The following is a 144,179-nucleotide window of genomic DNA, read 5'->3' on the forward strand; positions in this document are numbered from 1 at the left end:
AACGTAAATGCTCGGCCGGGCTAGGGCTAATTTGATTTGTTCAATTAGTCAGTTGTCATAAATCGGAAGTCGAGAAATAGTACAAAGAGAATGATTAGATGTCATGTCTCATACGATATCTAGAATGGAGGAATATATGATCCTTTATCTAAAGGACACGTGTATCTGATAGGATCAGAGTTGACAGCGGCTTTGGAAAGCTACGATTACAGATCAGGATCTGAAGTCATACGCAGAATAGTTGTTAGACTTATCCAAGTGGGAGACTATTGGATTAGTGTTTAAGTCCATAACTATTTTGGTATGTACTTGACCCGATGGTGCATGGTCCTTTTGGGTTGCCTTCACCAAAGCAACTTGATAGGATGAATTATGGACAGAAAGGATTAAATATGATTTATTTATATATTATGGGAACAATATATTAAAGGAGAAATCATATTGTTTAATTAATATTAGTCAAGAATTAATTAGTAATTAGTTTTGTGACTAAAAGAGATTAATTAAACTTAAGGGGTTGGAATTGTAATTATAAGATAATTGCAATTTGGGCCATGGATTGCTTATATTAAGGAGTGGACAAATATTATGGGTAAGGCCATAAGGAAATCGTCCAAGGCCTTAATTAATGGACTCCATGGGTTGCTTAGGGCTTAATCATCCAATTTAGGGTTTCCTTGTTAGATAACCCTAATAGCCTCCTATATATATAGATCCCTTATGACCTAAAAACGTGGCTAAGACTTCTCTAGGGTTGGTGGACGTTTTTGGGCAGCCTCCATCCTCTCTCCTCTTCATCCTCTTGCTCTTGGTGTTTGTGAACCATTAGAGGAGTGACATTTGTGACTCTAAGATTTCTAAAGTCAATACAAGGAGATTTGGGATTGTTATTGCTACATAACAATCAAGGTAACATCTTAAACCTATTCTCATGTTAATATGATTAGTTGTATGCTAGAATTAGGGTTTATAGTCTTGGATAAATTGCATGTACAATAGAGAAACCTAGATCCAAGCATTAGGGTTTGTATGAGCACATAGGATGTTCTTATGACCAAAACCCATCAAGAATTAGTTGCAGGCATTTTGGATTTAGATTCTGGTGTTTGGACTTTAGTCTGCTTTCGATCTTCCTTAGCTGAGGAAATCTTCCTTTTTTCCTTTCAAATCCCTTGATGATCTTGAATTTTGTATAGGAACTGAATTGGGCTTAGAAGAAGATTGACAACGAGAAGAATTAGAGGAAAAGAAATTAGAATGAGAGTCTTTCCTGACTTGATCCTCTATAGAAATTTCAGTCATATCATCGTCCTCATAAAGTTCAGATGTGTTTTCAACATCAATTTTGTTTTCTGAACTCAAATTGGTACTCAATGACTCGAATATTTGTATGGTTTCCGTCCGAGTTTCAAACTTATCATTTTCATCCAAAAGATTTTTAAGCATGTCCTTATGGTCTTTGGACTTTATAAAAGATTCTATTTTGTCCAGACCATACATGTAAGTAGGATTAACATCATTGGAAGATACAACACTTTCACAGTTGTATGCTTCGGCATCGATTTCATCCTCCTTAAACTCAAGGAAGGGTAGAATCATGCGATGTATCTTCTGCCCTATTTCACAATTTAGATGTAGTTGAGTAATGTTAACATAAAGCCTTTTGGAGATCAAACAAAAAACATTCCTTTGTTTTAACAATTTAAGATTGTCTCTTTGCAAATAAATGTTTTCATCCTTAGACTTAATCAACTCCAACTCTTTCTGCTCTATCCACATCCTTCGCTCCTCACTCTTGGATGACACCCTGCTTATTTGGTCAGTCAGATTAGAATTCGTGACCCGTGTTTGAGTTAAACAACTATCTAGATTTGAAATTATTGAATTCAAGTTATTTAATTCCTTTTCATATGATTTTTGTGGAATTTTAAATGAAACACAAACAAATTGTACCTTCTTGATCAGTTCATCAAGTTCACTGATCTGCACGAGGTTTTGCTATAAAGCATAAGTCCTCTCGCTCCATGGCCTCTTCATTTCCAGTATCAGTGTTGTATCCCCTCATCTGAGATACATCGGTCACCATCAGACATCTTCCATCGGTTTCACCACTTTTTGCAACATAAGCCTTTCCATGAGAAGGCTTTCTCACTTCATCGTCTTCTGAGTCGGTCGACCACACCTGTACGCCACCGAACTCATTATCATCTGCTGAACCCTGCACAATAAGAGCATTCATAGAAGAATTAGTAGCAGCCTTCTTCCTTTTTATCTCTTCCAGTCTTTTCATAAGACTTGCTTCTTCATCTTTCTCTTCATCTTTCTCTGCCATCTTCTTCAGCACGCAATCTTTTGCGTAGTGATTCTTTCCCCCATAGTAGAAGCAACTGACACCAGAGTCAGCTTCACCCTTCGCTTCCTTTTTCGATTCCTCAACCTTCGGTTCATCTTTCACTCTTTCGGAACTATAGCTTCCCTGCCAATTATGATTTTTGTTGGAAGGAAACTTTTTCTTGATAAACCTTCTAGGATTTGACACCATCATAGCATAATCTTCGGCTTTCAGATCATGATCTCCCAGATTTAGATCCTCTTCGTCTTCTTCTACACTTTTACCCTTGGACAGAAGCGCCAGAGACCCCAGATTTGAAACCACGCTTTTCTCTTGTAGCACTATCTTTTCTTGGGATTTCAGAATCCCCACCAGTTTCGCCATCGAGTACGATTTGAACTGCTCGTGTGCTTTAACCGTTGACACAACAGCTCTCCATTCGGATCTTAGACCATTCAGAAAAGTGACCTTCTATTCGATGAGCTTCCTTTCAATATCATGTTTGATCATCTTGCTGAGTAGATGATTGAAGCGATCAAATGTCTGCGTAACAGACTCATCAGGATTTTGCTTGAACTCTCCAAATTCAGACAGAAGTAAGGTCTGAATTGAGTGCTCCAGATCTTCATCTGTGGAATATAGCTCTCGCAGCCGATCCGAGATTTCTTTAGCTGTACTGCAAGAACTCACCAATCTAAACGTGTTAGATTGAAGAGCGAATCGAATTAGTCTTAATGCCTTGAAGTTGCACTGAAACTTCTCTTTTTCGTCCTGAGCAACATCTTTCACATCTTTCAAAAAATCATTATACTCCTTTTAAGTTTTAATAATTCTAGATGTTCCTGAATAAGCAAATGGTCCAGACACAATAGCTTCCCATATCAGATACCCATTATCTTCAGATGCAATGACGTAGTCTTCAAAGTGATGCGCCGAAACCTTGTAATCTTGAGTGTAGAGAATTGGAATCTTGGTTGTAGATCCTATACTATTAGAGATGTTGATAGGATTGGATTGAGAATCGTCCATGCTTGATCGTTTAACCTGTTATAAGATCAGACTCGTAATACGTAATATTAGGGCAAGATGAATAAATAATGAGATACGTCAATTATTAAGTGACGGCTCAATAAATATCAATAAATGCGGAATAAACCCTAATCACTTCTTTCACAGAAGAGATGTGTATGAATTACACAGTCTCCTGCTCTGATACCAATTGAAGAGTTAAGAAACTCTTTGATCGTTTAGATCTTTTAACAGGTTAATCACAAAAACGAAAACAACAATATAAAGCACAAGAATGAATCAAAATATGTCGAATGATTCAATAGATTCAAGCCTCAGCAGAGCTCGATAAAGAACGTCGTTGTAGAGGCTATTAGGGTTACAAACGATAAAGATAATATCTTTGAAATGATTGACTTCCAAATCTTACGTACTAAGATGCATGCAAGCACCTATAAATACAAAACCCTAGAAATAACTCGCGGATGGACTGGCCCAATCCGGAGACAAAATGGACTAAAGAGCGAGCCTATGACGCAACACCTTTCAGACCCTACAATCACATAAAATCTCTATGGGCTACTTTATGGCAGGTACAACTCCAAGATCACCAATGAAGTTCTTTAACCATATTGCCTCCTTCGACGCTTCGCTCGCTGCAATGTACTCTGATTCGCACGTTGAATCAGCTACGGTTTCCTGCTTGGAACTTTCCAAGTTACTGCTCCTCCATTTAGGGTAAAGACCCAGCCCGACTGCGAACGGTAGTTGTCTCTGTCGGTTTGAAAACTGGCGTCACTATACCCTCGCACCTTCAAGTCATTACTCCCTCCGAGGACTAAGAACCATTCCTTCGTCCTCCGAAGTTACTTAAGGATATTCTTAACCGCAATCCAATGGGCTCTGGCAGGGTTCCCTTGATATCTACTGACCATGCTCAAGGCAAAGGCCATATCAGGGCGAGTACAAGTCATAGCATACATGATCGAGCCAACTGTGGAAGCGTAAGGTACTCAGCTCATCTCTGCTATCTCGGCTTCGGTACTCGGACTTTGAGTCTTACTAAACATGGCATTACTCTGTATCAGTAGTTCTCCCTTCTTCGAGTTTTCCATACTAAAACGTTTTAGTACCTTATCCAAGTAAGTATTCTGACTACGTCCTATTAGTCTCTTACTTCTTTCTCTCACTATCCTTATTCCCAAAATATATGAAGCCTCTCCGAGGTCCTTCATAGCGAAGCATTTCCCAAGCCAGGACTTAACTTCCCGCTGAGTCGGGACGTCGTTTCCTATGAGTAGTATGTCATCAACATATAGAACAAGGAAGCTTACTGTACTCCCACTGGCTTTGACATATACACACGATTCATCTTAGCTTCGTACAAATCCAAAATCTTTGACTTTCTCATCGAAGCAAAGATTCCATCTGCGAAACGCTTGCTTAAGTCCATAAATGGACTTCTCAAGCTTACACACTCTATTCGGATGCTTCGGATTGACAAAACCCTCTGGCTGAGCCATGTAAACATCTTCAGCCAACTTCCCATTAAGGAAAGCGGTTTTGACATCCATTATCCAAATCTCATAATCATGAAATGCGACAATAGCTATCATCACTCTAATAGACTTAATCTTCGCAATTGGTGAGAAGGTCTCATCATAGTCAACTCCGGGAGTTTGAGTAAAGCCCTTCGCAACCAATCGAGCCTTATATGTGTGTACGTTTCCGTCCACTTCGGTCTTCATCTTGAAGATCCATTTGCACCCGACAGTCTTACGTGCGGGCACATTATCAACCAAATTCCAAACTTGATTGTCATACATGGACTGGATTTCGTTGTCCATTGCCTCTTTCCATTTTGCAGACTCCGGGCTTGCCATGGCTTCCTTATAACTATTAGGCTCATCTAGATTTATTAGTGTACCATCACTAATATACGTGTCCCCTTCGGTAGTAATATGAAAACCATAAAACTGGGGTTGAACTCTAACTCTTTTGTAACGTCTAAGAGGTAAGGACTCATCAATCGGTTCAACTGGAGTTTCCTCCTCGGGTTCAGCGCCAGCGGTAGAGGTTCCTTCATCTATCGACTCTTGAATCTCTTCAAGCTCGATTTGCCTCCCACTGTCTCCTTGGCTTATGAGTTCTCTCTCTCAGAAAACTCCTCTCCTCACAACGAAGACAACATTGTCATTCGGTCTATAGAAGAGATATCCAAAGGATTTATGTGGGTAGCCGATGAAAATACATCGCTAACTACGAGGTTTGAGCTTGTCGTGAGTATCCCATCTTACGAAAGCCTCGCAAACCCAAACCTTGATATGTGCCAACGAGGGAGCTTTCCTTGTCCACATCTCGTGAGGTGTTTTGGCAACCTTCTTAGAAGGGACTCGGTTAAGGATATGGGCGGCAGTCTCTAAGGCATACCCCCAAAAAGAGACAGGTAGTGAAGCACGACTCATCATAGAGCGAACCATGTCCAACAAGGTTCGATTACGCCTTTCTGCCACACCATTCAACTATGGTGTCCTAGGCGGCGTCAATTGTGAAACTATTCCACACTCCTTGAGATAGTCGTGGAATTCAAGACTTAGGTACTTTCCTCCTCGATCGGATTGAAGCATCTTGATTTTCCTGCCCAATTGATTCTCCACTTCATTCTTGAACTCTTTGAACTTTTCAAAAGTTTCTGACTTTTGGTTGATTATGTAGATATACCCATATCTACTATAGTCATCGGTAAAAGTCACATAGAAGCGGTTCCCATCCTTCGTGGTTGATCTAAACGGTCCACATACATCGGTATGTATTGATGGGTTTTAGCCATAAGAACTTTCCTATGTGCGCATGCAAAACCCAAATGCTTGGATCTAGGCTTTCTAATTAAACATGCTTTGAATCCAAGACTTCTAATGACTATTTAGGAATAAGAACAATGTTAAAACAGATCTAGAATCATACCTTTGAATTCCTTGTTGATCTTGTTGTCTTGGAGATTCTAGAGTCACAATTGTCACTCCTCTAATGGCTTACAAACACCAAATAGCAAGGAGGATGATTTGGGAGAGAGGAGAGGGGAGGAATTCGGCCAGGGCTTCTCTACTTTAGGTGAAGTGCCGATTTCCTTATGCCATAGGGTCTATTTATACTTGTAGACTCCTTAAGGGTTACAACCTAAAACCTAATTGGATAATCTTCTCTTAAAGCTATCCAAATCCATTCCTTAGATAACCCCATGGACGATTTGAAGCTATCCCAATCTTCTAGAATCCGTCCACTACATATCTATATGGATTTAAAGTCTAAAGTTTAACTATCAAACAATTGACAGTTTATACCCTCTTATTTAATTAATCTCTTTAAGTCACCAAATTAATTCCAATTAATTCTATGACTTATATTAATTAAATAACAATATATTATTCTTTATATTATTCTCATAATATACTAATAATATTTACTGTCTCTTAATAAATCATCCTATCAAGTTGCTATGGTGAAGGCAACCCAAAAGGACCATGCACAACCGCATCAAATACTTGCCTAATATAGTTGTAGCCTTAGACACTATTCCAACAGTCTCCCAATTGGATAAGTCTAGTAACTATATGCACAAGTACAATTCGGTTTGCAATCGTAGCTCTCAAATACGCTGTCAAACTCTGATCTAATCAATCTTGTCCTTTAGATAAGGGATCGTATAGTCCTCTGTTAGATATCATGCTAACAATCCTATGGAATGGTTTGTCAAGCATTTAGGTTTCTCGATCTCTGATTTATTTGACATAGAACTTAATCGAACACATCAATTCAGTTCTGACCGGGCCCGGCACATAAGTCAAATCAAATCATCGAGCAGCCGAGATATCGCTTTTACCTTCTTAGATAAAAGTTACAGATAAACTTCGACTTATATGCATTTACTTATTCATTAACCAACTATATACAACAATGCGTTTTATAACACCGAGTTACTGATGCATTTTCGCATTATCAATGTACAATCAATTAACAAATAACAAACCATATATCTAGGTTTTAAGACTATATGATATTATCGTCTTGCGATCACCCTTTTATATCATATTCCATAAGGTGATTCCAGCAAGCGCGGGTTTGTTCCAATGCTCAAAACTAGTTCATAAGCACTCATGAACGTTGCAGCAACCCTTTGCTATGTCTAACACCATTTAGACAATCTACACACCAATTCATGACAATCTTCATTCATATCTACTTCCAACATATGAACGATTGTGGACAATTTGAACAATTCGATTATTCCTAATAAACTCAATTATTCTGTAAGTTAAAACATGCAAAATGAAACAATAGTTAAACAATTAACATAAGATAGTAACATTACATGTTTCTAATAATATCTAATCTATGCTAATATCATCCTTCAGCCCAATACTCCCAGCATGCTGCAAGTGCTTAACCCTACTTCGTCCCTTCGTAAGCGGATCTGCTGGGTTATCTTCTGACGATATCCTCGTCACTACGAGTTGTCCTTCTTCTACACGATGTCTAATGAAGTGATATTTTCTGTCGATATGTCGTGATCTACCATGATCCCTCGGTTCCTTGATCAAGGCAACCGCTCCTTCGTTATCATAGAAAAGCTCCATGGGCTCCTTTATGGCAGGTACAACTCCAAGATCACCGATGAAGTTCTTCAGCGATATTGCCTCATTCGACACTTCGCTCGCTGCAATGTACTCTAATTCGCACGTTTAATCAGCTACAGTTTCCTGCTTGGAACTCTTCTATGTCACTGCTCCTCCATTCAGGGTAAAGACCCAGCCCGAATGCGAACGGTAGTTGTCCCTGTCGGTCTGAAAACTGGCGTCACTATACCCTCGCACCTTCAAGTCATCACTCCCTCCGAGGACTAAGAACCATTCCTTCGTCCTCCGAAGGTACTTAAGGATATTCTTCACCGCAATCCAATGCGCTCTGCCAGGATTCCCTTGATATCTACTAACCATGCTCAAAGCGTAGGCTACATCAGGGCGAGTACAAGTCATAGCGTACATGATTGAGCCAACTGCGGAAGCGTATGGTACTCGGCTCATTTCTGCTATCTCAGCTTCGGTACTCGGACTTTGAGTCTTACTCAACTTGGCATTACTTTGTATCGGTAATTCTCCCTTTTTCGAGTTTTCCATACTAAAACGTTTTAGTACCTTCTCCAAGTAAGTGTTCTGACTAAGTCCAATTAGTCTCTTACTTCTTTCTCTTACTATCCTTATTCCCAAAATGTAAGAAGCCTCTCCGAGGTCCTTCATAGCGAAGCACTTCCCGAGCCAAGACTTAACCTCCTGCAGAGTCGGGATGTCGTTTCCTATGAGTAATATGCCATCGACATATAGAACGAGGAAGCTTACTATACTCCCACTGGCTTTGACATATACACATGATTCATCTTCGCTTTGTACAAATCCAAACTCTTTGACTTTCTCATCGAAGCAAAGATTCCATCTGCGAGACGCTTGCTTAAGTCCATAAATGGACTTCTCAAGCTTACACACTCTATTTGGATGCTTCGGATCCACAAACCCCTCTGGCTGAGCCATGTAAACATCCTCAGCCAACTTTCCGTTAACGAAAGCGGTCTTGACATCCATTTGCCAAATCTCATAATCATGAAATGCGGCAATAGCTATCATCACTCTAATAGATTTAATCTTCGCAACTGGTGAGAAGTTCTCATCATAGTCAACTCCGGGAGTTTGAGTAAAGCCCTTCGCAACCAATCGAGATTTATATGTGTGTACGTTTCCATCCACATCGGTCTTCTTCTTGAAGATCCATTTGCACCCAACGGTCTTACGTCCTGGCACATAATCAACCAAATTCCAAACTTGGTTATCATACATGGATTGGATCTCGCTATCCATTGCCTCTTTCCATTTTGCTGACTCCGGGCCTGCCATGGCTTCCTTATAGCTATTAGGTTCATCAAGATTTATTAGTGTACCATCACTAATATACGTGTCCCCTTCGGTAGTAATATGAAAACCATAAAACTGGGGTTGAACTCTAACTCTATCGGAACGTCTAAGAGGTAAGGACTCGTCAATCGGTTCAACCAGAGTTTCCTCCTAGGGTTGATTGCCAGCGGTAGAGGTTCCTTCATTTATCGACTCTTCAATCTCTTCAAGCTCGATTTGCCTCCCACTGTCTCCTTGTCCTATGAGTTCTCGCTCTCGGAAAACTCCTCTCCTCACAACGAAGACAACATTTGCCTTTGGTCTATAGAAGAGATATCCAAAGGATGTCTGCGGGTAGCCAATGAAAATACATTGCTCACTTCGAGGTTCGAGCTTGTTGTGAGTATCTCGTCTTACGAAAGCCTCGCAACCCCAAACCTTGATATGTGCCAATGAGGGAGCTTTCCTTGTCCACATCTCGTGAGGTGTTTTGGCAACCTTCTTAAGGGGGACTCGGTTAAGGATATGGGCAGCAGTCTCTAAGGCATACCCCCAAAAAGAGATAGGTAGTGAATCACGACTCATCATAGAGCAAACCATATCCAATAAGGTTCGATTACGCCTTTCTGCCACACCATTCAACTGTGGTGTCCTAGGAGGCGTCAATTGCGAAACTATTCCACACTCCTTGAGATAATTGTGGAATTCAAGACTTAGGTACTCTCCTTTTCGATCAGATCGAAGCATCTTGATTTTCCTGCCCAATTGATTCTCCACTTCATTCTTGAACTCTTTGAACTTTTCAAAGGTTTCTGACTTTTGCTTGATTAAATAGATATACCCATATCTACTATAATCATCAGTAAAAGTCACATAGAAGCGGTTCCCATCCTTCGTGGTTGATCTAAACGGTCCACATACATCGGTATGTATTAAGTCCAATAGACCCTCACCCCTTTCACACGTACTCGTGAAGGGTGACTTAGTCATCTTTCCAAGTAAACAAGACTCACATGTGTCATCTTCCCTAAGGTCGAATGACTCCAACACTCCATCCTTTTGGAGTTGGGCTATGCGTATCTTGTTGACATGTCCAAGACGACAATGCCACAAGGATGCTTTATCCATACTAGTGGAAGAATCTATATTCAAAACATCATTTCCTAAGTTATCAACAATCATAACAGTTTCATAAATTCCATTACATGGTATAGCTTCAAAGTAAAAGACACCATTTAGATAAGCCAAAATAGAACCATTCTCATTATTAAAAGAAAATCTAAAACCTTTTCTATATAAACCATGAAATGAAATGTTGTTTCTAGCCATTTCTAGCGAATAGCAACAATTTTTCAAATATAAACATAAACTATTCCTAAATACTAAAGAATACACTCCAATCTTGGTCACAGGTGACGATCTTCTGTTCCTCATGATTAGATTGATCCTTCCTTGCTCCACATCCCTACTTCTTCTTAGTCCCTGCACATTAGAACAAATGTGGTTACCACAACCGGTATGAAGAACCCAAGAAATAGCATGATAAGAATCGTTAGATTTAATTGTGTATATACCTGCGAAAGATGGCTTGATCTTTCCTTCCTTGATGGCTTGCAGGTACTCTGGGCAGCTTCTCTTCCAATGTCCTATCTTGTGGCAGTGGTGGCACTCTGCCTCCTTAGGGTTAGGGTAGGGCTTAGCGGGATCAACTTTGGTCCCACTAGAAGAGGCACCATCTCGGGCTTTAACCTTGTGATAGTTCTTAGACGAAGCCTTCCTTTTCTTTCCCTTTCCTTGACCAATAGCCAAGACAGGAGCAGCAAGTGGATTGGGAGTTAGTGCAACAGACTTGTCTTTGAAGTTGCTCTCAGCGACCCTCAAGAGACCTTGGAGTTTGCTTAAGGTGACCTCCTCTTTGTTCATGTGGTAGGTCATCCTAAATTGATTGTACATTAGAGGCAGAGAGTGAAGCACCATGTCGATCGCCAAGTCTTCCCTAAAGTCAACATTTAACTTGCGAAGGCGGTCGACATACCTTTTCATCTTTTGCAGGTGCACGGTAAGAGATTCTCCATGACCCATCTTAGCGGAAATCACGTTAGTGAAAATCTCATAACGCTCTTGTCTCGCGTTCTGTTGGTATCTCTCCAATAAGTCTTGATGCATCTCGTATGGGTACAGGTCCTCGTAGGACTTTTGGAATTCGGAGTTCATGGTGGCTACCATGATGCAATGTACCTTTGTTGCATCTCGCTCATGAGTTTCAAAAGCGGTCATTTCAGCCGGAGTAGCGATTTTTAGGTTGATTTTCTCGAGCTTCTCATCGAGTACATACTCCTTATCCTAATAGCGAGCAATGGTGCGAATGTATCTTATCCATTCGCTAAAGTTCGTTCCATCGAAGGTGACCTTTTGGCAAAGGCTCATCAACGTGAAAGAACTAGCAGCAGCGTTGTTTGCGTTCAACATCTACAAATAGAAAGGACAAAGATAGATTAGAATAAGAATCCTTAATTATCACCGAATAAGAAAAATTAGGCCTAGGATCCAACAACAATATTTACATATTGGAAAAGGGATGCCGTAATCTAACATGCAAACAATTAAGCAACAATTTAATGAAAACCAAGCTAGGCTCTGATACCACTGATGGGTTTTAGCCATAAGAACTTTCCTATGTGCACATGAAAAACCCTAATGCTTGGATCTAGGCTTTCTAATTAAACATGCTTTGAATCCAAGACTTCTAATGACTATTTAGGAATAAGAACAATGTTAAAATAGATCTAGAATCATACCTTTGAATTCCTTGTTGATCTTGTTGTCTTGGAGCTTCTAGAGTCACAATTGTCACTCCTCTAATGGCTTACAAACACCAAATAGCAAGGAGGATGATTTGGGAGAGAGGAGAGGGGAGGAATTCAGCCAGGGCTTCTCTACTTTAGGTGAAGTGCCGATTTCCTTATGCCATAGGGTCTATTTATAATTGTAGACTCCTTAAGGGTTACAACCTAAACCCTAATTGGATAATCTTCTCTTAAAGCTATCCAAATCCATTCCTTAGATAACCCCTTGGACGATTTGAAGCTATCCCAAGCTTCTAGAATCCGTCCAATACATATCTATATGGATTTACAGTCTAAAGTTTAACTATCAAACAATTGACAGTTTATACCCTCTTATTTAATTAATCTCTTTAAGTCACCAAATTAATTCCAATTAATTCTATGACTTATATTAATCAAATAACGATATATTATTCTTTATATTATTCTCATAATATACTAATAATATTTACTGCCTCTTAATAAATCATCCTATCAAGTTGCTATGGTGAAGGCAACCCAAAAGGACCATGCACAACCGCATCAAATACTTGCCTAATATAGTTGTAGCCTTAGACACTATTCCAACATGTATTAGGTCCAATAGACCCTCACCCCTTTCGCACGTACTTGTGAAGGGTGACTTAGTCATCTTTCCAAGCAAACAAGACTCGCATGTGTCATCTTCCCTAAGGTCGAATGACTCCAACACTCCATCCTTTTGGAGTTGGGCTATGCGCTTCTAGTTGACATGTCCAAGACGACAATGCCACAAGGATGCTCTATCCATACCATTGGAAGAATCCATGCATAAAACATCATTTCCTAAGTTATCTACAATCATAACAGTTTCATAAATTCCATGAAATGAAATGATGTTTCTAGCCATTTCTTGCCAATAGCAACAATTGTTCAAATCTAAAGATAAACCATTCCTAAGCACTAAAGAATACACTCCAATCTTGGTCACAGGCGACGATCTTCTATTCCCCATGATTAGATTTATTCTTCCGTGCTCCACATCCCTATTTCTTCTTAGTCCCTGCAATTCAGAACAAATATGGTAACCACAACCGGTATCAAGGACCCAAGAAATAGCATGAGATGAATTGTTAGATTTAATTGTATAAATACCTGCAAAAGATGGCTTGATCTTTCCCTCCCTTATGGCTTGCAGGTAGTCTGGGCAGCTTCTTTTCCACTGCCCTATTTTATGGCAATGATGGAACTCTGCCTCCTTAGGGTTAGGACAGGGTTTAGCAGGGTCAAGTTTGGTCCCACTAGAAGAGGAACCATCTCGGGACTTTCCCTTGCGGTGGCTCTTAGACGGAGCCTTCCTCTTCTTGCCTCTTCCTTGCCCAATGGCCAAAACAGGAGCAGCGGGTGGATTGGGAGTGGGTGTAACAGACTTGTCCTTTAGGTTGCTTTCAGCAACCCTAAGGAGACCTTGGAGCTTGCTTAGGGTGACCTCTTCCTTGTTCATGTGGTAGGTCATCCTAAATTGATTGTAACACGGAGGAAAAGAGTGAAGCACCATGTCAATCGCCAAGTCTTCCCCAAAGTCAACATTCAACTTGCGAAGACGATCGACATACCTTTGCATCTTTTGCAGGTGCACGGTAAGAGATTCTCCATGACCAATTTTAGCGAAAATCATGTTAGTGAAAATCTCGTAACGCTCTTGCCTCGCGTTCTGGTGGTATCTCTCCAACAAGTCTTGGTGCATTTCGTACGGATACATGTCCTCATAGGACTTTTGGAATTCGACATTCATGGTGGCTATCATGGTGCAATGTACCTTCGTTGCATCATGCTCGTGGGTTTCAAAAGCGGTCATTTCAGCCAGAGTAGCGATTTTTGGGTTGATTTTCTCGAGCTTCTCATCGAGGACATACTCCTTATCCTCATAGCGAGCAATGGTGCGAATGTATCATATCCATTCGCTAAAGTTCGTTCCATCGAAGGTGACCTTTTGGCAAAGGCTCATCAACGTGAAAGAACTAGCAGCAGTGTTGTTTGCGTTCGACATCTACAAATAGAAAGGACAAAGATTGATTAGAATAAGAATCCCTAATTATCACCGAATAAGAAAAATTAGGCCTAGGATCCAACAACAATATTTACATATTAGAAAAGGGATGCTGTAATCTAACATGCAAACAATTTGAAGGTAAGTGAATGACGATTCACTAATTCTCCACCACAAAACCATAACTTTAAGTTCTAAATGTATTGAGAATTCCTAGGTTTGGATGAGATTCATTGAAAATTTTCAATGGCATGTTTAAGTCTCGATATGCGCCTCTCGTTTGTGACTGGGATACCGAGGATCACAAAGTGGGTGTGAATTACCATGCAAATTCACATGGTGCCTTCATTGTAACGATCACCTCTTCGATGTGCCGGTAAACCACACACGCTCCATCGAACTATGATAAACAATGAATCACCCTTTGCCACCTTTGCTTAGAACCAATTAGTGTGCCGGTAAACCACACACGCTCCACTAACTTCATAGCAAGGGTGCAAAGTGTAATTTCATGGGATTGCATCAATTCACTTTTCCTAGAGTAACTAAGATTGGCAAATTTTTGAAAAACATGTAGTTACTTTGTATTTCATATTATACTTTTAATGAAGAGATGAGGTTGCCCTATCCTACCCGTTCGGCTAACGACCCTCCACCGATCAAGCAAGCGGTGGGTGTGAGTGTACACCCATTAAGCGCCATTTTATAGGCAACAACCTTATACCCACCTTATAGACCGGCTTCGTGAATGAGGCCTACTAACGGTAAGACTAGCATTTTAATTATACATATATATATATATATATATATATATATATATATATATATATATATATATATACATATTAATCTTGTAATATTATATTAGTATAGGGTTGGATTTTAAACTTGTAAAATTCTCGGGTTTGAAATTTAAATTGTCTAAATTAAACTTTTAATCACAGAACATAAAATTCAAAACTTGAGGGCAAGTTTTAAACTTTTAAAAACATAGAGGATCAAATAACAATTAATCTCAATTAACAATTAATTCCATAATTATCCATATTTGATTTATTTAATGATTTCTTGCAAAACAATTTACCAATTTAATAAAATAATTAATCAATTATCACATAAGGAAACAAATATTTTATTAATTGATAAATATCTTCAATTAGGTCAAGAATATACTCATATATATATATATATATATATATATATATATATATATATATATATATATATATCATAAAATCGGATTTATATTGATCTAATATGATTAAGGCAAGTATCTCAAAGATAAACAGCAAGAAATCCTGAATATTGCTCTTTCTGACGCTCGAACTCGCCGAGTAGCCAGATGGACTCGCCGAGTTGAGCCTACTCGCCGAGTACCACCATGGGACTCGCCGAGTTCATCAGGCAGAGGAAAAAAAATGATTTTTTCAGCAACAAACAAGCAATCAAAGTATTAATCCAATAGAAACCAATCTATTCTCTGATACCACTGATGGGTTTTAGCCATATGAACAATCCTATGTGCACATGCAACCCAAGACTTCTAATGGCTAATAAAGTATAATAACAATATAAAATCAAAGATTAGAAGTTTACCTTGAAACACTTGCTTGATCTTCTTGTCCTTGAGGCTTTAGATTCATAATTGTCACTCCTCTAATGGCTTACAAACAACATCTAGCAAGGAGGAGGATTTGAGAAAGAGAGGAGGGAAGAGAAATTCAGCCAGGGTTTCTTCTCTAAGCACAAGTGCCGATTTCTCTTGACCCTAAGGGTCTATTTATACTTGCACGGCTCCTAGGGTTTGACCCTTAAACGCTAATTGGATAACTTAGGCCCTAAGAAATCCAAATCCCTTTCATGATAAGCCTTGGACGATTTTAAGGCTATCCTTAGCCCTAGAAATCGTCCACCCCTTATCCATAAAGGATATATAGCCCAAAGTGCATCTATCAAACAATTGACAGTTTATACCCCTTTATTTAATTAATCTCTTTAGGTCACCAATTTAATTCCTAATTAATTTATGACTTAGATTAATCAAATAATAATATTATTATACCTTATATAATTCTCATAATATATTAATAATATTTATTCTCTCATAATAAATCATCCTGTCAAGTTGCTATGGTGAAGGCAACCCAAAAGGACCATGCACAATCGGGTCAAATACTTGCCTAATATAGTTGCAGCCTTAGACACTATTCCAACAGTACTGCCCGAGTAAAAGGCCCATTTTTCATCAATCTTCACTCATAACAAGTGAGTTCATACCCCCGTATTTTCATAGTTTTTACTATTTAAAGGGGAGGAAGACTAGTCTAACACAAAGGTTTAGTGTTATAAACTAATGGTTTCAAAGATTGTGTCAAAATGACATCAAGTCATCAACAATATTTCAAAATGTTAAACTTCTTTTAAATGGTTTTATAAACTTATATTTTTTCCCATAAATCATATTCATATATGTATATATTTATATATTTAAAATTTAAAAGGGTTAGGACCGATAGCCCACTTTGGTTCCTTTTCCTTTTTTAGATGTTGGATTATAAGTAACGGTTATTTTTCCAAATGTCATTTAAATTTTACTTATATATATATATATATATATATATATATATATATATATATATATATATATGTGTGTATATATATATATATATATATATATATGTATATAAATATACAAGTTAATTCATTTAGTTCAAATACCCTTTGTAACATGTTGAGCAAGGGGTTGCATTCATGAATAATTAATATCAATTTAGAAAATACATATAAATTATAATATGTATAATTTATGATTCATAGAACATTATATCACGATTCAAGTATACTAAAATACACTATTTTACAAGAAAAAAGGTTTGATTCAAAACTAATAAAGAGTATACATCTTTTAAATACTAATTCAAGGGCATACTATCAATTATTAATTTCAGAATGATTGGATTTTCATTATACACGTAATGTTTATATGCTTTTTGAGACAATATGTTCAGGTTGTTTTGTTCATTTAAACAACATAGTTAAAGTCCTGACATTATAACCATAATCTCTAGTCGGGGATCGAAACAATGTTTGTATAGATCTATCTTGGGATTGAAAATCCCATACTCTGACTACTAGCTACAGTAAAGCATACACGCCTACAAATGACAGTTGTTACCAACAGTTTTAACGCACTCATAGTGTTGAATCAGGGCATGTAGTCTCAGTATGGTTATAATAACTCATTTAAAAATATATTAACAAAATGGTTAGTGTATAATTATCTAAACATAAGTACTCTTTTTCAAAGTACTATTTTATCAAAGATACATTTTATAGTATTACATATCAATATTCAATAACAACTGGTGAAGCCAGGCACACTCTCTTTTACAGTTTATACAAAATGCATACAAAAGTAGAACATTGGTTTACAAATAGAACAATTTTATGGGATTAAAAGTACTTTTCATATACAATAGAAAATATAGGATTTTCTAGAACATTTCACATATTCAAGAAATAGAGAACAAACTTTCAAACATATACACTTATGCACTCACTCAACTTTATGTTGATACTCTCTTTTCAAATTACTTGTATTCTCAGGGGTTAGTAGACAGGTACTCCTCGAGCTTTTAAGAAGATGGAGCTAAATGAGTCATATTTTCTTATTTTGTATAACTATTTTAGTGTCAATATACATTGATTGAACACATGTAAATATTTATATTTCTTTTAAATATAATGGTTGTTTGTACTTTGATTACTATGATGCATGTTTTGTGATGCTACAAATGAAGTCCTCCACCCCCGGATGTTTTCGTCGTCTGGTTTGGGGTTGTGATAACATGGCAATAGAAGCATTCTGCCTCTTTAGGGTTAGCAAAAGGAGTGACGAAACCTTTCTTGGTTCCACTTGAAGAGGAGCCATCAAGCGTATTCCCCTTGTGCCCTTCGAAGGGATCTTCCTATTCTTTCCTTTGCCTTGCCCAATTGCCAAGACAGGGGCCGCGGTAGGAGTAGGAGTTATGATAACCCGAAATTTCTAGCTTGTATAAACATTCAAATCTATCAAATTTATACTCACAGTCATATCTTTTACCATTGTTTAGGGTCTATTCTGAGTATTCTAAGACAAGAGCATCAAAGGAATCAGTATTTGGAAGTGTCAGATTAAGTTCCAAACCATCTAGCAAACCGTAAACCTCCTCAAAAGGAGTTTACGGTCATGAAGCTTAGAGGTTACGGTCATGGTGACCATAAACTCCTCCCTATATATATATATATATATATATATATATATATATATATATATATATATATAATGGTTGATCATTTAAACCATTCTTTTCACTTTTCAAGCCAAAGAACTCATTCTGTCTCAAGTATCATCCGACTTTTCTCATAGATCTTCAAGATTGTAAGTATTTCTTCCCTTGATTGGTGGATATCCTTTTATATCTAGTGATTATACATGATTTCATCCATGAAATCCCTTCATTTTGATAGATCTTCAAGAGTTCTTCATTTCACCAAGAACACCAAGGACACACACTAGTGTTCTTGGATCCTAATCACCCTTACAAACTTCTAATAAGTAAGTACACTACCCGTAGCTTGGTATATACTGGAATCACTTGTTAAAAACCTAGAAAACATCAAGGAACTCAAGAACAAAAGGTGTTTACGGTCTAGTGCATCTTCATATACCGCAAACCCTTATAAGGGGTGTTCTTATAGCCTTTACCCTTCCTAAGGCTAAGCGTGGTCCCTAGAATCTGATGCCTATGAATGAAGCCCTTGAAAACCATCATTTGTGCAAGATTTGATGAGTTTACGGTTGAATATCCTTAGATCGTAAATTCCATGACCGTAAGGTCATTAGACCTTTAACCCAAGAACTGTAAACTCCTAAGACCGTGAACACTTGGACCGTGAACTCCAATGGTCATACCTCTTTGGGCCGTAAACTCAATAGGGTGGCCATACACCCTAGTTATGCAATCATATGTAATTGTATCCCATCAATCTAAGAGTTTCCTATTCTATTGGGGTCTTATCCCTTATAGTTAGTTATTTATACACTAATCAAATACACATACTGATGGGTTTTAGCCATGAGAACTTTCCTATGTGCGCATGCAAAACCCTAATGCTTGGATCTAGGCTTTCTAATTAAACATGATTTGAATCCAAGACTTCTAATGACTATTTAGGTGTAATAACAATATTGAAACAGATCTAGAATCATACCTTTTGAATTCCTTGTTGATCTTGTTGTCTTGGAGCTTCTAGAGTCACAATTGTTACTCCTCTAATCGCTTACAAACACCAAATAGCAAGGAGGATGATTTGGGAGAAAGGAGAGGGGAGGAAATCGGCCAGGGTTTCTATACTTTAGATGAAGTACCGATTTTCTTATGCCATAGGGTCTATTTATACTTGTAGACTCCTTAAGGGTTACAACCTAAACCCTAATTGGATAATCTTCTCTTAAGGCTATCCAAATCGATTCCTTAGATAAATCTTGGACGATTTGAGCTATCCATTAGCTTCTATAATCCATCCAATCCATATCTATATGGATTTACAGTCTAAAGTTTAACTATCAAACAATTGACAGTTTATACCCTCTTATTTAATTAATCTCTTTAAGTCACCAAATTAATTCCAATTAATTCTATGACTTATATTAATCAAATAACAATATATTATTCTTTATATTATTCTCATAATATACTAATAATATTTACTCTCTCTTAATAAATCATCCTATCATGTTGCTATGGTGAAGGCAACCCAAAAGGACCATGCACAACCGGGTCAAACACTTGCCTAATATAGTTGCAGTCTTAGACACTATTCCAATAGTCTCCCACTTGGATAAGTCTAGTAACTATATGCACAAGTACAATTCGGTTTGCAATCGTAGCTCTCAAAGACGCTGTGAAACTCTGATCTAATCAATCTTGTACTTTAGATAAGGGGTCGTACAGTCCTCTGTTAGATATCATGCTGACAATCCTATGGAATGGTTAGTTAATCATTTAGGTTTCTCGATCTCTGATTTATTCGACATAGAACTTAATCAAACACATCAATTCAGTTCTGACCGGGCCCGGCACATAAGTCAAATCAAATCATCGAGCGGCCGAGATATCGCTTTTACCTTCTTTGATAAAAGTTACAGATAAACTTCGACTTATATGCATTTACTTATTCAATAATCAACTATACACAACAATGTGTTTTATAACATTAAGTTACCAATGTGTTTTCGCATTATCAATGTACAATCAATTAGCAAATAACAAACCATATATCTAGGTTTTAAGACTATATGATATTATCGTCTCGCGATAACCCTTTTATATCATATTCCATAAGGTGATTCCAGCAAGTTCGGGTTTATTCCAATGCTCAAAACCAGTTCATAACCACTCATGAATGTCGCAGCAACCCTTTGCTATGTCTAATACCATTTAGACAATCTGCGTACCGATTCATGACAATCTTCATTCATATCTACTTCCAACAAATGAACGATTGTGGACAGTTTGAACAATTCGATTATTCCTAATAAACTCAATTATTATGGAAGTCAAAACATGCAAAGTGAAACAACAGCTAAACAATTAACATAAGATAGTAACATTACTCATAAACAAAACTCCTTCATTTAATCATCCAATGTTAATTACATTTATCTATTACACGTTTCTAATACTATCTAATCTATACTAATATCATCCTTCAGCCCAATACTCCTAGCATGCTGCAAGTGCTTAACCCTACTCAGTCCCTTCGTAAGCGGATCTGCTGGGTTATCTTCTGATGATATCGTCTTTACTACGAGTTGTCCTTCTTCTACATGATGTCTAATGAAGTGATATTTTCCGTCGATATGTCGTGATCTACCATGATCCCTCGGTTCCTTGGTCAAGGCAACCGCTCCTTCGTTATCACAGAAAATCTCCACGGGCTCCTTTATGGCAGGTACAACTCCAAGATCACCGATGAAGTTCTTCAGCCATATTGCCTCCTTCGACGCTTCGCTCGCTACAATGTACTCTGATTCGCACGTTGAATCAGCTACGGTTTCCTGCTTGGAACTCTTCCATGTCACTGCTCCTCCATTCAGGGTAAAGACCCAGCCCGACTGCGAACGGTAGTTGTCCCTGTCGGTTTGAAAGCTGGCGTCATTATACCCCGCACCTGTGCTCTGCCAGGATTCCCATGATATCTGCTAACCATGCTCAAAGCAAAGCCGACATCAGGGCGAGTACAAGTCATAGCGTACATGATTGAGCCAATTGCGGAAGCGTATGGAACTCGGCTCATTTCTGCTATCTCAGCTTCGGTACTCGGACTTTGAGTCTTACTCAACTTGGCATTACTTTGTATCGGTAATTCTCCCTTTTTGAGTTTTCCATATGAAAACGTTTTAGTACCTTCTTCAAGTAAGTGTTCTGACTAAGTCCAATTAGTCTCTTACTTCTTTCTCTTACTATCCTTATTCCCAAAATGTAAGAAGCCTCTCCGAGGTCCTTTATAGCGAAGCACTTCCCGAGCTAGGACTTAACTTCCTGTAGAGTCGGGATGTCGTATCCTATGAGTAATATGTCATTGACATATAGAATGAGGAAGCTTACTATACTCCCACTAGCTTTGACATATACACAAGACTCATCTTCTCTTCGTACAAATCCAAACTCTTTGACTTTCTCATCGAAGCAAAGATTCCATCTGCGAGACGCTTGCTTAAGTCCATAAATGGACTTCTCAAGTTTACACACTCTATTCGGATGCTTCGGATCCACAAACCCCTCTGGCTGTGCCATGTAAACATCCTCAGCCAACTTTCCGTTAAGGAAAGCGGTCTTGACATCCATTTGCCAAATCTCATAATCATGAAATGCGGCAATCGCTAGCATCACTCTAATAGATTTTATCTTCGCAACTGTTGAGAAGGTCTCATCATAGTCAACTCCGGGAGTTTGAGTAAAGCCCTTCGCAACCAATCGCGCTTTATATGTGTGTACGTTTCCATCCACGTCGGTCTTTTTCTTGAAGATCCATTTGCACCCAACGTTCTTACGTCCGGACACATAATCAACCAAATTCCGAACTTGGTTATCATACATGGATTGGATCTCGCTATCCATTGCCTCTTTCCATTTCACAGACTCCGGGCCTTCCATGGCTTCCTTATAGCTATTAGGTTCATCAAGATTTATTAGTGTACCATCACTAATATACGTGTCCGCTTCGGTAGTAATATGAAAGCCATAAAACTGGGGTAGAACTCTAACTCTATCGGAACGTCTAAGAGGTAAGGATTCGTCAATCGGTTCAACCAGAGTTTCCTCCTCGGGTTGAGTGCGAGCGATAGAGGTTCCTTCATCTATCGACTCTTGAATCTCTTCAAGCTAGATTTGCCTCCCACTGTCTCCTTGGCCTATGAGTTCTCGCTCTCGGAAAACTCCTCTCCTCGCAACGAAGACAACATTGTCCTTCGGTCTATAGAAAAGATATCCAAAGGATGTCTGCGGGTAGCCGATGAAAATACATCGCTCACTTCGAGGTTCGAGCTTGTCGTGAGTATCTCGTCTTACAAAAGCCTCGCAACCCCAAACCTTGATATGTGCCAACGAGGGAGCTTTCCCTGTCCACATCTCCTGAGGTGTTTTGGCAACCTTCTTAGTGGGGACTTGGTTAAGGATATGGGTGGCAGTCTCTAAGGCATACCCCCAAAAAGAGATAGGTAGTGAAGCACGATTCATCATAGAGCGAACCATATCCAATAAGGTTCGATTACGCCTTTCTGCCACACCATTCAACTGCGGTGTCCTAGGAGGCGTCAATTGTGAAACTATTCCACACTCCTAGAGATAATCGTGGAATTCAAGACATAGGTGCTCTCCTCCTCGATCGGATCAAAGCATCTTGATTTTCCTGCCCAATTGATTCTCCATTTCACTCTTCAACTCTTTGAACTTTTCAAAAGTTTCTGACTTTTGCTTGATTAAATAGATATACCCATATCTACTTTAATCATCGGTAAAAGTCACGTAGAAGCGGTTCCCATCCTTCGTCGTTGATCTAAACGGTCCACATACATCGGTATGTATTATGTCCAATAAACCTTCACCCCTTTCGCACGTACTGGCGAAGTGTGACTTAGTCATCTTTCCAAGTAAACAAGACTCGCACGTGTCATCATACCTAAGGTCGAATGACTCCAACACTCCATCCTTTTGGAGTTGGGCTATGCGTTTCTTGTTGACATGTCCAAGACGACTATGCCACAAGGATGCTTTATCCATACTAGTGGAAGAATCTATGTTCAAAACATCATTTCCTAAGTTATCAACAATCATAACAGTTTCATAAATTCCATTACATGGTATAGCTTCAAAGTAAAATACACCATTTAGATAAGCCAAAATATAACCATTCTCATTATTAAAAGAAAATCTAAAACCTTGTCTATATAAACCATGAAATGAAATGATGTTTCTAGCCATTTCTGGCGAATAGCAACAATTGTTCAAATCTAAACATAAATTATTCCTAAGCACTAAAGAATACACTCCAATCTTGGTCACAGGCAACGATCTTCTGTTCCCCATGATTAGATTGATTCTTCCTTGCTCCACATCCCTACTTCTTCTTAGTCCCTGCACATTAGAACAAATGTGATAACCACAACCGGTATCAAGAACCCAAGAAATAGCATGATTAGAATCGTTAGATTTGATTGTATATGTACCTGCGAAAGATGGCTTGATCTTTCCTTCCTTGATGGCTTGCAGGTATTCCGGGCAGCTTCTCTTCCAATGTCCTATCTTGTGGCAGTGGTGGCACTCTGCCTCCTTCGGGTTAGGGTAGGGCTTAGCGGGATCAACTTTGGTCCCACTAGAAGAGGCACCATCTCGGGCTTTAACCTTGCGATAGTTCTTAGACAAATCCTTCCTCTTCTTTCCCTTTCCTTGACCAATAGCCAAGACAGGAGCAGTGGGTGGATTGGGAGTTGGTGCAATAGACTTGTCTTTGAAGTTTCTCTCAGCGACCCTCAAGAGACCTTGGAGTTTGCTTAGGGTGACCTCCTCTTTGTTCATGTGGTAGGTCATCCTAAATTGATTGTACATCGGAGGCAAAGAGTGAAGCACCATTTCGATCGCCAACTCTTCCCCAAAGTCAACAACTAACTTGCGAAGGCGGTCGACATACCTTTGCATCTTTTGCAGGTGCACGGTAAGAGATTCTCCATGACCCATCTTAGCGGAAATCATGTTAGTGAAAATCTCATAACGCTCTTGTCTCGCGTTTTGGTGGTATCTCTCTAATAAGTCTTGATGCATCTCGTACAGGTACTTGTCCTCGTAGGACTTTTGGAATTCGGAGTTCATGGTGGCTATCATGATGCAATGTACCTTCGTTGCATCTCGCTCATGAGTTTAAAAAGCGGTAATTTCAGCCGTAGTAGCGATTTCAGGGTTGATCTTCTCGAGCTTCTCATCGAGGACATACTCCTTATCCTCATAGCGAGCAATGGTGCGAATGTATCTTATCCATTCGCTAAAGTTCGTTCCATCGAAGGTGACCTTTTGGCAAAGGCTCATTAACGTGAAAGAACTAGGAGCAACGTTGTTTGCGTTCGACATCTACAAATAGAAAGGACAAAGATAGATTAGAATATGAATCCCTAATTATCACCCAATAATAAAAATTAGGGCTAGGATCCAACAACAACATTTACATATTAGAAAAGGGATGCCGTAATCTAATATGTAAAAAAATTGAAGGTACGTGAATGACGATTCACTAATTCTCCACCATAAAACCTAACTATTAGTCCTAAATGTATTGAGAATTCCTAGGATCGGATGAGATTCATTGAAACTATTCAATGGCATGTTTAAATCTCGATATGCCCCTCTTGTTTGTGACTGGGATACCGAGGATCACAAAGCGGGTGTGAATTACCATGCAAATTCACATGGTGCCTTCATTGTAACGATCACCTATTCGATGTGTCGGTAAACCACACACGCTCCATCGAACTATGATAAACAATGAATAACCCTTTGCGACCTTTGCTTAGAACCAATTAGTGTGCCGGTAAACCACACACGCTCCATTAACTTCTTAGCAAGGGTGCAAAGTGTAATTTCATGGGATTGCATCAATTCACTTTTCCTAAAGTAACTAAGATTGGGAATTTTTAAAATATGTGTTGTTACTTTGTATTACTTATTATACTTTTAATGAGAGGATTAGGTTGCCCTGTCCTACCCGTTCGGCTAACGACCCTCCACCGATCAAGCAAGCGGTGGGTGTGAGTGTACACCCATTAAGCGTCATTTTATAACCCGCAACCTTATACCCACCTTATAGATCGGCTTCGTGAATGAGGCCTACTAACGGTAAGACTAGCATTTTAGTTATACATATATATATATATATATATATATATATATATATATATATATATATATATATATATATATTAATCTTGTAATATCATATTAGTATAGGGTTGTATTTTAAACATATTAAAATCTAGGGTTTGAAATTTAAATTGTCTAAATTAAAACTTTTAATTACAAAATATAAATTTCCAAACTTGAGGACAAGTTTTAAACATTTAAAACATGGAGGATCAAATAACAAATAATTTCAATTAACAATTAATTTCCTAATTATCTATATTTGATTTATTCAAGATTTTGTTGCAAGATAATTACCAAAATAATCAAAATAATTAATTAATTATCATATAAGGAAATTAAATATTTTATTAGTTGATAAATATCTTTAATTAGATCAAGATAATAGTCATATATATCAAAAAATCGGATTAGGGTTGATCTAATATGATAAACATAAGTTTCCATAAGATAATCATGAAGAAATCCCGAATCTGGTCATTCCTGACGCTTGGACTCGCCGAGTCCACTAAGGGACTCGCCGAGTCAGGCCAACTCGCCGAGTCCACTATGGAACTCGCCGAGTCCATGACTCAGAAACACAAAAATCGAATTTTGCAGTTTAGTTTCAGACAAATAAGCTTCAATTTAATGAAAACCAAGCTAGGCTCTGATACCACTGATGGGTTTTAGCCATGAGAACTTTCCTATGTGCGCATGCAAAACCCTAATGCTTGGATCTAGGCTTTCTAATTAAACATGATTTGAATCCAAGACTTCTAATGACTATTTAGGTGTAATAACAATATTGAAACAGATCTAGAATCATACCTTTTGAATTCCTTGTTGATCTTGTTGTCTTGGAGCTTCTAGAGTCACAATTGTTACTCCTCTAATCGCTTACAAACACCAAATAGCAAGGAGGATGATTTGGGAGAAAGGAGAGGGGAGGAAATCGGCCAGGGTTTCTATACTTTAGATGAAGTACCGATTTTCTTATGCCATAGGGTCTATTTATACTTGTAGACTCCTTAAGGGTTACAACCTAAACCCTAATTGGATAATCTTCTCTTAAGGCTATCCAAATCGATTCCTTAGATAAATCTTGGACGATTTGAGCTATCCATTAGCTTCTATAATCCGTCCAATCCATATCTATATGGATTTACAGTCTAAAGTTTAACTATCAAACAATTGACAGTTTATACCCTCTTATTTAATTAATCTCTTTAAGTCACCAAATTAATTCCAATTAATTCTATGACTTATATTAATCAAATAACAATATATTATTCTTTATATTATTCTCATAATATACTAATAATATTTACTCTCTCCTAATAAATCATCCTATCAAGTTGCTATGGTGAAGGCAACCTAAAAGGACCATGCACAACCGGGTCAAACACTTGCCTAATATAGTTGCAGCCTTAGACACTATTCCAACACATTCATGTCATTATATGTTTATTAGGTTCTTTGTGTGCTCAAGGTTTCACCTGACATTCTACATCCGATTTCCAAACATACTTCCGTATCACTCACTAGAGGTGAGTTCATACCCCTTAATCTACCTTTTAAATGATTTTATGGGAGGGGGGGAATACAAGTTGAAACATAATAGTTATTATATCAATCACATGTGATTAATAACTATCAAACAAATGGATTTTCTATACTTCTAACTGTTTTATCAAACGAACTACTTCAAACAGTTTATCAAACTCTTTTACATGTTAAACTCTTTATCAAACTCGTTCTTATATGCCAAACTGCTTTTAAATCTTTTGATAAAATGACATCAAGTCATCAATGTTCATTTTTAAACTCTTCAAAATCTTTTACAAAACTTCTTTTTAAACTTATATATTGTCAAAACCATGTCTAATGCATATATAGTTATATAAGTAAGTATTGAAGGACTTAGGACTGATAACTCACTTTATTTTATGTCCCTTGTTTAGTTGTCGCCGTAGAGTACTTTGTTGTTTGTCCTAGTATCATTTGATCCTTAGTTATATTATATTATATATATATATATATATATATATATATATATATATATATATAGAAGACATAAAAGCTTTTATCTCAGTTCAATACACTCAGTCATTCAAACAACTCTACTAGTAACTATAATAGGTATAGTTTAGGAAGACACTACTCATTACTTCTAGTACAATGAAACATACAAAGAGTTAGTTCATACATGAGTCAATACTTACTATATGAGTAACAGAACGAATATACTATATGAGAAACAGAACGAATATACTATATGAGAAACAGAATAAACTCACTATATGAGAAACAGAACAAACTTACTATATGAGAAACTAAGAGAACATACTATTATGAGAAAATAAGAGAACATACTATTATGTGAAATAATACATACCATACACTATATAAGAGAACATACTATGATTAGAAACAAAGAGAACATACTATTATGAGAAATTGAGAGAACATACTTTTATGAGAAACAATACATACCATACACTATACAAGAGAACATAGTATGATGAGAAACAAAGAGATCATACTACATACTAGGCAGTGTGAACATACATTACACTAGTACATAAAATACATATACAAGAATACTATAACATAAATGTGAGACACATTTTCGAGGCATGGCATCACCTGTCATGGCTCGTTTTTTATCCAGATTCTCCTAGAAGGAGAGCGTGAATTTGTGTATAGATCTATACTAGATTGACTATCCTACACCTTGTTGTTCGCTATAGTGGGACTTGCAAGTGTATGGGTGCAAAATGTTATTTTTTCCGACATCTTTCGTCGTCGTGTTATTAGTCAATAGTATGGTGCAATCATATCACATTATACCTTAAATAACAATTGCTTTAAGGTAGTTGGTGCAACAGTAGTTACTATAATACAACACTACAGTACTTTATTATTTCCCCATTACATTCACATTGTGATCTTCTAACAAAAAAGGAAATGTAAAAATACATTTTTGGTTAATGATAGTCACACTTGGGTAAATACACACTCTTACAAGAAACAAACATACAAAACATTTGATACATCGGTAGAAGGCTACGCTTAGTAGAAAATATAGGATTTTCTAGGACATACAAACATTTACTACAAACATTTACAAACTTATACATCAAACACTTACAAACATTTATATACAAAAATTGACACTAAAATGCTTATGAACTCACCAGCTGTAAAGCTAATCAACTCTTTCAAGAAAACTTGAATTCTCAGGTCATCAGTAGACAGGTATGTTGGATTATGTCTAAAAACATAACTATTTTGGTATGTACTTGACCCGATGGTGCATGGTCCTTTTGGGTTGCCTTCACCACAGCAACTTGATAGGATGAATTATGGAGAGAAAGGATTAATTATGATTTATTAATATATTATGAGAATAATATATTAAAGGAGAAATCATATTGTTTAATTAATATTAGTCAAGAATTAATAAGAATTAAGTTTGTGGCTAAAAGACATTAATTAAACTTAAGGGACTAGAACTGTCAATTGTGTGATAGTTGAATATTGGGCTAATGGACTCCATATTAGAGGGGTGGACGAATTCTATGGGGAAACCCATTAGAAATCGTCCTAGGCCTCTAAGGAGGGAGTCCAAGGGTTGCTTAGGGCATAAGCATCCAAATTAGGGTTTCCTTGTTAGATAACCCTAATAGCCTCACTACTTAAAGGACCCTTAAGCCCCAAAAACGTGGCTAACAGTTCCTCTAGGGTTTTGGACGTTTTTGGGCAGCCTCCTTTCTCCTTATTCTTCATCCTCTTACTCTTGGTGTTTGTGAGCCATTAGAGGAGTGACAATTGTGACTCTAAGCTTTCTAAAGTCATTGTAAGGAGGAATTGAGATTGTTATTGCTACATAACAATCAAAGGTAATTATCTAAACCCTAATTTCAGTTTATAATATGTTAGACCTAAGATTGTAAGCCTTGGATACATTGCATGTACAATAGAGAAACCTAGATCCGAGCATTAGGGTTTGTATAAGCACATAGGATTGTTCTTATGTCTAAAACCCATCAGTGGTATCAGAGCCTTGATCGGTTTCTGTTGTATGTGATGCTATGCTGAATTATTTACTGAAAAACGATTTTTTGGCCCCTACCCGACCTGACTCGGCGAGTCAGTGGATGAACTCGGCGAGTCCAGTCCCTGACTCGGCGAGTCCAAGGGTCAGACAGAGGGAATATCGGGATTTCTTGCTGTTTTGCTGAAGGATTAATACCAAAAATGTATTTTTATGATAAAATTCGATTTTTATTATATTTGGGTGATTATCCTTGATAAAACAAAAGATAATTTCAAATCTTTTGAATAATAGTTTCCTTATATGATAAATATGGATTATTTAAATTATTTGGCAATTATCTTATGGGATTAGGTCAAATATAAATAATGACAAAATTAATTGTTTAATTTCTATTATTTTTTATTTGATCCTTGTGTTGTGAAAAAGATTAAATTGTGCCCATGTAAGTTTTATGGTTTACATTTGAACTTAAAGGTTTTGTTTTGAAATTTAAATAGTTAAAACCCTAATGTTTTGAAATGTTTCAAAACTTGCCCTCAAGTTTTTCAATTCAAAAGTTTATTAAAAGTTAATTTAGAAATGTTAAATTCTAAAACCCTAGTATAGTTTTTGAAAAATTCAAATCACACCCTTATGGTTTTATTAATTAATTAAAGTGTGTAATTAAAAGAGGTTTAATAAATCCATAAAGTTTTAGTTCACAATTTAATTGAATTAAAAGTATAATTATTAAATTTGACCACCTAATATTTTAAAAGTGTAAAATACACCCTATACTATATATAACATTAAAAGTCTAACATTATATATATGTATGAGTAAAAGTCAGTGTTACCGTTAGTAGGCCTCATTCACGAAGCTGGTCTATAAGGGGTGTTTAAGGAAATTGCCTATAAAATGGCGATTGAATGGGTATCCACTCTTACCCACCTCACTCTTGACTAGTGGAGGGTCGTTAGCCGAACGGGTAGGATAGGACAGAAACCTTCCATTATAAGTATAATGAAGTACAAAAGTAACTAAATGTTTTTACAAAATTCCTAATCTTAGTTACTTTAGGCAAAAGTTAATTGATGCAACTCCATGAAATTACACTTTGTACCCTTGCGAAGACGTTAGTGGAGCGTGCGTGGTTAACCGGCACACTAAATGGTTCTAAGCAAAGGTAGCAAAGGGTGACTTAATGTTTGTCATAGTTCGGTGGAGCGTGTGTGGTTAACCGGAACATCGAATAGATGACTGTAACATGTGGGGGCACCATGTAAGTTTGCATGGTTATTCACACCCACTTTGTGATCCTCGGTATCCCAGTCACAAAATAAAGGGGCATATCGAGATTTAAACATGCCATTGAAAAGTTCAATAAATCTCAAAAGATCTACTAATTTTCAGTAGATTTAAAACTTAAATTTCTTTTTCGTTTTTCATGGTGGAAATTAGTGAATCGTCATTCACTTACCTTCAAATATTCTGCAACTAGATTACGGCATCCCTTTTCTAGGTTGTAGAATATTGTCTTGGGTCCTAGCCTTAATATCTCATTTGGGTGATTTATTAAGGACTCAATCAATCAACTAACTTGAATTTATTTTTTCTCCCGTTTTGTAGATGTCAAAGTATGACAACTATGGTATTCCCAAATCTCATAGAACAAGCTTTCCACATGAAGATGATATTCCACGAGTCGATCGAGGAACAAGAGATCATGCTTCACTACCTCCACCTCCTCCAATTATTCTCCCTAACCCACAAGTTCGAAGGCTTGAAAAGTTCAAGCTCACTCAAGCCCTTTTGGCAAGTAAACATGAAGAAGGAAAGTTGGTGTGTGCACACGTCCTAAAGATGAAGTCACACATTGATAGGTTAAGAATGTTGGGATCCATTGTCTATGAGGAGCTGGCTATTGACTGGGTTCTTCAGTCACTTCCTAACTCGTATATTGAGTTTGTAAGAGAGTACTATATGATGAACCACGACATGACCCTTATAGATCTCACCTACATGCTTATTGCTGCTGAATCAGCAATGATTTGGCGCACTGGAAAAGCAAAGTTGATTGGTGAATCTGCCTTCCAGACCTCTATGGATGTAGGCAATGGCAATGAAAGGCATGCCATAATCGAAAAGTTTGATCATAAGAGACAGGCAATGTCTGAAGTAGTTCCATATGCTATTCCAAAAGAGTCAATTTGCTTCTATTGCCAAGAGAAAGGACATTGGAGACGAAGCTGCCCTATTTACCTAAGAGATCTAAGAGATGTAAGAGTCAAAACATATGGCTCTGCTTTAGGTAAAATCCATTGACTAACTCTTTTAAGCTCCTATTCTAGATTATTAGGACATAATGTGATAAGATTACAATTGATGTTTTGTAGGATCGAAGAAAAAAGAGGAAGCTTAAGGGAAGAAGTCAGCAGAGTCTAACCGTGAAGAAATGGATTTCGATCGCATTACTTAAAGATTAGATTCTTGAGCTACTACTTAGATTTAGAATAAGATTGCTAAGAAATATGTATTAGTATAGTTTTTCAATGAATTGCATTGTAAGGACAAATTTTTCCGCAATAAAATAAATTTTGATTTTATATTATTTATTTATCCTTGTAATGGCATGTATGAAAAATTGATGTTTGAATGTTTCTATTATTAGCAATAATGGATTTAATTCTTAATTATGTTGTTTGTGGAAATGTCGAGAATTTACCAAATAGGGAGAGTTTCTCATCGCCCAAATTTCAATTGGACAGAAACTTGGAATCATGCAACTTGGTTGCACGATGAATGAGAAATTTCATATTTGGAAATTAGACTAATTCATTGACAAAGTGTCAAGTGAAGGACTAGGAGATAAAGTACACAAAGTTGTGTGTTGATCAAGGCCACCACAAGAGTAACACAGATACTCGTCATGATTTACTAAAAGTTTAGTAAATATTATTATACTTATAAGATTAAGTGTAATTCTTAATTGATTGAAACAGTTTAAATCAATAGCAGAACGAATAAGAAGAATCAAGTAAGCAGAAAGATAAAAGTTTCTCTATTCTAAGAAGAATGGAGAGTACCATTTATTATGTTTTATGATAAGTCTTAATGATTAAGAACCATATCTCAATTGATCCTCTAAGTGAGTCTTAGTACAATTGTATGTCTGAGAAGAGGAATCAAGAATTGAAAAAATGGTTAAATCAAGAAGTCAATCATAGTTCGTTCCAGAAACCAGTCTTAGAGTTAAGATTCTGACATTGAGTGACAAGTCTTAAGAAGGTTTATAACATTCATCAAATGTTGAAAGTTGTGATCTCTTGGATTAGACAAAGACCAACTAGGACCAAATTTTATGAAGTGTTTTGTCTTGATAAAAGCTACACTAACTCTTGAATATTTGTTTGTCGAGAAATGTTTTTTGACAAGAGAATCTTATATGACAAGGAGTCAGTGGGATTCTTAATGGTCTTGAAAGGTTTCAAGAACAAATCAATAATAAACCTTATTGATCATCACTAGCACACGACTTGAGGTTTATAACCTATCGTGTTGACGTTATTTTGTTTCTGCACCATTCCAATTAAGTTAATTATGCATGTGAGTTCTATGATTTCTCATTTGAAAGCATAAAAGGCAAGGACCTTGATCAATGAAAAGTACATTGATAGGAAAGGGTGATCTGCTTAACTGCTTGGAATACATGGTGGGCACTCGTGTTAACATGAGGCAAGAAATCAAGATTAAGAGTTCGGTCCATATGAGTTTGGATTTGTCGCAAACTTTGGTTTTGACAAATTCACATGGATAGGAACACATACACCATTAAAATCTAAGTGTCATAAGATTCCCTCCTTCATGAAAATGACTGTGAGGAAATGGTTTCACTAAGAGAGATTTTAAGAAAATAGTGATTGTGAAAATTGGATTCTCGAATTTGATTATGGTTACGGTATCCCTTTCCATGATTCGAATTGTGAGATTTAGCAATTAGTCTGAATTGTTTAGACACACATATGACCTATCTAAGGCAAAAGTGTATAAGCTTAGATAAAGGATTATCAAAGCATTAGGTATTAGAAATATGAACTTAAGAAACTCAATTGGTATTGTTTTCTGGAAGTTAAGCTGGTTTCTGAATACATGTCAAAGCTAGTGGGAGCATAAGCGTTATGCTTATACGATAATAATCATCATGATAGTGGAAGCATAAAAGTTGTGCTTGTATGATTATTATGGCAAGTATTGCAAGTTAGCAATATTAATTATAGAAAACAAGAGTTATACTTTGCAAAGTCGCAAGGGTTGAAAAGTTGTTTTGCTATAATTAAGGGAGAGAATATTATGCTTCATTTCAAATCTAAAGGCTTAGGTTGTGGAATGTTAATAAACTTAGTCAAGGATACATAATGTGTTCTTAAATTTCGATTATGATTACGGCTTTCCTCTTCATAGTTCGAATTGTGAGAACGTGGCACATGAAATGTTATGGCAGAAGATTGATAAAGTATCAGATCTTTATGTAAGACATTATGCATCGTGTCCTACACACTTCGGGTATAGGATCGATTGCAAGTGCTATAATATTTAACCATTCTAAAATTTTCCAAATGTTTAGCGTATTTAGAGGGAAAAAGGACAAGAATCGGTTTTGACTAAGATAATTAAACAACTATCAAAGGACGATCCAAAGTTCGCTGAGGATTGGTCGCTTGTGTGTAGTTGGATGTATGGTATTGGATGGACCATATCGACATTATTCTAAATAGATAAGATTCGATTAAGAATGAGTTGTCATATGGAAAATATGGAAATGTTTCCATATTATGAGTTGGATATTGAGAGTCTATGTCTAGATTAGAAAATTTTATGCAAAAGGATGTCCGAAGGAATGTACTTTGACTGAGAGACATCACGTCTATAGAATTGTATTGTAACAATCTCAAATAGAGGACTTTGTAATTTCATTGGCAATAGTCATTGTGACTTCTGTGCTATGGCATTACGAAAGGATCATTGCATAAAATGTTAAAATATAGCATATTCTATAAGTGGCAAGAATTTGATATTCATTCACTTGTGAAAAAGGATTGGGAGTTGTGAAATGAGTGTGATTGGAAATGTGTTCATTTGATCTATTTCACAAAGTAAGAACCATAAGCAAACATTGTGTGCATGCTAAGAGCATGGGACAAGTATTGTAATAATTCAAGTAAGAAGTTGATTACCCGAAACAACAAATAATGAGTAATCAATATGGTGATAAATAAAAGGTGTTTTATTTATACTCAAGGGTTTGGAACCATATAGGATTAGTATTATTCTTGTGTTTCACTTTACATGTTTTGACTTTCTGAATAATTAATTATTTCGGAATCATCGAATTATTCGAACCGACCACAGTTGTTCATATGTTGGAAGTAGGTATGAATGAAGACTGTCGTGAATTGGTGTGTGGATTGTCTAAAGTGTATTAGACATAAGCAAATCTTTGCTGCAATGTTCATGAGTGCTTATGAATATGATTTGAGCAATGGATTAAACCTACGCTCACTTGGATCACTTCATGGATTTTATGATGAGTGATTGATGAGACGATAATATCTTATATTCTTGAAACCGAGATGTGTCAGTTGTATCTTGCAAGACGGTTGCACATTGATAATATGTAAACGCACTAGTAACTTGGTGTTAAATGTAACATCCCGGATTCCCAGGTATTATTTATTTATTTATCTATTTATTTTGATGATTTGTGAGGAGACTTGGCGAGTTGGAGCCTAGACTCGCCGAGAATGATTGCGGATTTGGATGCGGGTTCGCGCCCGGACTCGACGAGTCCAAGGAATGGACTCGACGAGTCCGCACTGTTTAATGAAACCCTAATTTCTCGGGTTTGGAGCCTATTTAAAGGGCCTTGTGGCCGTCATTTGTGCTCACCAGTCCCTTGAGAGAAACCCTAGTGAGCTTGAGCGTTTGGAGTAAGTCAAGGAGCCATTATTGACCTTGAATGTGTTATCTAGCAAGGGAAAGGAAGCAATAGCCAAGGGGGGGGGGGAACAAGAGGAGCCACTTCCTGAAGATTTGAGGTCCAGAACATCACGTTTGAGGTACTATTTTCGAGCCATTCTCTGTTATGTTGATGTTCATGTTGATTTAGGGCTTATTGAGCCCTTTTGTGACTAGATCTAGTGCTTCCTTGGTCCCTTAAGCGAGTTAGGTTCTAGATCTGGACCCTTGGAGGTCCAGAGTGTCCCTTTGTCCAAGCTTTTTATGAATCCATGGGGGTTTTGGATTGGGGTCTTGGTGCTTGAGGTCAAAACACCATTTATGAGACATGGGGTGTGTTATGAGCACCAAGACATGAACTTTACGTGAAGAATGTGCTTGGGAGGGCCAGATCTATGAGTTGTTGGAGCAGATCTGAACTCAGAAGTGAGATTGAGTTGGTGCATGGCATGGACTCGCCGAGTCCGAAGAACAGACTCGGCGAGTAGCATGAAGTTTGTCCTTGACCACTCAGCGAGTGGTCTTGCCGAGTTAAGGGTCGACTCAGTGAGTCAGGGAGAGTTAGAGAGGGTTGACAGATGGACTGAGTCGAGCTGGGACTCGCCGAGTTGTTCGTGAGTCTCGGCGAGTTGAGTCGTGGTGGCCCCGCGATCCATGCCAGGTGGAACTCGTCGAGTCAGGGGAGTACTCGACGTGTCAAAAGAGAATCCTAGAGAGTTGGTGAATACGTATAGACTCGCCGAGTCTCCCTAGTGCACTCGCCGAGTCCGATCAAAGTTGACCGTTGACCGTTGAGTAGAGTTGACCAGAGTTGACTTGATTGGGGTAGTCAACCTTAGTGGTAAAAGTGTTAATTAGAGATGTATGATGTTATAGGAGGATTATAGCTCGCAGGATCGAGCACGAGTGATTTCCAGGATTCGCGGGTTATCGAGATATACGAGGTGAGTCTTCTCACTATACTTTACCCTGAGTAGGTAATCAGAGTTATGTGTCAGAGTATGTGTATGTTATGTGTATGCTATGTGTTGTACTGCATGATGTCTATGTGATTTATGATGTGCATGTTTACAGAGATGGAACCGGAAGGTTCCTAGAGTTAGAACCTGAGGGTTCACAGAGTTTGGGTGCACGGACCCATAGAGTTATAGCCTCGAGTGGCTAATATGTGTTTATGTAGTATTTTGGGGAACTCACTAAGCTTCGTGCTTACAGTGTTAGTGTTGTTTGTTTCAGGTACTAGTGATGACCGTGGGAAGGTGCCGGCTTGATCTGTACACACGCAAGGGATTTTTATGTGATATGATCTTGGGATTTTGTATGATGTGAATTGAAGATTTAAACTTGATGTTTTATGAAAATTAAATGAAAAATGTTTTTATATTTTGCGAAAAATTATTTTGAAATTCACGGTGTTACATTATAAAACATATTGTTGTGTGTGATTCAGTGAGTAAGTGCAAGCGAGCATTGAATCAAAGTTTGTCCGTTCCTTTTATCCAAAGTAGGATAAAAGTGATATCTTTGGGCCCCTCGATGATTTAGTGATGGCACCTAAGTACTTGGCCAAGCCGGGACTAATTTGATGTGATCAATTGTAGTCTGTTGTCAGTCGTCATAAATCGGAAGTTGGGAAATAGTATAGAGAGAATGATTAGAATTCATGTCTCATATCTATACGATATCTAGAATGGAGGAATATATGATCCCTTATCTAAAGGACACGCGTATCTAATAAGATCAGAGTTGACAACGACTTTTGAAAGCTACGATTACAGATCAGGATCTGAAGTCACGCAAAATAGTTATTTGACTTATCCAAGTGGGAGACTGTTGGATTAGTATTTAAGTCCATAACTATTTCGGTATGTACTTGACCGATGGTGTATGGTCCTTTTGGGTTGCCTTCACCAAAGCAACTTGATAGGATGAATTATGGAGAGAAAGGATTAATTATGATTTATTAATATATTATGAGAATAATATATTAAAGGAGAAATCATATTGTTTAATTAATATTAGTCAAGAATTAATAAGAATTAAGTTTGTGGCTAAAAGACATTAATTAAACTTAAGGGACTAGAACTGTTAATTGTGTGATAGTTGAATATTGCGCTAATGGACTCCATATTAGAGGGGTGGACGAATTCTATGGGGAAACCCATTAGAAATCGTCCTAGGCCTCTAAGGAGGGAGTCCATGGGTTTCTTAGGGCCTAAGCATCCAAATTAGGGTTTCCTTGTTAGATAACCCTAATAACCTCACTATTTAAAGGACCCTTAATCCCCAAAAACGTGGATAACAGTTCCTTTAGGGTTTTGGACGTTTTTGGGCAGCCTCCTCTCTCGTTATTCTTCATCCTCTTGTTCTTGGTGTTTGTGAGCCATTAGAGGAGTGACAATTGTGACTCTAAGCTTTCTAAAGTCATTGTAAGGAGGAATTGAGATTGTTATTGCTACATAACAATCAAAGGTAATTCTCTAAACCCTAATTTTAGTTTATAATATGTTAGATCTAAGATTGTAAGCCTTGGATACATTGCATGTACAATAGAGAAACCTAGATCCAAGCATTAGGGTTTGTATGAGCACATAGGATTGTTCTTATGTCGAAAATCCATCAAGGTACTGATGCCAGGTTTTGATAAGATGGAGCTCGTTCAAGACTCATCTCTTATTTTGATTCACATTTTTAGTGTCTTATAAACTTCACAGAACACACTTGTATTAATTTATATTATTAATGCAATGGATGATGTTGTTGCTTGTTTACTACTATGCTTTGTTGTGATACTGTACGTGACGTCCTCCACCCCCGAACATGTCCGTCGTTCTGGTTTTGGGGTGTGACAGATTGGTATCAGAGCATCGTTTATAGTGAATCAGGTGTATCAACCCATAAAAGATATACAAACTATAAACACAGCGGGATTAAAATACCCTGATCAAGAGTTTATACTTTTAAATACTAAAATATTTAACCAACTATACATACTTGTATTCATACTAAAATCAGTGTCACTAGGACAGAACAAAAGTATTACGATTGTTGAACATCACAAGTAGACTCGGGGATGTATGCTCAGTTCTAGGAATGACATAGCCTGATCAACTATGTTGGTCCGAGAAGTGATTAGCATATGCCCAAGAATGGTTGTCATGTGGCAACAAGTCTAAAAACTTACCAACACTACTACAATGAAAATATTAGAACAGAACATAAACCTAAAATACTACAGGTGTATTTTGTGTTACTATAATTATTATCTGAGAACTAAAGGTCTTTATTAGTAGGTCAATAGTGGCTAAGTGGATACGCTAAGGTTATATGTGACTAGGATGTCATATACTTAGAATCTGTGATCATTGCTTTACTTCATGTTCCTTGTTAGGTTGTGGACTTGGAGTTAGGCTCACTTATTCGAAGGTCTATCGTGTTTTGATTACATATAACTGGTATGCACTATACAAGTATTGAAGTAACTGATAAAGATCATCTTATAATTATCTAATTAGTACATCTATAATTATTTCTTTACCCCTATTCTCGCGTAGATAACATGGTAGGATTCCATCCCCACGACGACCCATACTTCCCTAACCAAGGTAACGGAGGATGGATTGAAGCAGAGCCAGAGGAGGATCATCCAATCCCTTTGGATGATCACCTCACAGAAGGCTTTTCGGATGATTCTGACTCCGAGCTAGAAGTTGAGAATCTACCCCCGGTGGCTCCAATCCCAAATCCTAACCCTCATCCAGCTTTTCATGGCCCAACGCCTCTGTGGGCTGAGTACTTGAAAGGGTGGAGCCATGGGTAGGGCCAACCCTTACCATACAACGGAGACCGAAACATCAACAATGTGAGCGAAGGAGGATCCGCAGACAGGATTCTTCCCGTTTTATTTCGCAGATTGGCTCGAAAAGGTTGAACTAAATGTAGCATCCATTCAACAAACCGTAGAACTCGAGGCAGATACAAGTTCCAATGCGGATAGTAGTCGCAATCTTGAACATACTCTTAAAAGAGACCATGAAACCCTGCTGCAAGCACTAGTTGAAACTAGAGCCGAAGTCATAGAACTTCGAGTACGCCAAAGGGTGTATGTAACGTCATGATTTTTACTTAATTTTTTTTTCATTTATTTTTAAAATCTTTTAACGGAAGACTGTAAACATTGTTTATTTGAAAAACCTTTCAAACCACAACGTTACGTTCAATTCAAAACAAAAATATCAAAATTATTTAATTGTAGTGGAAGCATAAGTTTCAAAATTAAATAACATTTCCAAGTGGCATCTTTATTCTAAGGATAAACTACCCAAAAGTGACCCCATCTCACTAAGCCAAGCTCCTAAGCTACCTGTACCAATCGTAAAGGCACAAAGCAAAGAAACAAGTGTTAGCAAATGCTTCATGAGCCAATAGGAGTTTGTACACAACCAAAGGGAAAACATACCATTCCTTAATGAGTCAATCATTCAAATTATGATCATATAAACAAATTAACATATCAATCAATAATCAATCATCTTTATCATAAAATTCAATCATTCAATTTTTGTATCATCCATTTACATATCATTCATTAGTGTAACATCAATCGTATTTCATGCATAATCATATCGTAATCGTACATCATCATATCAAAGGAATCTATCATAATCGTATAGGCGTAGGTAGATCATAGTGATACCTAACCCCAAGGAAAAAACTCGTTCGCTACTTGTGTGCCTGGCCAGCCAAATGCTTTAGGTGGTTCGCGAGTCCCACCCGTCACAACGACCCCAAGACTCCACTTTCACTACTCCGACTATGCAATGTACAAGTACATCGCGGTATCATTCGGGATCGGTACAAACAGTGTCAATTCTACCGATACACCTCCCAATTCCCACGTGATGTTTGATCCGGCCTCGTTCGAATGGCCAACATCACTCCAGTCCGCAAACACCGAAGTGTACACGTACCATGTGTCGCACGGGCATCCAGAAAGACCGAGCAACTTGTAAATGGCTTAAGCTCTTTTCCTAGAAGGTATTTTTCAACCAACCAGGCTCGAAGGTATCCGGATAGGGTTTCATGCTAAGTGCTAGGTTCTACCCTTGCCCTCTATGCATAACCCCGCATAATCGATCGTAAATCAAATACAAGCATGCAATATTCGTATTATCATAATCAAGATTGACAAGCATGCAATATTCGTATTATCATAATCAAGATTCATAACATTTATACGCAGAAGATACTCAACAAGATCATAGTCAAATATCAAGCATTTCATATAGCATATCATAGTTGCAATTAATCGTATCAAGTACCAAGATAGGCATATCAACCAAGTTTACTAAGCATATAAATGTCACAGAAGGAAAAACAATGACATATCCCATACTGCACATATAGGCATAATCAACAATTAATAATATTCTAATTTGACTAATCGAGCCGTTTCCGGAAAGTAGTTTTCGACTATGTACAAGGTTTATGAAAAGTCCACTGACTCACCTTTGGTTCGGTAGTGAAATCACTTCAAAATGTGAATTTGTAGCTCTTTGATTCAGCAAATACCTAAACAAAAATATATATTTATTTAGTTTAGGCTAAGATAACTTGATTATTACTAAACGCATATTTAGTTTATCTCATATTGCTTTATTAAATTAATTTATTGTTGTTGATAAGCATAACTATTTAATACATGCTAACAAATCAGATCATTTTTTAACACTTTTAAAACTAGCATGAAATTGTTATTATCTTATATTTACTAATAAATCTCATGATATTGCCAAAATTATAAGCCACGACAAAACTATCTTTTTTTCATGGCTGGACCAGAAAGGGATATGATTGCGTGTAGTTTCAAGATTAGTAGATTACTTAAATCAGAAGGATTACCCACCTCACATGGCTGCTAAATTCAGGCAGCAAGATCGTTAAACAGAAGAAGAAAATATCATGTGATAAGGGTGGAATTGGTAGAAAATCAACTTGATTAGATAGACAAAACAAAAGAAGTAAAACTGGTGTATGTTTATTGACAGCTCCTCCTCGTGAAATCAGAAGAAAACGAAGAAAAGAGAGACGTATATTCTTTGACATAAGCTTTCTTCAATAACAACCACTCATGGAGAACATGCCAAGCACCCCAGTACACACCTAGTCGTTTATCCCACCTGGAGTTGTTCCGTAAGCAGGTACCAAAAGCAAAGTCATTCATGTCTCGTTTAAGGATTAAGAGCAGAGAGTTGGCAGCTAGTTCCAAGACCGGGGGCGGAAAAGAAGGGCTACAACTTGGCAGCAAGTAAGCAACCTGGTGACACATATTTATGCTTTACAAACTGAGTTTTACTAGGCAACTTCTATTTCCGATTAATACATTCACAGACCATAACAAGTGTATGATCTTTCAAGGTTAAGAAAGACGCTTAGCAGGTGCAAAGAAGGCTCCGTTTCTTCCTACTTCAATTTTCAGAAGATACGGCACTCTTTCTCGCGTACTTCTACCTCTCTATTTCTCTCCATGTCCCCTCTTATCCATCTTCTTATCTTTTCTCCTGGGTCTAGTGTAATCATATCAGGTATCCTTAGAGAAACGTATGCGAGAGTAATTAGCGCAGACGGTTGGTATATGAGTCGTGTGTAACCATTGTTTTGAAAACCGGACCGGACCGGCCGGTTCAACCGGTTTAACCGGGAACCAGTAAGTCTACCGGTTCTCTTAAGCCTAAAAACCGCTTGTAAACAAACCAATAATGAACCAGCAGTTCAACCAAAAACCGGGAAAAACCGGACCGGTCAAACCGGACAAAACCGGAAACCCAATAAAATATTATAAATTTTATACTAAAAAGAAGTTAAAGGGACCCTCGCTTTAATATGGGAGATCCGTTCCTTGGTCTTTAAAAACCCATTCACTACATTCGTTTTGTACACCTTTCCAAAGCCTTCATTTTAGTTTTTTGGGCGATGTGGGATAGACTTGAACATTGACTTTGAGGATTCTTTTCTACATTCAATAAAAGATTTTTTTTCTTTTGGTATTACGTTTTTTACAAGAATTTAAGGAGTAAGTTTATAAATGATTTTAAGGACTAAGCTTATAAATTATTTGAAGTTGAAATCGGAATGTGACGTTTCATTTTAAATGTTCAAAAATCATGATGATATATATATATATATATATATATATATATATATATATATATATATATATATATATATATATATATATATATATATATATATATATATATATATATATCGTCCGGTTCATCCGGTTTTTAGGACCGGTTCGACCGGTCAAACCAGTTGAACCATCAAACCGTTAAGACAAACGGTTCAATGTCCGGTCCTGTTTTCAATGAAAAACATTGTGTGCAACAGAAACTAAGGAGATGGAAAGATACGGCCGCTACCATAATCGCATGAAATTGATTAAAGATCAATTTACAGTTTTGGTCCCCAATAACTTCTCCAATTTCATTAAAATCCCTACCTCTTATATTCATTTCAACTAAAGTTTCTATGATTAACTATTCAGCCCCTAGACTTATATATTCACTTAACTTATTACCTTAATTAAAATTTAAAGTTAATTAAACACATTTTATACATTTTGATTATTAGTTAAATCCTATAAGTAATTTAAATCTCAATTAGTTACAACATTATTGTCATTACGATTACTTATAGATTTAATTCATCAATTGAATACAAATTTACATCTATGGTCCTTGACCTTTGCTACCTATTCCAATAGTAACCCTAACCATATTAAATAAGAGTTTTCTTTTTTGTACAATCGTTTAATTAGATTGAACATAAAATAAAATAACCCATTTTCAATCATTTTGAATTATTAATAAATCTTAGATAATCATTCAAAATATTAATTAAATCTTTTAAATCATAAATAGTATCTTTTTTTTCATGTTATTATATATTAAGAATACATTTCTACACGAAATAAACGCACAACTTAATCCTATATATAAGGGAAGACTAACATCGTTAACATGGAGATTCTTGGGTCGTTACAGTGTACGAAAGATACCTACTTGATGTGGAGTGCCAGTTGGCTGAACTAAGGGTTCACCAGAGGGATACCCGTCACCAGTAGGAGAATACCCTACCTTTCTTTCTTTGGTTTAAGGAATAATCTTCCTATCTATGCTCCAAGTAGAACTTTTCGATGTAACTATCCTGTACTATAAGTACTTTTAGTTAGGGGTTTGTGTTGTCAAAACTTTTCTACTTCGGATATGTTATATGACCTTCTCCAAGGTCAAATTTTCCTGAACTTATAACACCTTAAATATCAATGATATGGACAGTCAACTAATTCCTGTGACAATCCTTGCTCAAATAGTTTCATTCTACTATCGTTAGAATTCTATCTAAATCTCACTCTCGTCAAATTATTGAGCTATGGAAATTTAGCTCAAGGATCACTTCCAATTCTTGTCGAAGGTTGGATCATGTTATCCACCAACCAATCATAGCCTAGTTTGGAATGACAATCGTCTGGTGACCATTCTATGAACTTACTTCAACTCTTTACCAGTATTGCATCATAGGGATGTAGGTCAGACCACCGAGAACAGTTTAACAAAATAAAATTTTTACATTTATATGAATGAGTAGAATACATCTAGGGCCAACCATAATCACTCACAAACTCATTTTCTTATCATATAACAGAATCATGTCGTCATCCAGAAATAGTCAGCCAAACGACGAAACCCCGATCCTTCATATAGATGTCGCTACCTTCCAAGCCACGGTAACAGCTTTCGTGACAGTTGTCTTAGCACACTTCAACACTGGTAACACAAACAAGGATGAAAATGTGTTGACAGTTCAAATTGTTGTAACAATCCAGGAAATCAACAAATGATAACAATCACAAACACCCAAAGCCACAAATCTGAGTATAAGAAACGAAATCGTCAAGCCCAAAAGGAGCGCAAGCGATCTCAAAGACTTGCCATGCAGCATCAACAAATGGCGACCCCTGCCACTTCAACACCGATCAAACAATATGAGGGAACACTCCCAAAATGTGACAAGTGTAACTTTCATGATAACGGAGTTTGTCGAGAATTGAAATGCAGAAGTTGCAACAGAATGGGGCACACTGCTCGTGTCTGTAGAGTGCTGGCACGAACCATCTTCCAAGCCACTAGCATCGGAGTCAGCCCGGCTTGCTATGGTTGTGGTGAAACCGGACACTATAAAAAGAATTGTCCAAGAAGGAGGAACAACGAAAGTGCTCGTGTCCACATAACTCCGACCCAACACATCACTTCCACCACCGACGCTGGTGCAAGCCAGACATGTCACACCTCGAAAACCGAAGGCGGAAACATTTCCGAGGTTGACTCCACGTTGAGTATCAAATCCAATGTACATAGTAAGTAAAGTGAAACAAACATTACATTACATATAGAAAAGTTTTACATTGTTTCAAAAGTAAAGTTATACAGTTGTGATACATAGTATATAATAACAAAATGAGCGGATCTTCGGAGTACTCCATCCTGAACAAAAACGATCTTCGGGCACCTGTTCTAACGTTGACCTGAGAACACAAGCGGTTTGAAAATCAACATAACGCTGGTGAGTTCATAAGCGGTTTTTGTTGTGAAATGTTCATGTTTCCTTTCTGTTTCTGAAATGTAACACACGCCAAGAAAATCCCACATTTTCTTAAAAAGGTCGGTTGTTGTTTCACATTATGTAACGTAAAGTTGTACACTGAAAACACGTTTACCCTTGTGAAAAAAGTACATTTAGGTTATCTGTTTTGTTATACTATTCTGGTTATGTACCAATGGATTCCCAGGAAAGTCCCATACATTCCTGATTGTATATTACCAATTGTAAACGATGTAAGGTTATCCAGTTTGTTACACTTTTCTAGTTATGTAAATGTTTCCCCAGGAAGGTCCCATACCTTCCTAATTGCATGTTACCGTATGTAAAAGATGTAAAAGATGTATTCTGAAACCTGGTTAACTTGTGAAGTGTACAAAGTTGTTCATTATTACTATAAGTAAATCTCTGTTATCCTAATTGCGAGTTCCATAACCATACGATAGACTAAACCTGTGGCAATAAGTAGTTCACATCCTTATGACTTTCGTCACCCTTGAACCATTTCGGTTCGGCTATAGCTAGCAGCCAGGTGTGGGGTAGTCAGCCCCGTATAGATCAATACACTCAAGTCACGCTCTCTAATCCCAGAGATTCTGGTTACGGGTGCAGTCCTCCACTCGCGTATCTCTGTGGAGTGTTCGCCGAGGACTGTCTCCAATCATACAGGAATAACAAATTTACTAGTAATAATATGATAATCCTCCACTCGTGTATCTCTGTGGAGTGTTACTGAGGACAAGACAGTGTACAAGTTTTATTTTCATATGTTCTAATGTCATGCTTTTAACTGATAAAATGTGGAGAACCATTTGTGAAATATATAAAACATAACAGTTTATAAACCCATTTTACAAATAATTTGTTTACGTGATCTGCATGTTCAAACGGTTATCAGTTGTTTCAATCAGTGTTAAAAGCATATAAATTGTGAAACACACACACGAAAACAAAGTTTTTGAGTACAAGAAAAACCTTGTACTTTGCTTGTGTTCCCCCCCTGAAAACAGTGAAAAACAGTGAAAAGGGTAGGGGTATGAACTCACCAGGCTAGGAAATGCGACGGTTTCGGACACTAAACGTTGGTTCGGGGCTTGATTACTCACGATGTCCCTATGTAAAATGAAATAATGTCCATATATATTTAATTAGATTTACAATCACTAATTATATGGAACATTACACTCGAACGAGGTTAAACACCTCAAAACGAGCGTTTGGAGTGACCCGGGTGACATCTACGGACGTGTATTTTGGAATAGTGTCTAAGGCTGCAACTATATTAGGCAAGTATTTGACCCGGTTGTGCATGGTCCTTTTGGGTTGCCTTCACCATAGCAACTTGATAGGATGATTTATTAAGAGAGAGTAAATACTATTAATATATTATGAGAATAATATAAAGATTAATAATATTGTTATTTGATTAATATAAGTCATAGAATTAATTGGAATTAATTTGGTGACTTAAAGAGATTAATTAAATAAGAGGGTATAAACTGTCAATTGTTTGATAGTTAAACTTTAGACTGTAAATCCATATAGATATGGATTGGATGGATTCTAGAAGCTAAGGATTGCTTCAAATCGTCCAAGAGTTATCTAAGGAATGGATTTGGATAGCCTTAAGAGAAGATTATCCAATTAGGGTTTAGGTTGTAACCCTTAAGGAGTCTACAAGTATAAATAGACCCTATGGCTAAGGGAAATCGGCACTTCATCTAAAGCATAGAAACCCTGGCCGATTTCCTCCCCTCTCCTCTCTCCTAAATCATCCTCCTTGCTATTTGGTGTTTGTAAGCCATTAGAGGAGTGACAATTGTGACTCTAGAAGCTCCAAGACAACAAGATCAACAAGGAATTCAAAGGTATGATTCTAGATCTGTTTTATCATTGTTCTTATTCCTAAATAGTCATTAGAAGTCTTGGATTCAAAGCATGTTTAATTAGAAAGCCTAGATCCGAGCATTAGGGTTTTTCATGCGCACATAGGATAGTTCTTATGGCTAAAACCCATCAGTGGTATCAGAGCCTAGCTTGGTTTTCATTAAATTGTTGCTTAATTGTCTGAAACTTAACTGCAAAATTCGATTTTTTGTGTTTCTGAGTCATGGACTCAGCGAGTTCCAAAGTGGACTCGGCGAGTAGGCTTGACTCGACGAGTCCCTTTGTGCACTCGGCGAGTCCAAGCGTCAGGAATGGCCAGATTCGGGATTTCTTCATGATTATGTTATGGAAACTTACCTTAATCATATTAGATCAACCCTAATCCGATTTTTTGATATATATGACTATAATCTTGATCTAATTAAAGATATTTATCAACTAATAAAATATTTAATTTCCTTATATGATAATTAATTAATTATTTTGATTATTTTGGTAATTATCTTGAAAGAAATCTTGAATAAATCAAATATAGATAATTAGGAAATTAATTGTTAATTGAAATTATTTGTTATTTGATCCTCCATGTTTTAAATGTTTAAAACTTGTCCTCAAGTTTTGAAATTTATATTTTGTGATTAAAAGTTTTAATTTAGACAATTTAAATTTCAAACCCTAGATTTTAAAAGATTTAAAATACAACCCTATACTAATATAATATTACAAGAATAATATATATATGTATAACTAAATGCTAGTCTTATCGTTAGTAGGCCTCATTCACGAAGCCGATCTATAAGGTGGGTATAAGGTTGCGGCCTATAAAATGGCGCTTAATGGGTGTACACTCACACCCACCGCTTGCTTGATCGGTGGAGGGTCGTTAGCCGAACGGGTAGGATAGGGCAACCTCATCCTCTCATTAAAAGTATAATAAGTAATACAAAGTAACTACACATATTTTAAAATTTCCCAATCTTAGTTACTTTAGGAAAAGTGAATTGATGCAATCCCATGAAATTACACTTTGCACCCTTGCTAAGAAGTTAGTGGAGCGTGTGTGGTTTACCGACACACTAATTGGTTCTAAGCAAAGGTGGCAAAGGGTGATTCATTGTTTATCATAGTTCGATGGAGCGTGTGTGGTTTACCGGCACATCGAATTGGTGATCGTTACAATGAAGGCACCATGTGAATTTGCATGGTAATTCACACCCTCTTTGTGATCCTCGGTATCCCAGTCACAAACAAGAGGGGCACATCGAGATTTAAACATGCCATTGAATAGTTTCAATGAATCTCATCCGAACCTAGGAATTGTCAATACATTTAGGTCTAATAGTTAGGTTTTTATGGTGGAGAATTAGTGAATCGTCATTCACTTACCTTCAATTTATTTGCATGTTGGATTACGGCATCCCTTTTCTAATATCTAAATGTTATTGTTGGATCCTAGCCCTAATTTTTCTTATTGGGTCATAATTAGGGATTCTTATTCTAATATATCTTTGTCCTTTTCTTTTGTAGATGTCGAACGCAAACAACGTTGCTGCTAGTTCTTTCACGTTGATGAGCCTTTGCCAAAAGGTCACCTTCGATGGAACGAACTTTAGCGAATGGATAAGATACATTCGCACCATTGCTCGCTATGAGGATAAGGAGTATGTCCTCAATGAGAAGTTCGAGAAGATCAACCCTGAAATCGCTAATCCGGCTGTAATTACCGCTTTTGAAACTCATGAGCAAGATGCAACAAAGGTACGTTGCATCATGATAGCCACCATGAACTCCGAATTCCAAAAGTCCTATGAGGACATGTAGCCGTACGAGATGCATCAAGACTTATTGGAGAGATACCACCAGAACGCGAGATAAGAGCGTTATGAGATTTTCACTAACATGATTTCCGCTAAGATAAGTCATGGAGAATCTCTTACCGTGCACCTGCAAAAGATGCAAAGGTATGTCGACCGCCTTCGCAAGTTAAATGTTGACTTTGGGGAAGACTTGGCGATTGACATGGTGCTTCACTCTTTGCCTCCGATGTACAATCAATTTAGGATGACCTACCACATGAACAAAGAGGAGGTCACCCTAAGTAAACTCCAAGGTCTCTTGAGGGTCGCTGAGAGAAACTTCAAAGACAACTTTGTTGCACCAACTCCCAATCCACCCGTTGCTCATGTCTTGGCTATTGGTCAAGGAAAGGGAAAGAAGAGGAAGGGTTCGTCTAAGAACTATCGCAAGGTTAAAGCCCGAGATGGTGCCTCTTCTAGTGGGACCAAAGTTGATCCCGCTAAGCCCTGCCCTAACCCGAAGGAGGCAGAGTGCCACCACTGCCACAAGATAGGACATTGGAAGAGAAGCTGCCCAGAGTACCTGCAAGCCATCATGGAAGGAAAGATCAAGCCATCTTTCGCAGGTATATACACAAATAAATCTAACGATTCTAATCATGCTATTTCTTGGGCTCTTGATACCGGTTGTGGTTACCACATTTGTTCTAATGTGTAGGGACTAAGAAGAAGTAGGGATGTGGAGCAAGGAAGAATCAATCTAATCATGGGGAACATAAGATCGTCACCTGTGACCAAGATTGGAGTGTATTCTTTAGTGCTTAGGAATAATTTGTGTTTAGATTTGAACAATTGTTGCTATTCACCAGAAATGGCTAGAAACATCATTTCATTTCATGGTTTATTTAGACAAGGTTTTAGATTTTCTTATAATATTGAGAATGGTTCTATTTTGGCTTATCTAAATGGTGTCTTTTACTTTGAAGCTATACCATGTAATGGAATTTATGAAACTGTTATGATTGTTGATAACTTAGGAAATGATGTTTTGAACATAGATTCTTCCACTAGTATGGATAAAGCATCCTTGTGGCATTGTCGTCTTGGACATGTCAACAAGAAACGCATAGCCCAACTCCAAAAGGATGGAGTGTTGGAGTCATTCGACCTTAGGGAAAATGACACGTGAGAGTCTTGTTTACATGGAAAGATGAATAAGTCACCCTTCACAAGTACGTGTGAAAGGGGTGAGGGTCTATTGGACCTAATACATACCGATGTATGTGGACCGTTTAGACCAACCACGAAGGAGGGGAACCACTTCTACGTGACTTTTACTGATGATTATAGTAGATATGGGTATATCTTTTTTAATCAAGCAAAAGTCAGAAACATTTGAAAAGTTCAAAGAGTTCAAGAATGAAGTGGAGAATCAATTGGGCAGGAAAATCACGATGCTTCGATCCGATCGAGGAGGAGAGTACCTAAGTCTTGAATTCCACGATTATCTCAAGGAGTGTGGAATAGTTTCGCAATTGACGTCTCCAAGGACACCGCAGTTGAATGGTGTGGCAGAAAGGCGTAATCGAACCTTGTTGGGTATGGTTGACTCTATGATGAGTCGTGCTTCACTACCTATCTCTTTTTGGGGGTATGCCTTAGAGAATGCCGCCCATATCCTTAACCGAGTCCCTACTAAGAAGGTTGCCAAAACAACTCACGAGATGTGGACAGGGAAAGCTCCCTCGTTGGCACATATCAAGGTTTGGGGTTGTGAGGCTTTCGTAAGACGAGATACTCACGACAAGCTCGAACCTCGAAGTGAGCGATGGATTTTCATCGGCTACCCGCAGACATCCTTTGGATATCTCTTCCATAGACCGAAGGATAATGTTGTCTTTGTTGCGAGGAGAGGAGTTTTACGAGAGCGAGAACTCATAGGCCAAGGAGACAGTGGGAGGCAAATCGAGCTTGAAGAGATTCAAGAGTCGATAGATGAAGGAACCTCTACCGCTGGCGCTCAACCCGAGGAGGAAACTCCGGTTGAACCGATTGACGAGTCCTTACCTCTTAGACGCTCCGATAGAGTTAGATTTCATCCCCAGTTTTATGATTTTCATATTACTACTGAAGGGGACACGTATATTAGTGATGGTACACTAATAAATCTTGATGAACCTAATAGCTATAAGGAAGCCATGGCAGGCCCGGAGTCTGCAAAATGGAAAGAGGCAATGGATAACGAGATCCAATCCATGCATGATAACCAAGTTTGGAATTTGGTTGATAATGTGCCCGGACGCAAGACCATTGGGTGCAAATGGATCTTCAAGATGAAGACTGACGTGGATGGAAACATACACACATATAAAGCGCGATTGGTTGCGAAGGGCTTTACTCAAAATCCTGGAGTTGACTATGATGAGACTTTCTCACCAGTTGCGAAGATTAAATCTATTAGAGTGATGCTAGCTATTTCCGCATTTCATGATTATGAGATTTGGAAAATGGATGTCAAGACCGCTTTCCTTAACGGAAAGTTGGCTGAGGATGTTTACATGGCTCAGCCAGAGGGGTTTGTGGATCCGAAGCATCCGAATAGAGCGTGTAAGCATGAGAAGTCCATTTATGGACTTAATCAAGAGTCTCGCAGATGGAATCTTTGCTTCGATGAGAAAGTCAAAGAGTTTGGATTTGTACGAAGCGAAGATGAATCATGTGTATATGTCAAAGCCAGTGGGAGTATAGTTAGCTTCCTCGTTCTATATGTCGATGACATATTACTCATAGGAAACGACATCCCGACTCTGCAGGAGGTTAAGTCCTGGCTCGGGAAGTGCTTCGCTATGAAAGACCTCGGAGAGGCTTCTTACATTTTGGGAATAAGGATAGTAAGAGAAAGAAGTAAGAGACTAATTGGACTTAGTCAGAATACTTACTTAGAGAAAGTACTAAAAAGTTTTAGTATGGAAAACTCGAAGAAGGGAGAATTACCGATACAAAGTAATGCCAAGTTGAGTAAGACTCAAAGTCCGAGTATCGAAGCTGAGATAGCAGAAATGAGCCGAGTACCATACGCTTCCGCAGTTGGCTCAATCATGTACGCTATGACTTGTACTCGCCCTGATGTAGCCTTCGCTTTGAGCATGGTTAGCAGATATCAAGGGAATCCTGGCAGAGCACATTGGATTGCGGTGAAGAATATCCTCAAGTACCTTCGGAGGACGAAGGAATGGTTCTTAGTCCTCGTAGGGAGTGATGAATTGAAGGTGCGAGGGTATAGTGACGCCAATTTTCAGACCGACAGGGACAACTACCGTTCGCAGTCGGGCTGGGTCTTTACCCTGAATGGAGAAGCTGTGACATGGAAGAGTTCCAAGCAGGAAACCGTAGCTGATTCAACGTGCAAATCAGAGTACATTGCAGCAAGCGAAGCGTCGAAGGAGGCAATATGGCTGAAGAACTTCATCGGTGATCTTGGAGTTGTACCTGCCATAAAGGAGCCCATGGAGATTTTCTGTGATAACGAAGGAGCGCTTGCCTTGATCAAGGAACCGAGGGATCATGGTAGATCAAGACATATCGACAAAAAATATCACTTCATTAGACATCGTGTAGAAGAAGGACAACTCGTAGTGAAGACGATATCATTAGAAGATAACCCAGCAGATCCGCCTACCAAGGGACTGAGTAGGGTTAAGCACTTGCAGCATGCTAGGAGTATTGGGCTGAAGGATGATATTAGCATATATTAGATATTATTAGAAACGTGTAATAGATAAATGTAATTAACATATGATGATTAAATAAAGGAGTTTTATTTATGAGTACTGTTACTATCCTGTGTTAATTGTTTAGCTATTGTTTCACTTTGCATGTTTTGACTTCCAGAATAATTGAGTTTATTAGGAATAATCGAATTATTCAAATTGTCCACAATCGTTCATATGTTGGAAGTAGATATGAATGAAGATTGTCATGAATTGGTATGTAGATTGTCTAAATGGTGTTAGACATAGCAAAGGGTTGCTGCAACGTTCATGAGTGCTTATGAACTAGTTTTGAGCATTGGAACAAACCCGCGCTTGCTGGAATCACCTTATGGAATAAGATATAAAAGGGTGATCGCAAGACGATAATATCATATAGTCTTAAAACCTAGATATATGGTTTGTTATTTGTTAATTGATTGTACATTGATAATGCGAAAACGCATCAGTAACTCGGTGTTATAAAACGCATTGTTGTGTATAGTTGGTTAATGAATAAGTAAATGCATATAAGTCGAAGTTTATCTGTAACTTTTATCTAAGAAGGTAAAAGCGATATCTCGGCCGCTCGATGATTTGATTTGACTTATGTGTCGGGCCCGGTCAAAACTGAATTGATGTGTTCGATTAAGTTCTATGTCGAATAAATCAGAGATCGAGAAACCTAAATGCTTGACTAACCATTCCATAGAATTGTTAGCATGATATCTAACAGAGGACTGTACGATCCCTTATCTGAAGGACAAGATTGATTAGATCAGAGTTTGACAGCGTCTTTGAGAGCTACGATTGCAAACTGAATTGTACTTGTGCATATAGTTACTAGACTTATCCAAGTGGGAGACTGTTGGAATAGTGTCTAAGGTTGCAACTATATTAGGCAAGTATTTGACCCAGTTGTGCATGGTCCTTTTGGGTTGCCTTCACCATAGCAACTTGATAGGATGATTTATTAAGAGAGAGTAAATATTATTAATATATTATGAGAATAATATAAAGATTAATAATATTGTTATTTGATTAATATAAGTCATAGAATTAATTGGAATTAATTTGGTGACTTAAAGAGATTAATTAAATAAGAGGGTATAAACTGTCAATTGTTTGATAGTTAAACTTTAGACTGTAAATCCATATAGATATGGATTGGACGGATTCTAGAAGCTAAGGATTGCTTCAAATCGTCCAAGAGTTATCTAAGGAATGGATTTGGATAGCCTTAAGAGAAGATTATCCAATTAGGGTTTAGGTTGTAACCCTTAAGGAGTCTACAAGTATAAGTAGACCCTATGGCTAAGGGAAATCGGCACTTCATCTAAAGCATAGAAACCCTGGCTGATTTCCTCCCCTCTCCTCTCTCCCAAATCATCCTCCTTGCTATTTGGTGTTTGTAAGCCATTAGAGGAGTGACAATTGTGACTCTAGAAGCTCCAAGACAACAAGATCAACAAGGAATTCAAAGGTATGATTCTAGATCTGTTTTTATCATTGTTCTTATTCCTAAATAGTCATTAGAAGTCTTGGATTTAAAGCATGTTTAATTAGAAAGCCTAGATCCGAGCATTAGGGTTTTGCATGCGCACATAGGAAAGTTCTTATGGCTAAAACCAATCAGTGTAATGGTACTAGGGACTTGGGATTTGAGTTTACTCCCCAAGAGTAAACATTTTAGGGAGTTTATAGCCACATAACACATACATACATGAGTTCTCGGCCGTGAACTCATGTTGATGTGATTTTGAGTGTTTAATGGCTCGTTTGGACTTGGGGATTGTTGGAATAATTTACTAAAATGCCTTGGAATAAACTAATTGAATTTATACCATTTAAAAGGGAGTTCACGGCTGTAAACTTGGACTTTACGGCCATAAACTCTCCTATGGTCAAGAATAATTGTTTTGAGGCACTTAAAGCAATCACATGTGATTCTAGTAATTTTTCCAAGCCTTGGGATGGTTTAAGGGCATCACTTGACACACTTTTATGAGTTTACGGCCTAAGAGTATGTGCCATGGCCGTAAACTCTTGTATGATATATTTTGTTATGTTTAAGGCCCCCAAACTATTTTTAGATGGTTCTAGGATTTACCACAAGGCTCTTGGTTGAGTTTCAAGGTAATCTAACATGTAAAAAGGTGTTTACTCCCCATGTTTGAGGGGTTTACGGCCCAAGAATGAGCCTTGGCCGTAAACTCCTATTTACCCCTCAAAATTCATGATTTAAGTGTTTCAAGTCCCGATTTAAAAGTGTGACAACCCAAAAATTTCCACTTCAATAGAAGCCAAGTCTGTTTCTGCTAACTTTCAAACTTCTGGGATAAGTTTGAGCAACTCAGGATTTACACTTAAGGAGATATCAGGAGAGAGGTTGCACTTGGGTCTTGTGCAACTCTGTTATTCCAAAACTCTATGATATTAGAGTTCTATCCGGGAATAAAATATTTTCTGCCAAAAATCCCAGGACTATATATAGGATTCTGAGCCAAATTATTCATTAGTTACAATTCCAACTAGAGAAAAGCCAAATTCTCTCTCAAGGATCATCGGACTTTTGTTCCGGAACATAAGTACTTCTATCTAGTGTTGTTTTAAAGCTTTATATATGCTTAATACACTAGAAATCATAGGAAAACACCAAGATCTGTGAGTTTACCGCCCAAGAACACCTTGGGGAGTAAACTCCATTTCATGGGCCAAAGTGTGCCCAATGATCCCTAGACCTTCGAAACCAAACATGGGACAAAACTTGACATGTTTAGGCATCAAAATCAATTAAAATCAAGGACCAAAAGTGAGTTCACGGCCAAGGAAGTTCTTGGGTTGTGAACTCCATTTTAGAGTGCCAAAATGCCCTAAATGCCTTCCATAGCCCAAAAGACAAGCATAGAACTTTACCTAGATGTGTTTAGGACCCAAAACAACCAAAATATCATCTCCCATAAGTGTTTACGGCCGCAAGCTCCAGCCAAAATGGTCTTTGGGCCGTAAACTCAAAGTAGAGGTGTTTTGATGCCACAAACACTTCCAAGGGCTTAGGCATGAATTTAGAATGCTTCTTTATGACCTTTAGGATCCTCATAAGAATATTTGGCCATGAGTTTACGGTTGTAAACTCATTTGGGCCGTAAACACCCCAAAAGTGCCAAAAGATGTGGTCTTTCTCATCTTAGGTTAAAGCTAATGTCCCTAAATCACCCCCTAGACTTCACACTTGCACTAACCCACGACTAACCATGAGTTTACGGTTGTAAACTCCCTTGGGCCGTGAACTCATGGTAGTAAACTCATTTAAGTGCCTTTATACCCTCCTAGGTTGAATCACATATGATTCCAACACTTGGTTAAGGTGTTTCCTAGCCCCGGAAGGTGTTTCGTAGTCCCGGAAGGTGTTTCCTTTCATATAGTTGTTTATAAACACTATATTCATGTCATTATGTGTCCTTAAATATCATTTAGGGCTTATTGTGTCTTGGAACTTCATTCATGGAACTTCTCATCCGTACGCGCATACCCGTTTGAATCACCCACATCAGGTGAGTTCATACCCCGTAATGAATCTTTTAACTATTTTAATTGTTTTAAGGGGGGGAATACAAGTTGAACACAATGATAACTGTGTAATTAATTGTTGTTAACCATTCTTTCAAAATGTTACTTATGTTATTTATAAGTTGTTAAAACATTTCAAAACTCTTCTAAGGGTTATGTTACTTTATAGTTATACAAAACTCCATCTTTAAAGTATAAGCATAACTTTGTAGATAAATGAGTCTTTTCAGTATCAGTCCAGTTAGAACATTAGTAAACTATTATAGGTATAGTTTAGTTGAATGCTATTCATTACTTCTAGTACAATGAAGCACACACAGAACAGAACAGAACAGAACAGAACAAAACATAACTAAAAAGATAATTTGCTATAGCATGATAACACGCAGACAAGATCTAACTTTAATGTGAATTACACGGCTTGCATGGATTTGCTCGGGTCGCGTTTGGTTCCCTCAATCTCCATACATTAGAGCTGGTTAGTAGGGGTTCTATCTTTCACATTATGACTGTAACAAACTCACTTATGTTTTTAGGTTGACAGTACCTCCGTATGTCATTATAAACGACATCAGGGTACTCACTTTCTCCCATTACTTTCATAAAGTGTCGGTAACACTTGAAGGTTGATGTATTCTCAAATTGAGTTAGGTTATAAACTAGGGAGAATGTACCTTACAGTTGACAAAGGAACAATAGAGTCTTGGTTGAAGACTGCTTTCATAACAGTAGAGTCTTGGTAGAAGACTACTTTCAAAACAGTAGAGTCTTGGTAGAAGACTACTTTCAAAACAATCGAGTCTTGGTAGAAGGATACTTTTAAAAGTTAGGACCATGATGCTAACCTTATGATTCCGTAATGTATACACTATAGGATACATATATGTTAAGTAGATGCCGACAGCTAATAGGATGTGTGTTCTTCGCTGTACATCTTGTTCCCGTTGGATGTAGGCTTACACCGAGGTCACCCAATCTATTATCTACCCGAATCTATATATATGTATGCTTAGTATACATTAAGTCATCATAAGGGTACCAGGTATGGATCAGGTCATAGGACACAGAGTCAATTCACAGCTTTTCTAGTACAAAACTTTCGTTTCAAAGTCAGTACTTTTGATATACAAAACTAGCGATTTCCCAGTTAAGGGCTTAATCCAGTTTATTAAGCCAATACAGTTTTAAAGACTTTAAGTGAGTTAACTCTATAATACCTTAGTTTATACACCATGTTTATATATAAGACTAGTATCCGACAGCTAGTAGGATGTGTGCTCTTCGCTGTATGTCCTATTCCCGTTGGATGTGGGCTTACACCGAGGTCACCCAATCTACTATCTACCCGATATCAAATTATATATAGCAATATAAACAAAGCTATTATAAAAGTAATCACCATAGTCAATATTTTATTATAAGAAATATAGGATTTCTTAAAAGGAACTCTCCATTAGATTTAAAGGAACCATTACAAATAACTCCATGAGTAACAAGTGAATACACCATGGTTACATATGAAAATGATCTAACAACCAATGGAATGTGTGCTATCCGCCTTACTCACTGTACCCCGTTGGGTTGTAAGTTGAGGGCAGATGCGCACAATCGATTGTTTGTTTACTCCAAGTATATATAACTTGTACCCACTTAGTACGCATAGAAAGGCTTGTAGTGTCATTTTACATAACTTCCATTAAAGTAGGAAATATTGGATTTTCTAGAGGAACAAGCAATCATTTCAAAACAGAACTTACAACTTACATTACTTTTACATATACTTTTTCCACATTTTACAGCTTACTCACATCACTAAATCTTATGAACTCACCAGCTTAATTGCTGATCAACTCTTTCAAATAACTTGTATTCTCAGGAGACTATTAGACATGTGCTCGTGCTGGGACTTCAGAAGATGGAGCATTATAGCTTCAAGTCTTGTTTTGTTATTTGTTTATGACTTCAATGTTTTGTGAACACATACATTGTTAACACTTTCTTTCTAAATGAAATGGTTGTTCATTACTTGCTTACCATATACATATCTTGTGATACTTGACATGACGTCCTCCAACCCCGAACGTTTCCGCCGTTCCGGTTTTGGGGTGTGACAGATTGGTATCAGAGCATTGTTTATAGTGAACTAAGTATATCAACCAATAAAAGATATATGTTTATAAATACAATGGGGCTTAAGTGCTCTGGATAATGATATAGTTGGAGTATAACTTCAAGTTATGAAAATATACCTACTTGCTCATACATGTACATAATAGAACTAGGATCATGAGGAGAACAAAAATAAAAGTATTTAGAGGTTGGACACTTTCGTCAACCTGAACAGTTATGTAATCATAGCTAGGATCAATATAGCCTGATCAACTATATTCATTCGAGATGTGACCAACATGTGTTTGGGAATGATGGGGTGTTGCAACAGGGTTAAAACTTACCAGAACACCAGTCAAGAGAACGCCAGAACAAGTACAGTTAGATTTAGAGTACTATGGGAGTATTCTATGATACTATACCGCGATAACGATTTTAGATCATACCAAGTACATTACGTTAGGATACTATAGGAGTATTTTAGTCCAGATACATAACCTATGTGATAACTTAAAAGACCCTTGTGGATAAGTCTATAATCTTACAGGGTATATTCATAAAGTTTTATATATAATCAAGACCTTATAGACATAGAATCTGTGACCGACGCTTCGCTATCCATTCCTTTTAAGGAAGTAGTGTTGAGGTGGGATCAATTGTTCGAAGGTCTATTTGATCTTCAATTATATACAATACCAGCTAGTATACCTAGTATAATTATAGGAAGATTCTGTAAGGATCACCCCATAAAGTTACCTTAAAGCTCATAGGTTCTTTAGTCACTTTCATTCTCGCACGACAAGCCCAGATAAACGTAACCACTTCCTCATAGTAGACAACAGAAGAGTTCAGGAGGAACAAGGACAAACCAATGAGAAGATTTCAAGGAAAGATCAGCCGAAGTAACCAAAAATGTCTTACGCGTCACACTAATAAAATATTAACTAGGTTAAATTTGCGAGCGAGTGGAAACACTGCTCACATTTCATGTGTTAGAATTATTTTCATACATGCAACTGGTAATAGTTATTCAAGAAACAGGTATTCATTCGAGGATAGTTATTTCAAATTCATAGAGTTTATTTGGTATAGACTCATTTATGAATTGCTTCTAGAACCCTGTGGAAGTCAGGACCCGATACATCCAGACTAGGATAACTGTGTCTTGTCAGCTTTCGGCTTGTGTCCGTTGCTATAGACTTATTCCGTCTCATCTTTGTTTTCTTTTAGCAAAGATGCCTCCTCGCAGATCACCCAGACACGCTACTCCGATAACTCCCATACCTTCTCCACAAATCGATGCAGCAACTCTGAACGCTGCAGTGGCCGCGGCTGTGGCAACAACCATGGCACAATATCACTCCACCAGTACAGGTGGAGGCGAAGCGCCTACCGATTCTACTCAAGGTGAGGTCCCTGTGCGCCAGGGAGTGTTCTCCTACAAGTACTTCACCAGATGTCAACCACTGTCGTTTAAAGGTACTGAAGGAGTCATTGCCCTCCTGCAATGGTTCGAGAAAACAGAGTCGGTCTTCGAAATCTGTTTATGCCCCGAAGGAAGCAAAGTGAAGTTTGCTGCCTGCACCTTCGACAGCAAGGCCCTAACATGGTGGCACAGCCATGTTAAGTCACTGACCCTATCAGTGGCAAACTCCATAGGTTGGGAAAACCTAAAGGAGTTAACGCGGGAAGAATATTGCCCGTTAGGCGAGATTCAAAAACTAGAACAAGAGCTGTGGGATCTCACTATGGTCGGCTCGGACATAGTGACCTACACGGACCGGTTCAGCGAACTAGCAGCTCTATGCCCCGGGATGATTACCTCGGAAAAGAAGAAGATAGAGAGATACATTTGGGGTCTGACTGATCCAACCCAAGGAAATGTGTTATCTTCTAACCCAGCCACGTTCGATAGTGCTAAACGCTTGGCTCAGCGACTCATCGATCATGGAGTCTGCCACAGTGTAAAAGTACCTATTCCCGAGTCATCAAGGGAAGAGGACTATAATCAAGAGTCGGAGAACAAGAGAAAGAAGAAGCGAACAACACAAGACATCCCACAAGAGCAACAAGCGAGTACTATGTACGCCGCTACGACGCCTGCTGCTTCAGCATCTGCTAGTCGTTATGCTGGAAACCTTCCAAAGTGTGGAAAGTGCAACTTTCACCACACTAGAGTGTGTCGAGAAATGCAGTGTTTGAACTGCCATAGAAAAGGACACACAGTCCGTTACTGTAGGGCACCGGCTCAACTGATCTCTCAAGTCCTCGGAACTGAAGAAAACCAAGCCTGCTATGGCTGTGGTGAGACTGGACACCGTCAGAAGGACTGCCCGATAATCAGGAACTCAGGCGCGTATGGACGTATTCTGATGATCACCGCAGGAGAATCTACCCCAGAGTCGTCGACGAGTAGTGGTACGTTTTCAAAATAGTATTTACTTTTAAAAATTAATTTATATTCATATAAGATTAAAATTTGGGGATAACACTTAAAAGTAACAATAACAACCCACACGTTGAAATAGGTTGTAATATTCAGGAGAACTAAAGGATCCCTTAGGGAAGCTATTATGGCTCACCATATACATCTAGGTTGTGCACAACTGAGAGGTTGAAGACTTAGAGTGAGTGACTCTGCTTAGGTCTCCTTCCTTAATTGGTTGAGGATTTGAGGCAGAGATGCTCAGTCGACTGCCTGGCTCATCTTAAGTATTCACAACTTGTATATGAGTATATGACAGGCGATGGTAGTGGTACCATGGGGTATCATGGTATAAAAGTATCCCCTAAGTTATTAAATCACTTTTATTTGTATGTATGCGCACATAGCGGTACGATAAATAGGAGTGTTGATTTCAAAATAGAAAACAGGAAACTCGAGATCAGTTGAAAGGAGTACATTGTTGAACATACTAGAAGTAGAATACAAATCATACCAGGGATACATCATTGTTTATCATATGTTTCTTTCATTTTACCAAAACTTTGTTCAATATAGAGTCCGTTGTTTTCCTTTCGTCATGAGTTGGCGTGGTCCTCACCATACTGAGTTCATATGTTTCTATCGCCTCGATCGACAAGTTCTCGAAACTTTCATCATTCGTATAAAAGGTCCGACCTAAACCTAAACTTTATCTTTCGCATTGCAAACCCCGAAGTACCCGTGCGAAGAGTGCTTTGTCCTCCGAAGCCTTATCGACAGATGTCCGCAGACCGTGACGACATACCACTCGTCCAGCAGACCAAGTTCTAGCACAGAGGCTAAGGACGAATATAGCCCCCCTATTATTATTTAGTGTATACGCGAGGGTGGTATATGAGTATGATTACGGATCTAGTATGTGTGTTTCCACCCTATCTCCTGTTCTCCGTTGAGTTGTGGACCTAGAACAGAGTCGCACATCCGACAGTCCTACTAATCCTAATTATATACGGCTTGTATACACGAGGTAATGATAGAAGGACCAAGTATGAATCCTATCAAGAACACTAGGGCAAGTTGTCAGGTCTACGAGTGAGTATTCCGCAAATCAGAGGAGCGCAACCCCAGTAGTAATGCTAAGAGAACTAATTTAGGGACGAAATTCATTCTAACGGGGGGATGATGTGACAACCCAAAAATTTCCACTTCAATAGAAGCCAAGTCTGTTTCTGCTACCTTTCAAACTTTTGGGATAAGTTTGAGCAACTCAGGATTTACACTTAAGGAGATATCAGGAGAGAGGTTGCACTTCGGTCTTGTGCAACTTTGTTATTCCAAAACTCTATGATATTAGAGTTCTATCCGAGAATAAAATATTTTCTGCCAAAAATCCCAGGACTATATATAGGATTCTGAACCAAATTATTCATTAGTTACAATTCCAACTAGAGAAAAGCCAAATTCTCTCTCAAGGATCTTTGGACTTTTGTTCCGGAACGTGAGTACTTCTATCTAGTGTTGTTTTAAAGCTTTATATATGCTTAATACACTAGAAATCATAGGAAAACACCAAGATCTGTGAGTTTACCGCCCAAGAACACCTTGGGGAGTAAACTCCATTTCATGGGCCAAAGTGTGCCCAATGATCCCTAGACCTTGGAAACCAAACATGGGACAAACCTTAACATGTTTAGGAATCAAAATCAATTAAAATCAAGGACCAAAAGTGAGTTCACGGCCAAGGAAGTTCTTGGGCCGTGAACTCCATTTTAGAGTGCCAAAATACCCTAAATGCCTTCCATAGCCCAAGAGACAAGCATAGAACTTTACCTATATCTGTTTAGGACCCAAAACAACCAAAATATCATCTCCCATAAGTGTTTACGGCCGCAAGCTCCAACCAAATGGTCTTTGGGCCGTAAACTCAAAGTAGAGGTATTTTGATGCCACAAACACTTCCAAGGGCTTAGGCATGAATTTAGAATGCTTCTTTATGACCTTTAGGACCCTCATAAGAATATTTGGCCATGAGTTTACGATTTTAAACTCATTTGTGCCGTAAACAGCCCAAAAGTGCCAAAAGATTTGGTCTTTCTCATCCTAGGTTAAAGCTAATGTCCCTAAATCACCCCTAGACTTCAAACTTGCACTAACCCATGAGTAACCATGAGTTTACGGCCGTAAACTCCCTTGGGCCATGAAATCATGGTAGTAAACTCATTTAAGTGCCTTTATACCCTCCTAGGTTGAATCACATGTGATTCCAACACTTGGTTAAGGTGTTTCCTAGCCCCGGAAGGTGTTTCCTAGTCCCGGAAGGTGTTTCCTTTCATATAGTTGTTTATAAACACTATATTCATGTCATTATGTGTCCTTACTATCATTTAGGACTTATTGTGTCTTGGAAATTCATTTGTGGAACTTCTCATCCGTACGCGCATACCCGTTTGAATCACCCACATCAGGTGAGTTCATACCCCGTAATGAATCTTTTAACTATTTTAATTGTTTTAAGGGGGGAATACAAGTTGAACACAATGATAATTGTGTAATTAATTGTTGTTAATCATTCTTTCAAAATGTTACTTATGTTATTTATAAGTTGTTAAAACATTTCAAAACTCTTCTAAGGGTTATGTTACTTTATAGTTATACAAAAATCCATTTTTAAAGTATAAGCATAACTTTTTAGATAAATGAGTCTTTTCAGTATCAGTCCAGTTAGAACATTAGTAAACTATTATAGGTATGATTTAGGAGAATGCTATTCATTACTTCTAGTACAATGAAGCACACACAGAACAGAACAGAACAGAACATAACTAAAAAGATGATTTGCTATAGCATGATAACACGCAGACAAGATCTAACTTTAATGTGAATTACACGGCTTGCATGGATTTGCTCAGGTCGCATTTGGTTCCCTCAATCTCCATACATGAGAGCGGGTTAGTATGGGTTCTATATTTCACATTATGACCGTAATAAAACACACTTATGTTTTTAGGTTGACAGTACCTCCGTATGTCATTACAAACGACATCAGGGTACTCACTTTCTCCCATTACTTTCATAAAGTGTTGGTAACACTTGAAGGTTGATCTATTCTCTAATCGAGGTAGGTTATAAACTAAGGAGAATGTACCTTACAGTTGACAAAGGAATAGTAGTGTGTTGGTAGAACACTGCTTTCATAACAGTAGAGTCTTGGTAGAAGACTGCTTTCAAAACAGTAGAGTCTTGGTAGAAGACTGCTTTCAAAACAATCGAGTCTTGGTAGAAGGCTACTTTTAAAAGTTAGGACCATGATGCTAACCTTATGATTCCGTAATGTATACACTATAGGATACATATATGTTAAGTAGATGCCGACAGCTAATAGGATGCGTGTTCTTCGTTGTACGTCTTGTTCCCGTTGGATGTAGGCTTACACCGAGGTCACCCAATCTATTATCTACCCAAATCTATATATATGTACGCTTAGTATACATTAAGTCATCATAAGGGTACCAGGTATGGATCAGGTCATAGGACACAGAGTCAATTCACAGTTTTTCTAGTACAAAACTTTCGTTTCAAAGTCAGTACTTTTGATATACAAAACTAGCGATTTCCCAGTTAAGGGCTTAATCCATTTTATTAAGCCAGTACAGTTTTAAAGACTTTAAGTGAGTTAACTCTATAATACCTTAGTTTATACACCATGTTTATATATAAGACTAGTATCCGACAGCTAGTAGGATGTGTGCTCTTCGTTGTATGTCCTGTTCCCGTTGGATGTGGGCTTACACCGAGGTCACCCAATCTACTATCTACCCGATATCAAATTATATATAGCAGTATAAACAAAGCTATTATAAAAGTAATCACCATAGTCAATATTTTATCATAAGAAATATAGGATTTCTTAAAAGGAACTCTCCATTAGATTTAAAGGAACCATTACAAATAACTCCATGAGTAACAAGTGAATACACCATGGTTACTTTAAAGGAACCATTACAAATAACTCCATGAGTAACAAGTGAATACACCATGGTTACATATGACCATGATCTAACAACCAATGGAATGTGTGTTATCCGCCTTACTCACTGTACCCCGTTGGGTTGTAAGTTGAGGGCAGATGTGCACAATCGATTGTTTGTTTACTCCAAGTATATATAACTTGTACCCACTTAGTATGCATAGAAAGGCTTGTAGTGTCATTTTACTTAACTTCCATTAAAGTAGGAAATATAGGATTTTCTAGAGGAACATGCGATCATTTCAAAGCAGAACTTACAACTTACATTACTTTTACATATACTTTTTCCACATTTTACTGCTTACTCACATCACTAAATCTTATGAACTCACCAGCTTAATTGCTGATCAACTGTTTCAAATAACTTGTATTCTCAGGAGACTATTATACAGGTGCTCGTGCTGGGACTTCAGAAGATGGAGCATTATAGCTTCAAGTCTTGTTTTGTTATTTGTTTATGACTTCTATGTTTTGTGAACACATACATTGTAAACACTTTCTTTCTAAATGAAATGGTTGTTCATTACTTGCTTACCATATACATATCTCGTGATACTTGACATAACATCCTCCACCCCCGAACGTTTCCGCTGTTCCGGTTTTGGGGTGTGACAGAAAGCCTGAAAGTCGTATCTAAGTCCCAACAATGATTTGGAAGGGTTAAATGGCTCTAAAACCCCACATTTATGTGTTTACGGCCCAAGCATGTGCCTTGGCCGTAAACACTTGTTCCTGGTCCTAAATCCTTGTTTAAACATCAATTTGAAGGCTAAAGAGGTTAGATAACAAGTTAGGGATGTTACCTCTTTGATTTGGAGCCTTAAATCTTTGTTTTTGGACCTTGATTATGAAGGAGGAGAGAGGTTGGAAAGTGATTAAGGAAAGATGGCCAAAAGCTTCAAATGGAAGCTTTGAGTCCTTTATATAGTGTTTAGGAATTGGACACGGCGGAATTTTACCCGATACCGGCGTTAGGTGGGGCTTTTGGTCGCACCCGACCAAATTGTCGTAACCCGATATGGTCGATTCTAGAATTATTCCGATAACTATTATGGGGTGCTAAAATGATTTCTAATTGCATTAAGACACCCATTAAGTCATTTTAAATTAATATAAATTAATGACTTAATTAAACGACGAAATCGGAATCGGATTTTGGAAACGACGATTGGTTGATCGAAATGGATTACGAAAAGGGTTACAAGATGTGAGATGAAATTCCGGGTTGTTACAAGATATGTCATATATGCAGTGAGATTGGACATCTCAAGAAAGATTGTCTGATAACAAAGAACTCTGGCGCAGACGGGAAGATACTAGGGATCACTCCTGCAGAAGAGACTACTCCGGACCCACGTTGAAATACTAGTGTGTTTCGATAGAGTAGACTTATAAACTGTTAAAAACTAGTGTAAGTCATGTCATATCTTTCTGTGAGATCCCATCAGTCCATGGACCCTCGTGCTGCGTGGACTTGCTTTTTGTAGTATACCTTGTTCGCAGCAGTAGTTTCATAGATAAAACTAATTACTGAAACTCTGCCAAAAGTTGCACCATTGTGTTTTTGTAACACCTTTCTGAACTAGTCTAATACCTTTTATTCCGAGTAGATCGACATTATCATTTAACTTGTGTCAATTCGATTCTCACAATGCTAGTTTCATGCGAAAATTCTTTTCCCCATAATCGCTTTTCTAGCGAAGTCATCATTCCATAACTCCGAGGTCCTCATGCATAGAGTATCTTATGTTTCGTATCCTTCCCAAAGAAACCTCAGCAAACCTCCTCGGAATACCACTCGTACAGTACGTCATGTTCAATCCGAAGACCCGTAAGGTTAATATATCACTGAGGAATGTATACGCAAGGGTGGTATATAACTAAGGTTCTACAGGCTTAGAATTGATGATTCCGCTTTAACTTCTTTTCCTTGTTTGGATGTGAGCTTAGAGAAGAATCATATATTCGACTGCCTTTTTAGTCTTAATTATATACGACTCGTATACGCGAAGCTCTGATTGATGAACCAAGTATGACTTCTAATATGAACTTCAGGATGGAGACTGTCCATGTCACACCCCAAAATCGGAACGCTAGAAATGTTCAGGGGTGGAGGATGTCATGTACAGTATCACAACAAAGCATAGTAGTAAACAAGCAACAACGTCATCCATTGCATTAATAATATAATTAAATACAAGTGTGTTCTGTGATGTTTATAAGACACCAAAAATGTAAATTAAAATAAGAGATGAGTCTTGAACGAGCTCCATCTTCTCAAAACATGGCATCGTTACCTTTCTACTAATGACCTGAGAATACAAGTTATTTTGAAAGAGTTTATCAGTTTTAAAGCTGGTGAGTTCATAAGAATTTTAGTGTCATTGTTTGTATGAAAATGTTTGTATGTTTTTGATGTATAAGTTTGTAAATGTTGTAGTTAATGTTTGTATCTCCTAGAAAATCGAATATTTTCTACTAAATGTAGCCTTCTACCAAGGAATCAAATGTTCTGTATGTTTGTTTCTTGTATGAGTGTGTATTTTCCCAAGTGTGACCATCATTAACCAAAAATATAGTTTCTACATTACCGTTTATGTGATAAGATCACAATTTGAATGTAATAGTGAAATAATAATAGTACTGTAGTGTTGTATTATAGTAACTGCTGCTGTACTGTCTGCCTTAAACCAATTGTTATTTAAGGTATAATGTGAAATGGTTGCACCATACTTTCGACTCATAACACGATGATGAAAGACGTCGGAAGAAATTACATTTGGCAGCCGTATACTTGCAAGTCCCACTATAGATAACAACAAGGTGTAGGATAGTCAGTCCAGTATAGATCTATACACAAATTCACGCTCAACCTCCGGGAGACTTTAATACAAATCGAGCCATGGCAGTGATGCCATGCCACAAATAATGGTTCACGTTAGGGATGAGAATTTGGCTCGAAAACACGAATCGAACCGGAAATCGAACCGGACCGAACCGAATTAGACCCGAATAAGCAATTCGATTCGGTTTTCGGGTATCTATATAAGGCTTATTCGGTTTTCGGGTTATTCGGTTTTCGGGTTATTCGGTTCGGGTTACCCGAATAAGGGCTTATTCGGTCCAAAAGGACCGAACCGAATATGATTGCTTATTCGATCTTCTTTTCTATCGATTCTTACCCAACAAAACCCACGTAATACACCAAAAAAATCAACGCAATCGAATTCGATCATCCGTATTACACCAAATCGATGATTTAACGACATTACTTCTTTGATCGATTGAGGTTTTTCTCATCCTTGCGACATTACTCTTTGATCGACAGTTGCGGCTACTACCCTTGCGAATTAAGATAACCTGGACTCATTGATCGATCATCACCGGTTCAAATTTCAAACTTCAAAGTCTATTCACGATAAGAAAAAAAAGTCGACCCTTGCGTCTGGAAAAAATAATCGTCTCATCATCGTTGTTTTCTAGTTTCTACTATGATCAAACTCCATTCAAGTCATACAAAATACAATATTTATAATCACATTGTAAATGTTATTTGTAAATGTTATTCGGTTTATTCGGGTTATTTGGCTCCTTAATCATCTTCTACATGTTATTTGGGTTATTCGGGTCGGAACCGAACCGAACCGAATAATACCCGAACCGAACCGAACCCGTATTGCTTATTTGGTTCGGTTTTCGGTTCATACAATTACCCTTATTCGGTTTTCGGTTTATTCGGGTTCGGGTCGGTTCGGTTCGGTTCCGACCCGAATAACATCCCTAGTTCACATTTATGTTATTGTATACTTTTATATGGAATGTATGTACTAGAGTATTGTATGTTCTCTCTGTCTAGTATGTAGTATGTTCTCTTTGTTTCTCATTTACTATGTTCTGTTTCTCATATAGTATGTTCTGTTTCTCTTATAGTATGTTTTGTTTCTCATATAGTATGTTTTGTTTCTCATATAGTAAGTATTGACTCATGTATGAACTAACTCTTTGGATGTTTCATTGTACTAAAAATAATGAGTAGTATCTTCCTAAATTATACCTATTACAGTTTACTAGTAGAATTGTTTGTATAACTGAATTTACTGAACTGACATAAAATCCTTTATGTCTATACATATATACATAATATATAAGTATGGATCAAACGACACTCAAACAAATAACATGGTACTCTAAGTCCACAACCAAACAAGGAACATGAAAAAAAGTGTGTTATCAGTCCTAAGCCCTTCAAACCTTACTTATATAACTATATATGCATTAGACATCGTTTTGACAATATATAAGTGTAAAAGAGTTAAAGGAAAAGGTTTGTCATGTAAGAACAAGTTTGATAAAGAGTTTAACATGTAAAAGAGTTTGATAATCATTTAAAAGTAGTTTGATTGATAAAACAGCTAAAAGTATAGCAAATCCATTGTTTGGTAGTTATTAATCACATGTGATTGATATAATTACTATAATGTTTCAACATGTATTCCCCCTATAAGAAATTAAAATCATTTAAAAGGTAGATTAAGGGGTATTAACTCACCTGTAGTGAGTGGTTTGGAGGAACGGTTGGTATAAGACGCTAAGTATCAAGTGAAGACTTGAGCACACACACGAATCCTATTTATCATATAATGATACATATATGTATCTAGGTACCGATTTAACTATTGGATAAGGTGTCTAAGTCCAAAACTATTTTTGGTCAGTACTTGACCCGACCCGGCATGGTCCATTTGGGTTGCATGCCACTATGCAATTGGATAGACTAAATGAGAGAAATAACACTTGGAGATTATTAATATATTATAAGTTCTAATACATTAATAATATTATTTGATTAGTTTGATCAAGAATTAATTTAGAATTAATTAAGTGATCAAAAGATAACTAATTAAATATATGGGTTGATTATGTAAATCATCCATATCTTGTATATTGGGCTAAGAGGCTCCATGGATTATCAAGATGGTTTCCACCCATAGGATGCTCCATGGGAGTTACAAACCCATGGGTCATGGAAATGAAGAGTCATGACACATTAGGGTTTACATGGTGTAACCCTACATGTGTCAACACTATATAAGAGTCTTATACTCCACCAAAATCGTCTAGACATACGAAACAAGAGGGCTAGGCCGATTTTAAGAAGTGTGTATTCTCTCAAAAGTCTTTCCAAGAGCATTTGGTGTTGTGTGAAGCATTTGAGGCATCACACTTGGGGTGCTAGGCTCACAAGGTTTCAAGGAACATAAGCAACAACAAGGTAAGTTATTCTATCTTTCATTCAAGTTAAAAATTGTTCCCCATGTATGCTAGATAGGAATATAACCTTGGAATTCAAATTTGCATGATAATTAGACAAACATACATCCAAGGTTATTAGGGTTGCATGTACACTTAGGAAGTGATAGAATGCTCAAAACCCATCGGTGGTATCAGAATCTAGGCTTGTTTCTTTGTTATTTGTGCTAAATTGTTGAAAAAAGTCGATTTTGTGCAATCAGCCTGATGAACTCGCCGAGTCCATGGGGGGACTCGCCGAGTTCATGTGTATCTTCATCCTAGTTGCTGAGTACGTTCATGCACTCGGCGAGTAGGAGCCTCAGAATGCAGATTTTCGACTTTAGTTGCTGGAAATGGACTACAAACATTACCCGAAACTATTTTGGTACTTGAAAACTTGTTTTAGATGGTGTAATGTCCTGGCTAATCCATTTACAACAACAAGTTATCAAAATTACAAAGTTTTAAGTGTAAATTTTATTCATGAAAGTGATCATGTTCATGTTCTTGATCTTATGATGTTTAGATGATCATAGGAATTGTTTGTAACCTATGTGGTAGATTAATTCTTGATCATTATGTGTTTTAATGGAGTCCATAACTTGTCCTCAAGTTATGGAAAACCAAAAGTCACTTTGCTTTAAAACCATTAAAAGAACACATGGGTTATAAAATGAAGAGTCTTCATTTTTAATACCCTAATAAACTTATAAGTTACAAGAAATGAAAAGTTTTGAAAGTTTACAAAACTTGCCCTCAAGTTTTGGAATAAGTAAAGTCATGTTAAAACTTTAGTTCCAACCCTTAGAATTTTAAAAGTTAAAATTCAACCCTTATACTTATAATATTATAAGTGAATAATATATATATATATATATATATATATATATATATATATATATATATATATATATATATATGTATAAGATCAAAGTCGTCTTACCGCTAGTACGCCTCATTCACGAAGTCGGTCTATAAGGTGGGTATAAGGTTGTTGCCTATAAAATGGCAACTTAATGGGTGTCCACTCTCACCCACCGCTGGCTTGACTGGTGGAGGGTCGTTAGCCTAACGGGTTGGACAAGGACTTATAAATTCTAATTAAAAGTATGATGAATATTATAAAGTAACTAAATGTTTTTATTAAATTCCCAATCTTAGTTACTTTAGGAAAAATGTGAAAAGGTGCTAATCCATGAAATTACACTTTACACTTTGGTTAAGTCGTTGGTGGAGCGTGTGTGGTTAACCGGCACACTAACTTGGACTTAACAAGGTGGGTAAAGGTTGACTTAAGGTTTATCATAGTATCGGTGGAGCGTGTGTGGTTTACCGGCACATCGATTGAGTGATAAACTTTAAGGGTATCAAGTGATTTGCATGGTTACTTCACACTTTGTTTTGTGATCCTCGGTATCCCAATCACAAAACTTGGAGGGAAAACTCGAGATTGAAACATGCCTTTGAAAAGTACATTGAATCTCAAAAGAATCTAGGAATTTCTAAGAACCAATCAAAAACCTAATATTTAATATTTCGGTTTTCGTGGTGGAAATTGGTGAATTGCCATTCACCTAACTTTCAAATATGTTATAGCTTGGATTATGGCATACCTCTTCTAAGTTATAATATATTGTGATTGGATCCTAGCCTTAATATTACATTTGGGTGTTTTATTAAGGACTCTCTTAATATCTAAACTAATCTTGTCCTCTTCCTTCACATGTCTTCAAACAATGCTGCTTCTGGCTCTAATCCTAATGGCTCCTTTACCCTTATGAACTTGTGTGGGAAAGTCACTATTGATGGATCCAACTTCAATGAGTGGATCAGAAACATCACGATGATTACCCGCTACGAGGACAAAGAATATGTCCTCGACAAGGAGCTTAAGGAGATTGATGAGAGCACTGCAACTCCCCAGGAGATCGATGACTTTCAGGCACATGAAAGGGATGCTACCAAAGTGGCATGCATCATGATGGCCACGATGACAGCGGAACTCCAAAAGTCCTATGAAGACTTCTACCCTTGTGAAATGCACCAAGATCTGATGGAAATATACCATCAAAGTGCACGACAAGAGATGTATGAAATCATCTACTCCATGATAACAACCATGATGAAGGACGGGGAATCTGTCACGAGCCATATGCAGAAAATGCAAAGGTATGTGGATCGGTTGTTGAAGCTTAATGTGAACTCCCTGAGGAGCTTGCAATAGATATCATTTTGCACTCCTTACCATCGTGCTATGATCAATTCCGCATGACATATCACATGAATAAGGAAGAGGTCACAGTCAGCAAACTTCAGGGTCTTCTCAAGACCGCAGAAACAGGTCTTAAGGGGAAGTCGGTTGTTAACACTCCTACTCCAAACTTCGCTCCGGTTTTGGCAATCAGGAAAAGTCGAGGGAAGAAGAGAAAGAGCCCTTCGAAGGGTACCAAGGCTACTACCCTTGATGGCTCTTCTTCAATTGGAACCAAGAAAGGTTTCGTCACTCCTTCTTCTGACCCAAAAGAGGCTGAATGCTTCTATTGCCATGAAAAATCACATTGGAAGCGAAACTGCCCAAAATACCAGCAAGATGTGAAGGATGGGAAAGTAAAACCCAACCATGCAGGTATTAAAATAGGAAGTCGAGAATCAATTGGGCAGGAACATTAAGATGCTTTGATCCGATCGAGGTGGTGAGTATCTTAGTTCAGAGTTCCTTGACTATCTTAGGGAATGTAGGATTGTCTCACAATTGACACCTCCCAGGACACTGCAGTTGAATGGTGTGGCTAAGAGGCGTAATCGAACCTTGTTGGATATGGTTCGTTCCATGATGAGTCGAGCTTCGCTACCAATCTCATTTTTGGGGTATGCATTAGAGACTGCCGCCCATATCCTTAATCTAGTCCCAACAAAGAAAGTTGCCAAAACTCCTCATGAGATGTGGACTGGTAAAGTACTCAAACTAGACCACATCAAGATTTGGTGTTGCGAGGCTTTCGTTGGATGAGATACTCATGATAAGCTTTAACCTCGAAGCGAGAGGTGTATTTTTATCGGCTACCCACAACAATCCTTTGGTTACCTCTTCGACAGACCTAGTGAAAATGTGGTATTTGTAGCTAGGAGGGCTTTCTTTAGAGAGAGAGAGTTCATAAGCCAAGGAAACAGTGGGAGGCAAGTTGATCTTGAAGAAATTCAAGAGTCAAGCGGTGAAGGAACTTCAAAACCTAGCACTCAACTTGAGGAGGAAACTCTTGTTGAGCCAATTGACAAGTATGTAACTCTGAGGCGTTCCACAAGGGTTAGGAATGCACATGAGCATTACTATGGATTCCATATTAATGTAGAAGGTGATACACTTATCAGTGATGAGACCCTCATAGATCTGGATGAACCTAACAGTTACGCGGAAGCCATGGCAGGCCCTGAGTCAGCCTAGTGGAAAGAGGCAATGGACAGCGAGATACAATCCATGTATGACAATCAAGTTTGGAACTTGGTTGAGAATGTACCAGGTCGTAATACAGTAGGGTGCAAATGGATCTTCAAGAAGAAGACCGACATTGATGGTAAAGTACACACTTATAAGGCACGACTGGTTGCAAAGGGTTTCTCACAAACTCCGGGAGTTGATTATGATGAGACCTTTTCTATAGTGGCTAAGATTAAGTCTATTAGGGTTATGTTAGCCATAGCTGTATTTCATGACTATGAAATATGGCAAATGGATGCCAAAACCGCTTTCCTTAATGGAAAGTTGGCTGAAGATGTTTACATAAGTCAGCCAGAAGGTTTTGTCAGCAACGAGTACCCTAATAGAGTGTGTAAGCTTGAAAAATCCATTTATGGGTTAAAGCAAGCACCTCGCAGATGGAATCTTTGCTTTGATGAGAAAGTCAAGGAATTTGGCTTTTCTAGGAGTGAAGATGAATTTTGTGTATATGTCAAGGCTAGTGGGAGTATAGTTAGCTTTTTGGTATTGTATGTGGATGACATACTACTCATAGGAGATGACATCCCAACACTGCAGGAAGTTAAGTCCTGGCTTGGGAAGTGTTTCTCTATGAAGGACCTAGGAGAAGCTGCCTATATTCTAGGGATAAGGATCTTGAGAGACCGGAGTAAAAGACTAATTGGACTTAGTCAGAGTACCTAATTGGTTAAGGTGCTGAAGAGATTCAACATGCAGGACTCCAAGAAAGGAGAGTTACCGATCCATAGTAACGCCAGATTGAGTAAGACACAAAGCCCTAGCACTGAGGCTGAGACAGCAGAAAGGAGTCGAAAACCTTATGCTTCGGCTGTAGGATTAATCATGTATGCTATGACGTGTACTCGACCTGATGTAGCCTTTGCCCTGAGCAGGGTTACTAGGTATCAGGGGAAACCTGGCAAGGCACACTGGATTGCGGTAAAGAATATCCTCAAGTACCTACAGAGGACTAAGGACTGGGTCCTTACCTTTGGTGGGAGTGATGACTTGAGGGTTGTAGGGTATAGTGATGCTAGCTTTCAGACTGATAGGGATAATTTCCGCTCTCAGTCAGGCTGGGTCTTTACCTTAAACGGAGGAGCAATTTCTTGGAAAAATTCCAAGCAAGAGACATTGGCTGATTCAACTTGTGAATCAGAGTATATTGCAGCTAGCGAGGCAGCAAAGGAGGAAATATGGCTGAAGAACTTCATTGGAGACCTTGGAGTTGTACCAGCTATTAAAGAGCCAATGGAAATTTTTTGTGATAGTGAAAGCGTTGTTGCCTTAGCCAAGGAACCAAAGGATCACGGGAGATCCAGAAACATCGACATAAAATACCATTTTATCAGACATCGAATAGAAGAAGGACTCCTCATGGAAAAGAGGGTATCATCGGATGAGAATCCAGCAGATCCCCTCACGAAGGGACTGACTCGGGTTAAGCATCTCCAGCATGCTCGGAGCATAGGGCTGAAGGATGATATTTGATTTAGTAGTTAGATAACCTCGAACTTTGTAAAGTGTAATTGACATTAGATGATGAATAAAAGGTGTTTTATTTATGAGTAAAGTGTTGCTATCTCTTTTCGATTGTTTACTATATTTCATTTGCATGTTTTGACTTCCAGAATAATAATGTTTGGTATATCATATTATTGAAACCTCCGCAGTCGGTCATATGTCGGAAGTAGGTATGAATCAAGATTGTCATGATTGGTTGCAGAGTTCTAAGGTGTTGGACATGGCTACAACAATCATGAGTGCTAATAAGTTCTAAGCATTGGACTCAACCCACGCTCAATGGAATCACTTCATGGAATTTATCTCGAGTGATCATGAGACGGTAACATCATATAAGTCTTCAAACCTAGAGATATGATTTGTTACTTATGAGTTGGTTATGCATTGATTGTACAAAAACGCATCGATAATTCGATGTTATAAAACGTGCTTTTGTGTATAATTCAATGAGTGGTAGAAGAAACATATGAGTCGAAGTTTATCTGTTCCTTCTTGGATTAGAAGCTGATATCTGGGCCCCTCGATGATTTTTTTTTGACCTATGTACCGGGCCCGATCAGAACTAAGTTGATGTGTTCAATTAAGTTCTTTGTCAAACTAATCGGAAATCGGGAAACAAACTGCTGGACAATAAGTAAGAAAATGTTCCATGTATTTGTCCGGCTGATATCTAGAACAGAGGATTATATGATCACATATCTTAAATGGCGTATCATCATCTTCTCAGTTCCGAGAGACCTTGAAAGAGCTACGATTGCCGGTCGGTTCCTGAAGTACTAGAGATATAGTTATTAGACTTATCCAAGTGGGACTCTGTTGCATAAGGTGTCTAAGTCCATAACTATTTCTGGTCAGTACTTGACCCGACCCGGCATGGTCCATTTGGGTTGCATGGCACCATGCAATTGATAGACTAAATGAGAGAAATAACACTTGGAGATTATTAATATATTATAAGTTCTAATATATTAATAATATTATTTGATTTGTTTGATCAAGAATTAATTTAGAATTAATTAAGTGATCAAAAGATAACTAATTAAATATATGGGTTGATTATGTAAATCATCCATATCTTGTATAGTGGGCTAAGAGGCTCCATGGATTATCAAGTTGGGTTCCACCCATAGGATGCTCCATGGATGTTCCATGGGAGTTACAAACCCATGGGTCATGGAAATGAAGAGTCATGACACATTAGGGTTTACATGGTGTAACCCTAGATATGTTAACACTATATAAGAGTCTCATACTACACCAAAATCGGCTAGACATATGAAACAAGAGGGCTAGGCCGATTTTAAGAAGTGTGTATTCTCTCAAAAGTCTTTCCAAGAGCATTTGGTGTTGTGTGAAGCATTTGAGGCATCACACTTAGGGTGCTAGGCTCACAAGGTTTCAAGGAACATACGCAACAACAAGGTAAGTTATTCTATCTTTCATTCAAGTTAAAAATGGTTCCCCATGTATGCTAGATAGGAATATAACCTTAGAATTCAATTTTGCGTGATAATTAGACAAACATAGATCCAAGGTTATTAGGGTTGCATGTACACTTAGGAAGTGTTAGAATCCTCAAAATCTATCATTAACAACCAATTAAGCAAGTATAGACACCCTAGGATATGGAAAACACTTTAATTCAAGTGCTAGAAGTACCAAAGGGTTGCATCTGAGGGAAGTATGGCCTCACAAAGGAGTTTACGGCCAACATGGAAGTCTCACATGACTTTACGGCCAAGGCGTTAACCCCCATGAGTTTACGGCCGTAAACTCATGGTATCTTGTACCAAATTGTGTTTTAAGGTCTTTCAAGTCATTAGGAAGTGTTCTATGTTAAAGTCTAAGCCTTAGGAAGAAGTGGTGGCACAAATGCACCACTTATTAGTGTTTAAGACACAAGGTGATTGCCTTAGCCATAAAGACCACATGTTCTTGAGTTTCTTGATGTTTTCTAAGTGTTTAACAAGTGATTCAAGCATATAACAAGCTAAGAGTAGTGTACTTACTTATAATAAGCTTGTAAGTGTGTTTAAGGTCCAAGAACACTGGTGTATGCTCTTGGTGAAATGAAGAACACTCGAAGATTTATCAAATGAAGAGATTTCATGGATGAAATCATGTATAATCACTAGATAAAGAGATGTAACAACTCATCAAGAGAAATAATTCTTACATTTTTGGAAGATCGGGATGAAGATATTATGATACTTGAGAGAGAAATGGGGTTTCTAGCCTTGAAATGGATAAGAAATGAGGAAAATGATGTAAACTCATGTGTTTAACATGAGTTCACGGCCAAACTCATGAATTTACGGCCCAAACATGAAGGTTTGGCCGTAAACTCCTAACACCTGATTCATGAATATACTAGACTTAGAACACTCAAACAGACTCTAAACAGTGCTAAATAATAGCAGAAACAAGGCTGAATTTGATTGAATTGATTGACTGAACAAGATAGAAATTTTGGGTTGTCACATCATCCCCCCATTAGAGCGAATTTTGTCCCGAAATTTGAGTTTAAGTAAATAAGTAGTTACAAATAACTAAGTAAAAAGATGAGGATATTTCAGTTTCAACTGATCCTCGTGCTCCCAAGTGAATTCAGGTCCTCGCTTGGCATTCCAGCGAACCTTCACTATCGGGATACGACTTTTTTCGTTTTCTTGATCTCTCGATCCATGATCTCTACAGGTTCTTCCACGAAGTTGAGTCTCTCATTGATCTCGATCTCGTCGAGTGAGATAACAACGGTCTCATTGTAACAACGTAAATTTTCAAAAGAATTTTTTCATATAAAATCATATGAATCCTCATGACACATTTTATTAAAATCTCATTTGTTCAATTCACAAAACATAACTCCATGTTTTCGTAATTAATAATCCAGGATCCTCATAACTCTTTCTCTGGTGTGTACAATCAACCGGTGCCGTCCCGCGATCCTGAGAACCTGAAACACATAACACATAACACGGTAAGCACGAAGCTTAGTGAGTTCCACAAGATACTACATAAAACACCTATTAGCCACTCGAGGCTATAACTCGATGGACCCTCTGGTCATAACTCTATGGACCCTCTGTTCCTAACTCTGTGGACCTTTCGGTCATAACTCTGTATACTCTGAAACACACACAACATAAATCACATAGAAATAATGAAGTGCATCACATCACATAAATAGCATACAAATACTCTATCACATACCTCTAATTACTACTCTAGGTAAAGTTTAGTGAGAAGACTCACCTGGCAAGCAGAAAGCAACTATCCTCACACTTGAATCTCGAACTCGCCACCGCCTCACACATAGGATGAATATCTCTTATAATAACTCTTTTTCACGACTCAGATAATCGAAGGCAGTTCCTTCTCTTTCGAACTCTCTAATGTGGGTAAAATACCATTTTACCCTTCCAAGTCCTCTATTACTTATGTTGACCAAAACCCCAAAGGCAAAAGAAGTCAAGCTCAAGCCAACAGTCTACATTTGATCCTACTCGTCGAGTGCACCCATGCGACTCATCGAGTCCCCTCGCATCAACTGAACTCTACCTAGGACTCACTCAACTCGTCGAGTTGACTCCCAACTCGGCGAGACAACACTGGGTTAAGACTACTCGGTCAAACCCGCTACGACTCGTCGAGTCACCCATGAACTCGGCAAGTTGGCTCCCGCAGATTTCTCATTCGGCCATTTGAGGTCAGATCTGTAACCCAAACTCATAAATCTAACCTCCTACTACCCAAAAGTCACGCAAAGGTCTGAACTTGAGGCTCATGCATGGTGTATTTTTCTCTATACACCATTTTGACTCCATTGAAGCTCCGTAGCTTCAAAGCTCCAAGGTTACTCACTCATGGCTGCCTACTTTCTGGATCTCTGGACCTCACAAGGTCCAGATCTATAATTGACTCGAAAAAAAGGTTTGGATTCACCCAAAACCCCATCAATATGGATCTGAAACACATGGGAGGAAAGAGTTGTACAACTTCTGAAGCTTGAAATGAAGATGAGACTGATCCACCAACTCTCCTCTAAGATCCTTGCAACTCCCTTCATCTTCTTATCAAAGAAATGACCTCCAATAAGCCTCTTTCATCTCTAGCTCATAAATAACTCTATGGTTTCTCTCAAGGGACAAAGACACTGTTGGGAAGGGGCCAAGGAGGCTATAAGTACCTTTAAATAGGTCCCAAACCCTAGAGATTAGGGTTTCTCTGCCCAACGCCTACTCGACGAGTCCCTCCTCGGACTCGTCGAGTCCACTCATTAAATCCACAGGAGACAGCCAACTCGACTCGGCGAGTTGGAACCTTAACTCGTCGAGTCTCTCCTTTAATCACAAGAATAACCCACACCATAATACCTCTGAAAATCTGGATGTTACACTCATCGGATAGGCACTTTTTCAAGTTCGAGAGGTGGAAAGTGGAATGTACGTTATTGAGTTCGCGGGGTAGATTGAGTTTGTAAGCTACAGGGCTGATTCTAGCGAGAATCTCGAAAGGCCCTACGTATCTTGGATTTAGGTTTCCACATTTTCCGAAGCATATCAAGCCCTTATAGGGTGAGACTTTCAAAAGAACTGGGTCTCCCACCTGGAATTCCTAAGGTTTCCTTCTTTTGTGTGCGTAGCTTTTCTGTCGTTCTCTAGAGGCTTTCAATCGTTCATGAATCTGAACGATCTTCTCTGTCATTTCACGAATGATCTTCGGACCTGTGAGAGTGCTTTCAGGAGCTCATCCTTTAGCTAACTGGGTGCCACCCACCTCAGCACAAAATAGAGGGGATCTGCACTTTCGGCCATAGAGGGCTTCAAATGGAGCAGCCTTTATGCTCGTATGATAACTATTGTTGTAGGAAACTTGACAAGGGGTAAGCGAGTATCCCATGCCTTCCCAAAGTCGATCACACAGGCTCGCAACATATCTTCCATGGTTTGAATAGTCCTCTCACTTTGTCCGTTGGTTTGCGGATGATATGTTGTACTCATGTCCAATCTCGTTCCAAGGGATCTTTATAGCGACTGCCAGAACCTCGAAGTGAATCTACTATCCCTATCAGAGATAATGGATATGGAAACACCATGTAATCGTACGATCTCCCTAATGTAAGTTCTTGTTAGTTTCTCCATATTGTCAGTCTCTTTGATAGGGAGGAAGTGTGCGGAATTGGTTAACCTGTCAACGATCACCCATAAGGTATCGACACCACCTGTTGTCTTGGGCAACTTGGTTATGAAGTCAATCGTGATCCGCGCCCACTTCCATTCAGGTATCTCCGATTGCTGAAGTAAACCTGATGGTGTCTGGTATTCGACCTTAACCTTGGCGCAAGTAAGGCATTTACTCACGAAGGTAGCAATCTCTGCTTTCATGTTAGGCCACCAGTATAACTTTTTAAGATCCAGATACATCTTATCTGAACCTGGGTGGATGGAATCTCGAGTGCTGTGCGCCTCGGTCATGACCAAGTCTCTGAAGCCACTATGTTTCTGTGTCCAGATTTGCTCCATGAAATATACGGCTCTGCCACCCTTGACTTCCAAGTTCTTATCCATCCCGCTCAGGGATTCACCTACCATATTTTCTGGTTTCAAAGCGTCGAGCTGAGTAGCTCGACCCATCGTCATTGTCTCGTGTTAGGGCATCAACTACTATGTTGGCCTTGACGGGATGATAACAGATTTCGCATTCGTAATCACAGAGTAGCTCGACCCATCGTCGTTGTCTCGTGTTGAGCTCCTTCTGGTTGAATATATGTTGTATGCTTTTGTGGTCTGTAAAGATAGTGCATTTCGTACCGTACAGATAGTGTCTCCAGATCTTCAGAGAAAACAAACCTGCTCCTAACTCAAGATCATGTGTGGTGTAGTTGACCTCGTGTTTCTTCAGCTGCCTTGAGGCGTAGGCAATGACCTTACCTTTTTGCATTAGAACACAACCGAGCCCTTGGTTTGATGCATCACAGTAGACTATGAAGTGTTATATTCCTTCTGGGACGGATAGTATCGGTGCAGTGCATAAGGCACATTTCAGCATTTGGAACACTTTCTCTTGCTTCTCTTCCCAGTCAAAGGCCACGCCCTTCTGGGTCAAATTCATAGGAGGTTTCACAATTCGAGAGAAGTTCTGAATGAACCTACGATAGTAGCCAGCAAGACCTAGAAAATGGCGAATTTCTTTAGGCGTCTTCAGTGCTGACCAGTTCTCAATGGCTTCGATTTTGGAAGGGTCCACATGAATTCCCTCTTCACTAACAACGTGACCTAGGAATTCAACCCTTCGAATCCAAAACTCGCATTTAGAGAACTTCACGTAGAGCTTCTCTGATTGTAATGTTTCCAAGATCTGACGTAGATGCTTACTGTGCTCTTCCTTACTACGAGAGTAGATAAGTATGTCATCTATAAAGACAATGAAGAACTGCTCCAAGTAAGGACGACATACCCTATTCATTAAGTCCATGAGTACTGCACGCGCATTGATCAATCCGAATGGCATCACTACAAACTCGTAGTGTCTGTAACGAGTCCGGAAGGCTGTCTTCAGGACATCCTCCTCTCGCACTCGCAACTGGTGATACCCGAATCTCAGATCTATCTTCGAAAAGTAATTTGCCCCATGCAGTTGGTCGAAAAAATCATCTATACGAGGCAGAGGGTAACGATTCTTAACGGTAAGCTTGTTGAGCTCCTTATAGTCGATGCACATACAAAATGATCCGTCTTTCTTCTTGATGAACAAGACCAGTGCTCCCCACGGTGAGAAGCTTGGTCATATTAAGCCCTTGCTGAGCAGCTCATAAAGTTGACCAGACAGTTCTTGCATCTCAGCAGCTGCTAGACGATAGGGTGATTTAGCTACGGGGGTAGCCCCTGGAACTAAGTCGATTATGAACTCGACTTGAAGTTGTGGAGGTAATCTTGGGAGTTCTTCTGGAAAAATGTCGGGAAAATTGCGTATTACCGGAATGTTTTTAATATCCATCATCTCTTGGCTCACATCGATAACATCAGCAAGGAATGTGCAGCATTCCTTTCACAAGTATTTATGGGCTTGAATACTCGAGATGATACCAAGGTTCATGTCGGGTTTGTAGCCATAGACTACTAAAGTTTCGCGAGATGGCAGATTAAGCCGACCAACCTTTTCATAACATATCATGTCGGCACGATTCAAATTCAACCAATCCATGTCGATAATGACGTCGAAACTTTTAATTGAGACTGGCATGAGGTCGATTGTAAATGAATGGCTATCTAGAGTTAGAGTACATCCTATGTATATACTGCTAGTGCTCTCAGTCTTTCCGTTAGCCATTTGTATAGTGAACTGTTCCTTAAGTGTTCGTGATTTTTGCTTAATTAATTGAGCAAATTTTTGGTTCACGAAACTCCTCTCCGCTCCACTATCAAATAGAATGCATGCATATGAGTTATCGAGGAGAAATGTACCAGTGACCACTGTGGGGTCGGCAACCGCTTCCTCGTGGCCAATAGCGAAAACTCTGCCTACTCCACCAGCATTCCCTGCCTTTGGGCAGTTCCTTTTGTAGTGGCCCGCCTCGCCATAACCGTAACATGCCTGACCCACACCAACGTCGGGGACTTGGTTGATCGGCCTTGCCGGAGATTTGCAGAAACGGGCAGTGTGCCCCTTCCTGATGCAGTCAGAACACGACATTTCCCAGCAGGCTCCAAAGTGGTGGAAGTTGCATTTTTTGCACTTGGGCAAACTTCCAGTGTATTGCTTTACCGGAGCAGCAGTGGCAGGAGCTATCACAGCATGAACGACCACGACCTGCTGCTTTTTGGCAGTTTTCTGCTTCTTCTTGTCGTCCCAGAACTTCCTCTTGTTGGCAGAGGCTTTGGAGGGTTCTGAGATGGCTAGGGTTGTTATTGTTAACGACGGGTTAAGGACCCCGTGGTCAATGAGCCGTTGTGCTAATCCCTTGGCACTATCAAATGTAGTGGGGTTTGAAGGTAAAACATTCCCTTGAAATGGAGGCACCAGCCCCTAGATGTACCTCTCTATTTTCTTTCTCTCCGCGTGAACCATGTTGGGATATAGGGCCACCAGCTTGCTGAACGGCCACGACCTACTACTTTTTGGTAGCTTTCTGCTTCTTCTTGTCATCCCAGAACTTCCGCTTGCTGGCAGCGGCTTTGGTGGGTTCTGAGATGGCTAGGGTTGTTGTTGTTGACGACGGGTTGAGGACGCCATGGTCAATGAGCCGTTGTGCCAATCGCTTGGCACTATTGAATGTAGTGGGGTTTGAAGCTAAAATATTCCCCTGAAATGCAGGCACCAGCCCCCATATGTACCTCTCTATTTTCTTTCTTTCTTTGTGAACCATGTTGGGATAGAGGGCCACTAGCTCGCTGAATCTAGTGGTATAGGAAACTATGTCAGAGCCCTTTATGGTTAGCCTCCATGGTTCCTGTTCGAACTTCTGGATTTCACCTCTCGGGTAGTGTTCTTCAATCATGAGCTCTCTCAGAGCTTCTCAACCTATAGCTTTTGCCACTACTAGAGTGAGTGACTTGACATGGCTATTCCACCACATCAGGGCTTTTTCTTGGAAGGTGCAAGCAGCGAATTTGACCTTACTCCCTTCTGGGCAGGAGCAGATTTTGAATACTGATTCGGTCTTCTTGAACCATTGCAATAGGGTGATGACTCCGCCAGACCCTTTAAAGGACTTTGGCTTGCAATTAGTGAAGTCCTTGTAGGAGCACTCTCTCGATCGCACGAGGATTTCACCTTGAGTAGAATGAACAGGTGTTCCACCTACGCTGGCACTAGTAGAATGATATTGAGCCATGGTTGTTCCCATAGTCACAGCTACTGCAGCATTTAGAGTTGCCGTACCGATTTGACAAGGAGGTGGTGGTGGTGTTGAAGTTACCCGAGGATCACGTCTCGTTGCTCAGCACGGAGGCATCTTTTAACTAAAAATTTACAAAGATGAACATGATAGTAAGAATCAATTGTATGTATAGTGAGAGTGATCCATGGACTAAATTGCCATAGCCCAACAGTTGAATGAGTGTATGTTTTGAAATAGCAACACCATATTAGAATAGGGAAACATAAGAGTAAAGAATTTTCAATAGATTAGATAAGTGCCTATATTACCTGTATTAACGATGTAAATGAGTTGGGGAAAATGACCTAACAGTAGGTCTTACATCATACCATAAGGGAAAATGTTGACAGTTTAGAAGTCTAGTTAAAGTAATTGAAGCATAGGAATATTTTATAGACAAGTGCTACTTAGAGTATAGGTAAGAAAGGCTATTTCTTAAACCAAAAGAAAAGATGAGCTAGACATCTTCTACCGGCAAGGGGTAATCCTCGAGCAGACCCTCATATCAGCCAGTTGAAGAACTATGCCGTGAAGATGTCGCTCATGAGCTCTCTGACGCACTCGAAGTTCTATGAATTCGACTCGGGATGCAGCTCACTGTTACTGCAGAGCCTTATTGGTTCTCCTAGTCCTTTCCATGGCCTCTTCGAGATGGTGAATGGGGACCGTGTTAACGCCAGCGTTGGCGTCAATTTCCATGACTCGGTCGATGGCTGCCTGACCTTGCTCGACATTCCGAGCAATCCTATGGACTATAATTGGCAGGACTCCATCAGCTGAGGTTCCCTAGCTTAAATTGTAAAGGCTTTGGTCTCCATTGAATGGTAAGGGCTGACCCTGCTTATCACTCCAACGGTTCAAGTTTGTCGCTCACAAGGGTGTGGGACCTTGAAATGTTGGTCAGGGGTTAAGGTTTGGGATTGGATCTTCTTGTGGTAGGTTGTTAACTACTAGCTCAGAGTCAGAACTATCAGAAAAGCATTCAGAATGGTGATTGTCCAAAGAGATTGGATGATCATCTTATGGCTCATCTTCAAGCCATCCAGCATTGCCTTCGTTTGGGAAGTGCGGGTCGCCGTGGGGATGCAATCCAGCCATGTTATCTATCAGTTACATCAAGACTTGTATAGTGCATACAAGTTATATGTAATTAAAACAGGATAGACCTTCGAATAAGTGACCCTAACTCCAAACCCACAACCAAACAAGGAACAGGTAGTAAAGCAAAGATTACAGATTCTAGGTCTATGACATCCTAGTTACATGTAACCTTAGTGTATCCACTTAGCAACTATTGACCTACTAATAAAGGCCTTTTTAGTTCTCAAATAAGAATTATTGTAACACAAAATACTCCTATAGTATTTTAGGTTTATGTTCCAATGTTTTCATTCTAGTAGTATTGGTAAGCTTTTAGAGTTGTTGCCACATCACAACCATTCTAGGGAATATGTTAATCACTTCTCAGACCAACATACTTGACCATGCTATGTCACTGCCAAAACAGATCACACATCCCCGAGTCTACTTGTGATGTTCAACAATCGTAATACTTTTGTTCTGTCCTAGTGACACTGATTTTAGTATGAATGCAAGTATGTATACTTGGTTAAATATTTTAGTATTTAAAAGTATAAACTCTTGATCAGAGTTTTTTAATCCCGATGTGTTTATAGTTTGTATATCTTTTATGGGTTGATATACTCGATTCACTATAAACGATCTTCTGATACCAATCTGTCACACCCCAATACCGGAACGACAGGAACTTTCGGGGGTGGAGGACATCATGTACAGTATCACAACAAAGCATAGTAGTAAACAAGAAACAACATCATACATTGCATTAATAATATAATTTAATACAAGTGTGTTATGTGAAGTTTATAAAACACCAAAAATGTAAATCAAAATAAGAGATGAGTCTTGAACGAGCTCCATCTTCTCAAAACCTGGCATTGGTACCTGTCTACTGATGACCTGAGAATACAAGTTATTTTGAAAGAGTTTATCAGATTTAAATCTGGTGAGTTCATAAGCATTTTAGTGTTATTATTTGTATTAAAATGTTTGTAAGTGTTTGATGTAAGTCTCTAAATGTTGTAGTAAATGTTTGTATCTCCTAGAAAATCCTATATTTTCTACTAAACGCAACCTTCTACCAAGGCATCAAATGTTATGTATGTTTGTTTCTTATATAAGTGTGTATTTTCCCAAGTGTGACTATCATTAACCAAAAATATAGTTTCTACATTACCGTTTATGTGATAAGATCACAATTTGAATGTAATGGGGAAATAATAATCACTTCTCAGACCAACATACTTGACCATGCTATGTCACTGCCAAAACAGATCACACATCCCCGAGTCTACTTGTGATGTTCAACAATCGTAATACTTTTGTTCTGTCCTAGTGACACTGATTTTAGTATGAATGCAAGTATGTATACTTGGTTAAATATTTTAGTATTTAAAAGTATAAACTCTTGATCAGAGTTTTTTAATCCCGATGTGTTTATAGTTTGTATATCTTTTATGGGTTGATATACTCGATTCACTATAAACGATCTTCTGATACCAATCTGTCACACCCCAATACCGGAACGACAGGAACTTTCGGGGGTGGAGGACATCATGTACAGTATCACAACAAAGCATAGTAGTAAACAAGAAACAACATCATACATTGCATTAATAATATAATTTAATACAAGTGTGTTATGTGAAGTTTATAAAACACCAAAAATGTAAATCAAAATAAGAGATGAGTCTTGAACGAGCTCCATCTTCTCAAAACCTGGCATTGGTACCTGTCTACTGATGACCTGAGAATACAAGTTATTTTGAAAGAGTTTATCAGATTTAAATCTGGTGAGTTCATAAGCATTTTAGTGTTATTATTTGTATTAAAATGTTTGTAAGTGTTTGATGTAAGTCTCTAAATGTTGTAGTAAATGTTTGTATCTCCTAGAAAATCCTATATTTTCTACTAAACGCAACCTTCTACCAAGGCATCAAATGTTATGTATGTTTGTTTCTTATATAAGTGTGTATTTTCCCAAGTGTGACTATCATTAACCAAAAATATAGTTTCTACATTACCGTTTATGTGATAAGATCACAATTTGAATGTAATGGGGAAATAATAATAGTACTATAGTGTTGTATTATAGTAACTACTACTATACTGTAACGCCCCGATTCTCAGGTACTGATTTAAATAAGAATTTCTTTGGTTTTAAGTCCTACTCTAAGAGTTAGTTTCCCTACTCTTTGAGTAGAAGTGGGGTGGGATCGTGTGTTTAGTGACCTACTCGCCAAGTCCATGAAGGGACTCGAGAAGTAGGAGCTGGTAGATGAAAACCTAAATCCTAGGGTTTTGCACCCTATTTAAATAGGCTTAAGCCTCCTTTGGCCTCTTTGCAGTCCTTTTAGCTCATAGAAACCCTAATTCATATGGTGCTTCATTCTTGTGTGTCTTAAGCATTTTGAAAGAAGGTTTTTGGAAAGGAAGAGCTTGGAGGGAAAGAGACTAGGAGCAAGGAACATGTGGGAATCAAAAATCTACCTCAGTTTGCATCATTTAGAGGTATCAAGTCGCCACCTTTACCTCATTTTCCTTCTAGACCTCATTTGGTTGAGATCTAGGGTTTTTATGGTTTGATTGTGATGATTGTGAGATATGAGCTAGCTCTGAAGTTGTAACTTCGGATCTAGACACTTCTTGGGTCCTAAAGTCATAAAGCTCCGAGTTTGGCCATGTATGAAGCTTTCCTTGAGTATGAAACCCCATTGTGAGCATGGATTTGACATTAAGAGCCTTTTTAGCTCTGCATGCACGTAAAGTTTGCAACTTTACGTGAAAAGCATGTCTTAGGAGCTTGGATCTGTAATTTGGAGCCATTGCATGGCTTAAAAGAGTCAGTATGGCTTAAGGACTGAAGTACTCGGTGAGTTGCAAGGTCGAATTGGCGAGTCATATGAAGATAGGCTTGGACTCGATGAGTTGGATGAACAACTCGGCGAATCCGATGAAGATTTCCATAGAACTCGACGAGTTGTATGAACAACTCGGTGAGTCAGTTGAAGTTTCCCCAATTTATGTATGCATGTGTAACTATCGAGTTGCAAGAAGGAAACTCGACGGTTCGATCGTAAACCAAAGGAACTCAAAAAGTCACTCCGGTGACTCGGGGAGTGGACAAGTACTTCAAGGAACTCGGCGAGTAACCGAGGGTACTCGTTGAGTAAGGGTCAACATGGACTGTTCACCTTGACTGAGGATTTTCACTTTGACCAAGGGTTGACTAGTTGGTTTATGGAGTACCTTAAAAGGTTGGGAACTGATGGATATGATTGTATTATGGTAATAGGTGGTGGAGTTTTTGGCAGTGATCTAAGAGTTGGAGTTCATCTACCGAGTCGACATCTGCAAGGTGAGTTATCCTCACTATATCAAAAGGGTCTAAGGCGCCAAGGCCGGCCCTTTAGTTGTTATGGTTATCATATGATATGATATATGTGATTATGATCTGATAGATCAGAATCAGGATAGACAGTATGTTATGTTTTTATGATCCTTAGTGATTGGTATGTTAGTCGCCTGCTGGGCCTGTGCTCTAGTTATGAGAGATTGCTATGATTGATGATCTGTAAGATAAATGTATTTGATTTCTGTATATGCTAGTATATGTTAGTTATGCGCACATTATTATTTGCTTGTTGGTTGGGTTGAGGTGGTCCTACTTTGTGCTGAAGGCTAACATACCATATGAGCTATCTGAGGAGACTGTAGGCCCACATGGCGGTCCAGTCATGCCGAAGGCTCGGTATAGATTCAGTTAAGACTGTAGGCCCTGTAGGGCGGTCCAGTAAGGCCGATGGCCCAATATGCATGTTGATTGATTAGTTATTACTGATGGAATATTATTAGTGTGTTATTGGTATTTTGGGGGTAGCTCACTAAGCCCTCGAGCTTGCAGTTTATAGTTATTGTTTCAGGTACTTCGGGAGATCATGGCAAGGCGAAGGCATGACCGTACCAGTCCTTAGCCATATGATCTGGCTTTAGAGACACTCTGACTGAATAATGATTCGAAAACATTTTTTGTAAACAATACCATTGGGTTTCATTTATGATTGAAAAAGTTTAAATTTGGCGTAAAATTTATGGATGTTTCACGTATTATCTACCTTAAACCAATTGTTATTTAAGGTATAATGTGAAATGGTTGCACCATACTTCCGACTCATAACACGACGATGAAAGACGTCAGAAGAAATCACATTTGGCACCCATAGACTTACAAGTCCCACTGTAGCGAATAGCAAGGTGTAGGACAGTCAGTCCAGTATAAATCTATACACAAATTCTTGCTCTCCCTCCAGGAGACTCCAGATACAAATCGATCCATGGCAGTGAGGCCATGCCCTGAACAATGGTTCACATTTATGTTATTGTATACTTGTATATGTAATGTATGTAGTAGAGTATTGCATGTTCTCTCTATCTAGTATGTACTATGTTCTCTTTGTTTCTCATATAATATGTTCTGTTTCTCATATACTATGTTCTGTTTCTCATATAGTAAGTATTGACTATGTATGAACTGACTCTTTTTATGTTTCACTATACTATAAATAATGAGTAGTATCTTCCTAAACTATACCTATGATAGTTTACTAGTAGAATTGTTTGTATAACTGAATGTACTGAACTGAGATAAAAGCCTTTATGTCTATACATATATACATAATATATAACTAAGGATCAAACGACACTCGGACAAACAACAAGGTACTCTATGTCCACAACCAAACAAGGAACAAGAAATAAAGTGTGTTATCAGTCCTAAGTCCTTCAAACCTTACTTATATATAACTATATATGCATTAGACATGGTTTTGAAAATATATAAGTGTAAAAGAGTTAAAGGAAAAGGTTTATCATGTAAGAACAAGTTTGATAAAGAGTTTAACATGTAAAAGAGTTTGATAATCATTTAAAGGTAGTTTGATTGATAAAACAGCTAAAAGTATAGAAAATCCATTGTTTGGTAGTTATTAATCACATGTGATGGATATAATAACTATAATGTTTCAACATGTACTCCCCCTATAAAAGCATATAAAATAATGTAAAAGGTACATTATGGGGTATGAACTCACCTATAGTAAGTGGTTTGGATGAACGAGTGGTATAGGATGCTAAGTATCAAGTGAAGACTTAAGCACACACACGAATCCTATTTATCATATAATGATACATATATGTATCTAGTTAGTGATTTAACAACTAATTAAGAAAGTAAATACACCCTAGGACATGCAAAACACTTTAATTCAAGTTCTATAAGTACCAAAGGGTTTCATCTAAGGGAAGTATGGCCTCACAAAGGAGTTTATGGCCAACATGGAAGTCTCACATGAGTTTACGGCCAAGGGGTAAACTTCCATGAGTTTACGGCCGTAAACTCATGGTATTTTGTACCTAAATTTTGTTTTAAGGTCTTACAAATCATTAGAAAGTGTTCTATGTTCAAGTCTAAGCCTTAGGAAGAAGTGGTGGTAGAAATGCACCACTTATTAGTGTTTACGGCCGAAGGTGATTGCCTTGGCCGTAAACACCATATGTTCTTGAGTTTATTGATGTTTTCTAAGTGTTTAACAAGTGATTCAAGCATATAACAAGCTAAGAGTATTGTAGTTACTTATAAGAATCTTGTAAGGGTGTTTAAGGTCCAAGAACACTAGTGTATGTTCTTGGTGTTCTCGGTGAAATGAAGAACACTTGAAGATCTATCAAAATGAAGAGATTTCATTGATGAAATCATGTATAATCACCAGATAAAGAGATGTAACAACTAATCAAGAGAAAGAATTCTTACATTTTTGGAAGATCGGGATGAAGATCTTATGATACTTGAGAGAGAAAGAATTCTTACATTTTTGTAAACTCATGTATTTAACATGAGTTCACGGCCAACCTCATGAGTTTACAACCCAAACATGATGGTTAGGCTGTAAGCTCCTCTTAATGGGTTTAAGGCTTGATTAGGGTACACTAGACTCAAGTAGATATTTCCTAACACCCGATTCTTGAATATACTAGGCTTAGAACACTCAAACAGACTCTATACAGTGCTAAATGATAGCAAAATCAAATCTGAATTTGATTGAATTGATTGATTGTAAGAGATAGAAATTTCGAGTTGTCATATCATCCCCCCGTTAGAGAGAATTTCGTTCCGAAATTAGAGTTTAAGTAAATAAGTAGTTACAAATAACTAAGTAAAAATATGAGGATATTTCAGTTTCAACTGATCCTCGCACTCCCAAGTGAATTCAGGTCCTCGCTTGGCATTCCAGCGAACCTTCACTATCGGGATACAACTTTGTTTGGTTTACTTAACCTCTCGGTCCATGATATCTACAAGTTCTTCCACGAAGTTGAGACTCTCGTTGATTTTGAACTTGTTGAGTGGGAGAAAAGGAGTCTCATCGGATAGGCACTTTTTCAACTTTGAGACGTGGAAAGTAGAATGTCCGTTATCGAGTTCGCGGGGTAGGTTGAGTTTGTAAGCTATTGGGCCGATTCTAGCGAGAATCTCGAAAGGCCCTACATATCTTGGATTTAGCTTTCCAAGGTGTACCAAGCCCTTCCAGGGTGGGACTTGCAAATGAACTCGGTCTCCCAACTGGAATTCCAAAGGTTTCCTTCTTTTGTGTGCGTAGCTTTTCTGTCGGTCTCTAAAGGCTTTCAGTCATTCCCTAATCTAAACGATATTCTCTGTCGTTTCCCGAATGATCATAAGACCTATGAGAGTGCTTTCAGGAACTCGTCCTTTAGGTAACTGGGTGTCACCCACCTCAGCCCAACATAGAGGGGATCTGCACTTTCGGCCATAGAGGGCTTCAAATGAAGCAGCCTTTATGCTCATATGATAACTATTGTTGTAGGAAAACTCGACAAGGGGTAAATAAGTATCCCATGCCTTCCCAAATTTGATTACACAGGCTTGCAACATATCTTCCAAGGTTTGAATAGTCCTCTCACTTTGTCTGTCAGTTTGCGGATTGTAGGTCGTACTCATGTCCAACCTCATTCCAAGGGAACTTTCTAGCGACTGCTAAAACCTCGAAGTGAATCTACTATCCCTATCAGAGATAATGGATATGGGAACACCATCCATTCGTACGATCTCCCTAATGTAAGTTCGTGTTAGTTTCTCCATCTTGTCAGTCACTTTAATAGGCAGGAAGTGTGTGGACATGGTTAACCTGTCAACGGTCACCCATATGGTATAGATAGCAACCATTGTTTTGGGCAACATGGTTATGAAGTCCATCGTGATCCGCTCCCACTTCCATTCAGGTATCTCCAGTTTCTGAAGTAAACCTGATGGTTTCTAGTATTCGACCTTGACCTTAGCGCAAATAAGGCATTTACTCACGAAGGTAGCAATCTCTGCTTTCATGTTAGGCCACCAGTATAACTTTTTAAGATCCAAATACATCTTATGTGAACCTGGGTGGACGGAATATCGAGCGTTGTTTGGCTTGGTTATGAGCCAGTCTTTGAAGCCACCATGTTTCAGTGTTCAGATCCGATCCATGAAATATAAGGCTCTGCCACCCTTGACTTCCAAGTTCTTATCCATCCCTCTCAGGGATTCACCCGCCACATTTTCTGGTTTCAAAGCATCGAGCTGAGCCTCCTTAATTTGTGTGGACAAGTGTGAATACATAGTTATAGTCAATGATATGAGTCTACGACCAGAGTAGTCTTTTCGACTTAGGGCGTCAGCTACTACGTTGGCCTTGCCGGGATGATAATGAATTTTGCATTTGTAATCACTAACTAGCTCGACCCACCGTCGTTGTCTCACGTTGAGCTCCTTCTTGTCAAATATATGTTGTAGGCTTTTGTGGTCTATAAAGATAGTGCGTTTCGTACCGTACAGATAGTGTCTCCAGATCTTCAGAGCAAACACAACTGCTCCTAACTCAAGACCGTGTGTGGTGTAGTTGACCTCGTGTGTCTTCAGCTGCCTTGAGGCGTAGGCAATGACCTTACCTATTTACATTAGAACACAACCGAGCCTTAGATTTGATGCATCACAGTAGACTATGAATTTTTCTGTTCCTTCTCGGAGGGATAGTATCGGTGTGGTGCATAAGGCGCGTTTCAGCGTTTGGAACGCTTTCTCTTGCTTCTCTTTACAGTCAAAGGCCACACCCTTCTGGGTCAAAGGCGTAAGAGGTTTCACAATTCGATAGAAGTTCTAAATGAACCTATGATAGTAGCCAGCAAGGCCTAGAAATTGGCAAATTTCTGCAGGCATCTTCGGTGCTGACCAGTTCTCAATGGCTTTTATTTTGGAAGGGCCCACATGAATTCCCTCTTCACTGACAACGTGACCCAGGAATTCGACTCTTCAAATCCAAAACTCGCATTTAGAGAACTTCGCCTAGAGCTTCTCTGATCGTAACATTTCCAAGATCCGACGTAGATGCTTACTGTGCTCTTCCTTACTACGAGAGTAGATAAGTATGTCATCTATGAAGACAATGACGAACTGACCCAAGTAAGGACGGCATACCCTATTCATTAAGTCCATGAATACTGCGGCCGCATTGGTCAATCCGAATGGCATCACAACAAACTCGTAGTGGTCGTAACAAGTTCAAAAGGCTGTCTTCAGGATATCCTCCTCTAGCACTCACAATTGATGATACCCAAATCTCTGATCTATCTACGAAAAGTAATTCGCCCCTTGCAGTTGGTCGAACAAATCATCTATACAAGTTAGAGGGTAACGATTCTTAACAGTAAGCTTGTTGAGCTCCCTATAGTCGATGCACACACGAAATGATCTGTCTTTCTTCTTGTCGAACAAGACATGTGCTCCCCATGGTGAGAAGCTTGGTCTTATAAAGCCCTTGTTGAGCAGTTCGTTAAGTTGACCGGACAGTTCTCGCATCTCAACAGGTGCTAGACGATAGGGCGATTTGGCTACAGGGGTAGCCCCTGGAACTAAGTCAATTCTGAACTCGAGTTGACGTTGTGGAGGTAAGCTTCGGAGTTCTTCTGGAAAGATGTCGGGAAAATCGCATACTAACGGAATGGTCTTAATGTCCTGCATCTCTTGGCTCACATCGACAACATGAGCAAGGAATGCGTGGCATTTATTTTGCAAGTATTTCTGGGCTTGAATACTCGAGATGATACGAAGGTTCGTGTCGGGTTTGTCGCCATACACTACTAGAGTTTCGCCAGACGACAGATTAAGGCGAACAGCCTTTTCATAACACATTATGTCAGCACGATGCAGACTCAACCAATCCATACCAGTAATGATTTCAAAACTTATAAGCATGAGGTCAATTGTAAATGAATGGATATCTTGAGTTAGAGTACATCCTATGTATATACTGCTAGTGCTCTCAGTCTTTCCGTTAGCCATTTCTATTCTGAACGGTTCCTTAAGTGTTCATGATATTTGCTTAATTAATTGAGCAATTTTTTGGTTCACAAAACTCCTCTCCGCTCCACTATCAAACAGAATGCATGCATATGAGTTATCAAGGAGAAACATACCAATGACCACTGTGGGGTCGGCAACCGATTCCTCATGGCCTATTGCCAAAACTCTGCCTACTCCACCGACATTCCCTGCCTTCATACAGTTCCTTTTGTAGTGGACTGCCTCGCCACAACCGTAACATGCCTGACCCACACCAACGTCGGGGACTTGGTTGATCGGCCTTGCTGGAGATTTATAGAAACGGGAAGTGTGCCCCTTCCTGTTGCAGTTAGAACACTGCATTTCCCGGCAGGCTCTAGAGTGGTGGAACTTGCATTCGTTGCACTTGGGCAAACTTCCAGCGTACTCCTTTACCGGAGCAGCGGCGGTAGGTGCTATCGTAGCATGAACGGTCACGACCTACTACTTTTTGTTAGCTTTCTGCTTCTTCTTTTCATCCCAGAACTTCCGCTTGCTGGCAGCGGCTTTGGAGGGTTCTGAGATGGCTAGGGTTGTTGCTGTTGACGACGGGTTGAGGACCCCATGGTCAATGAGCCGTTGTGCCAATCGCTTGGCACTATTGAATGTAGTGGGGTTTGAAGCTAAAATATTCCCCTAAAATGCAGGCACCAGCCCCCAGATGTACCTCTCTATTTTCTTTCCTTCTGTGTGAACCATGTTGGGACATAGGGCCACTAGCTCGCTGAATCTGGCGGTATAGGAAACTATGTCGGAGCCCTTTATGGTTAGGCTCCACAGTTCCTGTTCTAATTTCTGGATTTCGCCCATCGGGTAGTATTCTTCAATCATGAGCTCTCTCAGATCTTCCCAACCTATAGCATTTGCCACTACTAGAGTGAATGACTTGACATGGCTATTCCACCACGTTAGGGCTTTTTCCTCGAAGGTGCAAGCCGCGAATTTGACCTTGCTCCCTTCTGGGCGGGAACAGATTTCGAAGACTGATTCGGTCTTCTCGAACAAGTGCTACTTAGAGTATAGGCAAGAAAGGCTATTCCTTAAACCAAAAGAAAAGATGAGCTAAACATCTTCTACCGGTGATGGGTACTCCTCGAGCGGACCCTCATATCAGCTAATTGCCGAACTATGTCCTGAAGATGTCGCTCATGAGCTCTCTGACGCACTCGAAGTTCTATGAATTCGGCTCAGGATGCAGCTAAATGTTACTGCAGAGCCTTATTGGTTCTCCTAGTCCTTTCCATGGCCTCTTCGAGATGGTGAATGGGGACCGTGTTAACGCCAGCGTTGGCGTCAATTTCCATGACTCGGTCGATGGCTGCCTGACCTTGCTCGACATTCCGAGCAATCCTACAGACTATAATTGGCAGGACTCCATCAGCTGAGGTTCCCTCGCTTAAATTGTAAAGGCTTCGGTCTCCATTGAAGGGTAAAGGATGACCCTGCTCTTCACTCCAACGGTTCAAGTTTGTCGCCCACAAGGGTGTGGAACCTTTAAATGTTGGTTGGGGGTTAAGGTTTGGGATTGGATCTTCTTGTGGTAGGTTGTTAACTTTTGGATCAGAGTCAGAGCTATCAGAAAAAGCCTTCATCATGGTGATCATCTAAGGAGATTGGATGATCATCTTCTGGCTCTTCTTCAAGTCATCCAGCATTGCCTTCGTTTGGGAAGTACGGGTCACCATGGGGATGGAATCCAGCCATGTTATCTATGCGAGAAAAGGGATAAATAACTAATTAATAGACGTACTAATTAGATAATCATAAGATGATCTTTATTTGTTACATCAATACTTGTATAGTGCATACAAGTTATATGTAATCAAAACAGGATAGACCTTCAAATAAGTGACCCTTACTCTAAACCCACAACCAAACAAGGAACAGGTAGTAAAGCAAAGATTACAGATTCTAAGTCTTTGACATCATAGTTACAGATAAGAATTATTGTAACACAAAATACTCCTACTAATAAAGACCTTTTCAGTTCTCAGAGAAGAATTATTGTAACACAAAATACTCCTATAGTATTTTAGGTTTATGTTCCAATGTTTTCATTGTAGTAGTATTGGTTAGCTTTTAGACTTGTTGCCACATCATAACCATTCTCGGGAATATGTTAATCACTTCTCAGACCAACATACTTGACCATGCTATGTCACTGCCAAAACAGATCACACATCCCCGAGTCTACTTGTGATGTTCAACAATCGTAATACTTTTGTTCTGTCCTAGTGACACTGATTTTAGTATGAATACAGTTATGTATAGTTAGTTAAATATTTTTGTATTTAAAAGTATAAACTCCTGATTAGAGTATTTTAATCCCGCTGTGTTTATAGTTCGTATATCTTTTACGGGTTGATATACTTGATTCACTATAAGCGATGCACTGATACCAATCTGTCACACCCCAATACCGGAACATCAGAAACGTTCGGGAGTGGAGGACATCATGTACAATATCACAACAAAGCATACTAATAAACAAGCAACAACCTCATCCATTGCATTAATAATAGAATTTAATACAAGTGTGTTCTGTGAAGTTTATAAGACACCAAAAATGTAAATCAAAATAAGAGATGAGTCTTGAACGAACTCCATCTTCTCAAAACCTGGCATCGATACCTGTCTATTGATGACCTGAGAATACAAGTTATTGTGAAAGAGTTTATCATATTTAAAGCTGGTGAGTTCATAAGCATTTTAGTGTTATTGTTTGTATGAAAATGTTTGTAAGTGTTTGATGTAAGTTTGTAAATGTTGTAGTAAATGTTTGTATCTCCTAGATAATACTACATTTACTACTAAACGTAGCCTTCTACCAAGGAATCAAATGTTCTGTATGTTTGTTTCTTGTATGATGTGTATTTTCCCAAGTGTGAGTATAATTAACCAAAAATCTAGTTTCTACATTACCGTTTATGAGATAAGATCACAATTTGAATATAATGGGTAAATAATAATAGTATTGTAGTGTTGTATTATAGTAACTAGTGTTGTACTATCTACCTTAAACCTATTGTTATTTAAGTTGTAATGTGAAATCGTTGCACCATACTTTTCACTCATAACACGGCGATGAAAGACGTCAGAAGAAATGACATTTGGCACCCGTAGACTTGCAAGTCCCACTGTAGCGAACAACAAGGTGTATGATAGTCAGTCCAGTATAGATCTATACACCAATTCACGGTCTCCCTCCAAGAGACACTAGATACAAATCGAGCCATGGAAGTTATGCCGTGCCCCAAACAATGGTTCACATTTATGTTATCGTATACTTGTATATGTAATGTATATACTAGAGTATTGTATGCTCTCTCTGTCTAGTATGTAGTATGTTCTCTTTGTTTCTCATATAGTATGTTCTGTTTCTCATATAGTATGTTCGGTTTCTCTTATAGTATGTTCTGTTTCTCATATATTATGTTATGTTTCTCATATAGAAAGTATTGACTCATGTATGAACTGACTCTTTGTATGTTTAATTGTACTAGAAATAATGGGTAATATCTTCCTAAACTATACCTATTATAGTTTACTAGTAGAATTGTTTGTAAAACTGAATGTACTGAAATGAGATAAAAGCCTTTATGTCTATACATCTATACATAATATATAACTAAGGATCAAATGACACTCGGACAAACAACACGGTACTCTAAGTCCATAACCAAAAAAGGAACAGGAAATAAAGTGTGTTATCAGTCCTAAGTCCTTCAAACCTTACTTATATAACTATATATGCATTAGACATTGTTTTGAAAATATATAAGTGTAAAAATGTTAAAGGAAAAGGTTTGTCATGTAAGAACAAGTTTGATAAAGAGTTTAACATGTAAAAGAGTTTCATAATCATTTAAAGGTAGTTTGATTGATAAAATAGCTAAAAGTATAGCAAATCCATTGTTTGGTAGTTATTAATCACATGTGATGGATATAATAACTATAATTTTTCAACATGTATTCCCCCTATAAAAGCATTTAAAATCATTTAAAAGGTAGATTAATGGGTATAAACTCACCTATAGTGAGTGGTTTGGATGAATGAGTGGTATAGGATGCTAAGTATCAAGTGAAGACTTGAGCACAGACACAAATCCTATTTATCATATAATGATACATATATGTATCTAATTAGTGATTTAACAACTAATTAAGCAAGTAAATACACCCTAGGACATGTAAAACACTTTAATTCAAGTGCTATAAGTACCAAAGGGTTGCATCTAAGGGAAGTATGGCCTCACAAACGAGTTTACGGCCAACATGGAAGTCTCACATGAGTTTACGGCCAAGGGGTAAACTTCCATGAGTTTACGGCTGTAAACTCATGGTATTTGGTACCTAAATTCGGTTTTAAGGTCTTACAAGTCATTAGAAAGTGTTCTATGTTCAAGTCTAAGCCTTAGGAAGAAGTGGTGGCACAAATGCACCACTTATTAGTGTTTACGGCCCAAGGTGATTGCCTTGTCCGTAAAAACCATATGTTCTTGATTTTATCGATGTTTTCTAAGTGTTTAACAAGTGATTCAAGCATATATCAAGCTAAGAGTAGTGTACTTACTTATAAAAAGCTTGTACGGGTGTTTAAGGTCCAAGAACACTAGTGTGTGTTCTTGCTGATCTTGGTGAAATGAAGAACACTTGAAGATCTATCAAAATGAAGAGATTTCATGGATGAAATCATGTATAATCACTAGATAAAGAGATGTAACAACTAATCAGGAGAAATAATTCTTACATTTTTGGAAGATCGGGATGAAGATCTTATGATACTTGAGAGAGAAATGGGGTTTCTAGTCTTGAAATGGATAAGAAATGAGGAAAATGATGTAAACTCTTGTATTTAACATGAGTTCACGGCCAAAATCATGATTTTACGACCCAAACATGAAGGTTTGGCCATAAACTCCTCTTAATAGGTTTATGGCTTGATTAAGGTAAACTAGACTCAATCAGATACTTCCTAACACCCGATTCTTGAATATACTAGGCTTAGAACACTCAAACAGACTCTAAATAGTGCTAAATGATAGCAGAAACAAGTCTGACTTTAATTGAATTGATTGACTTTACAATATAGAAATTTCGGGTTTTCACAGCCCAAGACTACGAGTGATCGTGCTGCCATGCGAATAAACTTAGAAGCCTATCAAATGCCCTTCCCGCTGATCAGGACAAGAGATACTGATAGAACATAAGTACTTATACATTCTTTAAATCATGAGTAATTGTACTTTCTTTTAGATCTTCACGACATCTAATCCACCACAAGGTTTTGGCTTCATAATCGGTATGAATTGGTTCAGTCTACATCGAGCTGACATCATGTGCTTTTTGAAAGACTATACTTTTGTGGTTTGGGCTAGGCATTCTTTTGTATAGAGCTTGGTAGGTTGATAGAGTAATAGTGTTGTGGTAGATTGATAAAACTGTATATGTGTGTGTGGCTACACACGTGTGTGCGGCCGCACACACTGTGTGTGGCCGTACATGTGTGTGCGTCTGCACTCATATGTGTTGTAGTGGGGTGTATATAAATGGTTGTGTCAGTCTTGTCAGGTGTGAATGAACAGTGTATGTGTGACAGGGTGTACTTGACATTTATATGATATAAATGTGTGCATGCTTGTTTTGATTCTTCTTCTACTCCTTCTAACACTCTATTTGATTTCTATTATCTTATTGATTACTGATTTGGATCCATAGCTTGGGACTTACAATTGGTATTAGAGCCAATTCGGTATCAATTTGAAGCATTTTGGAGTGTGCGGTTGAGAAATTTTACCATTTCTGTAGTGAATTCATACTCTTTAATCAAGGAACTATTTTTAATCACTGTTTTTAATAGATTGAAATCAAAATTCATTGAAAATTTTGAAATTGTTGGGTGTGCGGTTGTACATTGAAGGTGTGCATTTGAAGTAGTTTGAAGGTGTGCAGTTAGGTGTACAGTCAGGTGTGCGGTGAAGTGTGCGGTCAGGTGTGCGGTCAGGTGTGCGGTCAGGTGTGTGGTCAGGTGTGTGGTCAGGTGTCCGATCAGGAGTGCAGCCAGTATGTGTGGTTGGAGTGTGCAGCCAGTGTGTGCGGTTGGAGTGTGCAGCCAGTATGTGCGGTTGTAGTGTGCAGTTAGTGTGTGCGGTTAGAGTGTGTTGTTGCAGTGTGCAGTTGTAGTGTGTGTGGTTACACTCATTCAAATCTTTAAAAAAATGGATTATCAAAGCATGACAGTACATCAAGAACTTGACACCATCATGGGAACAACTTCTCGGATTCCCCGACTATTAAATGCTGAAGGCTTTCCGGAATGGAAATACCAGATCGAGAAGTATATTAAATTGAAAGACTTCAAGATTTGGCGCATTATACTTAGGGGACCAATTCGAATTACTACTATAGTGGATGACACAATTGTCGAAAAACAGGTTGAAAATTATACGGATGAGGATTTCGAAAAGTTCGAGGAGCAGGAGAAAGCCCTTGCCACGCTTACATTGGCATCATCTCCAGAAATCGCTCAGGGTTTCCGTGAGTATACATCTGCGAAAGCACTTTGGGAAGCATTAATGGAAGTTAATGAGGGTAATGAGGATATGAAGCAAAGTCATCAGGACATGCTTCAAGAAAAGTTCCACATGTTCAACTATGTCCTGGGCGAAAATCTTGAGAACCAGCTCCAGAGGTTCATTACTCTCAACACAGAAATGAGTTTTGCAGGTGTATCAGTAACAAGATCAGAAATCAACAACAAGTTGTTAAACTCCCTTCCAAAATCCTGGTATATGAATGTCTCAGTAATCAAGAAAACAAAAGACTTAAACAGGCTGAGTCTGGCAAAAACTATGGCTATCATCAAGGCTTGTGATCTTGATGACAAGCAGAGGGATATTAATCATGTTAATTCTTATTCCACTGCAAATCTAGGGATCCAAGCCACAAACCACAATGCTTTTTCAGGTTTCATTATTGCACAAGCTCCTCAAGTTACTTTAACTCCACATGTTCCACAAGTTCAACCTTTCATGACTCATCAATCGATTCAACCTACATCCTATGTTATCCCTTCCATGCAACAAGTTCAAGTTCCTCAACCTCAGATCATTTTTCAACAAGTTAATCCAAGTGTTGGTTCATCTAATGTTGTACCCCCTAAGTCTCATGGTTTCAGTTCTCAGATGTCAACCATGAAAGAAAAAGAAGAAAATATGGCTCTTGCCATGGGTTTGGTAAATTGCTACAATGCTTTTGTGGCTGGAGAACTCTCCCCACAACTTTCGTTTGCCGACCTTGATCAGATTTATCCTGAAGGTGTAGAAGAGATCGATATAACCTGGCAGATGGCCATGGCTGTGTTCAGGGCAAAGCAGTTTTCTAAGAAAACTGGCAAAAAACAACTGGAGTGTGAATTCCGACAAAAAGGTCGGATTCAACAAAGGCAAACTTCGCTACTACAATTGCCATGAGCCAGGGCACTTTGCTAGGGAATGTCCAAAGCCTGATAGAAGGGAAAATGCAGATCGAACCGTGGTGCCAGTTACCTATGTCCACAACAACAACAGAGGATCCTCATCAACCAATCAACCTGCAAATATGGAAATGATGGCTCAATCCTTTGATTAGGAAGATCAAACTCAGGCCCTGAATATTTTAGGACCTCAAAATACTTATTTGGCCCAGGTCGAGGATTGAAAAAAATAAAGAGGCAGAGATAGATTCTGAAAAAGATATAGTGAACCTCTAGTTTGCCTTCATGGTGCAAACCACTTCTGAGGCATCTAAGCCCGAGGTAAGTGAATCTGGTTGCTCTCCATCTTGTGCTAAAACTATGAAATCTTCGCAACAATTAATAGATTTAATCAAGAGAGAGAACGAGGACTTAAAATATGAGGGATACACACTTAGGAAAAACCAAAAGTCCTTAAAGACTCAACTAGAAAATAAAATAAAGGACTTTAGGAAATTACAAGAGGATTACAGCAACAAATGTGAGAAATATGACTATATTAAACGAAAATTTGAAGTTGTGACCGCTGAACTTGACTCATTGAAAACATGTTTTGAAAATGCTGAATTTAAATTTAAAAAATTCGATGGGTCAAGTAAAACTATTGCAAAAATGATCGAGGGACAAATGCACTGGAGAGATATTACTCATGGAAATCAGATAAAAGTTGGACTACAATTTGAGAGTGTCCCCCCTCCCTTCAATCATAATTACACCACTATTTCTTTGTCTCAAGAAGAAATTGACAGAGAACCTTACATGTTATATGGAAAGTCAGCTTTTGAGCAAGCAATATAGTCAAATAATAAAATTTTGGATACTAACGTTTCAAATTTGAGTGCAGATAAGTCAATAGCTCAGGGGGAGCAGAGAGATGAAAAGTCTGATGCTCTTAAGTCTAATAATGATGATGTGTCAAAGTTTGGTGTCATTCTGTGTAATGAGTCTGCATTAAATTCGAATTTAAACAATTTTGTGTCTGGTGGTATTGTTTTTTCTGATGATAAGATTGCAATTGATAATGCTTTGTCTGATAATGTATCTTTGTCTGATTCAAATGCTTCTACACCTTCCACATTTGCTTCAAAATCCTGTGATTGTTCTTGCAAATGTGAAAGTGTTAGAAGCAAAAACAAAAGAAAGAAATCAGACAAAAGCAGTGTCAAAACAATTGATAATAAACAAATATGTTTTAAATGTGGCAATGTTGGACACATTGCAAGAAACTCTTTAAACCGGATATTTGTATCTCACACATCAAAAAAAGGAGAGAATGAATTTCGGGGACGATATTTAACTAGAAAATCCCCCATAATTTTTTCTCAGAATGGTGACTTGAACATAAATCCAAACAAGAAGATGGCCAATTTTCAAATGAATAAACATGTTTTCCATAAATTCAATAATAGTTTGCCAAAATCAACTCAGGCTAAGCCTAAGTAGATTTTGTCAAAGGGCAGGACCGGATCTTCAAAATCTTTGAGTGGAAAATCCGTTGGCTCGAAGCAAACTAACGAAGTTTCAAAACCTAACTTTAAGTGGGTACCTAAATTGAATTCAGATCAGTCACCATTAACCTCCAAACCTAATGAAATGGAAGATTCAAATAAAAAATCTGCGAAAGTAAAGGGTAAACCCAGGATTGTGATGATCTAGGTTCCCAAATCTAAACAAGTTCACTCCTTGTGCAGGGACAGTCGTGGAGGAATATCGTCAGACCTTGGCATGTCGATAGTGGCTGGTCCCGGCACATGACAGGAGATATCTCCCAACTGCATGACATTCAGACATTTAATGGGGGATATGTCTCCTTAACGGGCGGTGAAGGCGGAAAGATAACTCAGAAGGGAAGAGTTTCAAATGGAGTGCTAAGTTTTGAGAATGTTAACTATGCCCCTGAATTAAAGCATAGTTTGTTAAGCATATCCCAGATTTGCGACAAAGGCTACTCAACTCATTTCATAGATAAAGAATGTCTGATTTTAGAGCCGGGCATTCTCATTCCGGATGTAACACCGTAAATTTTTCAGAATTTTTTTTGAAAATTAAAATAGTTTGTCTCTTTAACGCTTTTCATAGAAATCCCATTTTGTTTAAATTACAATACATGATTCTTTTGTTCAATCAATTGATAAACCAAGATCCTCAAAACAAGCGCTTCCTCTGGTGTGTACAATCGAGCCGGTGTCGTCCCGTGAACCTGAGAAACTTGAAACACATAACACAAAACACTGTAAGCACGAAGCTTAGTGAGTTCCCAAAAATACCACTCGAAGACATATTAGCCACTCAAGGCTATAACTCTATTAACCCTCTGGTATGTGTGTCTCAGTGGGACCCTCCAGTCCCAACTCTCTGTGGACCCTCTGGCCCTAACTCTATGGACCCAAAGGTCCTAACTCTGATAACTCAGAATCATGCATATCACATATCACAATAAATATCAGAAAATAAATAGCATACAATTACACTGGCACATAACTCTAAACCTAACTCTGTGGACCCTCTGGTCCTAACTCTGTGGACCTTCCGGTCCTAACTTTGACATACACAAGGCATAAATCACATAGAAATAATTCAGTGCCACACGTCGCATAGATAGCATACAATAACTCTGTCATATAACTCTATTACCACTCTAGGTAAAGTATAGTGAGAAGACTCACCTGCTACTGTCGACTGAAGAATCAAGATCACGCTGCTCAGACGAGCGTCACGAACTCCACCGCTGAATCACCGAAACAAATGATTATCAATAGCCACCAAAATACCCCTGGAAGTCAAATGGTCAACTCTTGGTCAATGTCAACCCTCCTGACTGACTCTACTCGCCGAGTCAATCCCTTGACTCGTCGAGTCCCCATGCTCTGAAACTCCGGTAACACGACTCAACTCGCCGAGTTGCCCCAAGACTCGCCGAGTCCTACAACTCTGAGTCAACCCGTACTCAACTCACTGAGTCAACCCTTGACTCACCGATTCACAGCTTAACCAGAGGAGATTAGGACTTCACGACCCGAATCGTCGAGTCCAACAACAGACTCACCGAGTCCAAGACAACATTCAACATACTCGCCGAGTTGTTCTTCCAACTCGCCGAGTCCTGCCTATCTTCATCCTACTCGCCGAGTATACCCATGTGACTCGCCGAGTACCTCTAGTTCTTAACCTATACAGTGGCTTTCAAAGCCATGCAGGGGCTCCAATCCATAGATCTACACTTCTACAACCCATCCATCACGTAAAGTAGCAAACTTTACGTGAATCCAAAGAGATCTAAGCACAAAACACTCTTGAGCTAAGGTTTGGGACAAAAGAACTTTACCAACAACTCTTGGGCATAGACTTTAAGGTTTTCTGGATCATTAACAACCTAGATCTGAGGTAGCAACCTCAGATCTTACACCAAACTCGAGATGGTCCTCATTTATGACCTCAAACCCCATAATTCATAGATCTAAGTGCACAAAAGCTCAAGAACAGATTATTACCTGAAATGCAAGCCCCTACTGAAGTAGACCTCGGATATATACCACTCCCTTGCTGAAATCCCTTATCCTTCAAGTTCCCTTTTCAAGGTTTCCTTTCCCAAACCTCCAATTTCACTATTAATGGAGTTCCACTCGATTTCTAGGGTTTCTAAGCTCTCAAGGGTGGTAAGGAGGCTGAAGAAAGGAGGTTATGATATTTATATAGGGCACAACCCCGGAATTAGGGTTTTATCCATAGAGCACCAACTCGCCGAGTCCACCCATGCGACTCGCCGAGTTGGTCACTTAACACGTGACCGGAATGCGACTCGACTCGCTGAGTCCGTCCATCGACTCACCGAGTCGACCTTCTTATTTACACTTTTAGCCCTTCACCTATACTTCTGAATTTTCGGGATGTTACAATTCTCCCCCACTTAAATTAGGCTTCGTCCTCGAAGCCTGCATCAGCACACAATTCCAGATACCATTCCCACCACGCATCTCCTGGAATCAACCGACTCAGATCCCTCCAAACACTATTACCAAAACCCTTATAAATTCTGACTCCTTCTCACAGAGTCGCGACAATCGCTTCAAGCCGGCCACCGGCTTCTGACTCTGATTACAACACTTATTAGCCAAACATCACCCGATGATACATTCATCACTCCAAATCACAACAATCATTAAACCCTTACCAAGTTAGATATCACCCTAAACCACCGGGTCCTGACCCGGTACCGACTGTTGGGACTTATCCCGCTTCCCTTCGGAATCCAACTTTTTTTCCTTCCGTGCTGACAGGATGACACACCCTGCAGCTCCTGAGCAACTTCCTGTTGGATTAGTGTCTAAGTCCATAACTATTTTGGTATGTACTTGACCCGATGGTGCATGGTCCTTTTGGGTTCCCTTCACCAAAGCAACTTTATAGGATGAATTATGGAGAGAAAGGATTAAATATGATTTATTAATATATTATGAGAATAATATATTAAAGGAGAAATCATATTGTTTAATTAATATTAGTCAATAATTAATTGGTAATTAGTTTTGTGACTAAAAGAGATTAATTAAACTTAAGGGACTGGAATTGTAATTATAAGATAATTGCAATTTGGGCCATGGATTGTCTTAAATCAAGAGGTGGACGAATTCTTATGGGAAGCCCATAAGGAAATCGTCCAAGGGCTTGATTAAAGGAGTCTATGGGTTGCTTAGGGCTTAAGCAACCAAATTAGGGTTTCCTTGTTAGATAACCCTAATAGCCTCACTATATATAGAACCCTTAAGGCTCAAAAACGTGGGGAACTCCTTTCTAGGGTTAGAACACGTTTTGGCCAGCCTCTATCCTCTCTCCTCTTCATCCTCTTGCTTATGTTTTTTGTGAGCCATTAGAGGAGTGACACTTGTGACTCTAAGCCTTCCAAAGTCAATTCAAGGAGGAATTGGGATTGTTATTGCTACATACCAATCAAGGTAACATCTTAAACCTAATTATATGTTAATATTGATTTCCATATGCTAGAATTAGGGTTTATAGTCTTGGATTCAAAGCATGTACAATAGAGAAACCTAGATCCAAGCATTAGGGTTTGTATGAGCACATAGGATGTCTTATGACCAAAACCCATCAGTGGTATCAGAGCCTAGATTGGTTTCTATTGTATTGATGCTTTGTATGTTGAAAAAAATTGATTTTTGTGCTTCTGGGGTCAGAACTCGTCGAGTTTTTTAGATGAACTCTCCGAGTTCATGATGAACTCGACGAGTCCATGCCTGACTCGACGAGTCGGCTGGCCAGTGAGAGGGAAAACAGGGATTTCTTACTGTTTTTAATTAAGGATAGTTGCCTTATCATGTTAGATCAATATAAATCCGATTTTATGATATATTTGACTATATTATTGATCTAATTGAAGATATTTATCAATTAATAAGATAATTGTTTCCTTATGTGATAATTGTTTAATTATTTTGACTAAATTGATAAATTGTTTTGCCAGAAATCATTAAATAAATCAAATAGGGATAATTATGTGATTAATTGTTAATTTAGATTATTTGTTATTTGATCCTTGTTGTTATGAAATGTTTCATATTTTCCCCTTTAGGTTTTATAGTTTAAATTTGAACCCAAAAGTTTTGTTGTTTTTGAAATTTAAATAGTTAAAACCCTAATGTTTTGAAAAAAAAGTTTCAAAACTTGCCCTCAAGTTTTGGAATTTAAATTTTGATTAAATGGTTTAATTTTGATGTATATTTAAATTCTAAACCCTAATGTGTTGAAATGTTTCAAAACTTGCCCTCAAGTTTTGGAATTTAAAAGTTGATTAAAAGTTTAATTAGGAATGTTAAATTCTAAAACTCTAGTATAGTTTTGAAAAAGGTTCAAATCACACCCTTATGGTTTTATTAATTAATTAAGGTGTATAATTAAAGGAAGTTTAATAAATCCATAAAAGTTTAGGTTCAAAATTTAATTAAATTAAAAGTATAATTATTAAATTAGACCACCTATTATTTTGAAAAATATAAAATACACCTTATACTATATATATAACATTAAAAGTTTAACATTATATATATACATATATATATATATATATATATATATATATATATATATATATATATATATATATATATGAGTAAAGTCAGTCTTACCGTTAGTAGGCCTCATTCACGAAGCTGGTTTATAAGGGGTGTTTAAGGAAATTGCCTATAAAATGGCGATTGAATGGGTATCCACTCTTACCCACCGCACTCTTGACTAGTGGAGGGTTGTTAGCCGAACGGGTAGGATGGGACAAAACCTTCCATTATAAGTATAATGAAGTATAAAAGTAACTAAATTTTTTCATAAAATTCCCAATCTTAGTTACTTAGGCAAAAGTGAATTGATGCAATTCCATGAAATTACACTTTGTGCCCTTGCAAAGACGTTAGTGGAGCGTGTGTGGTTTACCGGCACACTAAATGGTTCTAAGCAAAGGTAGCAAAGGGTGACTCAATGTTTATCATTGTTCGGTGGAGTGTGTGTTGTTACCAGCACATCGAATAGGTGACTGTAACATGTGAGGGCACCATGTAAGTTTGTATGGTTATTCACACCCACTTTGTGATCCTCGGCATCCCAGTCACAAACAAGAGGTGCATATCGAGATTTAAACATGCCATTGAAAGTTCAATGAATCTCAAAGAATCTAGGAGTTTTCATAGATTTAAAACATAAATTTCTTTTTCGTTTTTCGTGGTGGAAATTAGTGAATCGTCATTCACTTACTTCAAATGTTCTGCAATTTGGGTTACGGCATCCCTCTCCCGAGTTGTAGAATATTGTGTTGGGTCCTAGCCTTAGTATCTCATTTTGGGTGATTTACTAAGGACTCAATCAATCAACTAACTTGAATTCGTTTTCTCCCGTTTTGTAGATGTCAAAGTTCGACAACTATGGTCTTCCCAAATCCCGTGGGACAAGCATTCCACATGAAGATGGTATTCCACGATTCAATCGAGGAACGAGAAATCATGCTTCACTTCCTCCTCCTCCTCCTATTGTTCTCCCCAACCCACAAGATCGAAGAATTGAAAGGTTCAATATCATAAAGGCCCTATTGGAAATGAAACATGAAGATGGTAAACCCGTGTGTGCCCACGTTCTAAGAATGAAATCACACATTGATAGGTTGATAATGTTGGGTGTGTCATTCCCAGATGAGTTGGCTGTGAATTGGGTTTTGCAGTCACTTCTTGAATCATATAATGAGTTCAAAAGAAAGTATTATATGATGGATCATGACGATAACCTCATTGACCTAACTTACATGCTCATTGCTGCTGAATCAGAAATGATTTGGCAAAGCAATGGAGCGTATTTGTTGGAAAAGTCAACTGACCATGCTTCCGAGGACGTTCTAGGAGAACCGACCTGCGTTTGCTGCCAAAAGAAAGGGTGTTGGATACAAGTCTGCCCAAAGAGCCTGAAGAGTCCAGAAGATGGGGGAGTCAAAGAGTATGGTTGCGCTTCAGGTAAAATCCACTATCTAACTCCATTAAGCTCCTAGTCATTAATTCTTAATACATAATGTAATAAGATTGCATTTGAATGTTTTACAGGATCGGTAAAAAGAAAGGAAGCTTGGTGAAAGAGCAAGATGAATCTAATCACAAGGAATGGATCTTGATCGCATGGACTTGAAAATTAGATTTTGAGCTTAGATAGTTATGATAGAGTTGTTAAAATTTTTTTCTTTTGAAATACATAGTTTTCAATGGATTTTGCATTGTAAGGACATATGTTTTCCGCTGCTTTTATAAATAAAAAAAAATTTCATTTGACTTATTTACTTATTTGTTTATTTCCTTGCAATGAATTCGTTATGAAAATTGGTGTTTGCATATTTCTACAACAAATGGATATGATTCTTATATATGATGTTTATGGAAAAGTCGAAAATTTATCAAATAGGGAGAGTTTCTCATCGCCCAAGTTTCAATTGGACAGAAATTTGGAATCATGCAACTTGGTTGCACGATGAATGAGAAATTTCATATTTGGAAATTAGACAAATTCATTGACAAAGTGTGAAGTGAAGGACTTGGAGATCGAATACACAAAGTTGCGTGTGGATCAAGTCTACCATAAGAGTAACAAAGATATTCATCATGATTTACTAAAGGTTTAATAAATATGATTATACTTACAAGATTAAGTGTAATTCTGAATTGATTGAAGGGTTTAAATCAATAGCAGAACGAATAAGAAGAATCAAGTAGGCAGAAAGATAAAGGTTTCTCCATTCTAAGAAGATGGGAGAGTACCTTTTATGCTTTAGGATAGGTCTTAATGATTAAGAACCATATCTCAATTGATCCTCTAAATAAGTCTTAGTACAATTGTATGTCTAAGAAGAGGAATCAAGAATTAAAGAAATGGTTAAATCAATAAGTCAATCATACTTCGTTCCAATAACAAGTCTTAAAGTTAAGATTGTGACATTGAGTGAAAAGTATCAAGAAGGTTTGTAACATTCATCAAATGTGGAAAGTTGTGATGTCTTGGATAAGACAAAGACCAACTAGGACCAAAGTTATGAAGTGTTTTGTCTTGATAAAAGCTACACTAACTCTTGAATATTTATTTGTAAAGAAATGTATTGACAAGAGAATCTTATATGTCAAGGAGTAAGTGGGAGTCTTAATGGTCTTGAAAGGTTTCAAGAACAAATCAAATGAACCTTATCAATCATCACTAGCACACGAGTTGAGGTTTACAACCTATCGTGTTGACATTATTTTGTTTCTATGCCAATCCAATCGAGTTAATTATGCAGGTGAGTTCTATGAGGTCTCATTTTAAATGCATAAAAGGAAAAGCACCTTAATCAATGAAAGGTACATTGATAGGAAAAGGTGAGCTGCTTAACTACTTCGAAGACATGGTGGGCAGCTGTGCTACCATAAGGCAAGAAATCAAGATTAAGAAAGTTCGGTCCATATGAGTTTGAATTTGTCGTAAACTTTAGTTTTAACAAATTCACATGGATAGGAACAAATACACCATTTAAATCTAAGTGTCATAAGATTTCCTCCTTCATGAAAATGATTGTGAGGAAATGCTTTCACTAAGAGAGATTTTAAGAAGATAGTGATTGTAAAATTGCATTCTCGAATTTAATTATGGTTACGGTATCCCTTTCCATAATTTGAGTTGTGAGGTTTGGCAATTAGTCTTAAGTGTTTAGACACACATATGAACCATCGAAGGCAAAGGTGTATAAGTTCAAGAAGCCTTGATAAAAGATTATCAAAGCACTAAGTATGAGAAACATGAACTTAAGAAATTCAATAAGCATTGTTTTTCTGAAAGTTAAGATGTTTATGAATACATGTCGAAGCTAGTGGGAGCATAAGTGTTATGTTTTATAATAATCATCATGATAGTGGGAGCATAAAAGTTATGATTGTATGATTATTAAGGAAACTATTGCAAGGTTAGCAATATTAGTTACAGAAAACAAGAGTCAGACTTTGCAAAGTTGCAATAGTTGAAGAGTTGTTTTGTTATAATTAAGGGAGAGAATATTATGCTTCATTTCAAATCTAAAGGTTTAGGTTGGGAAATGTTAATAAATTTAGTCAAAGGTACATAGTGTGTTCTTAAAATTTCGATTATGATTACGACATTCCTCTTCACAATTCGAATTTTGAGAACATAGCAAATAAAACATTGTGCGTCGTGTCCCATACGCTTCTGGTATAGGATCGATTGCAAATGCTTTAATGTTTGACCATTCTAAAATTTTCCAAATGTCGAGCGCATTTAGAGGAAAAAGGGACTAGAATTGGTTTTGACTAAAAGGACAATCCAAAGTTTGACAAGGATTGGTCGCTTGTGAGTAATTGGAAGCATGGTATTGGATGGACCATATCGACATTATTATGAATAGAAAAGATTCTATTAAGAATGAGTTTTCTTATGGAAATTATGGAAATGTTTCCATATTGGATGGACCATATCGACATCATTACGAATAGATAAGATTCTATTAAGAATGAGTTGTCATATGGAAAATATGGAAGCGTGTCCATATTGGGAATTGAATATTGAAAATCTATGACTAGATTAGGAACTTTTATGCAAAAGGATGTTCAAAGGAATGTACTTTGAGTGAGAGACATCATATCTAAGGAATTGTCTTGTAACAATCTCCGATAGAGGACTTTGTGACATCATTGGCAAAAGTCTTTGTGACTTTGGTGTAGTGACATTTTGAAAGGATAGTTGCATAGAATGTTAGAATCTAGCATATTCTATAAGTAGCAAGAATTTGATATTCTTTAACTTATGGAAAAAGGATTTGGATTTGTGAAATGAGAAAGATTGGAAATTTGTTCAATTTGATCTATTTCACAAAGTAAGAACCATAGGTAAACATTGTGTGCATGCTAGGAGCATGGGACAAGTGTTGTAATTCAAGTAAGAAGTTGATTAACCGAAACGACAAATAATGAGTAATCAATATGGTGATAAATAAAAGGTGTTTTATTTATGCTCAAATGGTTGAGGCCATATGGGATTAGTATTATTCTTGTGTTTCACTTTGCATGTTTTGACTTCCAGAATAATTGAGTTTACTAAGAATAATCGAATTATTCAAACGGGCCACAGTCGTTCATATGTTGGAAGTAGATATGAATGAAGACTGTCGTGAATTGTTGAGTGGATTGTCTAAAGAGCATTAGACATAAGCAAATGTTTGCTGCAACGTTCATGAGTGCTTATGAATATGAATTTGAGCATTGGATTAAACCCACGCTCACTTGGATCACTCCATGAATTGTATCACGAGTGATTGGTGAGACGATAACATCTTATATTCTTGAAACTGAGATGTGTGAGTTGTATCTTGCAAATCGGTTGCACACTGATAATATGTAAACACACTAGTAACTTGGTGTTATAAAACATATTCTTGTGTGTGATTCGGTGAGTGAGTGCAAGAAAGCATTGTATCAAAGTTGATCCGTTACTTTTATCCAAAGTAGGATAAAAGCGATATCTTTGGGCCCCCCGATGATTTAGTGATGACAAACGTAAATGCTCGGCCGGGCTAGGGCTAATTTGATTTGTTCAACTAGTCAGTCGTCATAAATCGGGAATCGAGATATAGTACAAAGAGAATGATTTGAAATCATATCTCATATGATATCTAGAATGGAGGAATCTATGACCCCTTATCTAAGGACACGCGTATCTGATAGGATCAGAGTTGACAACGGCTTTGGAAAGCTTCGATTGCAGATCGGGATCTGAAGTCATACGTAGAATAGTAGTTAGACTTATCCAAGTGGGAGATTGTTGGATTAGTGTCTAATTCCATAACTATTTTGGTATGTACTTGACCCGATGGTGCATGGTCCTTTTGGGTTGCCTTCACCAAAGCAACTTGATAGGATGAATTATGGAGAGAAAGGATTAAATATGATTTATTAATATATTATGAGAATAATATATTAAAGGAGAAATCATATTGTTTAAATAATATTAGTCAATAATTAATTGGTAATTAGTTTTGTGACTAAAAGAGATTAATTAAACTTAAGGGACTGAAATTGTAATTATAAGATAATTGCAATTTGGGCCATGGATTGTCTTAAATCATGAGGTGGCCGAATTCTTATGTGAAGCCCATAAGGAAATCGTCCAAGGGCTTGATTAAAGGAGTCTATGGGTTGCTTAGGGTTTAAGCAACCAAATTAGGGTTTCCTTGTTAGATAACCCTAATAGCCTCACTATATATAGAACCCTTAAGGCTCAAAAACGTGGGGAACTCCTTTCTAGGGTTAGAACACGTTTTGGGCAGCCTCTATCCTCTCTCCTCTTCATCCTCTTGCTTATGGTGATTGTGAGCCATTAGAGGAGTGACACTTGTGACTCTAAGCCTTCCAAAGTCAATTCAAGGAGGAATTGGGATTGTTATTGCTACATAACAATCACGGTAACATCTTAAACTTAATTATATGTTAATATTGATTTCCATATGCTAGAATTAGGGTTTATAGTCTTGGATTCAAAGCATGTACAATAGAGAAACCTAGATCCAAGCATTAGGGTTTGTATGAGCACATAGGATGTCTTATGACCAAAACCCATCACTCCCATGAGCTCTCCTCAAAATTGCATATACGTGCTGAGCCTGCTCTACATCCTCTGGTTGGAAAAACCCGACACACTGGCGATACCATCAGACATCACCAGGAGGAATTACCACTATATACATAACCTCCTGTTCACAACCATACGTAAATCCAAGGCTCTATAATTGCATCTCTTCCGAACTCCTCTGGTTCTAAGCCACCGGAGATTCTTCCGCAACCTCAACAGACACCCAACCCGGATGTGCTTCCATACCACTGGCACAGACACAGTGTTCAACCACCATACTCTTAATCATCCATTTTCATTACTGGTTTCACTTCCATGAACCAACACTCCCTCCCGGGGTTACATACCTTTCTCTTTCCTTACCCAAGGAAATCTACTTGTCAACCTTGCCACTTCAGATAAGTGCCACGGTGCTCACACCCCACTCTACACTATCCCTCAAAGGGTAACCGCTACTCCATGTGTCGCACATGCTCTGAATCTGCTCGCAAGGACTCTCGAGTCCATGCACTACCTATCCCCAGCAACTGGGGGTCCGACACCTCCTCCTATACAACAGCTCAAAAGGTGGCATACTAATGCTCGATTGATGGCTGTTGTATAGAAAAACTCAGCCAAGAGTAAGTATGAGTCCCAACCCCCTCCGCAATCTAATACATATGCCCGAAGCATGTCCTTGAACGTTTGAATCGTCTACTCGCTCTGAAGTGTCCTCAGACGTCACCATGATAAACTCTAGCTCATTTATCATATCCCACTTCGATACTGAGCACCAGGTCAGCTTTTGACTCCACAACTGAACCTCTAAAGATCACCTATAACATGACCTAAAATATCTCACTAGCTTCCTCCCCATGATCACTAACCCGGCCCAGTGACTCACAAGTCATGAAATTCTCTTTTCCTCGTACGAAATAATACAATCCAACCGAGGATCGACTCAACTCTGACCCCCAGTTCCGCCCTTGGTTCAACCATCAGGCTCCAAAAACTCTATACTAAGGCTACTCAAGCCTAAAACTCTCCTGCATCATACACTGATCGGGGAACACTCCAACATCAAAATCTCTTGCCGTCTAGTGAGTATTACGGCTCCCCGCAATAACCCGTCAGCCTCTGACTAGTGAGTACTACGGCTCCCCATAGCATCACAACACCAACTGTCAAGTGAGTACTACGGCTCCCTGTAGTACCACGACTCTCTCTCTCTTACTTGTGAGTACTACGGCTCCCTGTAGCATCACAACACCCTAGGACTAGTGAATACTACGGCTCCCCGTAGCTTCACCCCATACTCTTATTCTCATCACAACGACACACTACGCCCACTAACTCATGCTCCGCAGACTATCCTAGATAGCTACACACACTTGCCCCACATATGCATCACAGACTCCAGCGGCAACTGCTATAACAAAATACTTACCTCTGCAGAGATCCACTTTCTTAAATAATCCCTCATGATGCCAATACTCGAAGGGCTCCCACTGGAACTGAAAATACATGATACACCACTAGTCGTCCCAACTCAAGATCCTAAATAACTCCGAAATCGGGACATTATACCTGGTCACCACGGAATACCATTATAGAACATTACAATGTCCTGCCTTAACCACTGATCTCCTACTCCCAGCACCGTACAGATACAACAACACATTTCCTCTGAACTCCATAAATAATTCCTCATTTTACCCAATGCGCAAATTCAGTGTATTTAAACACTCAATTGGAATACAAGGACGGCGCTAACGCTTCAGAACACGCTGATGATCCTCTGAAACCCTTTCCCCTACTACTCAAAATCGAAGCAAAAATACACATACCGGCCCGGGAGTGGGCTGCTTGATAATATTCTATCCACCCTAAAAAGGGCATAAATAATCCATACATCAATCCAGAAGTTCTCAACTACCCATACCATCATTACGAGTCTTCCGTTAATAAAATACCCGGTTCTCCCCTACTTAGGGTTCGAACCATCACCAATTGACGCACACACCATCCCACAGAATGTTTCCACTAGCAGTATCGCACCTTCCCTTGGGAAGTGCTATGCAACGTCCGATAATCTCCTTTAAAGAGATCAAGCAACCTCAACTACCCTGAATCTCAGAAGAAATCCTCAGGAACTTCTCTTCACGATTGACCCTAGTCATTTAAACTCTCATACCATCCCAATACCGATCACCTCAACTGTCCAGTAATATCACTAACTCTTAGACTGAAACAATAAATCAACGTACTCCTCAACCTCGATTTCTCAACTCAAGTTCCATCACCTGAATCATCACAAGAACAAAGACTTCACTCCCATACTCAATATCCATCATAGATAGAAGAGCTGCCGCCCTGATATACTCATCTGGATTTCCCACTGGTACCGCTGCCATACACCCTACTATACTCAGATAGGGTGCAAGATGGTCCTTGACCACCTCAGTCCCAACCGACTACATGCTCATGATATATCCTTACCTCGCGGCGAACATGCCGCTTGATACTCTGGTGGAACATCGACATAAATGTCATTCCGCAGGGTTTTACTCCTAAACACCAAAACCGAAATCTCACACCTCTCCTACTTAACAAAGGAAACATAACTAGCACCCAACTAGTCATAGAAGGTGACATATCCTCCTTCGGATGATTGGTCACTCAGACCGCAATCCTCCATAAATTCCTTCTCTACTAATCCTGGAGTCTTGCGACTAACTCTGACATCTTACCAAGGTACTCTGAAATGCTCTCGACCTCCCTCTCAAGGGATGCTTTTTCGAACTCAATCATGGCCCTCAGATTTAAAACCCCACCGCATCCATACTCCACCAATCAATCCTGATCGGATAACTGGAGAATCACAAGCATCAATTACTAAGAACCATGGTACTCAGCCCCTGACATCTCTCCTCAATCTGCTCCGGCGTATGGTACCCGAACCATAACATCACTCCTCAATCTACTACTTAGAACCTTAAGAATACTCCCTGTATCGAGTCTGGGTCCTCTGCTTTCAGTAGTACGGGCCCATACTACCTACCACATCAACCCATACTTTCCACAAGGACCATCCCAGAGCTCCTAAGTAGCTGCTCAACCTTCTCATTCACCAATTCCGCCATGCGTGCTCGCTCCTCAGCGAAATGCTCTACTCCACCAGCGTACTCATCTGGCTAAGGTCACTCCCACTTCTCCGCCATCAGTTGCTGAAGAGCTCCTAATGATGTCAGTCATCTACCTCCTGAATATTGTCATATTCACTTGGTAGCTAACTCCCATCATCGAGAGTTCCACGAAGCATGAAGCAAGCAGCATTCGGGCATCGAAGAATACATAGAGCTCACTCTAGATGATAACTCTGCTTGCTATGCTCATTCTCAAGGTATTACCGAACTCTGAAACTCTGCCCCTCGTGGGCTCTAACTATTCTTCGATAAACACCACAATACTCATCTAGGTGTCTCTCCTAGATTACTCCTCTACTCAAATCCCCTAAAAGGATTCCAACTGAATACTCTCACTCATACTCAAAAGCACATCACGTATAACAGCAACTCCTAGACTAAGGCATCACAAATCAGGCCACTCTAGTCCTAAGATATGAAATACCTAGCCTGTCTCAAGCATGCATAATATCTTATAAAATGTATCATAAATATCTCATAACACAAAAGTAAGGGTATTTTGGGAAATCACCGTTTGGGCTCTGGCTGATTGTACACACTGCTCTATATCGCTTCCTCTTTGAACTCATATTCACTTTTAGAAAATCATTTCTTTTGAAAACTTTTCGTACTTCCTCAGCTTGATTCCAGATTTACCCGAAGGTGCATCCGAATCCCTCAATCCAAGGCTCTGATACCAACTTGTAACACCATAAATTTTTCAAACAAATTTTTGAAAATTAAAATAGTTTGTCTCTTTAACGCGTTTCATAGAAATCCCATTTTGTTTAAATTACAACACTTGACTCTTCTGTTCAATCAATTGATAAACCAGGATCCTCAAAACAAGCGCTTCCTCTGGTGTGTACAATCGAGCTGGTGCCATCCCGTGAAACGCATAACACAAAACACTGTAAGCACAAAGCTTAGTGAGTTCCCCAAAATACCACTCTAACACATCTTAGCCACTCAAGGCTATAACTCTATTGACCCTCTGGTTTGTGTGTCTCAGTGGGACCCTCCAGTCCTAACTCTCTGTGGACCGTCTGGCCCTAACTCTATGGACCCAAAGGTCCTAACTTTGATAACTCAGAATCCTGCATATCACATGTCACAATAAATCTCAAAAAATAAATAGCATACAATTACACTGGCACATAACTCTAAACCTAACTCTGTGGACCCTCTGGTCCTAACTCTATGGACCTTCCGGTTCTAACTCTGATATACACACGGCATATATCACATAGGAATAATGCAGTGCCACACATCGCATAAATAGCATACAATAACTCCGTCACATAACTCTATTACCACTCTAGTTAAAGTATAGTGAGAAGACTCACCTGCTACTGCCGACTGAAGAATTAAGATCACGCTGCTCCAACCAGCGTCACGAACTCCACCACTGAATCACCGAAACATTTAATTACCAATAACAACCAAAATACCCCTGGAAGTCAACTGGTTAACTCTTGTTCAAAGTCAACCCTCTTGACTGACTCTACTCGCCGAGTCAACCCGCTGATTCGTCGAGTCCCCATGCTCTGAAATTCCCATAACACGACTCAACTCGCCTAGTCGCCCCAAGACTCGCCGAGTCCTACAACTCTGAGTCAAACTGTACTCAACTCACTGAGTCATCCCTTGGCTCACCGATTCACAGTTTAACCAGAGGAGATTAGGATTTCACGACCCGACTCATCGAGTCCAAGAACAGACTCGCCGAGTCCAAGGGAACATTCAACATACTCGCCGAGTTGTTCTTCCAACTCGCCGAGTCCATGCGTATCTTCATCCTACTCGCCGAGTATACCCATGTGACTCGCCGAGTACCTCTAGTTCTTAACCCATACAATGGCTTTCAAAGCCATGCAAGGGCTCCAATCCATAGATCTACCCTTCTACAACCTACCCATCACGTAAAGTAGCAAAATTTACGTGAATCCAAAGAGATCTAAGCACAAAACACTATTGGGCTAAGGTTTGGGACAAAAGAACTTTACCAACAACTCTTGGGCATAGACTTTAAGGTTTTCTGGATCATTAACAACCTAGATCTGAGGTAGCAACCTCAGATCTTACACTAAACTCGAGATGGTCCTCATCTGTGCCCCCAAAACCCCACAATTGATAGATCTAAGTGCACAAAAGCTCAAGAACAAATTATTACCTAAAATGCAAGCTCTCACTGAAGTAGACCTCGAATCTATACCACTCCCTTGTTGAAATCCCTTATCCTTCAAGTTCCCTTTTCAAGGTTTCCTTTCCCAAAGCTCCAATTTCACTATCAATGGAGTTCCACTCGATTTCTAGGGTTTGTAAGCTCTCAAGGGTGGTATGGAGGCTGAAGAAAGGATTTTATGATCTTTATATAGGGCACAACCCCGGAAATAGGGTTTTCTCCATACAGCACCAAATCGCCGAGTCCACCCATGCGACTCGCCGAGTTAGTCACTTAACACGTGACCGGAAAGCGACTCGACTATCCGAGTCCATCCATCGACTCGCCGAGTCGACCTTCTTATTTACACTTTTATCCCTTCACCTATACTTCTGAATTTCTGGGATGTTACACCGGAAGAGTGGATTCTCGTAAAATCAAAGTGGGATGGGAATGCCTATATTATCGACATGAACAACAATGTACCCGGTCAATTCACTTGTCTCTTTTCCAAAGTCTCAGAACATAATGCAATGTTGTGGCATCGTCGACTTGGCCATGCGAATGCAAAGAATCTGAATCATCTTGCTAAGAACGAAATGGTCTGTGGTCTTCCTGTCAGAGATTTCATTACTTTTGAAAAATGTGTTTCTTTTGCTCAAGGCAAACACCATCGGAAACCACATCTGCCAAAGCAAGTCAACTCCATTAGTCAGGTGCTCCAATTGTTGCATATGGACTTGTTTGGTCCGGTCAACGTCCTCAATGTCAATTGAAATTCATATTGTCTCATTGTGATAGACGATTTCTCTCGTTTCACGTGGGTCTTCTTTTTGTCCAACAAAGCTGGGATCGCCGATCTTATCAAAAAGTTCATTGTAATGATAGAGCACCAAACCAACCACCAAGTGAAAGTGCTTCGTACAGATAATGGAACCGAATTCAAGAACGTTGTTCTTGATCATTTTTGCGCTGAGAAAGGGATTGTGCGTCAATTTAGCTCCATCCGAACACCACAACAAAACGGTGTTGCTGAACGGAGGAATCGAACACTGCAAGATGCTGCAAGGACGATGCTTTGTGATTCTAAACTTCCAGTTTTCTTTTGGGAAGAGGCAATCAACATAGATTGTTATGTTCAAAATCGTGTCCTGATCAACAAAGCCCATATGAAGAAACCATATGAGATCCTCTATGGACACAAGCCATCTGTCAGCCACTTCCGAGCATTTGGTTGCCCTTGCAACCTTCTTCACTTGGAATCCAACCCTAAATTCAATGCCAACGCTGATGATTGTTATATTGTTGGTTACGCTGATCGTACATCTTGTGGAGTTTTTTTGATGTTCATTGGCTTGAAGAGAATGAGACAGATGCTAGAGTGGGTCCTGATTGGTTATTTGATTACACATCTCTATTCAAATCTTTTTGTGTGTCGTCTGATAACCAAGATGGGTCTTCATCTGGCTCGAAGACTACAATTGTAGATGATGAGGAAGAGGTTGTCTACAGACCGCCATTGGTTTCTACTACTGATCTTCCAGTGGAGTCATCTGTTTCAACTACTTCTTCAGAGTCTCCAACATCACAAGCTACTCCAGATGCTGATGCTACTCCTCTAACTCTAGTTGAAAGAGAGTTCATGAACCTAGATGCTTCCACTGTCTCTCAAAATCTAATGGAACTTCTTTTTCCCGAACAAATCACAAATGAGTTTGTAGCAAATCCACCATATGACGGCAGTATATCTACCGTGGATTCTTCAGCACATGATGGAGCCATTAATACCCATAATCTTCCTGTCACATTCAATGACATCAGTCACGAAACTCCCTCTTGCATACAGCGCAATCATCTGATAGACAACGTCATTGGCCAGCTGAGTGACGGTGTTCAAACGAGAAGTCAGAGTGGAGACGTCAACATATGTCTCTACTCTTGCTTTATTTCTCAAATAGAGCCCCAGAATGTCGACATAGCTTTGAATGAGCCCAGCTGGGTTGATGCCATGCATGACGAGCTTAATCAATTCGAAAGGCTTGGGTTTTGGAAGTTGGTGGAGCTCCCTAAAGGCAAGGGATCTCTCGACAGTAGATGGGTGTTTCGGAACAAGCAAGATGATTCGAGTGTAATTGTAAGAAATAAGGCAAGATTGGTGGTTCGTGGGTTCAGACAGATTGAGGGTCTTGATTATACAGAGGTTTTTGCTCCAGTTGCGCGCTTCTAGGGTATCCGTATCTTCCTCGCTTACACTTCTCACATGAACTTTACTGTATACCAAATGGATGTCAAGACAGCTTTCTAGTATGGCAAGGTGAAGGAGGAGATTTATGTTGACCAACCCCCTGGGTTTGTTAACTCCAAACTTCCTAATCATGTCTACAAGTTAGACAAGGCTTTCTATGGATTTCATCAAGCTCCCAGAGCCTGGTATGCTACACTCACACAGCACTTGCTCGACCATCGCTACTCGCGTAGCACTATCGATCAAACCCTATTCATCAAGCATGTCGGTTCAGACCAGATTCTTGTCCAAATATATGTGGATGATATCATCTTCGGGTCGACGAGTCCTCAGCTTTACAAAGAATTTGAGGACGTCATCAAAAAGCGGTTCGAGATGAGTTCATTAGGGGAGATGACCATGTTTTTGGGGCTTCAGGTCAAACAGTGTTCAACCGGGATCCTTATTCATGAAGCCCAGTATGTGGACGATATGATCGTGAAGTTTGGGTTCAGAGATGCTAAAACTGCTTCGACACCCATAGCAGAGAGACCATTGCTAACTCCCGATCTTAATGGCGAATCGTAGATCACACGTACTACAGATCGATGATTGGATCGCTGATGTATCTGACCGCGAGTCACTCAGACATTATGTTTGCGGTCTGTCAATGCGTGCGCTACCAGGCTAATCCTAAACTGTCTCATCTTACTGCTGTTAAAAGAATTTTTCGGTATATCAAAAGCAGCCCAAATTGGGTCTTTGGTATCGGAAAAATTCCGAATTTGACCTTTACGCTTTTGCGGACAGCAATTATGGTGGTTGCGAACTTGATAGGAAATCGTCTTCAGGCAGATGTCAATTTCATGGAGATAGGCTGGTGTCTTGGCAATGCAAGAAGCAACATACTGTTTCGACCTCAACAGCAGAAGCAAAATATGTAGTTGCATTTGCCTATTGTTCTCAAGTCATATGGATCCAACATCAGCTGTTGGATTACAGTTTGAATTTTCATGAAACCCTTATATTCTGTGATAATGAGGTTGCGATCCAAATTGCTAAAAATCTAGTCTAGCACTCAAAAACCAATCACATCGACATCAAAATTCATTTTATTAGAGAATGTGATGAGCGCTCGCTCATTCGGCTAGAACAGGTTCGCTCTGAAAATAATGTAGCAGATCTGTTCACCAAGCCGTTTAACAAAGATCGAGTCGATGTGCAGGTCAACTTTTTAAAATTGATTCGCTTTAAGGATTAATTTTTGTTTAGCATAGTTTAAATTTGCGCATTTTATCTTTATTCTCTTCCATGCACAAATTTAGGGGGAGAAATAAACAAAAATTAGAAAATAAAAAATCCAAAAACAATAGAAAATTAAAAATCCAAAAACAATAGAAAGTCAGAAAACCCAAAAAACAAAAATATTTATGTGCAATGATGTGTTGGGAAGTGATATCAAAAGGTGATAACAGGAAATATGGATCTGTGTAAAGTACCAAAGCTGAATTGTCTAGGCTCTATGTTCGATGCGCTGGTAGGCACGAAGAATTTAATGGACTTGACTAGGCAAAGATGAACCTAAGAAATCAAATGACTTGACAAATCTTGACCTAGATAGATCCGTTTAGCCTGACAATAGGATGCTCGGATAGGTTGAGCAGGGAGATATACATGAGAATTCACCTGTCACACTAAAGGACCCGTATCTAGATCTGTGCTTTTACGTTTCCTCGATTTACGGATTCTGTCCTTCATTCCGGTATTGACGGAGCGACTGGGGAATTCCGAAAAAGTAGGTCTGTAGAAGATTATTTTCTTTCTTTCTTACTGTTAGTCATATGTTGCCTCCTTTACGTGATTGGAAGAGATCCGACCTGGACTGCAACATATGCAAATCTATTTCTCTGCATATTATATCTATGGAATTCTTCCTATCTGTTAGCCATATGCTGTCTCCTTTGTGTGATTAACAATCCGACCTAGTACACAGCGTATGCAACCTTCTACTTCTCAATCCCTCTAAAAACTATAATTAATAATAATCTAAATCTATCCTCTCTATGAATAATAGTCTGCTCACCTAAACTAAGGAGTATCTCGGAAGTTCTTGATTACTGGGGTACATCAGGAAGTGGGAAACATCTTCTAGTACACCTAAAATTGAACAAGTCTAGATTGTCTGTAGATCTCGCTGCTCGATTTACGTGGACAACAATATCATTGGTCGTCGTCAGATGAATGGTCCTTAGGAAGTTTTATCTAGGAACATAGGATCAACTTGTCTTGTCACTTATAGCATGTCCAAAATTTGTCACAATTTTTCATGTTTAAGTGGACCACAATATTGGCGATCGACCAAATTTATTCATTAAAGGGGAGGTACTGATAAATTGAAAATGATTGTCTAACAACTTTGATCCCACATCACAAAAGGTTAATCAATTTTTAGTTAGAGGATTAAAGTTAGTTTAGAATTGAATTTTTATTATTATTATCCTTTTATTTTGTGTCATCTTATTTTATTTTTATTTTTTATTTTTTTATTATTTATTTTTTATTTTTAGGAGTGATATAAAAATTTCCGTTTAAAATTTTAATCCTCAAAATGATTTATTTTTTGAAATTTTTGAGTATTGGGCTTGGGATTTTATTATAATAAAAAAAGGGAAAAGGATGTCCAAGGATAAAAATTATATAAAGGGGTGTGTGGTTCTTAACTGGTCACTATTTAGTAATTTCAAAAAGAAACTGCACAAACCTCTCATCTTCTCTCTCTCGAAAATCAACGCAAATCCTTCATTTTTTCAGAAATTGAAGCTTGATATCAGTAAGAACTAATAAATCGACACCCTCAATATGATTTTTATGCAAAAACGATCAAGAATAGATGGTTAATCGAGGGTTTTCTATTCCCGACTGTGTGTGTGCGACCACACACGCGTGTGCGGCTGCACACTTCCTGGTGTTTGGCTGATGACGTGTACGGCTGTACAGTTCCTTGTGTGCGGCTGAGGACGTGTGCCGCTGCACACATCCTTTGAGTTATAAATCACATGTGCAGCTGAACACTTCTATGTGTGGAGTTGCACACATCTACGTGTTCGGTTGCACACTTCATTGTGTGTGGCTGACCATGAACAGTTGGAATAATTGTATGACGTTACATTGTGTGAAGATGCATACTCTGTGTGTGGATGGATATAGGTGTATGGTTGTATACCCAAAATTGAAATGTTTTTGCCCTAAAGTATGCTTGGGTTTTTCAGATTAACTTGGGAGAACTTGAATTTGTAAAGGTGCGCAACTCAACAATCTTTCTTGAAAATCCTCCAGCTGCTCACAATGATCTAAAATTCATTGTTGAAGGTCTTAAGAAATGTTGTCTGGTTCATGCTTTGAAGACTAGTCCTGTGATTTATCAGAATTTGATCAAAGACTTTTGGAGAAGAGCAATCGTCAAGGAAGTTGACAAGGAAGAAAACTATCTTGAAGCAACTATACAAGGAAAGAAGATTCTGATCTCAGAAAGTGTTATTCGGGAATCACATCAAATCAATGATAGGCTTGAGTATTGTATGGAAATTGATGTGTATCAATCCCAAGAAACTACTTCCTCCTTGATGGAAATATTTAGCTCTGGATCACATGTGGTATGAAGGATCATTTCCTCCTACCATCAAGAAACTACTTCCTCCGTGTTGGAAATATTTAGCTCATGTATTTGTGAGCTGTATTTCCGGAAGGAGATCAGGACCAAACAAAATCTCTCTTTTCAACACAGGAGCCATTACAACCTTGGCTTCAGGATCAAGTTTAATTTTTCAAAATTTATCTTGCACGAATTGATTCTAAATGTTGAAGGAAACAAGAGAGACAAGTTTTTGATGTACCCAAGATTTCTTCAAATTATCTTCAATGTCATGCATTCTGAGCTCAAAAGAGGAAATGAGACAATGGATCTTAAGTCTGTTGGTCCAAATCCGTTTGGATTGATGAAGCAGAAAAGGGGTGGAAAGTTTGTTTTTGAAGGGAAATTCCTTTTAATAAGATTTGGAATTTTTGCTGAAGATAGTGATCAATTAGATTCTGAAAATCACTCTAATCCTACAGAGACTAATGATGTTGTGATTTCAACTTCAGAGCCAGAGATTGAAGAGGTTCATGATTCTCCTATAACAATAGTGGTAGAGGAACATAATCGTCTACACAATGTGGAAGTTGAAACACAATTTGGTCATGAAGAAGGTGATGAGGATCTTCATGAAGATGTTGATTTTCTGAAATAGATAGATTTTACTGGGATCAGTGATGATCTCCCTTCAAGCATTGACCTCAATCTTGACGATGATGAACTTGGTCCATTTCTGGGGTTTGACAGCAGGTGCTTTAAAAAGGTCAATGATGTTGCTCAACCAGCAACCAAGACTGGGGAAGAAGTTAATGCTCTCAAAATTTTTCTCTCCACTTCCAAGCCTATGGAGGTCTCTTCAGGTCAAAGAGATGTGATTTCAGAGATTCCTCCCTCTGATTCAACTGTCTCTACTTCTACTCCTCTTTTGAGTGAATCAACAAAGCAACAAACCTCCCAGTTGCCTTTGAAAGGATGTCAATCTGATTCAAGACTAGGAGTGCCCTCTGTAAGCCAAGCACCACCAGTCTTATCAACTTCTACCACCACTACTGTCATTACTACCACTACTATAGTCTCTATTCCACCACTACAGTCAGAAGAAGATCCAAGCACAAAACTTGATGCAGGTGGTTCATACTCTATTCCAGAGTATTCTCCTACACGACCTTCACTGGATGAAGCCCCGATCAAATTGGCCAAGCACCTTGCTCAAAAAAGTCCAACTTCTTCCTCCCGGGGTAAAGGCATATCTTTCAGGGAAGAACATTCAGGTGATGAAAGACTTCAGTGTCAATACTTCGGGAAGAAATTGGTATTCTCAAGCAAGAACTTATAAAGAAGAGCATTCTACTAGAACAACACACTTCTTATATATAAGAACTCAAAGAAAGAGATGAAATGAAGACGAAACAGATTAAGGATCTGCAGACAAATCTTGGCTCTATCACAACTTTTTACTTCAGCTTGAAGAATATTATGTATGATGCCTTCGGTGATAAGGTTAAAGCTTTGTTTCAACAGCCGCATGTGAGCTTTTGATCCTGAATCGAACATGTGGGTTGTAAAGAGGAATACTGGTGTCCCTGAGTATTACAAAAGTGTTCATGATTTTAACTCGTGGACTAAAGTGGATCTTGATGAACTTTCAAGAGCCCATTCCATAATCCTTCAGAAGATCCAAGCGCGACAAACTTCAAAAGATTTCTTGATAGGGAGGTCAAGGACAACTTCTCAAGAATGAAAACTGCAAGAGCCTTATACAGAAAAGATAAGGAAATTTTGGATCCTGAATCAGGAAAGCCCATGAAGATTATCCTATGGCCAGCAACGAAACAGTAGAAGGAAATTCCTATCCCTCAACACTTTCATGAGGGATACCTTGTTAATATGGAATTCTGGGCGTACGATGATGAAACTGCCACTGCTACTGAAAGACCCTAACTTTCGTATTTATGATGGACCCAAACTTTCACACTCGACAATATAGTTACTCCAAAAGATGCTACTTGCATATTCATAAAAACAATATTTTACATTGGTAAAGAGGTTACAAACTACTGGATACAAACCGACAATTTTAAAGTGTTATATATTACATAACTTCCCAGGATTCTACAGTTTTATACATATGGGAGTGCAAAATACAATAGTTTCAAACTATTCATAAGCTTCTATCGATACAATAGTTTGAAACTATTCAAAAATCTTCTACCAGTATATAACTACACTGGATGCTTATCTCCTGCAATTTGTTAAACATTGAGAGGGTAAGCGGTGACGCTTAGTGAGTTCAATAAGAGATACAATATAACGTTATGCCATATATATACTTTAATATGGCAGAAGCAAAGAGGAACAAGGAACAACAAGGGCATATGTGAATCATCTGACAAACATTCCATATCAATCATTGATTGATTTGAAGATATAAAATTAATGAGACATAAGAATTTCCATGCTTGATATACATCAATAAAGCTTTCGCCCAAACGGCATAGAAGATATACAACTTTAGATTAACATTCTGGTAGATTTCAGGCTTATAGCCCTGTTTAACCTTCTGCCAATACGATAGAATAGAATTCATTCTCTTATGGAGACATGTTCTACATGGCCAAAGGCTACATACCAGTACCAACATGAATCTAAGTCCTTTCACTGATCACATGGTCAAACGTATTTCTTTGCTATTAAAAATAGCAAATAAAATTAACACGGGAAAATAACCCGAAATAATAACATGGAAAAGCACGTAGCACATATAACACATAACATACAATTATTTCTATATATTAAACTCACCGTGAAATAAACGGGGGCTAAAATATTAATTTGGGCAGTACTTCGGCTCTAAATATGACTTTCGTCGTTGAAAACCGGGCTCTGCGAAGGTAGAGCTTCAAAACCGAAAAGATAAATTTTTCAGGCTTCTCGGGAGTCTTAAGGGGGTGTTTCAGGCTTTGGAATCAGTACCGAGGCTTCGGGGGAAGTCGGAATAGTAAAAATATCAAAAAGAGGGGTGAAATTGACAAATTCTTCAAACTACCCGAGAGGTCTCGCAGGCCCTCTATTTATAAGGGAGGAGGAGCTCGGATCCGAAGCCAAGAGGAACACGTGGCAGCAGCGAGGGGCTCCAGATGGCACGCATGTGAGGGAGGTAGGTGGCTGCGATGCTTGGACCAGCTGGCAGTAGGGCAAGGCTCGGACTGACAGGTGCTCACCTCACATTGATTGGATGGCGCGGGTCGGAAAAGCAGGCTCGCAGACGGCAGCTTCGAATTGGACCCAACTTCGGTCCAATGGGCAGGCTCCACGTTGGTGCGAGGGTGATCCGAGGGGTGTCTCGTGGGAAGGTGTACGAAGCTTAGTGGACCTCGGACTTGCTCCAATCAGAAGGCGACACAGCAACCTCGGTACTATCAGAAGGCGACACGTGGATGTTGTATATGAGGGATGACGTGGCAGTACTATTCATGTGAATTTTCTCGAAAAATGTGCAAAATTTTGTAAAACTCATAACTTTCGCATACGAGCTCCGTTTTTGAAGTTCTTTATATGCACACGTAGCTAAAATTATGCTCTATAACTTTCGTTTACACTTCATCGGCTAATTTTGAGCTTAATTTTAATATTATTCTTTTTAACAGACCGGGACAGGAAAATCCGTTAAAATTCAGAATTTCTTCATCCGACGTCTATTTTCGTCAGACTTTTTACGGTTGTACTACTAATGACGAGACTTTCAATTCTCGTTTAGGTTGTGTCGGCTAAAAATCACTCGATCTAAAATTCGAGTTTTTAATTGTCTACTACAAAGCTGAAACTTCGAAAAATCATAACTTCCTCATACGAAGTCAGATTTTGGCGTTCTTTTTATCGAACTTCTCCGATTAACGAATACTACGACTTTCATTTAGATTACTAAGGTTAAAAAGTAGTTTATCAAAAACTCACCTTTTACGTCATTCGACGCCGTGTCGGTTTTATCGCGGATCTTCGATTGGTCATAATTTCTTCGTTATAACTCCTATTTCGATGAGGTTTTCGCCTAAATGTTTCTAACGAGATTATATACTACTTTCAATAATAAAATTTTACTTATTTCAAATTTCATATTTTCGCTATATTTCACTATTTGGCTTTTAATTGGAATCTCATAAGACTTCCAATATTTTATGAGTGACTCTAAACATAATTTTTCTTCATTTCTAGTAAAAACTATATGTTAGAACTCAACATTCAAATTCACATAATATTATTTACTTAAAACACGATTTCAAAACGTGTATGTTACAAATACCTCCTCCTTCTGAGGATTTCGTCCCCGAAATTACATCGATTAAAATAAATGGGGATATTTTGCTCTTATCTCATTCTTATTTTCCCAAGTATAATTTGGGCCTCAATGGTGTTTCCACTTGACAACCACCAACCCCACTTCTTTGTTACGTAGATTAGTTGTTCTTTCATTCACGATCTCTTCTGGCTCTTCTACATATCTTAACTTATTATCCAATTTCACCTCGGATAGTGGAACTGTCTCATTATTGATGCTCAAGCATTTTCACAGATAGCTCACATGAAACACATCATGAATACCTGCCAAATCTTCAGGAAATTCTAAGCGGTATGCTTGCTTTCCAATTCTCTCGATGATTTTCAAAGGACCAACAAATCTAGGACTTAACTTTCCTTTCTTCCCAAATCTCATAAGGCCTTTCCAAGGTGATACCTTCAGCATCACGAAATCAACCACCTGGAATTCTATGGGTCGTCTTCTCTTTTCTGTATAGGACTTCTGTCGATCCTGGGCCGCTTTCATTCTTTCTCGTACGATTTGAATTTTTTCGGTGGTATCTTGAATCATTTCAGGGCCTCAAAGGATCTTTTGTCCTATGTCTCGCCAACATAATGGAGTACGACACTTGCAACCGTATAATGCTTCATATGGTGGCATTTTGATTGAAGCGTGGTAACTATTATTATACGAGAATTCGACAAGAGGTAAGTATTTATCCTAGTTACCACCAAACTCCAAGACACATGCACGAAGCATATCTTCTACTGTTTGGATTGTTCTCTCTGTTTGACCATCTGTCAGGGGATGACAAGATGTGCTGAGAGCAACTCGAGATCCGAATTCACGTTGCATACTTGCCCAAAAGTGAGAAGTGAAGCAAGTATCATGATCGGAAATGATCTTTAGTGGCACACCATGTCTTGCAACAATTTCATCCAAGTATACTTGTATGTATTTCTCCATTGGAGCCGTTTCACGCATGGCAAGAAAATGGGCGCTTTTAGTCAGGCGGTCGACAATTACCCAAATGCTATCATGCTGTCTAGCAGTCTTTGGCAATTTGCTAATAAAATCCATGGATAGTTCTTCCCATTTCCATATAGGAAAACTAAGACTTTCTGGGGTTCCATAAGGCTTTTGGTGCTCTGCTTTGACTTGTAAGCACATTAAGTATTCCTGTACATATCTTCCAATGACTTTCTTTAATCCAGGCCACCAATAATCAGCTCTTACATCATAGTACATTTTACTTGTACCAGGATGGATTGACAGTTTAGATTTATGGGCTTCATCTAAAATCTTCTGTCTCAATCCACCAATCTTTGGAATCCACAGCCGATTCTTGAATACTGTTGGGATTAAAACCCTAATTGAGATTTGATGAACAAGATGCGGACAATAAGAACAAACACAAATACAAAGATTATGTAGAATGATCACTCGATTTATTCAAATATGAGGAATAAATTACACTTTCAGCATAGAATAAAGAATCTAACACTAGATAAGAAACCTTACGTGGCGGCTACATTTTGTCTCACTCTCTTAACCCTAATTATGAATAATACATGACTATTTATAGGGAAAAGACAAGTCTTGGGCTTTTAAACTAGAAATCATCAAAGGGGCCCATTGCCATCATCCATGGAGTGCTTTGAAACCCTACAATCTCCCCCTCAAAGTATGGAATGGATGACAATGCTTTAACTTCCAAAATAAGCATCTAGCAAATAAAAAGATTTGCAACGAGGAATATATGAAGCAATCCACGAATCTTGATTCTTCAATAGTCTTCAAACATGGAATCCATAATTTTTTGTACTTCTCCTCAAGAGCTTTCGACTTTCCGAACCGCCAAGACTTGATGGAATCCATAATTTTTTGTTCACGAAAAAATATATGCATTAAAGAATTCAAAACTGCTCTGATACCAATTGATAAGTTATTAACAAACTTAATGATCGATTAGATCTTCTTAACAGGTAATGCGATGAAGTAAAAACAGTAAATAACACAAGTATGGATCAATATGTGTCGAATAATTAAATCAAACAATCCTCAGTAGAGCTCGACTAAGAACTTCCGCTGTAGAGGATTTTAGGGTTACAAGAACGATAATAATAAACTTGCTGAATAATTCTCTAATCGTTCTATTCTATCGTTACATTCTAGGAAGCATGCAAGCTCCTATATATACTAAACCCTACTAAACTCACGGATGGACAGGCCCATACCGGAGATACAAAATGGACTAGCTAACGAGCCCAATACACGCAATACTTAACACAAAACACGACCCAACAATCTCCCCCTTTGCGTCAAATTGGAGCGAGACTACTTCTTCTTCTTGCTTGGGCCAGCAGTGGGAGCCTTCTTTACAGTATCAAACAGATGTGTGATAAGAGGAAGGATAGTCTGTCTGAACCGAATGTACCATTGAATCATATCATCAAAGTACTTGATACCATCCGCTATGTTCGGCTTGCATCTGTGGATGATCCCCAAAACATGCTCCAAACAGGCAGTGGTGTATAGATGTTTGTCAGTCAAGGCAAAAAGACATTTATGTCCTTCGTTCATGGTAAACATGACCGAATTCCTCCTCGAGTCAATCTTCCCCATCTGCATTTGGTTGAGATCACTGGCAGAGCCAACAGGAGATATTGTAGGTTTCTTCTTAAATACGCTCGCAATCTCCTGATCCATCAATGCAACTTCCACGATGTAGCACACGAGCATCCTCTTGAAATGGTCGATGATCGGACCGTATTCAGCTTCGTTGGTGAGAAGGATGTTGTGCAAGATAATCCAATCATGGGGATTAAGGTTGGGAATATCTGCAAGGGAAATAGCATGTTCTGTTTTGGCAGATCCCCGAAGCACCTTGAACCGAACGTTGATGAAGTTACCTTCACTGTACAGCTTCAAGACCCAAACGTTGACAATTTTCTGAGCGCTCCAAGTCTGATATTGGGGTTGAGCAGCCTTCAGATAGAAATCTATTAAGTCCCTATCAACCTGTGGATGAGGATGAGGGAACTCTGCAACGTTGGAAAACGCATGAAAGATAAAAGCCTTTCGGGTCAGTGGCATGTCGAACTGTGAGTCGACAGTATTGGAACGATCTAAAGAGATCACAGGTTCCAGCCACAAGATACTCGGTGTGTCAATGGCTTCTTTAATCATCCTCTCCAGAGTCCAGGAAGGAAACAGAGTTTTCCTGCTCTCAAGAAGGTCGTGGGCTTCCTTCTATTTACGTTCGGCTTCTTCAGCCTCTCTTGCCACACGAGCACTGATGTCAGCCTCATTGTGTCGACTTTTACGCTTCAACAAGTCGGCGATTGTTTCTTTATCATCATCTTCTTCCTCCTCAGCAATCTTTTTGCCTTTGTCTTTCACACCAGAACCGGAGGCTTGGCGTACTGGAGGAGGTTCGGTTGTGTGTGTTCCTGTGGAAGTAGGAGGTGGTTGAGACATTGTTTCCTTCTCTCCTCCTTGTTTCAGAATGGACACGAAATCAAGGAGCCCTTCGATATTACTGAGTAGGGCGAGGGCGGGCGCGAGCTTCTCTACAAGGTCACGCCTCACAGTGTAGTTAAGAATTGGATCATGTGCTTTTAGGATGTTGGAGATGGTAGAGTGGACATCCGAAACACACGATTTGATGACCTCCCTTTCAGATCGAAGAGATTCAATCTCCTGTTGAGAGTCGGAGAGTTGAATGCTCTTTACCTTCAGAGCGGTAGTCTTCCTGGCTAGAACATCCATGAGAGTGTTCTCGGCAGCCAAATCTTCTTGAAGCTTGGAGAGACGTTGTTCGATGGTTGTTCGGAAAGCTGAGTTGTCGTCAGAAATTGTTTGACGAAGAGAAGCGAAGGACTTCAACTCAGTTGCGACTGATGTTGCCAGCTGGTGGACAATAGGTTCCAGCGTAGTCTTGGCGGCGTTGGCACTCTCCTGTAAAGACTTCAACAGGGAAGAGGCATCAGCAAATAGTTTATCGACTTTTTCGGTCGCAGCCTGACAGGCTTTGGTAGAGGCATCTATGGCGGTGGTTGCAGAAGCAAGGGAAGCTTGCTGAGCTTTGGAGAAAGCGTCAACAATTTTCTGAACTGCAGCTTCAGATAAGGATGACTGAGAAGTGGAAGAGGAGGCGATGAGTGAGTCAATTTTATCATGGAGCTCCTGGAGATGCCTTTTGGTGACAGGAGCGTCGTCATCGTCATCACTTTGTACTTGAAACGGGCTATAGTAGACCGAGTCAAAAGTCATATTCTCCCCGCCAAGGAATGGTTCTGCTCCCTCTGATGGTGGTGGTGAAGCTAGTGGTTCGGTAGTATGGGTTGGTTCGGGTTGGGTAGTTTGTTCGGGTGTAGGTGTGGGTTCGGGTGCTGGGGTGGATTTAGGTGCGTCAGTATGAACCCCCGTATCAGATACATTGGTTCTAACATCTGCAGTGGTTGTTGTGGTTGCTTCGGTGAATATTGGTGGTGGTATTGGGATGGAAGTGGGTGGTATTTGAGTAGTGGAAGTTATGGGGGGAATAGAAATAGGAATGGTTTTAGGTGGAGAGGGAATAGGAGAAGTAGAGACATGAACTTCAGGGGTTGGAGATCGTGGTGGAGTGTTACCACGTTGATAGACTTCAGAATCAGAACTGTCACCCTTAGACTTGCTTGAGGAGGAAGCGATAATTAGCTTTCATCATGGTTGAGTTTTTCTCCTCTTCTGCTGTGGAGACTGAGCAGCTCTGGTGGGTTTCCACTTCTTTGGAGACGGGCCTTTCGCCCCCTTGGCCACTTGTTTTCCCTTATCAGCCTTCTTGCCTCTTGGAGCAGGCTTGTCGGCGTCATGAATTGATTTCAGCGTCTCCGGAGTAAGATCCCTCAGACCAGAACTTCTTAACTCCTTGTACGTCTGAATGATCCTGCTGTCAGCCGGAACATCATCATACATCGTTTCCGGAATAGACCCGTTGAACGGAAACTTTGAAGCGTCCGACACAATGATCTTCGTGGTATGAAAGGTACCAATCGAAGACATTGGAGCACCAGCGACAATGGGGACGTGGTACTTGTCCATCACCCATTTCGTGACAATAGTCCAGAACCGGGCATATGAGATCTCTGAATGTCTGGAAGTGGAGGAGAGACTCTGAATGAGTTGTTGCCACAGAACTGACCCATAGTCCATGTTGATGCCATTGTAGATCCCATACATGATGGAGAGAAATAAACGACTGGCTCCATCAGACCCGGCGCTTCGTTCAGATAAACCCTTGAACAAAACAGTGAACATCCCATTCCACTGTGGAGGTAGACACGAATTCTTTAATTGCGTCACCGTAGTAAGCACTTCCGTGTATCCCATGTTGTAGAACATGTTGAACAGATGACCCATGGGGATTGATTCCGGATTGACCCTGGAAGAATCTGCGTCAAACCCTATCAACGAGCAAAACCGCTGCTTTGAAATCGACGCCTTGTGTTCAAAGATATCAAAGAAGATTCTGTCGACGACCTTGTCGTAGTGAGCGGTGGCAAAGATCTGTGACAAGAATTCCATCGGAACAGTTTCAGCCCTGGTAAGTGCAGGCGCGATTGGAGAAAACTTCAGACACTCGATGATGGGGAACATGAATGCGTCATATGATTGAGGAGTTAAATCGATGATCAAGCTTTGCTGTGGGCGAATGGGCAAAATGTGGGATGTTGCGTGAACTGAGGAAGAATCTGCCATTGCTATGAAGAAAATGGAGGAGATGATGAACAGTGAAGGTTTAGGGATTTCGTGCTCTCTGGGAATTTTAATTGCAGTAAAGAGGTAAACGGTGGAGGATGTTGCCTTTTATACTGTGGGTTAAGGAGAGAGAAAGATCTTCCCAAATCTTCGATTGAAAAACGAAGGGTTTTTCGGAGTTGACTGATGCGTGACAGTTGGGGTTGCCGATGATCACGCATGAGAGAGAATGTCAGGCCCCTAATAACACGCCTTCCCATCAGGCGCCGTTTGGAGATGAAACGGTTCAGATTCGCATGCTTCCCTCTTGCGCCGTTTGAAATCAAATCGATTAGACTCCCGCCTGAGTCATCATGTCGTCATCTTATCCCTTGAGAAAAAACAGCATCTTTTTAAAAAAAATCTCCCACGTGGATCAATATTTACCACATCCTTTAACAAATCACCAATCCAATTAAAATGCCTTGTAATTAATAGAGCCAGAATTTTGGAAAATCAAAGATTTTCGTGCTTAGGGTGTAAAAGAAAAGAAATAAAGCAACACTTTTGGGAAAATATGTGATGTCAATAAAGACACAAAACAAATGATCCCGGACACTAATCTCTTCCTTCAAAGTCAAGAGAGAGTTTAAAGTGTTTGTGTGGTTTCCCGTTGAATATCGATCAGACACTTATTAAGAAGTGTTGAAAGGCTTCTTTTAATTAGGCTTATGAGTGTGGATATCGCTTCGATTCAAAATTCCTAATCTTGATATAAGACAGAAATCGAACGAAGTACTTGTGAGACTGGTGTAGTCTGTTGAACAAGTAGGTTGGAGATAATTTAATTTAGCTAGGAAATTTATAAAATCTCAACAAAAATTAAAACTGGATCCCAAGAGAAGAAATGTTATGGGTGTTAACAATTTCATAGGAATCACTCAAAAGAAAATTAGAGATTTCATGTGGTACATTCGTCAATTCATTAGTGAAAGCTTGAGCAAATTAATTGTTCACCATCAATTCTTATTGGGTATTGAATTTTGGGTTTCACTTAGCACGTAGTGGCACGAAGCTAAGATCATAAACACAGAAATTGTGCAACCATAAACCTCAGTGGTAATTTCTGAGAGTCTCAAGGGTTACGTTTGTGAAGCGAATGTGATGGAGAAATGCAATGTAGATGGTGTAAAGAAATCAAAGTACCTCTGCTATAAAAATAGGACCAAGCAGAAAACTCATATCTCATTTAAGAAGAGAGTTAGGTAGCTCATGATTAGAATAAATAAGAGAGCCTAATTGGGAAGACAAGGTTTTTTTATACCAAGTCAGTAAGGCCTATTATTCAGAATCATGTGAGGCTTTGGACACATACAGCAACATGCTTCTAGGGACACTTAGCTAATGAAATTATATACCCACAAGAAAAAGAAAAAAAATAAAATAAAAAAATAAGACACACAAAAAAAAATATTTTTGGAGTTTTTGAATTTATGAAAGAAAAGAAAAAAATATTTTTGGCATTTTTTGAAAAAATAAAAAAAATAAGACACACAAAAAAAATTGGAACCGAACCCGAGCGTTCGGTCTATTTCGGTTGAGAAAAAACTTTGGAACCGAACCCGAGCGTTCGGTCTATTTCGGGTGAGAAAAATTTTGGAACCGAACCTGAACGTTCGGTTGATTTCGGTCGCCAAAGAAAATAGATTCGAAAAAGAGAATAACTTTGACAATAAGAGAAATGAATATGGAAAATTTATACATAAGATCTACAAGCAAGGAAACTAACTTTGAGTGATGAGCGAAAAGCAGATAATGCAACTGAACCCGAGCGTTCGGTTCATTTCGGTACATTAGCACAAGACCCGAACCCGAACATTCGGTCTATTTCGCTTCTTGATTTTGAGCTGGAGAGGTAATTTTTGGTACTGACTCTGATTCCATCATACCTAGCCCTTGTAGTATTTTGTTAAAAGATGCTTCAGGAAGAGCTTTGGTGAAGATGTCAGCCAGTTGATCAGTGGCTCGAACAAAGTGTATTTCGACGTTCCCATCTTCCACATGATCCTTAATGAAGTGATACCTCAGTGCTATGTGCTTAGTCTTGGAGTGTTGTACTGGGTTATGATAGATTCTAATTGCACTTTCAGAGTCGCAATATAGTGGGATCTTTTTCATATTGAAACCATAGTCCCTGAGTTGGCTTTGGATCCAAATCACTTGGGAAGTACAGGAGGCAGCTGCGATGTATTCTGCCTCAGCGGTAGACAGGGATACACAGGTTTGTTTCTTTGATTGCCAACTAACCAACTTCCCATCAAGGAATTGGCAGCCTCCAGTGGTGCTTTTCCTGTCTAGTCCACAACCTCCAAGGTCTGCATCTGAGTAGGATTAAACGAAAAAAGCCTGAGTTGGATGGATACCATAGGCCTAAAGAGGTAGTTCGCTTGAGATACCGGAGTATGTTCTTCACTGCAAGCATGTGAGGTTCACGAGGATTTGCCTGAAATCTAGCACAGTAACAAACAGAAAACATTATATCATGCCTGCTAGTAGTAAGGTACATTAAAGAACCGATCATTTGGCGATATAGCGTGATGTCGACTGCTGGCTTATCCAAGGATGGAGTGAGCTTGGTGCCGAACGCCATTGGAACTTTAACCTTTGAGTCTCCCATCATGCCAAATTTAGCAAGGAGAGTCTTCATGTAAGCTTCCTGGTTAATAAAGATTCCTTCGGGTCCCTGTCTAATATTTAAACCAAGGAAAAAGTTAATTGGACCCATTGAGCTCATTTCAAATTTAGTCTCCATCAGCTTTCTGAATTCAGCCGTTAAGCTAGGATTCGTTGAGCCAAAGATGATATCATCGACATAGATTTGAACAATCATAAGGTGGTTACCTTCCTTCTTACGAAAGAAGGTTGGGTCAACCGAACCTTGTTTGAATTTGGACATCTTTAAAAACTTGGTTAGCGTATCATACCAAGCCCTCGGTGCTTGTTTCAGTCCATATACCGCTTTGTCCAGAATATAACAATGATTGGGGTATTTTTCATTGACAAATCCAGGTGGTTGCTCTACGTACACCGTTTCTTCGAGTTCTCCATTGAGAAATGCGCACTTTACGTCAATTTGGAAGACCTTAAAGTTCTTGTGTGCAGTATAGGCAAGAAATATTCGAACAGATTCCAGCCTAGCCACAGGAGCAAAAGTTTCCTCAAACTCGATTCCTTCCTCCTGGCAGTATCCTTTCACCACTAGACGAGCTTTATTTCTAATCACATTGCCTTCCTTGTCCATCTTATTTCTAAAGACCCATTTGAGACCAACAACCGAGGCATCTAGAGGAGTTGGAATGAGGCGCCAAACTTTATTTCTTTCGAATTCATTAAGTTCGTCTTGCATATCTTGAACCCAATCGGAGTGATCAAGAGCAGTGTTAACTGTCTTTGGTTCAACTTTTGAAACGAAGGAGTTAAACATACAGAACTCTACTTTTGAAAATAAGGAAGTTTGTTTTGCCTTTAGTTGAGATCGGGTCAGGACCTTTTCAGAGACATTACCGACAACCTGTGAAACAGGATGATCTCTGGACCATTTGACAAGAGGAGGGTAATTTGGATCATAGGATGGATCCAATTCAGCATTTACCATCTCTTCTAGTTCAGATTGACTATCATCGTCATAAGACATATCAGCATTCTCCCCCTCGACAGATGAGCTTTCAGGTGTAACTTGACTTTCCGGAGCTACAGGTGTTTCGGGTGGTGTTGAGCTTTCGGGTACCACAGGGCTTTCGGGTACAGATTGGCTTTCGGGTACAGCTGGGCGTTCGGGAGAAGCTGGAAAACAGTTCTCCCCCTCAACATGTGAGCCCGGCTGTGAAGAAGAAGGTGGATCCTCCCCCTCAACTGAAGCATCGTGCTGTGGAGGGTCGTTGGAACTTGATCCTCCTTCATTCATTTGCTTAGCATCATTTTCAATGAGTTGCTTCAGATGATCTACTTTGTTGTCTACTGCACTAGCTTCCGAGAGAGTGGCCTTCTCTGGTTCATCGAATAACTTAACAAACTTCTCAAATAGGTTTGCAATCGAGGCTGTGACTTGGCCTGTTCGAGAAAAAAATTGTCCAACTGTCTCCATTGGCCTTCAGCTTTTTGACATAGCTGTCATCGAAAGTCACATAATAAGTTTCTTCAATCTTCCTCGAACGTTTGTTCAAAACCCTGTATGCTTTCGAAGTGAGAGAGTATCCCGGAAATATCCCTTCATCGGCTTTCACGTTAAACTTGTTACGGTGTTCTTTAGAATTGAAGATGAAACACCGTGAGCCGAATACGTGGAAGAATTTGACATTTGGCTTCCTGTTGTTGATGATCTCATAAGGAGTGAGATTAAAGCGTTTATTGAGATAGGACCTGTTCTGCGTAAAACATGCTACAGCAATAGCATCAGCCCAAAAATATAAAGGTAAAGAGGCAAAACTTAGCATGGTTCGGGCCGTCTCACACAAAGATCGGTTTTGTCTTTCGAAAATTCCGTTTTGTTGAGGGGTGTAGGGAGCTGAGAAGTTGTGACTGGTTCCTTTTTCTGCCAAGAAGTCTTCGAACTCCAGCCCATTGTCGCTCCTGATGTTGCAAACGACTTTCCTCAGTTGCACTTCAACCTGCTTGATAAACATCTTTAGCTTGAGAGTTGCTTCAAATTTGTGCTTCAGAAAGAACACCCATGTAAAACGTGAAAAGTCATCAACAATGACAAGAATATACTTGCTACCGCCGATGCTTTCGATAGATGATGGACCACACAAGTCAATGTGAATTAACTCTAATGGTTCAACAACTTTAGTGTTTAGAATCGATGGGTGGCTTTGACGACTCTGCTTCCCCATTTTACATGCAGCACATAAATGTTCTCGATCGAATTTGAGCAATGGAAGACCTCGAACATGACCACCTGTGACAAGTTTGTTGATATCCTTGAAGTTGAGATGAGAGAGCCTTCGGTGCCACAGCCAGCTTTCGTCAGATTGTGCTTTGGATAACAGGAAGATAGCTAGATTTCCTTTGATAGGTTTGAGATTCAGAGGTAATATTTCGCCTTTCCGCTCCGATTTGAGAATTACTCTTTTTGTTTTCTTTTCAATTATCTCTGAACCCTCATCGTCGAAAGAGACCTTGAGACCGGTACCTCCAACGAGCTGAGATACACTGATGAGGTTGTGATGTAGTCCTTCAATGTATGCAACCTTTCTAATTGTGAAATCTCCATTTGTTATCATTCCATAACCTTTTAGCGTGCCGAATGAGTTGTTCCCGAACTTGACGTTTCCCCCGTTTGAAAGAGACCGAAATTCCCTCAGCTCTTCCTTCCTTTCTGTCATGTGACGTGAGTAGCCACTGTCAATATACCATTCTTCGTCAAACTGCTCGTCACTGATAACCTGCAAAAATTAAGCAGATTTAGGAACCCAAAGTTTCTTGGGTCCACGTCAGCCTTTCACGGGAACATCAATAGTAAGAGAGATGTCAACAAGATATGTTCTTTTTATTAAATTTGTTTCATCTTTCCTTTTAATGGTGAAAACTTTAATTTTGTTGGGATTTGTTACAGACTGTTTGGGTTCAGGATTTGACGTTTAGGCCTTGGAATTCTTTTGATCAGTCATGACTGAGGAAACCTTCGATTTTCCTTTCGAATCTGTTGAAGATTTTGGATTTTGAGTATAAACAGAATTGGATTTAGAATGGGGTTGAGAAGAATTAGAACGAGAGAAGTTAGACTGAGAAGTTTGCTTAACTTGAGGTTCTAGGTGCCCCTTTTGTTTTTGATCATTAGTCGGACCGAACCTTGAACCTTGATTGCTTTTGCTTTTTGTCAGCTGGTTCACTTTGAACTGATGATCTTTCACTTGAAGGAGTGCATCTTTTGCAGGAACTCCTTTTTCTTTAGGAACATCTTTTGTACCACTAGTACTAGGTATGTCGAAGTTATCAGGCTTGTTCAAAGGCTCCGGCACATATCTGCCTTTGGTTTTCTAGGACGTCCGTTCTGACAGACCAACAGTTTCATCAGCATTGTCGATGGGGGCAGACCAGAAGAACTCATCACAGCCATCAGCATTATCTTCATTTACAATGGTTGTGAGTTCGGCTGTCTGATGTTCGGTTACTCCTGTGACCTTATACACCTGATTTGGAGTCGTCCTTACCTTTTGGTATACAACAGTCTTTTCTTCAAGGATCGGGGACTTTTGTTGGGACAAACGAGCAAACTCCACAGAATTTTCTGAAATAAGATTTTTGTGGTTTTCGGGTTCACTCTTGACAAACTCATAGCAGTCAATTTAATCCTCTACAAAAATTTCACTCATATCATCATCCTCATTAAGCTCAGATGCATTTTCAACATCAATTTTATTTTCTGAGCTTAAGTTGGCATTCAATGAGTCAAATTTTTGTATGGTTTCGGTCCTTAGTTTCAATTTATCATTATCATCCAAAAGTTTTTTCAGTATGTCCTTATGGTCCTTGGAGTTTATGAAAGATTCGATTTTGTCTAGTCCATATATATAAGTCGGATTTACATCCTTAGACGAGACTACGCTTTCGCAATTATATGCTTCATCGTCGATTTCATCTTCCTTAAACTCAAGAATGGGCAAAATCATGCGATGAATTTTCTGTCCTATTTCACAGTTAAGATGAAGTTGAGTGATGTTAGAATAAAGACGCTTAACAATCAAACAAAACACATTTCTTTGTTTCAAAAGTTTTAAATTGTCTCTTTGTAAATAAATGTTTTCATCTTTGGATTTGATCAACTCCGACTCCTTCAGCTCTATCCACATCCTCCGTTCCTCACTCTTTGAAGACACCCTGCTTAATTGGTCAGTTAGGTTAGAATTGATGACCCGTGTTTGAGTTAAACTGCTGTCTAGATGAGAGATTCTTGAATTTACATTTTTTTAATTCTTTTTCATATGATTTTTGTGGGACTTTGAATGAAACAAAAATAGATTGTACCTTCTTGATTAATTCATCAAGCTCATTGAACTGCACGCTGAGAGGTTTTGCTGTGAAGCACAAGTCCTCTCGCTCCTTCGTGTCTTCATTCCCACCGTCTGTGTTGTATCCCTTCATTTGAGATACATCCGACACCATCAAACACTTTCCACCGCTTCCTTCACTGTTCGCAACATAAGCCTTTCCATGAGATGGCTTTCTGAATTCATCATCCTCAGAGTCGGTTGACCAGACCTCCATGCCACCGAACTCATCATCCGCTACCGAACCCTGCACAATTAAAGCATTCATAGAAGGGTTAGCAGTAGTTTTCTTTCTCTTGATCTCTTCCAGCTTTTTCATCAATAAAGCTTTTTCATCTTTTTCTTCATCCTTTTCTGCCATTTTCTTTAGGACACAGTCTTTGGCATAGTGGTTCTTTCCTCCACAGTAGTAGCAGTTCACCCCAGAATCTCCTTCAGCTTTCGGCTCTTTCTTTGCTTCTTCTGCCTTCAGTTCCTCCCTCACATTTTCAGAACTATAGCTTCCCTGCCAATTCCGGTTCTTATTGGTAGGAAATCTTTTCTTAATAAACCTCTTTGGATTTGACACCATCATTGCATAGTCTTCAGTGGTAAGGTCATAGTCTTCTAAGTTAAGGTTTTCATCTTCCATCGCACTTTTGCTTTTAGAAAGAAGGGCCAAGGAACCCAAGCTTGAAACCACATTCTTCTCATGCAAGACAATCTTTTCTTGGGATTTCAAAATTCCTACCAGCTTAGCCAATGCATAAGATTTGACTTGCTCATGAGCTTTAACAGTGGACACAACCGCTCTCCACTCAGATCTAAGACCATTCAAAAACGTAACTTTTTGTTCAATCAACTTTCTTTCAATATCGTGTTTAATCATCTTACTGAGAAGATGATTGAAGCGATCGAATGTCTGAGTAACAGTTTCCTCGGGATTCTGCTTAAATTCTCCAAACTCAGATAAAAGTAGGGTCTGAATGGAATGCTCCAGATCTTCGTCTGTAGAATATAACTCTCGCAGCCTATCCCATATTTCTTTGGCAGTGCTGCATGAACTAACTAGCCTGAAAGTATCCGATTGAAGAGCGAATCTAATTAGTCTCAATGCTTTAATATTGCACTGAAACTTATCTTTTTCGTCTTGGGAAATATCTTTTACGTCCTTCAATAGATCATTATAATCTTTCTGAGTTTTAATGATTTTAGACGTTGCAGAATGAGCGAATGGCCCAGACACGATTGCTTCCCAGATAAGATATCCATTGCCTTCAGATCCAATGACATAATCTTCAAAGTGATGTGCCCAGACTTCGTAATCCTGGGTGTAAAGGATGGGAATCTTCGTCGTTGATCCAATGTTGTTTGAGATGTTTATGGGATTTTATTGTGACTCGTCCATGCTTGATCGTATAACCTGTTTGAAAGATCAGACTTGTAATATATATAAGATTAGGGCAAAACAAATAAATGCTGAGTTACGTCATTTATGGGATGATGGCTCAATAAATATTAGTTAATGCGGAATAACCCTAATCGCAACCTTTTTCACAGAAAATATGTGTATGAATTACACATCCTCCTGCTCTGATACCAATTGATAAGTTATTAACAAACTTAATGATCGATTAGATCTTCTTAACAAGTAATGCGATCAAGTAAAAACAGTAAATAACACAAGTATGGATCAATATGTGTCGAATGATTAGATCAAACAATCCTCAGCAGAGCGCGACTAAGAACTTCCGCTGTAGAGGATT

The sequence above is a fragment of the Lactuca serriola genome, chromosome 8 (assembly GCF_051521515.1).
Source record: "Lactuca serriola cultivar US96UC23 chromosome 8, Lser_US96UC23_V15, whole genome shotgun sequence".
In the NCBI taxonomy this organism is placed as follows: Eukaryota; Viridiplantae; Streptophyta; class Magnoliopsida; order Asterales; family Asteraceae; genus Lactuca; species Lactuca serriola.